General features: G+C 39.7%; 3 protein-coding genes across 6 annotated transcripts in view; 2 read left to right on the top strand and 1 right to left on the bottom strand.

Annotated features, from left to right (window-relative positions):
- The window catches only part of CERS6 (ceramide synthase 6), a 294,482-nt gene extending 273,611 nt beyond the window's left edge, over window positions 1–20,871 (top strand). Inside the window, exons 9-11 of one of the 2 annotated variants that reach the window (XM_007539314.3) lie at window positions 10,149–10,305; window positions 11,248–11,271; window positions 14,341–20,871. In XM_007539314.3, the coding sequence (XP_007539376.1) occupies window positions 10,149–10,305; window positions 11,248–11,271; window positions 14,341–14,484 (325 nt within the window). In that variant the 3' untranslated portion in view covers window positions 14,485–20,871. The remainder of the gene's footprint in view (window positions 1–10,148; window positions 10,306–11,247; window positions 11,272–14,340) is intronic. The other variant, XM_007539315.3, reaches the window with a different exon arrangement.
- A 21,575-nt stretch (window positions 20,872–42,446) lies between these two features.
- NOSTRIN (nitric oxide synthase trafficking) lies at window positions 42,447–116,744 on the top strand. 3 transcript variants are annotated; one of them, XM_060177761.1, is made up of 16 exons: window positions 42,447–42,747; window positions 61,345–61,430; window positions 75,020–75,103; window positions 76,821–76,883; window positions 77,211–77,292; window positions 81,634–81,696; window positions 87,118–87,216; window positions 95,093–95,218; window positions 98,313–98,411; window positions 98,509–98,634; window positions 105,580–105,688; window positions 106,767–106,855; window positions 109,541–109,666; window positions 111,389–111,500; window positions 112,992–113,081; window positions 116,523–116,744. In XM_060177761.1, the coding sequence occupies exons 1-16, from the start codon at window positions 42,721–42,723 to the stop codon at window positions 116,657–116,659; spliced, it is 1,518 nt and encodes a 505-aa protein (XP_060033744.1). In that variant the 5' UTR covers window positions 42,447–42,720; the 3' UTR covers window positions 116,660–116,744. The 3 variants fall into 3 exon arrangements, with proteins under 3 accessions (XP_060033744.1, XP_007539374.3, XP_060033745.1); XM_007539312.3 differs by having other exon boundaries at window positions 42,453–42,747; window positions 111,386–111,500; XM_060177762.1 differs by lacking the exon at window positions 61,345–61,430 and having other exon boundaries at window positions 42,453–42,747; window positions 111,386–111,500.
- Window positions 116,745–120,761: 4,017 nt separating this feature from the next.
- SPC25 (SPC25 component of NDC80 kinetochore complex) lies at window positions 120,762–133,378 on the bottom strand. Its single transcript, XM_007539310.2, has 7 exons — window positions 133,237–133,378; window positions 132,470–132,622; window positions 132,303–132,368; window positions 130,427–130,573; window positions 128,586–128,690; window positions 123,655–123,753; window positions 120,762–121,057 (listed from the first exon to the last, which is right to left on the bottom strand). Exons 2-7 carry the CDS (start codon window positions 132,606–132,608, stop codon window positions 120,933–120,935), a joined length of 681 nt encoding a protein of 226 aa, XP_007539372.1. The 5' UTR covers window positions 132,609–132,622; window positions 133,237–133,378; the 3' UTR covers window positions 120,762–120,932.
- Window positions 133,379–144,179: the final 10,801 nt, after the last annotated feature.

Raw genomic sequence — 144,179 nt, 5'->3', positions numbered from 1 at the left:
CAACAAAAGGGAAAAAATAAATATTAAAAAAAAGATATAAAGCAGAACAAATTGTTGATTAATCAAGAACCTAAAGGCAAGAAGATTGCAGATGAAGATTTGGGGTCTCCATTTTGGAAAAAGCTAGCAGGTCTATTTTAGGTCTATTCCAAAGGTCCCATGACATTACTAGTTGTTGCCTGAGCCTGACAGCTAATATGCAGGTGGACACAGGTATTGTCTGAGGGAAATGGTATCATAGTGGGAAAAAAGACTAGAAAGCTGGATCAGGGAAGAAAGTAGCTCCCAAATATGTGGAAAGTATATAAATTTTGTTAACTGTAAACCCCATCAAAGGTTCTTTATCTTTCTTCTTTTGTTTCTGAGACTTTTCTGTCTTCTTGGTCCCTATTCAGATCCCCCACACCAGCAAGTCACAGCCAGATATATTTCTCCCTAACTACTTGATTGTATTGCAGTGGCTACTCACAACATGCAAGAAGGAACATAGCATATAGCTGGCAGCTGCAACAACCTAAACCGGAAAGTTACTAGTGAGCTAGCACAGTGGTTATGCAAAATATCCCCCATGCCTGAATCAAAATCCCCCGTTTGATCACTATTCCACCAGAAGCTGGAATTTAGCAGTGCTCTGGAAACAAACAGATACCCTTGTATCCACCTGTGGTCTTAGTTAAAATGCTGTGCTCCTGAAAGGTTAGACCCAGTTTACTATTTTAGTTTAGCCAGGATTATGCAGACATTTGCTTTCATAAAATTCACACTTACTCGAAGTCTTGTATGCTTCATTAATTCCTTCTTTAAAGTAAAATGTTATACTTTTTTCCTTATTGTCTACTTTCTTGTTTGCTTCTCCTCATATTTCTGGATGCAAAGAGAACAAAACCTTCCCTCTCCTTTGAATTAGTTATGTGGTTATTTAATTTAGAACAACAAATACGGCTTCTTATATAGAAAATATTGATACATAGACTGTCTTGTAAGTGGATAAAATTATCAGAAAAGTAAACTTGTATTACTTATAAAAAATATGTAAGTCTGTAAGGCTATTTCAAAGTTTAAGAACTTCTTAATAATCACATTATATAAAGCCTCCTTTTTTCTAAATGATATATATTAGCTTTGGGAGAAAAACAGATAACCTCATAGAGATAGTGAAAGGAAGAACTGAGCCTATAATCTAGCTGTTTTAACATTTAGTTCAAACATAGTACTCAGAACTGTCAGTTATTTAACAAATAAGCTCCTTTTCCACCCACACTCCTAAGCATGTTTATTATATTCTACAAAAATTATTCCAGTAGTTAAAAGACCAATTCCTTTTTAACCAAACTGCTATGATTATAAATGGTTTTGTTGATCAATTGCTTTATTATTCAGTGCATATAGTTTCACATTTTTTTTCAAACTATTGAAGCCTATAAAAGCCTTTTTTTCTTATCATAAAAATCTCCGCATTAACTCTCCTAGGATGGTTGTTTGATTTTAGTTTGGCTCACATGTTTACCTTGACTTTCAGAATCTTACAGTTGAGCTTTACCAACTCTTACTCTAGGGAGACAAATCTTTGTGAAAGACATATTTACTATATTTCTCTTGTCAACTAGCTAGCCAAAATAATGTGCAGTGTCCCTCAAGACTGCAGACTTGTGATTCTCTTTCTTTTTGTGTCAGAACTTTCAGTTTTATTCAGGGACCTTTCTCTAAGTTAGCGTTGAAGATTGAGTTCCAAAAAAATATTTAAATAAAGCCCACAGGAGGTGGAAAAGAAAACAGGAACCTTGTCCCAGAGACAAGGTCAGAATTCAGTACAGTAGGATTTATTAGATGTTTAGAAAAGCCACGTGCCAAATAATGTCCCCACACTGAGTTAAAAGTGGTGGGAATTGTGTGGAGTTGTACCCCTCTTATCCTATGGTTTAGTCAATGTTTCCTTTTTTATAAATAAAAAATTTAAAAAAAAAAAAAAGAGGAGCTCCGCTTCCCCAGGGACCCACCCTACTAGGGAAAGAGAGAGGCAGACTGGGAGTATGGACCGACCAGTCAAAGCCCATGTTCAGCGGGGAAGCAATTACAGAAGCCAGACCTTCTACCTTCCACAACCCACAATGACCCTGGGTCCATGCTCCCAGAGGGATAGAGAATGGGAAAGCTATCAGGGGAGGGGGTGGGATATGGAGATTGGGTGGTGGGAATTGTGTGGAATTGTACCCCTCCTACCCTATGGTTTTGTTACTTAATCCTTTCTTAAATTAAAAACAAAAGAGGAGCAGTTTAATGCAAGCTATGTGGAAGTAAGAGACTATTTTCTCCTTCCCTCAACACTCTGATAACCCTCTCTTCATCCTCCCTCCTCACTTAAAAAAAAAAAAAAAAACAACTTATTAGTGATTTAATATTGATTTACACAATTATAAGATAACAGGGGTATATTCCCATCACCAGAGTTCTGTGTCCCTATTCCCTTCATTGGGAACTTCAGTAGTTCTCTCAAGATCCCAGATATGGGTTAACTATTATTTCTGTAACTATTTATCTACATTTATATACGTTTGCCCTTTTTTCCCTATGGCCCTGCCTTCTCTTCCTTTCTAAGTAACACCTACTTTTATTTTTTTTTTTCTCATTTTCTCTCTCTGAGCCCTGATGGAATTTGTGTTTAGAGTCCTCTGGTTATCTTCCCTTAACATTTACCCCTCTGGGAATATGGACCAAAATTCTTTATGGGGTGCATAAGGTAAAGAAAAAAAAAAGTCTGGCTCTGTAATTGCTTCTCCTCTGGATATGGGCATTGGCTGGTTGATCCATACCTCCAGCATGTTTTTGTCTTTCCTTAGTGGGTAGGGCTATCGGTAGGTGAGGTTCCAGGACACATAGTGAAGTCACCTGTCCAGGAATTTAGCATGAATTTGTAGTAGCATCTGTGATGCATGTGTGCTTAGTGAGAAGTCTTGGTTTTAAAGGACCAAAAGGCATGCATAATTTGATTTTTTTAAATATTTTTTAGAGATGAGAGAAAGACACACAAAGCCACACTTTGCCATCCATAGAGTTTTTATTGCTGTCCCCAGATAGCATTAGAGATCAAACTCAAAGTTACACATATGTGAAGTGGAAGCTCTACTACTGAACCACCTCTCCAGTCCTGGTTTTATGTCTTCAATATTTCACATACATCATCAGACAGTAGTGAGAAACGTGATGTTCAGTTGTGGCCATGGGGATGTAAGGATTGGAGAAGATAGCCTATGTGGCTACCTAAGTCCAAATGGAGTACTTAAGCAGGAAGGTCCTGAAATGACTACCAGAAACCAATGTTAGAAGCCCATGTGATAAAAAATAAAAAAGGCCATAGGAAGAACATGGAGTCACAAACCAAAGAGAACACATGCTTGTGTACTTTCTCTAGTATGGTAATGGCTGGGCTCATGTTGGGATCCTTCGTAGACCCTCTCCTCGGTCAGACCTAGTCGGCTAGGCTAACCCACTCTGTTGCTCACCAAAGGTGGAGGCCGAAGAGGTCCAGACTGAGGGCAGCAGGGGTGAGTGCGCTGAGCTCTTTCTCTGGAAAGCTGTGGCCAGGAGTCACAGATGATTCAGGATACTGTTGCAGGGAATAGTACATTTATTGTGCAGCAGAGCAGAGTTTTAAAGAGTGGTAGGGGGAAGCAGCTTATTCATATATATATAGATATATAGTCAAGACAGCAGGGGGTAGAGAAATGGTGAGGGTCTTTCCTGTAAGTGGTCTAGCTAGTTTGGGGAATGAGGAAGTGAAACTAGCACAGCTAGCACAGAGGGGGGAGGGGGGTCTTTGTGTAAGGGAGAGACTGACAGGGGTACTGAAACCTGTTAGTCAGGTCCCCAGGCTCAAACCCCCCCCCCCCCCCAGTGGTGCAGACTGACAGGCGACTGTACTTCCAGGCACTTGCGAGTGATCCCTGAGAGTGGTCCACACCATGCTCGACCTCGGTCTCACAATTTCCCACGGGCTCTCTGTGTGGACCAAGAGTAAAGAATTAAGGAAGATCTGGAGGAGCTGGGTAGAGAGTAAATTTCAGTGGTAGTGATTCCTGAGGGTCCCAAACCTGCGGACAGTAGATTCACATATTTACTAGAGCTGACCTTTTGAATATTGTTTAGATACTCTGGCTTTCTTCATTTGTAAAACAAGCATAATAGTATCTCCTTCAAAAATTTTTTTTCATACCAGAGGGTTTACTTCCTACAATTAAGCCTTGTTCCTGGCACACAGTTGAAATATGTCACCTATAAGTCTCGTAAGGACTAAGTACAGCAGTGACTATAATTTAGCACAAAGCTTAACACCTAATAATTAAGTAATGACCAGTTACCGGAAAAAAGCTTGGTTTAGGGACATGCAGGCCTCAGAGTTAGACTGAGGCTGGAGGACATGCATGTTGGAATCAGGATACATTCTGAGACACATTGGGCCTACACATTGCCTACTGGGATGTCAGAAACATCGGTGAACAGTGGTAGAACAGGGAATATGCACAAACGGATAACAAATGGAGCACAAAGGAAATAAGAACTAAGGGTGGGGGTGATACCATAATGGTTATGCAAAGAGACTCTCATGCCTGAGACTCCAAAGTCCCAGGTTCAGTCACACTACCACCATAAGCCAGAGAAGAAGAGGAGGAGGAGGAGGAGGAAGGAGAAGGAAGAAGTAAAAGAAAATAAAAATTAATTTTTCAAGGGAAACCCTTGTCCCATTGAGAAAATAATTTTCTTTCACATAAGAGACCAATTGCTAAGTTTGGCCAGGCTAGTTCCTAAAAATAAGAATAAATGTGTTAACTTCATGTCTTATCTTGCATAACAATAAGAAGTGATGCAATCATGACTAAATGAAAGATAGAGGATTCATTTATGATCAAGTTTAGCTTCCTCTTGGAGACAGAAAATTACTTCTGTGTTGGATGCAGAGTTTAGAAAATCCATTCAGTATAATTAGGCACTCAGGCTGCGAGCTACCCAGAAACCATCCTCCTAAAAAGAGAACTTGATGACAAGCCACAGTGTTGTGGAAAAATATGAACCGTGAATGGGGCCATCTTGTTAAAAGAAAATTGCCTACGTTTCAACCTTGTAGCAGCCTTGACTACTCAACCCAGCATTTTAGCAAGATTACTTTTTTTTTAAGGCCTAGAGCAAACACAGAGGGTTGCTCATAAGAGTGAATTAACTACCAGATCCTTCTCTCTCTTTTCTATTTTTTTTTCCAAGAGATAGTGAGTGTGATTTCTGTCTAGGTAAATTTTGCATGCTTTTTCTTTCAGATTAAGTGATCAAAATAATACCAGTAGGCTACTAGTGATCTCTAAATAGAGTTTAGTTTTCAATTATGTTTTGTGTTGGCCACATGGAAATTATACTAGAGAAACAGACACCATGAAATATACTGAGGTCTAACTAGGGAATCAAAGTCTAGGCCATTCAGAAGCATAGAAATAAAGAATTTCTTAATTCTGAACACAGCAATTTTTGACTTGTTGCTGCACTTTCTCTGACAGCATTCAGTGTTCTTCAAAGTAAAGTCCTGACTCTGACTCTCTGGAAAAGCAATCTTGACTTTGTTTGGATACTTCGCAAGGGTATAATAACTATTCTTTTTATTTATTTATTAATGAGAAAGATAGGAGAGAGAGAAAGAACCAGACATCACTCTGGTACATGTGCCGCCAGGATTGAACTCAGGACCTCATGCTTGAGAGTCTAGTGCCTTAGCCACTGCGCCACCTCCTGGATCACACGGTATAATAACTATTGTAGTTTTTATCAGAAACACAAAAACCCAAGACTTAAACAGAGCACCTTGCCTAAGTAGACGTGAGAAGGGGTACAGGAAAGTGTGTACGCTTCCCCCTGTAATTCATTTCCACGGTCAGGTCACCTGGCCCTCTGTCATTTTTCACATTTCAGCCGCCGCTTGTGGTCCTTTCTCCAAATCACTGGAAGATATAGAGAGCTTTTTAAAAAGGTCATCAAACTTTGCATATTAAAATAATAAATGTAACTTTTCGTGGTCGATCATGATAGAAGTCAAGGAAATGAACGTGCATTACAGGTGTCCTGAATGAGGTCTTTTCACATTGTGCCCTATGGCAACACAGGACCTCCTGAATTCTAGGCCTTACAGGAAGCAGATGCCACATTAGTGCTTTGAGTGTCAATGAATAAGGCCTTAAATTTTATGTTAAAATAAACTCTGTGCTTATAACTAGAATGTTGCAAGCTTCTCGGCATGAATGTTTGTGCTCTTCTTCCACAGACATAGGCTGTGTAATTTTCTCATGATTATCAAATTTAAGATGAAGAATCCTTAGAAGACAATTATGAGTGAAAGTAACCAGAGGGCATAGTCTGATTAAATCCTTATAATTCATTAAGTCCCCATTAAAAAATAACCCAGCAAGGCTAACCTTGGGGTGGTGGCCAGAGTACTTGCATTTCATCCATGAACTGTACGAAGCTCAGCTTTGCCCTTCAGACACTCATTTCTTTGGAGAATCATGCAGGAAGGGAAAAGTTCTGCCTGGAGTCTGTGAATTTCATTATTTGACCAGAGTCCCAAAAGAAAGGGTGTAATGTGAAGATCATAGGTTTTACTTCTGGGAAGGACAAAGACTGGCAAAATATAGACCTATTTTACATATTTTGTATATGTGTTATGCGCCATCTAGTGGTAGAGTGTTCCTAGTTTTAAGAAAAAGGAAGATGATCTCGTGCCTTCAAACCTCCCATCACTTCATTTGAGCAGCACTAGCTTTGATGCTACAAACAGACTAGTATTTGGAGGAAGGAGCATAATCCTTTTTTTTTTTTACAGTTATATAATTAACTCTATAGGCCAGAGATTTCAAATGGGCAATGTTTGACCCACACGGTACTTTTTAAAATAGTTTAAAAAAACTATTTTAGGTAAGAGTGAGTTACAGAAGACCAGCTAAAATACAGTGAGACCAGCTGCTCACGTCTGTTTTATAGGTGGTTCTGGGGCTTGAGACTGGGTCTTTGAATCCTCGGGCATGAAAATATTTTGCATAATGAGTATATTGTATCCCTGGCCCTAAAATGTCAGCCTGGTACATGCAGCACCGTGGATCTAACTGGAACCTCGGGTATGCAGATGTGATGCTGTAATAACTGAGCTAGTTCTCTGGTCCATTTTATACTACCAAGGTATCATTCACATAGACAGTACAAACCACATCTACATTATGCCTCTTCATTGCACATTAAGAGAATGCTCATGTACATAGTGCGCTCACATAGAGATATGGAACATTCCCAGCACCCCAAGTACCTTCCGTACTCCCTTGTATCAGCCTTCCCTCAAGATGGCCGTGTTCAAAATTCTGTTACTATAGATTTGTAGTGGCATCATTAAAATACTCCTAATCTTAATCTCGGATAAAGGTCAAAATCCTACAATCATCCTTTTAATAGGACACTTTCTTCCTTAGAAATAGTCTGTGACTAGGCAAAGTCCCAATTTCTAGTTGATTATTTGTCAAAGTCTAGTTGGCATAATCATACCTCTCCCCAGTGTATTAAAGTGAAAATACACTGTTTTTTGTTTTACCATGTTTCTAACTGTAAACTCTATTTATTTGTGCACTGATTGTATTTTTCCCAAACATCTCTTCAGGCATCCAAGTCAATTTTTAAAAATTCATTACTTTTGAGCATCATCTCAGAGGTATCATGACTGTAATGGCAAAAGGGTAAATTCTGATGCACTATTTCAGAAATTAATGTGAATGGCATGTCACCAGCAACCTCATGATACTGTGTCCAAGTTAAGCCAAGCAAATCAAGAAGGCTTGAAACCTATAATCCAGCAAAAATTCAGTGTATGATAAATAACATAATGCAGTGATTGTTACTATTTCTACAGGGCCACTTTCTGTTCAAATGAAGCAAAATTCTCTCTGAATGTCAAATTTTGTCAAGCAAAATTCATTCTAAAATAGAATTATTTTTATTTCTGAACAATTTTATGGGCATACCTATTTATTGATTGCTGAAGAAGGAAGTACACAACATGGCTCTGTGTGTGCGTGTGTGTGTGTGTGTGTGTGTATGTGTGCGTGTGTTTCTCATTGCTGAGATTATACCACTCTGTGTCAACTTTTTCAGTCAGAAAGACAGAGACAGAGCTAGAGAAAAAGAAACTGCAGCACCCAAGCTTCTTTCAGTGCAGTGGGGTCAAGCTTAAACCTGGTCATTCTTAAGACACAGCAAGAGCACTAGCGAGTGAGCTATCTTGCCCACCTTCAACCAACATAGCTTCTGAGTGTTTTACTTCTAGGAGTCCTACAAGATGTCAGAAATAGAAAAAAGTGTAAAGCATGTGGATCCTCCCTTGCTACTATAGACTTGAACTTTGCTTTGGCCTTCTATACTCTAGCCTGTAAAACTGTGTTACATTAATAAATTTCCCAGTAATAATCCCTGCCTACCAGAATGACTATTACTAGATAATGGCATAATTAGTTTAAATGAATTGTCAAATTTCATGTTATACAACTGATTGTCATAAGTTCCATGTCTCTGTTTATAGTGCACTCTTCCTTTAGAAACAACTGTTGTGATAGGGTTGAAAAAGTCCTGTTGACCTTTTCCTTGTATATAAATGTGATTGTTGAAATTAAGGATGTGAAAGTAGATCTTGTTCCTGCCTTGTTCTCATTCCCCCTTCTGCTTTACTTTAATTCCAAGTACTGGGACTTTTCTGGTGTTTTCACTAGGCACTTTCTTTTTAAAAACATTTTTTAAATTTACTTATAAAGTGGAAATATTGACAAGACCTCTTATAGGGTAATAGGGGCACAATTCCACACAGTTCCTGCCACCAGAACTTCCTATCCCATCCCCTTCCTTGAAAGCTTTCCTATTCTTTATCCCTCAGGGAGTACAGACCCCGGATCATTGTGGGATGCAGAAGGTGGAAAAGTCTGGCCTCTGTAATTGCTTCCCCGCTGAACATGAGCATTGACAGGCTGATCCATACTCCCAGCCTGTCTTTCCCTTTCCCTAGTGGGGCAGGGATCTGGGAAGGTGGGTTTCCAGGACACATTGGTGGGGTCATCTGCCCAGTGAAGTCAGGTTAGCGTCATGGTATCATCTGGAACCTGGTGGCTGAAAAAGAGTTAAGGTATAAAGCAGAACAAGTTGTTAAACTAGGAACTTTCTCAACATCTTCAAAAGTGCTCACTGCCTTTTTCCTTCTATTGAGAAATTACCTGTAAAGTTGTCTTATATGAGTGGTTTGTATTGAAAAATAAAGAGCTTTCTATCTCTCCCCCGTAGTCACTAAGAACTATCCATCTAATCTCTTGTGTAGAGTCCCATCGAAGCACTGCAGTGGCAGATGGTGGGAATGCAAAGATGTCTCATCAACACCCTTAGATCTCCAAGCCAGTGTCACAGTGGAAGTAAGGAAATTACCATATTCCAAAGTTATGTCAATGCCATGCTTCTCTGTGGCAATAGCAGGAGTCTCAAAGACTTAAGTCAACCTTCCAAGGCTTATGAGTAAACACAGCAGTAACTGAAACAACGTACTAAAATCATTCCTCACCCCCTGATCCAGGTGACTGCTCCAATCCAATACACGTGATGATAGATCACGTGTAGAGGCACTTAGTTCCAAGTGCTTTTGCCTACCTCCTGTACATGCTTTTAAACCTAAATACATTCATTATTTTCAGATAATTTTCTTAATCCTTCCAGTTCTCACCCCAGCGCGTCATTTCACATTGTTATTCCTCAATTGTCAGATTTTATTTTTCTTCCAGAAGGTTTGCAAAATTAAGAACTCTCCAGAAGTTGCTTTGTGAAGCATATTCGAACTTCCATTGTGCTAGACGAATGATTCACATTTAACTGATATTTCTGGAATGAATTAATCTTAATTTTCTTGCAGTGTTATAGAATTGTACACCTTATACTTACTTACTCACATTTATTCTTTGCACTTACTTAAAAAGGCAAAAAGAAAATTCCAAAGCAGATTTGCCACTGTTGTTAAAGGTTATTACTGATTGCATTTCTCTACAAACTGGCATTCTTCTGGTGAAAATTGTTTTCAATAATTATTTTCTCCCTTTCCCTAGGATTTTAAATAGCACACTGTTTGAAAGTTGGGAGATCATTGGGCCTTACCCTTCCTGGTGGATCCTTAACCTACTGCTGTTTATAATACAAGGCATGAACTGCTACTGGTCTTACTTCATTGCAAAAATAGCCTGCAAAGCTCTTTCAAAAGGCAAGGTAAGGTAAAAACTAACCCTTCTCAGAAAATTTTGGGTTTTGGCTTTTCTAAAAAAAAAAAAAAAATACTATTTGATATCTCTGCTCTTACAAAAATTGATGTAGTATTTCTTTGAAATTTAGGGTAGTTTCTTTGAATCATGAACAAGTTGTCACTGCCTACAGTTGAGTTCATTTTCTGAAGTCGTCTTTCAGCATTTTGCCAATGAAATGATCTGCTTTTTTAAAGCTTCAGCGTTCTCTTGCTGACGACAGTTTCCATGATCTGTATTTATACTTTGATATTTAAGGGTATTTGTGGTATTTAAGGGTAGTTGTGACCTTTCTGCCCCTCTCTCTGCCTCCCCCTACTTACTCTCTGATTACACTTATGCTGAACAATACTTTAGTAATTCTTTCCTTTTATGATTCATGGTTCCTACTTACGACTTTTCCAATAAAATTTAGTTAAATCTTTTCCATTAAAAATGAAACCATGGTGGGGGGGGCGGTAGTGCAGCAGGTTAAGCGCACGTGGTGTGAAGCGCAAGAACCTAAGGATCCCAGTTCAAGCCCCTGGCTCCCCACCTGCAGGGGGGGGGTCGCTTCACAAGTGGTGAAGCAGGTCTGAAGGTCTGAAAGAGAAATTGAGAGTGGAGGGGAAGACAGAGGTGGGGAGAGAGTTCTCTCCCCACCTCTGTCTTCCCCTTTTCTCTCTTGATTTCTTCCCCTCCTCTCTGGATTTCTCTCTTTCCTATCCAGCAACAATAATAACAACAGTGATAAACAACAAGGGCAACAAAAGTGGAAAATAAAAATAATAAAATGAATCCTTGAGGCTAATTCAGATAAAGCTTCTAGAGCCTTACCTTTTCTGTGTAGAATAGTGACTTTTGGGGGATCATTGACTGTGATGTTTTATTACTTTTATTGTTTCTTCTTGTCCTTTTGCCACCCTGGAAGGCTGGGAAATGGAACCCTTTACATGTAAGTTTTTCTCTCTAACCTTGTCCTGGCTCCCACTTTAGCCTGTTGGAGAGGCACCCACAGGCTTTTCTTTCTAAACCTATTGTTCTCTCTCTAACCTGTCAACACTGACCAAGCTCTAGCTGGGGCTTCCCCCAACTGCAAAGGACACTAGGGCAGCTAAGTGAATGAGCACCCTTGGGTGAAACTTTGCATTCTGCTTAACGCAGGAAGGAGAGAAATTTGTTCACTGGTGTTTAAAAACATTGACTAAAGAAAAAAATAGAAATTAATGAAATGAGAGAAGTAGAACTAAACTGAGAAGACGATCAACGAGGTCCAGAAATAAGACCTCAGTCTAACCCTTGTTCAGCTCATCCTCAGAAACAGCCCCTACCCCTGGGGAGATGCAGGACTTCTAATCACATACTACGCTGCCAGTTCTCTGCATAGCTCTGGTATAATGCCAGAAGAGTTTGATCAGATGCTTAAAAGAAAAGTTGTTTTTTTTTTCCTTCTGTGGCCTCTCACTATTTAAAATGAACATGTACTTCTATTAAAGACTATATACTCCTTAGATTCAAATTAAATCTATCCATGCAATTCTGTGTATGGTAACAACAGAAGATACAAGGACACTGCACTTTAATTGTTTGTGTCTTTATTGCATTGCTGCCTAACGTGTTGTTCTCTCCGACTTACTCCTAAAGTTTTACAAAGAGACAGTCACAATATTCATTTCTGATCCCAGACTTCACAATATCTTGACTACCACTGCTGCTCACCGAGAGTAGTAAGATTCATGTTGGCCATGACTTGTGGACTCTTTTCCAGTGGGCTATTTTGAGATGTTCTAAATTGCCCTTGTCTTTGAAGGTAACATGAGTATAGATTTTTTTCCCTAAATGCAATTTAAAATAATGATGTTAAGCTTGCAAATGTTGATTAATAAGCTCTATGATTTAGTTCTCTTTCCTACTAACAGCTTATTGTGCATCTAATGGATTTTTAAATACAGCAGAACTTTACTATATGATATTTTGTGATTCATGATTTTTTAAGATTACTTATTATAGTTCAGTTGTTTTGTTGTTTTAGTACTTAAATCTGCTTGGGGGTGATCTTTGTGAGTTCTGTCTCATCTCAGAGGACATTGGAATAAAGTTCATTTTCATATTTATCTATTAATCAGCAGTTAGAATGAAGCAGTAGTTTTTACTAGTTCCTGTCCATTTCACCTTGAGAAAAAAATAGCATTCTCTCACTGTCATCATCATCATGATCGTCATCACTAGAGATCAGCTCCGGCTTATGGTGGTGCAGGGGACTGAACCTGGGGCTTTGGGGTTTTAGGCATGACCATATCTTTGCATAACCATTATGCTATCTACCCCCAACCCACATCCTCTCATTAAAGGTGACATTTCAAGCTGAGGGAGCAATGGATTCCCTGGTTCTCAGTGAGGAGTTAGCAGTAACAGAGAATAAGTATGAGGAAAGCACGCATGTAATCTTACTATACCTCAAAGGAGACTTTACCTATTGCCCAGCTCATGGGAGACTAGACTAGGACACTTTCTATGAAGCTGGGTTTACCTGATCTCTGTTGTCACCCCACTTAGAAAATAAGTACAGAGAGTGGGGTGGTAGCGCAGAGGGTCAAGCGCACGTGGTGCAAAGAGCAAGGACCGGCGGAAGGATCCCGGTTTGAGCCCCGGCTCCCCACCTGCAGGGGAGTCGCTTCACAGGCGGTGAAGCAGGTCTGCAGGTGTCTATCTTTCTCTCCTCCTCTCTGTCTTCCCCTCCTCTCTCCATTTCTCTCTGTCCTATGCAACAACAACATCAATAAAAACTACAACAATAAAACAACAAGGGCAACAGAAGGGAATAAATAAGTAAACATTTTTTAAAAACTACTAAAAAAGAAGAGAAGTACAGAGTGCCCAAATGCAAAAAGAGCCTCCTGGAGGAAATGCTTGCTGTAATTGAGACTTACAAAGCAGGAGGTTCAGATTACTAATTTTCAAAAGTAGACTAGTATGTCCTTAACTCCCCTCTCAATTATGTCCTTGCTAAACAGTGGAACTTTTTCAAAGGTTCTTCTTGGTAATGTATAGATTCATATCTTGGTGCCTTGTTTCTCAATCCACCTGATTCAGGAGGACCATAGGGATGACTGAAGAACCCTGAAATGAGGGGAGATCATTCCTGCTGTTCCAGTGAGACTTTCTTGGGAAATATTTTTTAAACTAGACCCCACTCATCAGATTCCCAAAATGTCTCCTGTTGTCACCAGTCATGATGTAGTCTGTAACACAAAGTTTCTGCCTTGGGCATAAGCAGTGGCGTACCTGATTAAGCGTACACATTACAGTGCACAAGGACCCAGGTTCAAGTCCCTGGCCCCCACCTGCAGAGGGAAAGCTTCATGAGTGGTGAAGCAGGGCTGCAGGTGTCTGTCTCTCTGTCTCTCTCCCTCTCTATCTCTCTCTCCTTCTCAATTTCTCTGTCTCTATCCAATAATAAATATTTTTTTAAAAAGACAAAGTCTCTACCTTTGTTTTATCAGATTGAAAGAGAGAGAAGTAATTGAATCATAAAGCAGTGTATTACACTGCTGAATAAAAATGATGACTTACTGATCAGAGCTAGTGAATACCTCCATCAGTGTTGAGAGCCAACTTTAAAAAACTAAGGAGAATCTGATCATCAGAGGATAAACTGATTCATTTGTGCCACTTTCCTATCATGCTGTTCTAGTAGCAAAATATGCCACTCAGCTCAGAAGAATAAGATGTGTGGTCTGGCATATGTTGGGGATTGAAAAATGCCTTAGAAAGGTCAGTATGTCTGCTCCCCAAGATGCCAGAACTACTTCCATTCCTTGGTCAATGCTACTGTTGCCCAAATTCCATCTTCCCACTGAAGATGATCGTTCTATGACTTTAGCAATGTTCTTATCAGTTTTGATTGTGGGATCTTTTGATTGGGGTCCTTCCCCTTCCTTGTATGATTGTATGTGCTTCTGAGCATGCAGTACTGCAGTAATTCCTGAGTGGCTGGTTATACTAACTCTCTCATATTTCCCAGGTGTCCAAGGATGAACGAAGTGATATTGAGTCTAGTTCAGATGAGGAGGATTCAGAATCCCCAGAGAAGAGCCCCCACACTGCAACCACCACCAATGGGACCAATGGCTATCTCCTGACCGGCCCTTGCTCCATGGATGATTGATCACTCCAAACTACAAATCCCAAACAAAGTGAACTGTCTGTTCTTTGGAAGTATTTAATAAGTCGAAGTGCAGTTCTTTTCATACTATATCAGCACCAGAAACAAAAGTTAGGATTCTCAAAGCATTTTGAATAGTGCACTGCCATGTATCCTGTCTATGAATGAAGAAGAATTACCATTCTCTATATGTAGGCATGCTGTATGTAATTGACACGAGGGAACAGTATTTGCATTTGTACCATCTTAGAATATTATTTATATTGTGTTTGTAAATCTGCAGACAAAAGAGGGTTTTCTTACTTATTTTCCTCTCTGAGTTCATAGCAGTGAGGGAGATGCTTCATCTGCTGCGTCCCACATGTATTGCTGTAACCCAGGCTGCTAGGAGCATCAGCTTGACTTATCACCAAGAGCAGACAAAACCCAAGGCAAGATTATCATACAACTCCAAACAGGTTTACTTTCTACTGTCACAGTGTCCATTTTGAAACTGTCTACTCAGCCTCGGTAACCCTCCTCCTCATATAAAACTTAAACAGGATGAGCTATGTGTTCCAGTTATTTATTTTTCATAGTCAAATGAAAGAGCTGGAGGTAGCATAGTGACCATTAAAATCTCTTGAGCCTGAGGCTCTCTGGTCACAAGTTCAATCCCCAGCACCACTTTAAGGCCAGGGCTGAGTGGTACTCTGGTTTAAAAGAAAAGAAAAGAAAATTGCAAGAAAGAAAATACTAATTGGTGGGTTCTTTTGAATTGTTTTCTTATAAACGACTTTGCTTTATACTTCAATTTTTGTGCACACAGTCAAGATTTCTTTAATGAATGTGGATGTGGATGTTAACTTTGTAGGTTGCAGAATATGTATTTTTGTAATTCTCTACTATGAGGTCAGTACTTTGGTTGTGAAGTGGAGTATATACTTAAGATCATGTAGTAGATAATCTAATATTCGAATGTGTCCTGTGATCCGAGAGTACCACCAAGAGAGGAGCTGATTTCAACCAGACCTATCATTGTACCCATAATTAGCACACTGTTAACGTCAGATTATTGGGATAGAAAAAAGAGGCCTTTCAAGAGATAACAAGGGTTACTCCTCAGTACAAATCACTTTATTGCAAACAGTCCTCAAGAAGGCATCCTATCTAGTATTTGAGCTTGATGTTTCTGTTTTTCTAAGCAAAGCCAAGTCAATGGGAGAGAAACTGTTTCACCCTTTGTCTTTTCTCCTTAAACATATCCCAGAATGAGTTCCCTGTTACAAGGAACTGAGCAGTATTATCCTCTAAGTCATTTTGGTTGCTTCTCTGAGGGTGTGTTCAGTGCCCAGCTATTTTTTCCAAACAGAACTTTTTTAATAAAACAACAATTATATTGGACAATGGCAATATTATCAATAAGGAATATGACTAAAAAATGAATTCTCACTTCTACATGGCAGTGTTGTTTATGTATAGATAAGAAAAAACATACTCAGAAACCAAAGATTATAAGCCCTTCCAGCTTTTAGTGAGAGTGAATACAAGGATATTGCAAATATTTAGCTCATACATCAAAAAAGCCAACATCTGAAAGAAAAGTCCAATGTAAAAATGCAATGATATAAATATGTAAATTCGAGCATTGTAAAGACAACAGCAGGAGGCCAAGAGATGGTGCACCCAGTAGAGTGAATATATTATTATTCTCAGAGACTTGGGTTGAAGCCCCTGGTCTCAACCTGTGTGTGTGGGGGGGAGCTTCACAACTGACAGAGCAGTACTGTAGGTATTTCTGTCTCCCTACCTCTTTCTCTTTTCCTCTGTTTTTGTTTCTCTGCCTCTATCAGAAAAAAAAAACGATAAAAAGGTCACCAAGGGGGGTTGGGTAGTAGCACATTGGGTTAAGTGCACGTGGCACAAAGCTCAAGGACTGGTGTGAGGATCCTGGTTCGAGCCCCCAGCTCCCCACATGTGAGGCCGGGGGTGGGGGGTAGAGGTCTACTTCACAAGTGGTGAAGCAGGTCTGCAGGTATCTATCTTTCTTTCCCCCTCTCTATCTCCCCTCCTGTCTCGATTTCTCTCTGTCCTATCCAACGTCATCAGTGGTAACAATAACAATAAGGGCAACAAAATGGGAAAAAATGGCCTCCAGGAGTAGTGGATTTGTAGTGCAGGCATCAAGCCCCAGTAACCCTGGAGGAAAGAAAAAAAAAAAAACCACCAGGAGTGGTGGAGTGTGTAGCCTAACCCCAGCCTGACAAAAAAAGGAGAAGAAAAAGAAGATGAAAGCAGAAGAAATAAAGTATGCACGTCCCACTCAGAGCCAGTCACATTCAATTTGATGTTGAGAAAAAAAAAAGCTTTTGTATCCTGCCAGTTAATAGTTAAAAGAATGCTCCCAAACAAAGAAAAAACCAATTAAATTATCCTTCATTATTCAAAAATAACACACTTCACATATAAGTCCATAATAAAAGTGAAAGAGACTTTGAAATATATGCTTGTACATTGAGAAAATAGTGTGATTAGAGGTCAGGTGGTGGCACACATATTACAATACGCAAGGACCCCGGGTTCGAGCCTACAGTCCCCACCTGTAGGGGGAAAGCTTTATAAATGGTGAAGTAGGGATGCAGGTATGTCTCTGTCTCTCTCCCTTTCTCCCCTCTTGATTTCTGGAGGTCTCTATACAATAAATAAAGATATTTTTTAAAAAGAAAGAAAAAAAAAGAAAAGAAAATAGTATGATTGATTTTGCTTGGAAATCCTTATTATTATTTTATTTCACAAGCAAGGAACCTATCTAAAGTTGTCTTTTGTGCATGGCTTAAGTTTGTAATACATATCATAAGACATCAAAGGCACTTACTAGTCATCTAAACATTTACTAAAATTTAAATATGTAGAAACTTAGAGTAAGCATGTTATAGCTGAAAAAAAATACTGAGGTCAAAGTTTCTTTCCTTGTCAACTAAATCATGGAAAAGAACACTGAATTTTATCTGACTTTAGTGTTTAGAACAAGTCCTCTTAATATGTGAAATAAAACAGAATATCAAATGTATTGTGTCATTTGGCACTCTTTAGTACCAAAGAGTAATTCCAAAAGATTGACTTATAAATTAAAGGCTTACAGAGTTGTGTACAATGATCTGTCCTCAGCAAAAAGCTATCTAAGCAGTGTTTTGTTTTTCCAGGTCTGTAAAGACTCCGCATCTTTGATCAATTGCATTAACTTAAATCTATGTATCTACAGGTTTTTATTTCATTTTACAAAAAGGTGTTTGTAGTTTGTTAAGGTAAAGAATAATATGTCTCTATTGTGATCCCATTGGCCTGATAATCCTGAAAGAAAAAGAAAAAAAAAGAGATATCTTGTCTTCTTCCTATACTGGGCCATAGTTTTGGAGGTGGATTTTGTAAATTAAACTGTAGGTTTGTGAAAGTGATGTTCCCCATTAATTAACTTAGCCTGTGTTGATGTCTCCTTCCTCCTGGTCATATTCAAACCTTCCCAGGATACAAGGGGATATGTAGGGAGGAGTCTAGAAAAAAGTAACAATTTTATTCTCTAATGTTATTGATTTTCTAGAACTATTAGTTGGGGGTGGGGTGGGGAGTAGAAAACCAAGTAGAATTTGGTCTTGGGTCAATAAAATGATTTTTGAAAATGTGTGATCTATGTATGTATATGTATATTTCCCCCCCAAAATTATGAAACCAAAATAACATTGACTCACTTTTACTCATAGTTTCATAAAAATCATTCACTATAGACAGTAGAAGTTTCCCACCTCCATTTTGAGTTCCTATTTATGCTACTCAGATAGCTGAGAGTGGTAATATTCACTCAGCCTTTTAGCTTCAGCACTACCTATGGTTAGAATCTTAGGCAGAGAACCTAAGGTCAACATCCAGGCCAAAGACAGTTCCCATTTCCAATCTTGTGGATAAAAATGTGGAGGATTAAGTAAGTAACAATTCTCAGCATTTTAGGTTTTACTATCTGTTGGGGGTAGAGGGAAGTGTATGACTGCTACTTTACCCTAGGATTTTACTAACATCCAACTCTTGCTAGAGTACTAGACAGTTGGTGTTCTGAGTTACCATAAGATAATAAAACAGGCAGCTGATAAAATTAAAAAAAAAAAAAAAAAAAGATCAGTAGGCTCTCCAAAGGAAGCAAGCAGTGGGTAAGAGAAGTAATTCCTTAGTGTTATTAGTTCAGCCAAAATAGGATAGTGTGTGAACTTGGCAATGTCTATTCTTGTCAAACATGACATTCTGAATACTGGTAGAGTTTGAATTGGGCACACTGAGTGCTTGTACCTTGGATAACAAGGGTCTGTATCTTCCACTTGGTATTATTCAATAATAATTGGTATTTTCATTTAGGTCAAAGTGAAAATGAGATTTCACTTAAACTAACCTATGGCTTTGCAAAAGAGCTCTTCAGTAGGAAATTTGTTGATAACCATGAGTGTTCCCAATATGGTTTATGAGTTTACCTTGATAGTTATTTTTTGTCCCTTTCTTGGAACTATTAATGCCAAAGTTGACAATTTGAATATATTTCTTACTTTGAAATATAAACAGTATACAGAATACCCCAGAAAGTATTTTAAAATTCTCTTTATCAGTATATATAATAAAGTTGGATCCAGAGAGATTTTAAGAAGTCCTTTGGAAATTAAAGGTTAAATGTTTACATTTTATGTATTGAGACTAAGATCTTAAGATTTTATATTCCTTTTTCTTTTTCCTTTTGTCCTTGGCTGTTTCCTGCTTTGTATATCTGGTGTTTCCAACATCCTAATTAAAAAAAAAATCATATCAGGTCAATCATTTGATGAGAATGTGATGACAAGACACTTTCAATTTCTAAGTAACCACATACAGAAAGAGAAAATCTCCCAAGCCTCCCTTCCCCTAGAGTTCCTTGCAGAAAGATTTTTTTTTTTTTTAGGACGATATGGTTGACCAGAATTAACTGAAATTTTTCTTTATAATATCTGAGTGTTCTGTGCTCAAATTACTTGATGGTAACTGACACTGGCTCATGGCTACATTTGAGTTCTTAGAGTAACAGAGTAGAGAAGGGCTCTGTGTTTTGCATTGCGTGCTTGGTTCCATATCCTTCCCTAGGGGCATTTAGGAGATGTTAAGAAGGCCAGTCCTCTCTGCTGTTGGGTCCTCTAAAGTATGCTCCTAGGGGATGTCCCTGATGTACATTTTCATGGGGAAAAGTATATTAACATGAAACATCAGAAGTGACTGTAAATAAAATCTGCAGATAGTCAAAGGAGAATCTTGGTGGTTTTTTTTCCAGGTGTTTCCTACAGATGTCTTTGAAAGGAATGCATTTCCAAATAAATGACTACAAGCTAAAATCTCATTAGATCACAGGCATTTTTTTTAAAGTCTCTGCAGACAGATGGCATTATAACATAGTGTCTCCAGAAGACTAGGCCATTCTCAGGATTGCCTAGGTGATGGAAAGGGACCCTCAGCCTAAGAGCTACCTTATCTCATTTACTCACATTCCTTTAAGCCTTCAGGAACTCTTGACAAAAGGAAGCTAGAATGTTGTGACTTTTCTGCTAACAGTTTCCCAAAGTCTTTGAATCAGCTGTGTATCTACACATTCTCCTTTGTCTTATTCTTTTTTTTTTCTGAAAAAAAAAAAATTATGCCCACATGAGCCTGTTTTCCTGAACACAGGCCAGGAGAGCTAGGCTTCCTGCTTTGTTTTATGTTGTATGTCCTGGAAACCAAGAAACAGCAGCTTTTATTGCTGGCTTAAGTGAAAAATTAGATTTCATAGAGTTCATTTTTTCTTTTCTTGTTTGATCTACAGTAGTTTTTAAAAACAGGCATTGTCAGAATTCCCTTTAAAAAAAATAGGGGTTTTAAAAGACTAGTTGTCAAGGAGAAAATAACTCTGAGAAAGGAACAGTTATGTGAAAATTCTAGAACTTTAACCTAGAAATTCATTCATTTACGTGCATAAAACATCCTCCACATTTGATTGCTAAAAGTTCCATCAAGCTTCCAAGCTCACGGTGTTTGTCAGTTCTGCCCACTCAATAATTTACCTTCAGAGCCATTTGTTTCCATTCAGTGGGGTGATAGTTTTGAAATATGGGTTTTATTTTAATTTGCAGTGAGAAATAGGGTCAGTGAAAAAACTTTTTCTTGTCTTCAGATAATTCAGTGCTTGAGCATCTCTGTCAGAAATGGAATGGCATACTGTTAGCCAATTAGGATTATTCTGTGTATTGTTATTGTGTTCTGCTGATTTTTATATGAAAATGTGATTATCCATTCTTCATCTCCGGAAGCAATCATTATAATGAGGCTTTTACTTTGGAAACAATTTCATAATAAAGATAAGTATTAAGAGTACCATGTATGTGTCTTTTTCTGAATGCACTAGACAGCTTGTATGGAAAATAATGTCATGCCTTCTAGGACAAGATTCATTTTGGGAATCATAATTCTACTAGCTTCTTGCCGATCTCTTCAAACCCCAATACAATAATTGCTAAGAAAGTATATACATGTATATATGCATACACACATACCTGTACATATAATGTATGTTATTTTGTCAAGATTTTAACTAACCCATGTTATTGCTACTTCAGCATCCATTTTGTTTGTCCAAGTCACCCGAGGAAACTTAACCTGACAGTAGCCCCTTCGTGCAAGCACACATCCTAAGCAACAACACAAAGTCACGGGCAGATGTCAGTCCCTGATAGTACTTCTCTTGCACTTGTAGTTTCAGCATCTTATGTGTTCCTTACCTGCCCCTTGGAAAAGACCCCTTGGGTATTACCAGCCTTATCCCAGAAACCCTGAAGCACTCCACTCACAGACTCTGATAAAGGCATGTGCCCCAGTCCTGTTACTGTCTGCAGCCCCATCTTGACCTTCTCCTGTGGCCTCTTCAGGTTTGTCATGCACCACCTTCGGGGCCTGTGAGAAATGAGCCTCTTGTCACTATCCCTTAGGGTCTGTAATGGAACCTTGGTCACTATTTAGCATGTCATGTGCCACTTCACATGTTAATTTAACCAGGTCATAACAGAGTGATAATTTTTTCTAGAATTAAAAACAAAATAATACCTAAATTAAATTGTATACAGTACTTCATTCTGGGAATTGCATAACCTACAGAACTAGTAGTTGAAATATACTAGACAGAAATGATTTTTTTTGCCTCCAGGGTTATTGCTGGGCTCAGTGCCTGCACTACTAATCCACTGCTCCTGGAGGCCATTTTTTCCCTTTTGTTGCCCTTGCTGTTTATCAGTGGTGTTGTTACTGCTATTGTTGTTGTTGTTGAATAGGACAGAAAGAAATGGAGAGAGGAGGGGACGACAGAGAGGAGGAGAGAAAGACAGACACCTGCAGACCTGCTTCACCGCCTGTGAAGTGACACCCCTGCAGGTGCGGAGCCGGGGGCTTGAACCAGGATCCTTTTGCGGATTCCTTGTGCTTTGTGCCACGTGCGCTTAACCCACTGCACTACTGCCCGACTCCCGGAAATCATTTTTTTCCAAATCAGAAAAGGGGCCTTACGACAAACAACCTAACACATGAAAGGTTCCTGTGTCTCTGTGTCACACAGGAGCTTGGCTAGCACCGTCTCTGTATCTACACCTCACAGTTTTTAGATATTTTCTCTTCTTCCTTTTATATTTGTTTCTTGTTTATTTACTATTTTTGTCACCAGTGTTATCTCTGGGGTTCAGTGTCAGCACTATGAATCCACTGCTCCCAGTGGTGATTTTATCCTTTTTTTTTTTTTCCTTTCTATTTTCTTTGATAGGACAGAGAGAAATTGAGACGGGGTGGGGGGATAGAAAGACACCTGTTCTCTGCTTCACCTCTCTTGAAGCATCTCCCCTGCAGGTGGGAAGTGGGGGCTCTAGCCCTGGTCCTTCCACATGGTACATATGTGCTCTACTGGGTATGCAACCTCTAGCTCCATTGATCTTTATTCTTGTCACTAGGGCTATTGTTGAGGCTGGTGCCTGCACAAAAGTTCCACCACTCTTGGCAGCCAATTTTTTCTTGAACTTGGTAGTACAATGAGAAATTGAAAGGGGGTAGGGGAGCTAGTGAGAGAGAGATGAAAAATAATACCTATAGCACTACCTCACCACTCATGAAGCCTCTCCTCTGCAAGTAGGGAGCAGGGGTTTGAACCCAGGTCCTTGCACGTGGTAAAGTATACACTTATACTGGTGCATCACTGCCCCACCCCCAGTTTTTAGAACTTTTCTCCTTTTTCTTCTTGTTGTATAAGTCTTGTCTTCCCTAGCTCCTATTCTGCTGTGCTAAGCTTATATCGTTGAATATCTCAGGAACCATAAAAATAGCACTAAAGATGACTATCTCATCCCCATTATCACCAGTATTGTGAAAAATAAAGCAGAAACCTTAATTCAAAATCCTACAAGCATAACCACTCCAAACAACAATCTAATTCCAAGCATAAGGACAATTTTTTTCCGGAGCACTACTCTGTTCTGATTTATGTTAGTGCAGGGAATTGAATCTGGGGCCTCAGTCATTAAAGTCTTTTGTGTAACCATTGTCTATCACCTCTGCCCCAAGCTAAAATTATGCTAATAAATTTAATAAAATCCCCACAATGCATAAAATAAAGTAAAATAAAATATGCACAAGTACACTGCTGTTGGAAGCCATGATTTCTTCCTCTTCTGAAAACAAAGCATAATTAAACTCAGCAAGTACCGTTCCCAACTCAGTCTCTCTCCTTTCTTTAGTACTAGGACTACCACTACCTAGGTACATATTATTTCTGCCTTCCCCACCTGCAATTCTGTGTTCATCATTCTTGTAATTGCTTGATTAGGAACAGTAGTAAAAGATTTGACAACAGTGAAAGATATAGGACAACCAAGCTGGAGAGTCATGAGCCAAGATCAATAGGGACTTATTTAAGGTGGTACCTGAAACCGATCACCTGGCTGATCTCCAAAGCCTTTATAGCCTGGAGAAACAATGCATGGCTTCTAATCCTTGACCTTAAAATTATTGTACATTCTATATTAGTTAGGAACCAAGCAGGGAATCGTAGTCACTGTCTGATGTCTCAACTCAAGGAACTTCAACAAAACAATTAACTTCTGAGGCCCGAGCAGGATTTAAAAAAAAATTTTTATTTATAAAAAGGAAACATTGACTAAACCATAGGATAAAAGGGATACAACTTCACACAATTCTCACCACCAGAATTCTGTATCCCATGCCCTCCCCTGATAGCTTTACTATTCTTTAACCCTCTGGGAGTATGGACCCAAGGTCATTGTGGGATGCAGAAGGTGGAAGGTCTGGCTTCTGTAATTGCTTCCCCCGCTGAACATGAGTGTTTACAGGTTGATCCATACACCCAGCCAGGCAGAATTTTTATTAGGAAACATGACACCCAGATGCCAACAGACTTGTGAAGCCATTACCACTTGTGGACTGTAGCCAGGGGTCAGTACAAAGGGAGCTGAAAGTCTGGGAGTGAGCTGAATATAGGGAACAAATACACAGCATCTCTCCTCCTGCTTTCGCCTACTTATCACTGGCTACACGCATGCAGAAAGCTGTCGGCACTATTCCAGCCGTTAGGTCCATGATTGGTCAACAATTTGTTTGGCTTTGGATGTTAACTCTCTTTTTAGCCCCCAGGTTCCAGATGCTACCATAATGCCAACCAGACTTCCCTGGACAGACGACCCCACCAATGTGTCCTGGAGCTCCACTTCCCCATCCTACTAGGGAAAGAGAGAGACAGGCTGGAAGTATGGATTGGCCAGTCAACGCCCAGGTTCAATGGGGAAGCAATTATAAAAGCCAGACCTTCCACCTTCTGCATCCCACAATGACCTTGGGTCCATATTCCCAGAGGGATAAAGAATAGGAAAGCTATCAGGGGAGGTGAGGGGATATGGAGATCTGGTAGTGGGAACTGTGTGGAGTCGTACCCCTCTTATCCTATGATTTTGTTAAAGTCTCCTTTTTTAAATAAATAAAAAATACAGTATTTATACTATCAAAACAATAAAATAAACAGAAATGTCAAAAAAAAAAGCTGTTGGTGGCACTCCTGAGAGATGTCAATTAACAAAGAATGAGGGGCAGAAGATTTTGTTGTCAGGGTGCTGAAATCCTGGGACAGAGAAAGCTTCTGGGTTCTATTATGAGAGCAGTTTGTAAAATGAACAGATTGGCACTCGTCAGCTAGAGAAGGTCTCTCTGTATGAGGGCTAAGTTCCTGACTGACTGCATTTCTTTTTGTTGTTGTTATTTTACAATGTTTTTGTGGCTCCCAAGGCATCTTGCAGACTGTGAATTGGTGGATGATGGATGATGGCAATTTTCCCACTGTAGACGGGAAGAGTTCACTCACTGTTTGCAGGATGCATGGCTTCTGGTTGCTTTGGAGGGAATTTGGAGTGATGTTTTAGCATCATACTGCCCAGCTGAGATGAAGACAAAAAAATGTTTTAAGACTTCTCTCCTGTGTGCAAGAAATATCTCAAAAAATCCATGCCCTTAAATATGATATTTGCTTCTAGTTAACACAGTAGTAGTGTTCCACAAAGTCACTAGGAACAACGGTTCTTACAATACAGGGCACATTCCTGTGAGCCTCTTAGAGCCTCTTAGCAGCCTTTTCCTTTATATCAGCTGACCAATACATAAACTTGTTTTACACTTGCTTGTTTCTGAAAATAACTTATTTAACACATACTATTAATTTACTAGCATTGAACTCACAGCCAATAATACTATAACACATGCATGGACAAAGCTAGTATGGGCTGATTGATACATCTTATAAATCTGTAAAATCTGTTTATGAAGTTGCCATTATTAAAAACTATATAATCTTTACAGGCCTTGAAATGCTGCACCTGATTTTCAGGTGCAAGAACTGTGGCTCAAGCCCAGGTCCCCATCTGCAATGGGAAATCTTCGCAGATGATGAAATAGCGCTGCAGGTGTATCTCTTTTTCTCTCCCTCTTTATTCTCCCCCTCGCCTCTCAATTTCTCTCTGACCTATCAAATAAAAAGAAAAAAATGAAAAAATGACTGCCAGGAGCAGTGGATTTGTTATTCAGGCACCAAATCCCAGTGATAATCCTGGTGGCAATTAATTAATTGACTAATTAAATGAATTAATTAAAGTTAATGAATTAAAATGATATCAGTCTTCTAGGGCTAGTGAAATATGTCATTTGGATAATGTGCTGCTTTGCCATGTGCATGACCCAGGTTCAACCCAGGCCCCCACTGGATTGAAAGAAGCTTTGGTGCTATATTCTCTTCCACTCTTTCTGCCTCTACCTAATAAATACAACTGAATAAATAAAAACAAACTATAAAATTTATGTAAACTTTGAAAAAGATAAAGAGTGCTTGAAGACATCTCTTCCTGTTTATATTCCCACATTTAACAACTATGCATGCCCATAAAACTATCCATATTTGTATTTTGTATGGTAGAAATACTATGTAATGGTGAACTACTCTGCATTTCTTCCCAATCTATTCAGTGACATTAGATCTCTAGTATGGAATCAGCTGCAGTAGGAACATTGACTCTGTAGAAATCAGCAAAAGCCGCAAGTGAGGGTTTTGCTGGTTTTTTCTTAATGAGCCAGCTCTCTATCATTTAACATTTACCAGAACACTGCTGTACAAACTGTGGCTCAAAGAAGTTAAATTATTTCTGTCAAACAACTACCAAGCAGAAGAGGGGAGCATTGACCCTAGATCTGAGTAACTGCAAAACATAGACTTATCTTCATGGTCTGTCACTCATCTTCCAATGTGTACATTTCTTTCTGGAAACTGGACTGAAGATTTCTACTGCACTTGAATTGTTCATTGACTTGGTTCTTGTCTATCTCCTTGTGTTCTTCAGAGATCATGCACTTATATCTCTGTAGTTTTCAACCCTATTTGCCCTCTTTGGACATTACATACATTATTTCATGTTCTCGGCTATCTTAAAGGAACTTCTTGGGGGGAAGCCTCAGTAAGCCTGAATGTAAGTTATTAATAACCGAACCCAATATTCCTAATTCTCTTTAACTGCCCAGCTTACTACCTAACTCTGGAAGTTTTCAGGGCCAACTCTTTAACCCAAAACTCAGGTCTATTGGTATCAAATGAGTGTATTATAGACAATAATGATGGGAAATATGTAGGTACTGGAGCCAGCTATTAGAGGTCTAGAAATTTTAAATTAAGCTAAAATTTTCATTTAAAAATATCTCTAGGCTTAAATAGGGGGTGAGGTGCCACAGAGTGGGAAAATTAGAGGAAATGAAAGGACAATTACAAGCCCTTTTGTTTTATTGAGTCATAGCAGCTAATTAGATCCATCAGGATTAAACTCTTGGCCCTGGTTAGTTTTGCTGGTGCAGGATGTTAATAACTGTCTAGTAAGCGAATGAGGAAGCAATGTGTACAATGGCAGGTCAGTTGGAAGCATATCACCAAAGAAGAGTTCAAAAGGGTCTCTAGAACTTAATGGAGTGATGGCTGATTTGTTTGCTCAGTAGAGCTACTAGATGATTTCTAGCATAGTGCCCTCACATACAATACTGCTATAGGGCTGCAATTCTCCAATTATATCACCCACAGGTGTGTCCTAAGGGTACATGCAAGCCTTAGTTATAAAACAGAGGCCCACGATATGAATAAATTTAACAAAGTGCACTTCAAAATTGTCTATATATTGAGCACCCGTTCTTTATGAGATGTTTTATACAACACTGTAAAAGACAGAAGTAGGGTCTGGTTGTTGAAGCAGCCAACTGAGTGCAATGGCTTGAACATTGTTACAATGTTCAAGGACCCAGGTTCAAGCCCCCAGTCCTCGCCTGCAGAGAGGAAGCCTCATGAGCAGTGAAATGGTGCTACAGGACTCTCTCTTTCTCTGTCTCTCTATCTCCCCTTCCCTCTTTATTTCTCTTTGTTTCTATCAAATAAACGCATAAATAAAATAGCTTATATAAAAAAGAAAGTATCAGTTTCTTTAAGAAAGAAAGAGAGAAAGAAAGAAAGGGAGAAAGAAACAGAAAGAGAAAGAAAGGAAGGAAGGAAGGAAGGAAGGAAGGAAGGAGTCAGGGCTGAGGACATAGCATCATGGTTATACAAAAGACTTTTGTGAGAGGGAAGAGGATAAAGGAAGAACACCCAGAAGTTGTAGTAGCTGTGGGTGTGGCTTAGTACGGAAGGGAAGTGAATAATATGGGCATTAACTTTTACATGGGGTCAGCCATCATTGCCCAAATGACCCATATGTTTCTCTGGGGTGTGGCTTTCATTTGCCTGGTGACAAGTTTAAAATATTGGGGTGGGGGCAACCCTATGAGCAATAGTTAGAGTTGGAGGGGGAACCTTTAATCATGGAATAAAAAATGGCTAATTTGATTCTTATAAATATAAAAAACAAGGCAAAAGAAGGAGAAAAGGGAAGAGGAGAAGTTGTAGTACATGGGACACACACACAGTGGAGAACTACTCAGCAGTTAAAAAAAAAGACTCCAATGTGTCTGATGGAACTGGCAGTGCTAATGCTTAGTGAAGCAAGGAAGGAAGTAGAAGACAACTCCACTCATGTGGAGAGAACTGAAGCTCATGAACTTGGAATATATATTTTCAACACACATTTATGACCTTGGAAGAACTATGGTGGTTATTACTGGAGGGGGTGGGAGGCACAAAATTGGTGGTTGGAGTGGTATAGAATTATATCCTAATATCTTATAAATAATATATACATATATATATATATATATATTCATGCCTGAGGTTATCTGTCACCTATCTATCTATTGCCTCTTTTTCTCTGTATCTCTCTCTCATTAAAATAAATAAATAAAATATAAAGAAGAAATGAGAGCAAATTTAATAGTAAAAAAGAGATAGACGTCAAAGGCGGGAGTTGGGCGGTAGGGCAGCGGGATAAGCGCAAGTGGCGCCCAGCACAAGGGCCGGTTTAAGGATCCGGGTTGGAACCCCCAGCTCCCCACCTGCAGGGGAGGTGCTTCACATGAAGCAACTCGTCTGCAGGTGTCTATCTTCTCTCCCCCTGTCTGTCTTCCTTTCCTCTCTCTATTTCTCTCTGTCCTATCTAACAACGATGACAATAATAATTACTACAACAACAATAAAAAAAGAAATAAAAGGCAAAGCTACTGGATTGAAGGGGTTGTAGCCCTAGGGAGGATGGGCTTAAGAGGTGTTAGGTTACCTGATCAAGGCAGCGGTCGGTCACAAGAAGTGATACTTGTTCTGTAATGCAAATCAAACTTAATAAGAAAGGGGACATACATTTTAACTGTTAACTACACTGCACTGCCATATACATTGCCGTATACATTGGACGGAAGCTTTTTTACTGTGGTTTGTCTTTCTCATTGTCTATATCTGTCTTTGTCTTTCTATCTGAAAAATCAATATGAAGTGTGAAGCCCTAGTGATAACAAGAATAAATAAATAAATAAATAAAGTAATAGGGTGGGGGCATAGCATAATAGTTATGCAAAGAGACTTTCATGCCTGAGTCTCTCAAGTCCCAGGTTCAATCCCCCACACTACCATAAGCCAGAGCTGAGCAGTGCTCTGGTAAAAATAAATAAATAAATAAATATATATATATATATATATATGAAAATAAACTAACAAATAAATTAAATGGCTATGACTTTATCATTATCATTATACGAAATATTTTTTAAGATAGTGATTGCAAGAAAATGCCAGAAGATAAAAAGGTTGCTATTGGATCATGTATAAAGGGTTCAAGAAGAAAGCCAGAAAGCATATGGAAGCTTTGAATGACTCAAGTGGGAAGAAGAAACCATTTGAGACAAGGGATAGATACCATGATAGAGAGATGTCTGCAGAGAAGGATGACACAGCGTGGAGAATCAGAGTTTGGTAAAGAGGCCCTCCACAGGAGCGAGGCGCATCATGAAGTAGTGAGCTCCAGCTGAACAGCAGGGGGATTCCTTGTAAAGAAACAGCCTGCTGTGACAATCTAGAGTCTGGAAAGACAAATTCAGTGACCCCCCCTTGTTGCCTTATACTCCATCTTTATCTCTCCCTACAGCCTCTCCTAGACCACACTCCCAAGTTATATCTCAGAATACAAATTGCTGGGCTATTTCTCTGGTTCTTTGGTGATGGTGCACACATTAAATGATAATGATTTCCCCCTTATCTTCTTCATCTAATTCATGGTTGACCTTCAAGAGCAATTTATAGATCAGCTCCTATGGAACAGTCTTAGTCTCTTGGAAATATAGTGTTTTTTGTTGTTTTTTTTTTTATAAAGAAAAGAGATGAACATTCTACCTCATCGTATCCTTCCCTCACTTAATTACTGGCATACTGAGATTGAATACCTTACCTCTTTATTTAATATTTTAAAATAATTAATTTATTTATTCCCTTTTGTTGCCCTTTTTTATTGTTGTAGTTATTATTGTTGTTGTTGTTGTTGTTGGATAGGACAGAGAGAAATGGAGAGAAGAAGGGAAGACAGAGGGGGAGAGAAAGACACCTGCAGACCTGCTTCACCACCGCTTATGAAGGGACTCCCCTGCATGTGGGGAGCCAGGGTCTTGAACCGGAATCCTTATGTCGGTCCTCGCACTTTGTGTCACGTGCGCTTAACCACTGTGCTACCACCTGACTCCCCTCTGTATTTAATTTTTTACTAGTGACTTAATAGTAATTTACAAGATTATAAGATAATAGGGGTATAATTCCACACCACTCCCACCACAAAAGCTCTGTGCTCTTCCACTGGAAGCCTGCAATATATTTTCCTTGTCCCTGATTTTGGATAGTTTTATAATAATGTGTCTTGGTGTGTGTGTCATTTTGGATTAAAAAATGTAGGTGTGTGTTCACCTTCTTGGATTTCTATACTTTGAACTTTGCTCAGGTATGGAAAATTGGTAATGTAAGGGCATAATTTAAAACTCCAGATATGCAAGAGGCAAGAGAATGAAAGGCAAAATTCTGCCTCCTCTCTGGGCCCATCCCCCGGCTCCTCAACCCCTGCTGTAGAACCCAGATATATAAGCCTGTGAAATAGCTTTGCTTTCCCTCCGAGATTCAACCTCCATTATCTGACAATGATTTAAAAGACATAACTCCACATTTATGATTAATAACCTGGATGAACAGTCATGGTAGAAAGGGCAGATAAATCCTGTGGTGATAATTTATGTACATATGCAATGTATCAAACTAATACTTGGTGCTGATAACTGAAGCAGCCCTGCATAAATACTTCAGTTTGCATTCAAATTCTGATTCAGAAGAACAGTCTTAGACAAACCTTATCAATTGCAAGTAAGGGCACCTGAATAGCAAAACAGGTGGTCAAATGAAAATATAATGCAATTTAGATTAGTCTCCATTTGTAAACCACACCCCTCTCTTTATGCAAGTTAAAACCATTAATCAGAGCTATAGGGTGGCTTGATTGTTAGTGAGTTTACTTCCTGGGGCTTGGGGAGGGAAGGGGGGGGGGTCAGTTGACCTGATTTGTTTTGTGTAAATTCATCGACTTCGCTCCATCTTTATTCTCCACTAACACCAGGAGATTTTAAACAGTACATATGTAACTTAGACAAACAAAATGAAAATCCAGGCAAGTCCGCTGAATGCAGAGTTGGTGTGAATATATAAGGAAAGCTAATTATGATCATTTGGATTTAAAGGTTAGGTAATTTTAAAGTGGGAAAATAAAAGCTTGTTTTGTACAATTTTGGAGGCCACAACATAATTAGTATAAATCGAGCATAAAAGTTGCCTGATGTGCTACAGATTAAGCTGGCTACTAGCAATAATGAGATCCTTGTATTTCACTACTGTTCCTCTTATTGTTTTAAAACACTCACTGGTACTTCTAAACTTTATAGATTTTTTTTCACCCTGAGGCACTGTGTCAAGGTACTTAAAAAAAAATATGTGTGGGGGTCAACTAGGAATACCAAAAGAGATCACCTGGGATCATAACAAGATAGGACTGGAACGACTTTGGGAAACCACCATATCATCCGTGACTGCAAACATCTGTGGCTTGAGGACAGGGAGGAGCCTAAGGAGAGATTGAGTGGCTGGTAATAGTCTGTCAGGTTACCAGTTGAGGCACCACCTCCAGTTTTTCACCAACAATAAGCAACACAGTAAAACAAAGGAGCTAAATGAAGAGACAGGTAAACTAGAACTATTGAACATTTTCAGAGTAAAAATGGTGGTTTCACACTTTTCGGCCCATCTTGGATGGAGCTTGAAGAAATCATGTTAAGTGACATAAGTCAGAAACAGACGGATGAATATGGAATGATTTCATTTGAAGGCAGAAGTTGAAAAACAAGATCAGAAGAGAAAACACTAAGCAGAACTTGGACTGGAGTTGGTGTATTGCACCAAAATAAAAGACTCTGGGGTGGGTGGGTAGAATTCAGGTTGGAATAGGATGGCAGAGGACCTAGTGGAGGCTGTATAGTTGTGTGAAAAACTGTGAAATGTTATGCATGTAAAAACTACTGTATTTACTGGCAAATGTAAAACATTAATCCCCTTTGGGAGTCAGGCTGTAGCACAGTGAGTGGTACAAAGTGCAAGGACCAGCATAAGGATCCCAGCCCCCAGCTCCCCACCTTCAAGGGAGTTGCTTCACGGATGGTGAAGCAGGTCTGCAGGTATATCTGTCTTCTCCTCCTCTTTTCTTTTCTCTCTGTCCTATCTAACAACGACAACATCAATAACAACAATAATAACTACAACAACAATAAAAAATAACAAGGGTAACAAAAGGGAAAATAAATATTTAAAAATTTTAAAAATAGAACAGTAATCCCCCAATAAAGAAATTTTTTAAAAAATATATGTTTTGAAACATGACTTTAGAAATGTACCTTCCAGCTTTGGATTGATAGAGAGAATAAAGAATTAGTCATTGCAATAGGCAGAGGCTGAAAATAAAATAATAATAATAATAAGTATTTAATCAGAAAGAGCTTACTTTTCTATTTGTTTGGTTTTTGTTTTTCCTCCAGGGTTATTGCTGTGAGTCGGTATTGGCACTAAGAATCCATTACTCCTGGTGACTATTTTTTCCTTTTTCTTTTTAATTATTTTTTTATTTATAAAATGGAAACATTGACAAGACTATAGGATAAAAGGGGTACAATTCCACACATTGCCCACCCTCAGAGCTCCATATCCCATCCCCTCCTCTGATAGCCTTCCTGTTCTTTAACCCTCTGGGAGTATGGACCCAGACTCATTGTGGGATGCAGACAAGGTGAAAGGTCTGGCTTCTGTAACTGCTTCTTTGCTGAACATGGCAGGAAAGAATTGGTATTGGCAGGTCGATCCATACTCCCAGCCTGTCTCTCGTTTTTATTTTTTCCTTTTATTGGATATGACAGAGAGAAATTTAAGAGGGAATGGGGAGACATAGAGGGATAAACAATTGGGAGTCCAGTGGTAGCGCAGTGGACTAAGCGCAGGTGGCGCAAAGCACAAGGACTGGAGTAAGGATCCTGGTTCGAGCCCCCGGCTCCCCACCTACAGGGGAGTCACTTCATAAGTGGTGAAGCAGGTCTGCAGGTGTCTGTCTTTCTCTCCCCCTCTCTGTCTTCCCCTCCTCTTTCCATTTCTCTCTGTCCTATCCAACAATGACGACATCAATAACAACAATGATTACTACAACAACAATAAAACAACAAGGGCCACAAAAGGGAATAAATAAATATTTTTTTTAAAAAAGAAAGAAATACAGATATCTGCAGACCTGCTTCACAGCTTTTGAAATATTTCCCCTGCAGGTAGGGAGCTGTGAGCTCGAACCCTGATCCTTAGGCTTTGTACTATCTGAGCTTAGCCCTGAGAGCTTACGTTTGCACTCTTCTCTGAGGATAACTGGCTGGAGTGACACCAAGTTTTGTAAATGCTGTCTGTGACTCTCACATTATTGAAATATGACTGTTCAGACAGGCCAGGGCTAGATTTTATCCAACATTTGCTTTGTAGGATGGTCTTAGGAACAGGTGTCAAGAACCATCATCTAGTTCACAGCTGGGCCTGGGAAGAAAGTGCTTTGCCAATGGGCACTGAGGGCCAGCTGCTCTGCCTAACCTCCCCCTCCCCCCACCCCTCCCCCAGCCCAGCAGCAGCCCAGAATACATACTAGCCACCCCAAACCCAGATGTTATCCCTTTACATTTCTCTTGCTGTGAATGTGCTGAAAATTCTCTAAAATATTCTGAGCAAACTTTGTAGAACTCAGCTCATCTTTGACTCCAGTTCCTTCAAACTTATTCTTACCATTAAGTTACGCTTCTGCTTTAACCTTAGCCCCAAGACTCTTTTTATCTCATCTGTTTATATCTTTTTAACCAACAGATCTCCAAAAATGTTTTCTAAGTGGCCCCCTGGGATTCCTGATTCCTTCTCTGTTTCCTACTTGTCAAGGCCATTTTTATTCAGAGTGTCAGAGACTCCCTGGAGCATTCAAGCCATTTCCCATTTTAGAGTTCCTGCCCAGAAGGTCACACTTATCTTTGCTCTCAATGTTTTGAACTCTGCTTCCTGAGAGCTGAGAGGACAGGCCTGCCCATATGTACTGCTTCTCAGGCTTGTTGGGGGGGCAGATCTAGCCAATGAGGTTATTTTCTCTGTATTGAGTGCACATCAAATGAGAACATTTATTTATCGAACATTTAATTTGCTCAGGGTACTTTAATATCTAGAACTAACTGAGGACTGTGGAGGGCAGATCATTAAACTATTAATTTCAGCACAAGAGGTTGAACAAGTCAAAAAAGATGTGCACAGTAGATAAGAGTTGTACAAAGGCAAAATCATACTCTGAGGAAAATGACACCAGTTAGTTTGGAGTTAGACATCAGTCCCGAAGACAGAAGAATTTTCAATTAAAAGGAATAGCATTAGGCAATGACCTAGATTCATGCACCAACCGGATTGCTGTCACCATTTCACTGGAAGCCAAACTTAGAGCCCAGCCGCCCAATTTCACAGAAAACCGAATTCTGTCACACCAGCATTTGCACAGAGAAATTTGCTTTATTGCCTTTTTGAAGTTGCAATGGAGAATGGAGCATGCTCAAATTAACTCCCCCCACACCACAGAGTTAGTTTGTTCTGTGAATGAAACTAAGGGAGAGGGTATAAAGTCAGGAGTTGGATTGGGGGTAATCCAGGAGAGACTGAGAGCCCTCCAAATTTTCCTGTCCCCTCCACCTTCCAATAAACTCATTCTAGAACAAATTCAATCCAAAGGCCAACAGGAAGAGGGTGTGGGGGCTCAATCCCTTTGTCCTACAAGCAGCTCAAATCCTTTCCAATCCGTGTCCCCAAAGTCAAGCACAGCCCTTTGAGTGCCCTGTTACATTCATCAGATATTCCTCTTAAAAACAAAACAAAACAAAACAAAACAAAAAAACCTAAGAGTGAGTGGCCAGGGAACCCAGATCAACGGGTAGAGTACAGGGCTTGCTTGCCTGAGACTCACGGTTCAGTGCTCAGTGCCACATGTGCCAGTAGTTATTCTTTGTGTGATTTTTCATTTTTTTATTTGATAAGATTTGTGTTTCTAATGCAGCACATGTGCTACAAATATTAAAATTACCCAGAAATATAAGGTCTGGGAAGTCAAATTCTCTACTACCCCAATCAGAGATGCACCTTTGCGTATCTAGCATATATATGACTAGATCTTTTGTTTCTCTTATTTAAGTTCCAAAGTCATATTATACTTACCCAGGCGCCATCAGCCCTCAGGTCAGCACATATATGTAAATGTTCTCTACTACACTGTCATTCGGGGCCTGTTTCCTATGCCATTGTCCGGGTGGAGTGCCAGTGTAGCAGGGTAATTAAGCAATGGAAGCTCTGGAATTACATGAATCTCAGCTGTGCTACTACTACTCGCTGTACTTCTATGATTTGCATAAGTAATCTAACCTCCCCGTGCTTTCGTGTGCCCACGTGAATTATAAAGATCACAGTAATGCATCTATATCTCAAATGAATGCTGTGCTTATTAAAGCAGTTTGTATTAAAGCACTTAGAATAGCTCCAGGCAAATGGTAATTTTGTATTGCCATAAGGTATTTAACCAAGCCTAACTGATGGGTGTTTGTGCTGTTTTCAATTCCTTTCATGCTTTGGCTACTAAAGATAAAGATTTGAATTGTCCTTTACCTTTAGTACATTAAAAATTGAATAATGTAGATAGCTCATAGGTATAGTATGTGCCTTGCTATGTGTGCAGCCCGGGTTCAAGTGCTAGTACCACATGGGAATATCAATCACCGCACTAGGGGTAACTGGTCTGATATGTTTTTCCCTCTGATTCTCTGTCTCTCTCCCTATCTCCCTAACTGAAAGATGAAATATATACATCAGCTATGGAGCTGTAAACTCACACATGCAAGCCCCAGCTCTAGGAAAAAAATTATATTGAAGTAATATTTTATAAGACTATGCTTTAGTGGCACAGCCTCATGCCTTTTTTTGTGATATGTGTTACACATCACTCCCACCCCCAAGACACCAACATCCTTCCAACAAAGCCCACTAGGCCTCCTCTGCCCTTATAAGCTACTGTCCATTTAAGCTCCTGTCTCTTACTGACCAACTGATAGCTGACATTCGCATATAAGCACTTTCTAAAATCACACTCATATTGACACCGCTTGGAGGTAGCACAAAATAGGGTGGGTGGGGTGCAGTGGAGTGGTTTCCGGGTCAGATCCAAGCGATACTTGGCAGGAACTTTTCCAGGAAGGTGAATGCTGAGCACAGGCTGAAAAGGAAACAGGCCTAGGGTGGAAAGAAACCAGAGAATGTTTGCAAGCCAGCTTCAGCCTCCAGCTGGAATCACTGATCTTTCAGATCCTAATCAGCCTGCTTCCTTTCCCAATCAATGTTCAGATATATATATATAGAATGCACAGTGTGAGAGCTGCTTCAGGCTGAAGAACACTCACTCGGATAGCACAGCCTTTTGCCTTTAGCGTGTGCAACCCAGGTTTGAGCCTCACATCTACTGTACTGAAGAAAGCCTTGGTACAGTGGACTCTCTTTCTCTCCTTTCCTATCTAAAAAAAAAAAAAATTAACAAAAGATAAATAAGAGAAAAATAAAGAAAGAAAGATAGAAAAGAGATAGAGAGAGATACCTCTTCTGGGGGTGGGCAGTGGCACACGCTAAAGAGCAAGCATGTTACAGTGTACAAAGACCTGGGCTTGCATTTCTGACCTCCATCTGCATGAGGAGAAGCTTCACAAACAGTGAATCAGTGCTGTAGGTATCTGTCTATCTGTCTATCTATCTATCTATCTACCTATCTATCTATCTAATCTATCCCTTTCCTCTCAATTTCTCTCTGTCTCTATCCAAAACAAACAAATAAGTATTTTTGAACAAAAGAGAGAGATACTTCACTGTTATGTATTCCTCAAAAGCCTATAGATACCAGTGAGCTTATGTTAACATTAATTCCAAATTCACCAGGATCTTTGCTCACTTTCTTGAATGGAAATCTGGCTTTTCCAATCATTATTATTATTAGTAGTAGTAGTAGTATTTTGGTTCACTCCTGGGAGTCTATGAACTGGGTTTTCTCACATGTATAGACCAATATACTCAAGTTGGCCTGCTCTGGCCTCCCGTCAAAGTGTCTCCTCAGTCACAGCCTCAAGGTGATAGGGACATCCTAGAAAACCAGCCCTTCAGCTTCCCTCTCTCTACCTGCACCCCACATGGCATATGTTTTGCCATGTTCTTTGGCAAAGTAGACACAGGACCTGATGTGAGCAAGACAGAAGAAAGACCCGAAAGACCCTATCTCCATATTTCAGTCTAGATAATCTGGTAGACTTACCTACTCTTTTTTCTCTCCATAACCTCACTCTGTGCTCAAAATTCAAAAACTGTGCCCTGAGGTTGAATTGGGAAATATAATCCCTACAATGTCCTTTCTACTTTCTCTCTCTAATCTTCCAGAAAAATTGTCTTTAGTAGTAGATTTAATGCCATCCCCATCAAGATACCAACAACCTTTTAAAGGAATAGAACAAAATCTTCCAAGATTTATTTGGAACCAAAAAATCCCCATGATTGCTAAAGCAATCTTAAGGAAAAAAGAGCAAGACTGGAAGCATTATACTACTTGACCTAAAGCTATACTACAGAGTTACTATAATAAAAAAATGCCAGGTACAGGAACCAAAACAGCCACATAGAGCAGTGGTACAAAATTGAAGACCCAGAAATAAGCCCCCACATCTACAGATCACTAATTTTTTACAAGGGGGCCCAAACCATTAAATGGCAAAAGGGGAGTTTCTTCAACAAATGGATTTCTTCAAAAATTGGACTGAAACAAGCAAGAGGATGAAATTGAACCATCACTTATCACCATGCACAAAAGTCAACAACTCCAAGTGGACCAGGGACATAGACATTAGGCCAAAAACTGTCAAATACATAGAAGAAAACATTGGCAGGACACTTCATGATCTATGCTTCAAAAAAGCCTTCAAGGTTTCAAATCCAATAGCAAAGAAAACCAAAGCAAAAATAAACCAATGAGACTACATCAAACTGAAAAGTTTCTTCACAGCAAAGGGCACCACTACCCAAACAGAGAGACACACAACAGCATGGGAGAACATCTTTACACAAAACACAACAGGCAAAGGACTAATAACGAAAATACATAAAAAGCTCAATAAACTAAACTTCAAAAAAAAAAACCAAGCAACCCTGCTAGGAAATGGGGCCAGTACAGACATTTCACTGAGGAAGAGATCCAGAGGGCCAATAGATACATGAAAAGGTTCTCAAAGTCACTAATCATCAGAGAAATGCAAATAAAGACAACAATGAGATACTACTTTACACCTGTAAGAATATCATATATTAGAAAGGACAGACATGAGAAATGTTGGAAGGATGTGGAGAAAAAGGGACATGTCTTCATTGCTAGTGGGAGAGCAAAATGGTCCAACAGTTGTGGAGAGAAATTTAGGATATTAAGAATGGACCTACCCTGTAACTCAACAATTCCTCTCCTGGAAATTTACCCAAAGGAAACAGAAATCCCTATCAGAAGATATCTGGGGTATACTTATGTGTATAGAAGCACAGTCTGTAATTGCAAGAACCTGGAAGCAACCCAGATGTTCAACATCAGATGAGTGGCTAAAAACATGTGGTGTATCTACATAATGGAATACTAATCTGCTGTTAAAAACAACGAGGTTGTTTCTATTGCACCCTCTTGGACAAAACTCAAGGACATCTTGTTGAGTGAGATAAGCCAAAAAGAGAAGGATAAATACCAAAAGATCTCACTTATTAGCAGGACTTGACAAAGTAGTGACAGGGAACTACAGCCAATTATTATTATTATTATTATTATTATTATTATTATTATTATTTGCCCAGAGTTATCACTGGGGCTCAGTGCCTGCCCTGTGAACCTACTGCTCCTGGCGGCTATTTTTTCCCCTTTTGTTGCCCTTGTTGTTTAACATTGTTGTTATTGCTGTCGTTTTTTGGATAGGACAGAGAGAAATCAAGAGAGGAGGAGGAGGAGACAGAGAGGGGGAGAGAATGATAGACACCTTCAGACCTGCTTTACTGCCTGTGAAGCAACACCCCTGCAGGTAGGGCGCTGGGGGTTCGAACCGGGATCCTTGCACTGGTCCTTGTGCTTCACACTGTGTGCACTTAACCCGCTGTGTTACTGCCCATCCCCAAGCTAACTAGTTTTTGACAAGGGGGCTCAAACCATTAAATGGCAAAAGGGGAGTTTGTTCAACAAATGGTGCTGAGAAAATTGGATTGAAACAAGCAAGAGGATGAAATTGAACCATTACTTTCTTTTTTAAACACTTCTTTCTTTTTAAAAATATTTTATTCAATAGAAACAGAGAGGAATCAAGAGAAAAAAAAGAGAGGGGGAGAGGAAGAGGGAGACAGAGAGAGAGAGCAGCAGTAGTGCCTCAACACTCACGAAACTTCCCTGCAAGTGGGGACTGGTGACTTGAATCCTGGTCCTTGCCCATTATAACATGTGCACTCAACCAGGTGTGCCACAATCCAGTCTCTTAAATATTCTCTCTCTCTCTCTCTCTCTCTCTCTCTCTCTCTCTCTCTCTTTGCCTCCAGGGTTATTGCTATGGAGGGAGAGCACAAATTTAAAAATGTACTGGACATGGCGTATTGCACCAAAGCAAAAGACTCTGGGGAGAAGGGGAGAAGGGCAACAGGAGTAAAACTTGGGTGGGCCTATTGCATAATTAAATTGTATCATATATCAATGATTGCACTATAAAGCATTAACCCCCTCAATGAAAAAAAAATACCACCTCAGCATGCTTCACTTTGGAGTGTGTCTAGTGACGCCAGGTGTGGAATGTCAGCCTGCAGCTTCATTACTCTGGTGAGACCTTTCCTAACTCATCGGACTCCTTAATTCCATTTTGGATGGCTCACTTTTTTTTTTTTTTGAAGTCTGTCTATTCTTTCTTTCTTTCTTTCTTTCTTTTATTTATTTATTTATTTATTCCCTTTCGTTGCCCTTGTTGTTTTATTGTTGTAGTTATTGATGTCGTTGTTGTTGGATAGGACAGAGAGAAATGGAGAGAGGAGGGGAAGACAAAGTGGGGGAGAGAGAGAGACACCTGCAGACCTGCTTCACCGCCTGTGAAGTGACTCCCCTGCAGGTGGGGAACCGGGGACTTGAACCTGGATCCTTAACACCAGTCCTTGTGCTTTGCGCCACGTGTGCTTAACCCGCTGTGCTACCACTGGACTCCCGATGGCTCACTTCTTTTTTTTTTTTTTTTAATTAATTTTATTTTTGAGAGAGATGAAGAGAGGAGAGAGAGAGAAACACCAGAGCACTGCTCAGCTCAGGCTTATGGTGGTGTGGGGGATTGAACCTGGGACTTAGGAGCCTCAGGCATGAGAGTCTGTTTGCATAACCATTATGCTGTCTCCCCCACCCGATGGCTCACTTCTTAACAAAACTTCAAAACTTACATATAGACCAGGGTCCATGAGATAGGGCATATGTACATGTATCTATAAGTTAGGGGAAATATATATACGTTAAAGGAAAAATGCACAATAATTTGCAGTGAATAAATAATTGAAGCAAGCAAGTAGAAAGCCCTAAAAAGACACCTTAAAGTACCCAATGAAACAGTTTCTACTTAAACCTAGATACCCTCCTCACCTACCTCCTATTACACATCCCTCCATCACTCCAAAGCTAACCTTGTCAGACAAAGTAAAGACGACAAAAGCTGAACAAGGGCAAGAGACTGGCATACTTTAATGATGACTCTTTAGTCACTACCAGGCCACCCCATTACCTGGGATTCCCTAGTCAGGGAGTGCAGGGGTTCCCACACAGACATGATGGGCCTAGACCTCTAACAGATCCCTCTCACCACTGTCACTGGTCATCTCCGTCAGAAACAACATAATGAACCTCTTTGTGGGCCCCTCCCTTTGGACCTTGCCATCAATGTGGATCAACAATGATAGGGACTGTTCCATTCTCCGAAGGGAGATTGGTCAACATACTCTGCCTATTACCTGAGGAAGATGGGTCCTAAAATGAGTGCAGCCTGGAATGTTCCTAGCCGTGACCACAGAATGCGATCTCAGACCTACAGGGATGCAGAGGTTACCTAGGCTCTTGTGCTAACTATGAGCCCCAGTTCAAACCGGTGGGATTTAGAGTTAACAATATTTACATACTTTTCCCATATTTGGAAGCTACCCTCTTCCCTGATCCAGATTTCTAGCCCTTTTTCCAACTATGACACCATCCCCTCAGGCCATAACCTGGGTCCACCAGCATATTAGCTGTCAGGCTCAGCAAAAACTAGTGAAGTCATGGGTCCTTTGGACCCTAAATCTTCATGTGAAATATTCTTGCCTTTAGGTTCGTGATTAATTAACAATTTGTTCTGCTTTATATCTTAACTCTTTTTCAGCCAGCAGGTTTCAGATGCTAGCATGATGCCAACCTGACTTCCCTAGGCAGACGACCCCACCGATGTGTCCGGGAGCCCTGCCTCCCCAGATCCCTGCCCCACTAGGGAAAGAGGGGGTACGGAGACAGGCTGAGAGTATGAATCGACCTGTCAATGCCCATGTTCAGCGGGGAAGCAATTACAGAGGCCAGAACTTCCACCTTCTGCATCCCATAATGACCCTGGGTCCATACTCCCAGAGGGATAAAGAATATGGAAGCTATCAAGGGAGAAGATTGGATATGGAGTTCTGGGGATGGGCCAATATTTCCACGTCAATATCATAAAATGTCAATATTTCCATTTTATGAGTAAAAATTAAAAAGAAAAAAGAGAAGAAAGGAAAGAAAACAAAACAAACAAGAGTTGGTCTAGACCTTGTTAGCTGGTTAGTGTGCGCTCTGCTCCCCAGTAGCATGTTCTGGGCATTTTCCACAATAGTCACAGTTTCACAGTTATACAGGTGGTTTGCTAATTGTTTGTTATGCAGTACGTGGCCATGGAGTCTTTAAGAGTGAGTGGGTATTAGTCTGGTTTGTGAAAGTTAGGTGAAGAAGATAGTTGCTGTCTGGACCCCACTGATGGGTTTGTTTGCATATCAGCATCCTGCAGACAGTTAAGCTGTTTGCTGACTAAGAATTACTAACCCTGCAAGGGGCAGTCTCTCTTCCTCAAGACTGAAAGGCTTCAGAATATAAAAGCTGATTAGTGTAACAGACTGAGAGAATGTACACCCCTCAACCTCAGGCAGGAGTGTTGGCAAAAGGATACTTTATGCCCTCTGGGACTATTCTCAGGGCCACACAGTTTAAGACTTAGTATTCTTCCTTCTAAGTACTTGCAGAAGTTATTCTTACCAACTCACTCCAAACCCTCTTGAACTGAAGTTGCTTGGTCTTTGCTTTTTCAGAAAACAAATGGGATGAAAGTCCAGGGCTGGGACTTCCTCCTAGGGTGTTTGACAAGGACTGACTCACTATAGGCTCTTTGAATCCCGGAAGTCCAGGACACACCCAACCCTGATTGCAGCATTCCTGAAAGCCAGCAGAGGTAAAGGGACAGAAGCAAAAAAAAAAAAAAAAACCAAAACATTTCAACATGCGGGACCCACTAGCAGACTGTTCGGTGAGTAAGTTCGGTGCTGTTTGTGTCCTCCATGAGAGGGCAACTGAGAAGTAGATTTGTAATTAATGAATTTTAACTTGAGAAATTTGAGGCTCTCAAAGCCAAACATGTTTAGATACTGGCTGTGGTACAAAATTCTTGTGGCTTTCCTTTGGTTCAATTTAAAACCGAGTCCTTTGTGGCAAATGGCCGGACAGGTAGTTGTCATTTTTCATTTTCATGTTCTCAGAGAAACTTTGAGTGTGTGTCACTTTGTTACATGTTTAAGGACTGCTTAGAAGTCGCGGTAAGACACACAGAGGTGGTATCAACATCATATGTATTATGGATTCAGAAATGTTCCGGATGTCTATATGCTACTTTGGGCTCTGGGGATGAAGTCAGAGTGGGAAGGTTTGGGTATTTTTTCGGTGTCATTGAAGGTCAGGTATTGCTTTTCCTTTTTTATACCCCCCTCCTTTTATTCTGTATTGGGGGGGGGGTTAAAGAATGATAGTTTAATCTTGCGGGATGGACAGACTCCTCACTTGACTACCCCATAGTGAATCTCAGGCAGAATTAACATGTATTTGTTTCAGTCCTGGGGACTGTACTAAACAGAAGAAAGCCCAAAGGCATGGTAAGGCTGTTAGCAGCAGTAGCAGAGATGTTATATAGGAAATGAGGGGCCATTAAAATAAAGGGGGGAAATAGGGTTATATTTCATTTAGGAATAAAATAATCAAGAATTGTCCCAATAAGTGATTCCAAAACAACTAAAGTTGGTAAAACTTCAGAAGCAAGGATTGCATCCAGAATTTCATTAAAAACAAAGCAAAACTGTGAAGAAGCAGGTAGACGGGGACTGCAATAAAGTCATAAGAAAAGAATCAACAAAGGTTTATTGGCTTTGACTGTGTTTATTCAATGACAGGAAAGCACAGGTTTAGAGGAGATGGAACTCTCAATATTATTGCTCAAAATGAGTGCATGAGTAAAATGAGAAATAAAATGAAGTCATATTATTAACAGTGCAGCACAGCTGCAGACTTTACCTACATACTTTTTAAAATACAAAAGTAATATGTGTCTAATGTAAAGACAAAAGTTGCGCTGTATTAGATGTTAAGGGGGGTAAAGTCCCCTCGAATGTCTTCCTCCCCAATTTTCTCTCCATTGATAAGTTTGGATCTGTTGCTTTTCTCTGCTGTTGTCTCCTCTTTTCTCACTGTTGAAACTTTGAAGGTGGGTTTGCATAGGAGTGGTTTGGTGGGACAGGCATAAGTAGAAATAAAATTTTGGTGCCGTTTGTCACTAAATAAGAAAGTTAACATCTTAATCCCCCAATAATAAATAAGTTTTTTTTAAAGTTAGCATCAAGAGTGAGAAGAGAAGGAAATGGAAAACTAATAAAAGTAACTTAAATTATTTTTTTTAAAAAAGGAACTGGAGGGGCCGGGTGGTGACACACCTGGTTGAGTGACATGTTACAGTGCAAAAGGACCAGGGTTCAAGCCCTTGGCCCCTACCTGCAGGGGGAAAGCTTTGTGAGTGGTAAAACAGGGCTGCAAGTGTCTCTCTGTCTATCTCCTCCTTCCCTCTCAATTTCTGGCTGTTTCTATCCAATAAATAAAGGTAATTAAAAATTTTTTTTTAAAAAAGGAACTGGAGGTCTAACATCTTTCCCCAAGGCTGCCTTTAAATTAGGGTCAGGGAGAAATATTTCATTCTGAGAAGCTCCCAAGACAATCCACCTCCCTTGCTGTGTCAGTGGAAAGCTTCGTCCCTGACAAGCTCATAGGGGTTTTTCCTTCTTCAGAAAACAGCCTCATGATTTCTTCTCCATGAACTTGAAGGTCATCTGTAAGGGCACTGTGCCAACTGCATGGAATGGGAGGCAAGAGGCGGCAGATATCCCTTCAGCCAGGGTTTCCCAATTCTCTAAAGTTGCAGAATCTTTATTTATTTGTGATTGTTTCATTTTGATCAAGTGTTGAGGTAGATTTCCTGGTTTCATACTCATTCCTGCTAAGGGAACTGTGCTGTGTACAAAGGAGGCTGCAGTTTAGGAACAATGTAAACAAAGGCTGGATTGCAAGTAAGTGAAACACTTAGGAGGCTTTGTGAAGGAGCAGGTGAACAAAGACATGTCCCTGTTCCATGGGTTCTGAGAATTGCACAGAGGACAATTAATTAATTAATCCTTAACTTAGTTATAGCTCTCTCTCTCTCTCTCTCTCTCTCTCTCTCTGTGTGTGTGTGTGTGTGTGTGTGTGTGTCTGTGCACGCCAGAGAATCAATGCATTACTTAGGACATTTATTGTCTTGTTATTTTATCTGAGGTACCAGATGAGAGCCATGATGTCACGCACACAAAGCTGGCTGAGCCAGCTTTATCCAGTCCCTTAGCTACAGTTTTTTGTTTGTTTGTTTGTTTGGTTTTGGGTGTGGTTTTTTTTGTTTGTTTTTGTTTTTGCCTCTAGGTTTAGCGCTGGGGCTCATTGCCAGCACTACGAATTCACTGCTCTTGGTGGCTATTTTTTCCATTTTATTGGATAGGACAGAGAGAAATTGAGAGGGGAAGGGAGATAGAGAGGGAGAGAGAAATTGGCATCTGCAGACCTGCTTCACCTCTTGTAAAACAACCGCCCTCCTGCAGATGGGGAGCAGGGGTTGCAACCTGGATCCTTCCACAGGTTCTTGAGCTTCATGCTATGTGTGCTTAACCCAGTGCACCAAAGCGCAACCTCCTTAACCACAGTTCTTAACTTGGTCTGCTTCAGTGGTCCTACATACGGAAATCAGTGGGTTGCATGAATTTCAGTGGGAAAAACATGATCTCTTTATTTGTACTGGTATTTAACCCAAAATTTAAAATGTTCTTTAATTTTTTTGTAAGATTTTATTTATTTATGAGAAAGCTAGGAGGAGACAGAAAGAACCAGACATCACTCTGGCACATGTGCTACTGGGGATCGAACTCGGGACCTTATGCTTGAGAGTCCAAAGCTTTATCACTATGCCACCTCCTGGACCACCTCCCAGACATGTTCTTTAATTTTTAATGTCAACAACAAACCCTAAGACAACTGTCATGATTATGAGAATGTAACCAATAGAAATCAAAGATGTTTATGTACCATCACAATTGTTTGCAGATATCTGGAGGTTTTATTCATATTCAATGTGTTAGAAATTTGGGTTAGTTCTTAAGGTATTTTTTTTTTTAATGTGTGTGCCTCCCCAAGGATTTTTTAGTATACTAATTAAAACTCACATTGAACTTCATGATTCTAAAATATGTTTTTAACAGATGTATTCATTCATTAACAAGACAGAAGGGACATCTGTCTTGTACTTGAGATGCTGAGAATCAAACTCAGAACTTTCCCCCTTTTTTCTTTTTTTTTAAATTATATTTACTTATTGGATAGAGACACCCAGAAATCAAGAGGGTAGGGGGAGATAGAGAAGGAGGGAGACAGAGAGACACCTGCAGCACTGCTTTACCACTCACAAAGCTTTCCCTCTGAAGGTAGAGACTGGGGGCTCGAACCAGGTCCTTGAGCATTGTAACATGCACTCAACCAGGTGTGCTAGCACCCAGCCCCCCAAACTCAGAACTTCATGCTTGAGAGTCCAATACTCTAGTCACTGTGTCACCTCTTGGGCTGTTTAAGTACTTGTTTATTTATTCACTATTTTATTTACTAGCTAGAGACTAAAAATGAGAAGGAAAGGGGAGATAGAGAGGAACAGACAAAGAGAGGCACCTGAAGCACAGCTCCACCACTCGTGAAGCTCCCCTGCTACAGGTGGAATATGGGAAGGATCTTGAACCCGAGTCCTTGTGCATTGCAGCACGTGTGTTCAACCAGGTGTGCCACCTAAAAATATTTTTATAAGTGCATATTAATCTATTTAGTTTCCTTTGCGATCCTACTATTTATAGTTTTTCTGAGACACAGAGTCTCAGAATTATACCACTCCTGGCCAGCTTAATTTTTTTTTCTCTCCAGAAAGGGAGACAGGTGGGAAGGAGATACCACGGTATCACTCTACCATCTATGGAGATTCCTCCAGTGTTGTGGTACTCCCATGTGGTATCTGGGCTCACACCATAGTTAGACACAAGCTATATCAGCTGAGTTGTCTCCTAGCTCTACTATTTTGTGTTTTTGAAACTACTATTTTGAGGAAAAGAGGTTTTTCCAGGTTGTCAAAGTATATATATGTTAATATCTGGGGACCAGGTTGTGGCACACCAGTTGAGTGCACATGCCACCAAGAGCAAGGATCCAGGTTTGAGGCCCCTGCTCCCCATCTGCAGGGGGGAAACAGGTCTGCAGGTACTTTTCTTTTTTTTTCTCTCTCTACCCCCCTTTCAGGTTCTTTTTGTCCTACTAAATAAAATAGAAAGAAAAAGTCCTCACCAATGTGTCCTGGAACCTCACCTCCCCAGAGCCCTACCTCACTTGGGAAAGATAGAATCAGGCAGGGGTTATGAATCTTGTTGATCATTATTAAATCACTAATAAAATAAAATAATAGAAAGAAAAAAAAAAGAACAAAAGTGGCTACTGGTAGTGGTAGATTCATACTGCTGGTACCAAGCTCCAGTGAGAACCTTGATACTAATAAAAAAAAATCAAACATGTTCCTGTTGGTCATGTGGACAATATAGACTGGTAACTGGCCCATTCAGCTTTAAAAATTTGGATTAGTGGCTATCCTCCAATTATTAGTCACCAGGGTAATACAAAGCTCATCTAAATGTAGTGTAGAGTTTTTAACTAATCCTGAAAGTATCAGAATGTATTTGAAGAAAAAATTTTTTTCTGTGTTTTGTCTAGGACAATGATTATCTCTAGGCTCTGGTGCGTTAATACAAGTGAGTTTAATGTCTAAAACTAAAATTTTGTGAAGAAAAATCATTTTTCACACCCACATACAAAGAAATTAGGCAGGGTCAGTTGTCTGCAAATGAAATAATTCAATCATTAAAAAAGAAGAAAATAAGTGATACTTTCCTGTGAACTAATTCCTGACAAATCAAGGGCAAATAAAAAGCTGAAACCAAGCCTTTTAAAAAAGTTCTATGAATTTATTATTATTGATCTAACATTGGTGGTTTACAGAATTATGAGATTTCAAGGGTGTAATTGCCTGCCTACGTGTATACGTATAAATCACTTCTGGTACCACCAAACTTCCTGTGGCCCTCTTTCCTCTAATAACCACTATAGCTTTTATAAGAGTCTGAGAGCTGGCTTCCCAAACAAGTTTGTGCTCCTTTTCAATCCTACAGTGCCCAGATAAGGGCTTATCAGTGCAGAGCTTCTGAGGTTCACAGAATCAATTCTTCCCTTCACAACCTCAGGCGGTGAAATGTACCAGGCCGGGGTTACTCCTGCAGTCTGTTTCAGATGCCAACCAGATTTTCTGTCTCAACTGCTCAGCCTGGGTCATGGGATGTTGACAGATACTAAAACAGAAGATGCTGGTACAGTGGTCCATGACTCCTGAAGATTCTGGCTCCCTACTGAGATAAGGAGGCAGAGAGAGTCTGCATGTTGCTCTAAAACGCACAGCATCTCCAGTGAACAGTAATGAGCTGTGTGACTTTCTGTTCTTTGTGTTTTGGACCCGTTTCCTTATCTGTAAAGTAAGTAGAAAAGGTGGAGTAGAATATGTTCTTCTTTAAGACTTTTATTTATTTAATTTGATAGGACAGACAGAAATTTAGAGGGAAGTGAGAGAGAGGGAGAGAGAAACAGAGAGATACCTGCTGATATGCTTTACTGCTTGGGAAGGTTACCCCCTGCACGTGTGGACCAGAAGGTTGAACCCGGATCCATGTACATGATGATATGTGCACTTAACAAGGTGTGCCCCTGCCAAGCACCTAGAATATGTTCTTTGATGTTCTGTATCTCAGAAGCAAGTTAGCTTGCCATGGGCATTGCAAATGTTACACACACACACACACACACACACACACACACACACACACACACACACACACACACACACCATAGATATAGATAGACATGGAGTTAAAAAGGCCAGTGTTTTGAAATGTTCCTAATGAATCAGATCTCATATAAACCAATAACAATATGCTTAACACACAAGTAACATCCAACACAATCTTAATTAGTTAAATATAAGTGGAACATTGTAGTCTACTTAACATTATGGAGACCATCATTATTCCCCCCAAATCTTTCCATAATATCATCTATAATAAAAACTAATTTTACAGAATAACTGAATTTAAACTTTTGAATCACTCAAACCGTAAAAATGTCAGAAAAATGTAGCTAAACTAAGCTTGATAGAGTATATTTTATGTTGCTTCTAAATTATTTATATAATTATTTTCTGTGCCAATTGTCAAGGCACAGAATGGTAACTAACTAAATAAATAATATTACAATGGCATTTGTTTTTGAGCACTGGGCAGAAACATTTTTCTACTGGCTAAACCAAAACAGTCTGCACATTAGTTGTCTTGTGAAAAGACTTTTAGGAGTTCAGAAAGGTATCAAATATTTCACCACAAGCCTGAAGTTATCTTAACAGAAAAAAAAAAAAGACAAAAGCATAGCGTCTTTTCACAGTAATACTGACCAGAAGCAGAAACAACTTGTGAATATAAATTCATATAAAGCTGCAAGATTCTTTCCTGGAATTAATATTTGATGGGGGAATAGCATTTGAGAGCTCAGAGAATGGGTAAAGAACATCAACATTTTACTGGACAATCAGGGAAATAACTCAGTCTGTTTGAGCATGGAACTTGCATGTCAGAGGCTCAGAGGCCAAAGGCAAAATTCTTTTTTTAAAAAAATTTTTATTTATAAAAAGGAAACACTGACAAAAACCATAGGATAAGAGAGGAAGGAACAACTCCACATAGTTCCTACCACCAGAACTTCATATCCCACCCCTCCCCTGATGGTTTTCCTATTTTTTTTTTTTAATAAAAAGGAAACACTGACAAAACCATAGGATAAGAGGGGTACAACTCCACACAATTCTCACCACCAGAACTCCATATCCCATCCCCTCCCCTGATAGCTTTCCTATTCTTTATCCCTCTGGGAGTATGGACCCAGGGCCATTGTGGGATGCAGAAGGTAGAAGGTCTGACTTTTGTAATTGCTTCCCTGCTGAACATGGTCATTGGCAGGTCAATCCATACTTCCAAGGGCTAAATTCTTTTTTTTTTTTAAGACTTTTTTTTAAGTATTTATTTTATTTATTTATTCCCTTTTGTTGCCCTTGTTGTTTTATTGTTGTAGTTATTATTGTTGTTGTCATTGTTGGATAGGACAGAGAGAAATGGAGAGAGGAGGGGAAGACAGAGAGGAGGAGAGAAAGATAGACACCTGCAGACCTGCTTCACCGCCTGTGAAGCTACTCCCCTGCAGGTGGGGAGCCGGGGTTCGAACCGGGATCCTTATGCCGGTCCTTGTGCTTTGCGCCACCTGCGCTTAACCCGCGGCGCTACAGCCCGACTCCCCCAAGGGCTAAATTCTTAACACCATCTTATATCCACAGTAAGCAGTGTTCTGGTCTCTCCCTCTTTCTCCTCTCATTTTCTCTGATATACACAATACATAAATAAGTGTTTTTAATTTGTGACTTTGACCAGAGGAAACTCCTCTTCTGGAGTTTTCTTCATCTGTCATCCTAACATTTAAAGGTGACTAGTCTAACTAGTCTGAGTAAAACTTGGTGTGATCATGATGATCACATTTACAAGTATTTTTACTTCTGATAGAGTATCTGCTTTTCTTTTTTAAGAATTTTAAATTGTTATTTGTAGTTTGTTACAAGATTATAAGATTCAATGTATAGTTCCACACCACACCTACCACCAAGTTTCTGTATCCCCAGGCTCCAACCTTCCAAAGATAACCACCTTAGTCCTCACAAGTCTTACAAACAGTTTGCTTGCTGATGTTTTGTTTCAATTTTTTTTTCCAAATTCATGTGAATGAGCTCTCTAGATTCCACATGAGTGAAATGATATAGTAGTTGTGTTACTTATTTTGCTAAGCATAATTACCTCCAGTCCCATTCATTTTGTCCCAAAGGACACAATATCATCTTTTTTGATTGCAGAGTAGTGTTCTATGGAATATATATTCCATAATTTCTTTAGCCAGTCATCTGTTGATGGGCATTCAGGCTGCTTCCATTCTTTGGTTATTGTGAATAATGCAGCTGTGAACATAGGGGTGCATATGTCTCTTCTAATTACTGTTTGAGTGGCCACTGGATAAATGCCCAAGAGTAGTATTGCTGGATCATAAGGTAATTCTGTTTTTATTTGTTTAAGGACACTCCATACAGTCTTCCAAAAGAGACACACCAGTTTACATTCCCAACAGGTTATCTGATTTTCTCACATCCCATTTCTTTTTATTTTGTTGTTGTTGTTGTTGTATAATGTTATTGGCGGTTAATGGTTTGCAGTAGAGTGGTTGATAATGCCTTACATTTCTTACCACAGTTCTGTTCCAAACTGATAAGATTATTTTCAGCTCACTGAGTCCTAACTATAACATAAAGGAGTTAGACGTCAGTGATTTTCAAGCTGTGCTCCATGGAGCCTTCTCTGGAGGATGTGAATGGAGTGGGAAGGGGGAGTGGAACAAGATGGGCAAAGCCAAGACCAAGGTCAAGTTATTTCCTCTCTTAAGAGGGGATATCACTCAAGATTCTTTGATCACACAGACAACACACATACAGATATGCACCTGACACCATACACCCGTGCTGGCCAAGATAGTCTCTGGGGCCTGCTTTGATATTTATGCAAGCCTACTTCTTATCTTCAAGTTTGAATAGAAGGAACAACATAAAAGTGTAAAATAGTTGGCTCTAAAGAAAAGAAGAGCTGGGCCTGGGTGGTGGTACACTGGGTTGAGTGCACGTTACAAGGCACAAGAACCTGGGTTCAAGACCACATCTGCAGGGGGAAAGCTTTGCAAGTGTTGTTTGAATTGCAGGTGTTTCTCTGTCTCTCTTCCTTTCTTTTTTTTTTCTAGATAGCACTGTTATCTTCTTCTTCTTCTTTTTTATTTATAAAAAGGAAACACTGACAAAAACCTTAGGATAAAAGGGGTACAACTCCACACAGTTCTCTTTTCCTTTCTAACATCCTCTTCCGTCTCACTTTCTGACTATCTCTACCCAACAAATAAATAAATAAAAATAATAAAAATTTTAAAAAATTTATATTTATTTACTTATTTTCACTCTTGTTGCCCTTGTTTTTTATTGTTGTTGTTATTGATGTCGTCGTTGTTGGATAGGACAGAGAGAAATGGAGAGAGGAGGGGAAGACAGAGAGGGGGAGAGAAAGACAGACACCTGCAGACCTGCTTCCCTGCTTATGAAGTGACTCCCCTGCAGGTGGGGAGCTAGGGGCTCAAACCAGGATCCTTATGTCGGTCCTTGCGCTTCGTGCCACGAGCGCTTAACCCGCTGCACTACTTCCCGACTCCCAATAAAAAAATATTTTTTTAAAAAGAAAGAGTCAAGAAAATAGCATAGCTGTTTAGCAGAAAACTTTTTTATTTAAAAGATTTTACTAGTAATTTAATAATGATTGACAATATTATGGGATAAGAGGGGTACACTTCTATACAGTTCCCAGCACCAGAATTCCATATTCCATCCCCTCCATTGGAAGGTTCAATATTCTTTATCCCTCTGGGAGTGTGGACCAAAATCCTTTATGAAGTTTAGAAGGTGGGAGGTCCAGCTTCTGTAATTGTTTCTCTGGTCAATATGGGTGTTGGCAGGTGGATTCATACTACCAGCCCATTTCTGTCTTTCCCTAGTGGGGCAGAGCTCTGAAAAGGTGTGGTTCTAGGACACACTGGTGAGTTCATCTGCCCAAGGAAGTCAGATTGGTGTCATGGTAGCATCTGCAACTTGGTGGCTGAAAAACACTAAGATATAAAGCAGATTGGTATATTGAACCAAAGTAAAAAGACTCTGGGGTCGGGGGGAAGGTTTAGATCCTAGAACATGATGACAGAAGAGGACCTAATGGGGGTTGAATTATTATGTGGAAAGCTGGGAAATGTTATGTATGTACAAACTATTGTATTTTACTGTCAATTGTAAACCAGTAATCCCCCAATAAAATTTTATTTTTTAAAAAAAAAATATATAAATCAGAACAAATTGTTTAATAATCAGGAACCTAAAGGTAAGAGTATAGCAGATGAGATTTAAGGTCTTCATGTTGCAAGGAGCTAGGAAGGCTTTTTTAGGTATATTCAAAGGGACCCATGATTTTACTAATTTTGCCTGAGCCTGACAGCTAACATGCAGGTGGGTTAGGGGTTTACAGTTAATGGTATTTATATACTTTTCCTATATTTGGGAGCTGCGCTGTTCCCTGATCCAGCTTTCTAGTCAACTAGAAAATCCAGCTTTCTTCCTCAACTCTGATACCATCTTCTCAGACAGCACTCCTAGCAGCAAAGTGTCATGCCTGAAGCTCTGAGCATCCAAGTTCAAAGCCCTGCACCTCAAAAGCCAGCATTAAGCAGTGTTCTGATAATAAATAAATAAAGAAAGAAAGAAAGAAAGAAAAGGAAGGAAGAATCTTGCTAAAATAATGAAAGTATGCTTGGTAGTCCTTTCTTTTATTGAAGTCTCCTTTATCTCAGTGGATCAGGGATTATCAGGGAGTATCTAGTACATTCCTTGTATACAGGGTCAAAAATAAAAAATCCTCTCCAGTGAGGATTGACAGCAAGCAGAGTGTATTGATTTAATTTAATCAAGCTAACTACTAGGTAATATATTGAGCTTGTGTGCAAGAGTTTGGGAAATAGGTAACAGTTGTCCTGAGGTACAGATCCCTCAGTCCCTACTACAAACACAGAGAACATGGGCAAACTGCCTTTGCCTGGAACGATTTTGTCCACCTAGCACACTGCCCAAAGCAAACAATTTTCTATGTGTGTCATGATATGATAATGATTTAGCAAGTACTAGTCTATGAAATGCCAGGAAATCACCTTCTAAAATCTAGAACTCAGGGCCAGCTGGAACCATAAAGATGTGTTGGGTTTGAGCAGCCTTTTGCTGTAAAGTCATATTTCAAGACTTTGGGGCAAGACAACCACTTTGCAGTCCATCATAGTTTCTCCCTAAAGGCAACTGAGCTTTGAATCACTAGCTTGCTAACATTCAGAGCTATCTGACCTGCCACAATTAGTGCCCCAGAGATAGCATTTAAAGAATGTGTCAGACACCATCTGTCCTGGGTACCCAGAGTAGTGTACAGATGTCTATCACAGGAACATAAGAAAATGTACTCACGGGAGTCGGGGTAGCGCAGCTGGTTAAGCACACGTGGCGCAAAGCGCAAGGACTGGTGTAAGGATCCTGGTTCAAGCCCCTGGCTCCCCACCTGCAGGAGAGTCGCTTCACAGCCGGTGGAGCAGGTCTGCAGGTATCTATCTTTCTCTCTATCTTTCTCTCCCCTCTCTGTCTTCCCCTCCTCTCTCCATTTCTCTCTGTCCTATCCAACAACGATGACATCAATAACAACAACAATAATAACTACAACAATAAAAAACAAGGGCAACAAAAGGGAAAATAAATAAATAAATAAATAAATATTAAAAAGAAAATGTACTCATGTATCAACAGCTGTCCCTTAAATCAATATTCCTCCCTAATACAATGATTGGGGGGAGGTGTCAAACAGGGCATGTAACTCTGTGGTACAGTACAAGTATGTGTGAAGCCTTGGGTTCGATCCCTGATCCCTAGAAACACAAAACAAAGACAAATAAAGAAAAGTGGGGGTTGGGCAGTAGCTCAGCTGGTTAAGCTCATGAAGCACAAAGCGCATGGACTGGTGCAGGACCGGCTCAAGGATCCTGGTTCGAGCCCCTGGCTCCTCACCTGCAGGGGGGTCGCTTCACAAATGGTGAAGCAGGTCTGCAGGTGTCTATCTTTCTCTCCCCCTCTCCGTCTTCCCCTATTATCTCTGTCCTGTCCAACAACAACAGCACCAATAACAATAACTACAACAAGGGCAACAAAATGGGAAGAATGGCCTTCAGGAGCAGTGGATTCATAGTGCAGGCACTGAGCCCCAGCAGTAACCCTGGAGGCCAAATAAATAAATAAATAAATGCTGACATGTCTTGAAGAGGGTTTGATGATTTCATAAATCTGCGGAGAGCAGTAGCCTCTGTAACACCCATACATAGAAGCAATCTCTATCTGTCCTGCTCTCTTCTACTCTGGATAAAGGCCAGACTCTCCTCACTACCCCCACCCCACCAGTGTCTGAGGTCTCCTATTCTCTCCAGCTCCAGGGGAAGCAGATCGTGCTTGGGGAGTGCTGGTGAGGTGCCCATACCCCTGACAGCACACTTTGAGTCCTTCTCTCTCTTTCTCTTGTCAGCTCTCCCAGTGGGAGGCGCTTGTTTTTGTTCCCCTTGTGAAGGCTCTAAATCTCTCAATTCTACCTGTCTCTGTTGCTTTATTTCTCCAAGCCTCTGCTTTTTTTTTTTTAAGCATTTCACAACAGAAAATAATCTCACTCTATAAATTTGCATCTAAATCTGCCTCTCTTGCTCATGGCTTCCCTGTGGGATTTTAGCTGGATCTTTGATTCTGCTTTGCTGTGAGCTGGAGAGAAAAGCTGATAGGACACTATAAACAGAGAGAGAGAGAGAGAGAGAGAGAGAGAGGAGGGAGAGAGCTTAACATTGTGAGATATTTCTAAATTGAATAAGAATGCTACGGGGCATATGAAGTAAATGATACTATTTTTATTGAGCACAAAATAAGAATGGGACTCTGGAGATAGTTCACCTGATAGGGTGTTTAGGAGTCAGGTTCACATTCCCAGCACCACATGGGAGCACCATGCATGGCACCAGGGGAATCTTTGTGGACAATGGAGTAGTGCTATGATATCTCTCCTCACTCTCTAGTTCTCTCTCATTTTACTTCTACCTCTCTATCTGGAACTTGAAGGGAAAAGTTTGCCAGAATAGTGGAATAGTAGAATAGTAGAGGAATGAAGTCCCTAAAAAAAGCATAAGGAGGGGAGTCGGGCGGTAGTGCAGCAGGTTAAACGCAGGTAGCGCAAAGCGCAAGGACTGGCTTAAGGATCCCAGTTCAAGCCCCAGGCTCCCCACCTGCAGGGGAGTCGCTTCACAGGTGGTGAAGCAGGTCTGCAGGTGTCTATCTTTCTCTCCCCCTCTCTGTCTTCCCCTCCTCTTTCCATTTCTCTCTGTACTATCCAACAACAACAACATCAACAACAATAATAACTAAAACAACAAAGGCAACAAAAAAGGAAATAAATAAATATTAAAAAATTAATTAAAAAAAGGATAAGGAGGAGAAGAAGGAAGAGGGGGGAAAAGATTTGGAGGAGGAGGAGAAGAAGAAGAGGAAGAAAGTTGGAGCAAATGATAACTCACGATAGGGCTGGTGTGTCAGTTTCCAAAGTCATCAGGGACCTTAGCTCCTTCTTTCTGTCTGCTTTACAATCTTAATACCTAAGATTATCCTCTGATATCTTTAGATAGCAACCATGATTTCTCTCCCCCACTGTTTTTTTTTTTTTTTTACCTCAAATGGTGTTGGAATTTGAGCCCTGAGTTTCATACATGCTTTCTACCACCTAACCATCTCCTCAGCCCAAACTATTGTTATAACTGAGCTAGCTAGAACTAGAATTTTCATGTTCAAAACCCCAGAGGCCATAGGTTCAATATATGGGCACCACTACATTTCAGATCTGAATGGTATTCCTCTTCTTCTTCTCCTTCTCCTTCTCCTTCTCCTCTTTCTCCTCCTCCCCCTCCTCCTTCTTCTTCTCGCTCACTCACACACAGAGACACACAATGAATGAATGACATATTTTCAAAGGGAACTTCTCATGAACTCCCAAGATTGATCTGAGGGAACTTCTCATGAACTCCCAAGATTGATCTGAGGATCCCTTTGGAAATTCCCGCTTTATATGTTTCCTATGGAGCCTAATACACTCATCTAGTTCAATTTACTTGTATACTCGCCTTACTGTTGCTCTTTGATTGGTTGTGAGTGATTTTCATCTGATTCACCAGCAATTAACCTCTTTCCTGACTGATATCATTTCATTGAATGAGTGAATCAATGAGGAAGGAGGTAGTATAGAAAAAGAGATCAGTCTCAGAAAAGATACCCAACATAACCTCTGATTTTCTCGCGATTTTGTAGTTGCTTTTTCTGCTCTTTACTGCCTCACCTGTCATGGGGATAACCATACCTCCCTCCTAGAACTGTTTTAAGGGGCTGGGGAGATAGCATAATGGTTATGCAAAAGGCTTTTATGCCTGAGGCGTTGAGGTCCCAGATTCAATCCTCAACACCACCATAAGCCAGAGCTGAGCTGTGCTCTTCTCCTCTCTTCCCTTCCCTTTCCCCCTCCCCTCTCCTCCCCTCCTCTTCCCTTCCCCCTCCCCACCCCTCCCCTCCCCTCCCCTTCCCTCTCCTTTTTTTCTCTCTTTTATCTTTCTCCCTCATGAAAAATATTTTTTAAATACTGTTTTAAGGATTTGCAGGGAATTCAGATATTTTATGTTTATTATACTATAACAAACACTGAGACAAAAGGAGGAGGAAGGAAGGAGAAGAAAGAGGAGGAGGAGGAAGGCAAGAAGGAAGGAAGGAAGGAGAGGAAGAAGAGGAGAAGGCAGTATAGTTTAGCATTGTTTGTACTGAATTTGTATCTTCTGTGTAAAATGTAATTTTGAAAAAATACAATCTGCTGTCATGCTTCCCCAGTGGAAACTGTGAGAAGGGTGTGTGTGTGTGTGTGTGTGTGTGTGTGTGTGTGTGTGTGTGTGTGTGTTACTCTCCTATGGCCTGATTTGTCTGTCCTGCATTAGGAAAGCTGGAGCATCAACCAGCATGTGCTCTCATCATTCTAGCGCTTAGTCCATTGTCAGTATTTACCTTTATGAATATAATTTACAGAACAATATTTCAGGTTTCTACATTAAATAATAAAAACTTTTAATTGATATTCTTGTGTCTATAGACTGAATATGTATAAATATAAATTTACAGTGGTATATTTATACATTTATATAGGTATGGTTCAAACAAAAAGTTTACTTCATTGTAACATTGTTATGAGTATGATAAAATGGCTATAGAGGGAATTAGGTTGGATTTTGTGATTTTTAAATTTTTAAAAGTATTTATTTATTTTATTCCATTTTGTTGCCCTTGTTTTATTGTTGTAGTTATTATTGTTGTTGTTACTGATGTCATCGTTGTTAGATAGGACAGAGAGAAATGGAGAGAGGAGGGGAAGACAGAGAGGGGGAGAGAGAAAGAGAGACACCTGCAGACCTGGTTCACCGCTTGTGAAACGACTCCCCTGCAGGTGGGGAGCCGGGGGCTTGAACCGGGATCCTTACGCCGGTCCTTGAGCTTTGCGCTACCTGCGTTTAACCTGCTGCACTACCGCTGGACTCCCGGATTTTGTGATTTAAAAAAAATATTCATTTTGTTTATTACACCTGAGATAGAAGGAGGAAGAGGGATGATCCAGAACATCATTGTGGAGCCTGTGATGCCAGGGAGGGAACTGGGAGCCTCAGGCACAGAAGCCCAATGCTGTCAGTTGAGGTATTTTCCTTGCTGCTAACCCAAGTGCTTTTAGCATGCTATTCAATTACATTGTCAAATCTTAGCAGAATTCACTCACTTTGATGATTCAGAGTTTATAATGAAGCCCAGGAATATTTCTGTAGAATGTGGGGTGGGGAAGACACAAGATGATGACAAAGAATGTTTTAGAATATTGACCTTGAGAACCTTCCAGGGCTAACAAGAAAGCAGCTGATAAATGCACTGCAGTGCTGAATTGTTCACCTTGAACTTAAAGAAGAAAGAGCAGCTTTATTTTTGCGTTCAACCATGTGTGCTACTGCCTGGCCCCAGCAGCTTTAGTTTTGAAAAACACTTCGGAGTCAGGCGGTAGCGCAGCAGGTTGAGCGCAAGGACAGGCATAAGGATCCCAGTTCGAGACCGGGCTCCCTACCTGCAGGGGAGTCGCTTCACAGGTGGTAAAGCAGGTCTGCAGGTGTCTATCTTTCTCTCCCCCTCTCTGTCTTCCCCTCCCCTCTCCATTTCTCTCTGTCCTATCCAACAACAACGACATCAATAACAACTACAACAATAAAACAACAAGGGCAACAAAAAAAGGGAATAAATAAATATAGAAAAAAAACACTTCATGAACTTTCATATTCAACAAGAGGAAACTTACTCTTAGTTTAAGATCTTAGTTTAAAGGTATGTGTTCTTTGTTTTTTTTTTAATTTAAGAAGGGATTAATTTACAAAACCATAGGGTAGGAGGGGTTCAACTCCACACAATTCCCACCACCCAATCTCCATATCCCACCCCCTCCCCTGATAGCTTTCCCATTCTCTATCCCTCTGGGAGCATGGACCCAGGGTCATTGTGGGTTGCAGAAGGTGGAAGGTCTGGCTTCTGTAATTGCTTCCCCGCTGAACATGGACGTTGACTGGTTGGTCCATACTCCCAGTCTGCCTCTCTCTTTCCCTAGTAGGGTGGGTCTCTGGGGAAGCGGAGCTCCAGGACACATTGGTGGGGAAGCCTGGCCGGCATCCTGATGACATCTGGAACCTGGTGACTGAAAAGAGAGTTAACATACGAAGCCAGACAAATTGTTGAGCAATCATGGACCCAAAGCTTGGAATAGTGGAGAGGAAGTGTTAGGGGATACTCACTGCAAACTCTAGTGTATTTATTTCTGCTTTCAGGTATCTATTTTGCAGTGGTTTACGGATACGTGTGAACATAGGCTCTCTCTCTCACAGAAACTGGTGTATATCTAGGTTTTGGGACTTTGTTTGTGAACCACTTGAGATGGAATTAGAGTATACTATGAAAGGAAAGGTCTCACCCAAGTAATGAAGCTGAAGGGTTATCATTCCACACCTGAAGTCTCTGGGCATAGTCTGAAGTGAAGCATGTTGAGGTGGCAATCGTTGTGTTGGTTAGGTTGTGATCGGCAGATGCAATATTATTTGATATGGATTGGGAGAGGCGTATGGGAAAGTGGGCTCTATCCAAGGGTTCCAGGACTGGGGGAAGTAGAGACTCTATAGTGGAGATGTGAGGTTCCTGCTGTCTTAGGGTTCCAAAAGACAATCGATAGTTAATGTTATCATCACATTATTTGGTAATTGGGTTAACTTTGAAAAGTCCTTTTGTTAGGGTTTGCTGTACAGTACCCAGTATCTTGTATATAGCTGTGCTATTGGTTGCTTCTGATCTACTTGGTCTAGGCTTTTGAGAGAGTCTGCATATCAATTACACAGCCTATATATTAAAAAGATTCAGTTTGTGTTTTGAAAAACTTGGAGACATACAATTAATTTTCCCCTCTCATATTAATTAACTAGTAATTTATATGACTACATTTTACTAGGAGTGTACATAAACACCATTTCCACCACCAAAAGACTGTGACCCATCCCTCCCACCCACTCCCACCCCCCACTGGCCCAGGAAGCTGCATGTCTACCCCTCACCACAGGGTTTTTACTTGGTGCCCTACTTACAATTTGGTCAGGTCCTGCTTTTAGTTTCCCTTTCAGATCTTCTTCCTCAACTTCTGTTGAAGAGTGGGATCATCCCATACTCAAATTGAAAAGCTTCTGCACATCCAAAGAAACTATTAAACAAACAAAGAGACCCCTCACAGAGTGGGAGAAGATCTTCACATGCCATATATCAGACAAGAAACTAATCACCAAAATATTTATATATAAAGAGCTCAGCAAACTTAGCACCAAAAAAGCAAATGACCCCATCCAAAAATGGGCAGAGGATATGAACAAAACATTCACTACAAAGGAGATCCAAAAGGCTAACAAACATATGAAAAACTGCTCTAGGTCACTGATTGTCAGAGAAATGCAAATTAAGACAACACTAAGATACTACCTCACTCCTGTAAGAATGGCATACATCAAAAAGGACAGCAGCAACAAATGCTGGAGAGGTTGTGGGGACATTGCTGGTGGGAATGTAAATTGGTCCAGCCTCTGTGGAGAGCAGTCTGGAGAACTCTCAGAAGGCTAGACATGGACCTTCCATATGATCCAGTAATTCCTCTCCTGGGCTTATACCCCAAGGACTCCATAACACCCAACCAAAAAGAGGTGTGTACTCCTATGTTCATAGCAGCACAATTCATAATAGCTAAAACCTGGAAGCAACCCAGGTGCCCAACAACAGATGAGTGGCTGAGAAAGCTGTGGTATATATACACAATGGAATACTATGCAGCTATCAAGAACAATGAACCCACCTTCTCTGACCCATCTTGGACAGAGCTAGAAGGAATTATGTTAAGTGAGCTAAGTCAGAAAGGTATGTGTTCTTTGTAACTGCACGATCATGTACAGTGACAGTGGACATTACAGCAGCATTCTGAATTTGTGGGACTTCTACCTTTACAAATGCTAATAATCCTTCTGTTAATCCTTCTGCTAATAATTCCTTCCTTTTCCCCCCCAGTATAACAAAATGTACAAGAGCCTAAAGGAGTTTTCTCAAAATGGAGAGAATTTCTGCAAGCAGGTCACATCAATTCTTCAGCAAAGGTACAAAATGCACATTTGCAAGCAGCAGTTCTTTACTTGTAGCGAATGATATGACTGGAGGGGTGATCACAAGCTGTGCTACTTTCCAGGATGCAACGTTATATTTTGGTACTTAAGAGATTGGTTTGCAGAGTGGTCTTTTTTTCTATTGTGCATTTATCACTCGAGTACCATTTATCACTCGAGTACCAGGAAGTGACAGGGTGCAGTTCTGCTTGGGAAGCCTCAGTCAAGTCTCTTCTGATTCTTTTGACTGAGCCTCTCACCCCCTCTTAAGCCCCACGATTGTACCTGCCCGTACACACCCATTACTGTAGCTCTCCCTCTGATGATAAGTATTAGCTGACCTACTTATCTTCCTTGTCTTGGCAGGAGCTCCACTTTACTCATTTTTGCATGTTGAGCAATTAAAGTCGACCATTTTTACTTTAGTAAACGATGGATGGATAGATGGATGGATAGATGGGAAGTCATTATTTTGGTCTGGGGAGATAGAATAATGCTTATACAAAAGACTTTCATACCTGAGGCTCTGAGGTCTCAGATTCAAGCCCCACCATAAGCCAGAACTGAGCAATGCTCAGTGATCTCTGTGAGTCTGTCTCTGTCATTAAAATATATATATATATTTAAAGTCATTATTTTGCATATAATTTCTTCTTATTAAATGTGGTTATATGGCAAAGCACTCAATCAGGAAAGTTATAGAAATCCCTACATAAAATTAGAGAACCTAAGACAGAATTGGACTGAAAGAAGTATATTTGGGGCCACTTCTTTATGTCTAGAAAGTTCTATAATAAGTAGCTATAAAGATAGCCTCATAAAAGATGGTTTATTCTTTAAGATGACTTGTTTCTAATTTAAAATATTACAAATGTACCCTGATAACACGTGTATATGTCAGTTGCATGCTTATTAATAAGGCAAGAATGTTCACTAGCTTTAACAGCACCCCAAGAATCAAGGTCAAGGAATGATACAGGAGAGCTCCAGCAGGCTTTTATAAAGAATATAACTAGGTTTTTCATGTGGATATATATTTATTAGACAAATACTAGCACTACCCTAATAGCTGAGTTTCATGAATACAAAACTCTATAAAAGAATAGGGAGGAAATAGGAAACAACTGGGAGAAAATGTGTTCTATAAGAAAAGATTCTTGTGGTCCAGGAAGTGATGCAGTGGATAAAGCACTGAATTCTCAACCATGAGGTTACAAGTTCGATCCCCAGCTGCACATGTACCAGAGTGATGCCTGGTTCTTTCTCTCCTCCTATCTGTCTCATGAATAAATAAATTCTTTTAAAAAAAGAAAGAAAAGAAAAGATTCTTATCAGTCTCAAAGGAAAATACTTAAACTAAGACTAGTTACCGTGTTTATTCCATTATGCATACTAGAAATAATCTCCCTCTCGTAGATCAAACAGACTATATGTGTAGCAGCTGTATACATGAGCAAAGTTGTTGGTATCTGGATCTTGATAGCTGTTGCTCAAAAAAAAAAAAAAAAAAAAAGTAGTGATCTGGGCCTGGGGAGATAGTGAAATGGTCATGCAATGGGCCTGGATGGGAAATATCCTAGGCTTGATCACTGGTACCACTAAGAGTTAGAACTAAACAGTGCTCTAGCCAAAAACAGACAAAAAAAAAGCATAAAAAAAACTAAAACAAAGGGAGTCGGGCTGTAGTGCAGCGGGTTAAGCGAAGGTGGCGCAAAGCACAAGGACTGGCATAAGGATCCCGGTTCGAACCCCGGCTCCCCACCTGCAGGTGAGTCGCTTCACAGGCGGTGAAGCAGGTCTGCAGGTGTCTGTCTTTCTCTCCTCCTCTCTGTCTTCCCCTCCTCTCTCCATTTCTCTCTGTCCTATCCAACAACGACTACAACAATAAAACAACAAGGGCAACAAAAGGGAATAAATAAATAAAATAAATATTAAAAAAAACTAAAACAATAAGGATGTGTCTTTATAAAAAGGGAGAATTTGGTCAAAGAGACAGATATGACCCTGGTGAGAAGATCCTGTAAGGATGAAAGCAGAAATGAGGCGATGCATCTACAAGCCAAAGAGAACAAATTCATCGGTGGTCCACCTATAAAGGCACAACACAGGCGTTAGATAATGTCTGATAACTAAATTTAAGAAAGATTTGAATCAATTTTTCAAGATGACCTCATTGCTTCCTTTTGTCCAGGTCAGTCTATGTGCCCACCTTGCCACAGACATTTCTGCTTTGCACTTATTCTGTCAGAGTCTCTATTTCTCACTCATATTTATCTTGAAATTGCTCCTTTTTTGTTGCCATCCGTCCCAGACCTACTAATCTGTAAATCCTTCTACATGCTCATTCTAGAAGGGCAGATCTGCTCCAGTAAAGAAGAAATGCTGAGGTAGCTTAATCATCATAGTTTAACTTCCTTGTGGACAAACTTGAGAATTTGAGATTTGTAAAGAATACATTAGTTATCATAATTAGGTTCACACCTCTGAGATGAAGATTGCACAACATAATTACAAAAATATTTTACTGAGACCTAAGAAAAATATGCTACTTCTTTTTTATGCAATAGATGTTTTCCTGAACTTTTTGAGATTCCATCTTGTAGCGTGAAATCATTTCCCCTGATCAAAGATGCTATTTTTGAGATGTTTTGTACTCATTCCAGGTGAGTGTGCATTTAACAGTGTCTTTTATACTTAGCTTTACATTTTCCTACTTTGGCTCTGGGGTTTGATCATGAAGCTAACCTGAAGGATGCTGACAGCAAGAGTATTTGAAAAGAGCTGTCTTCTAATGGACACCAACTGAATGTAGTACACAGTTTGTTAATATTCTTACACATCAGGTGGCGCAGGAAGGAAGCTTCTTCTCAGGACTGGGTCATTTCTTCTTATTGGGTTGCTTCTAAGGTCACTATCTCTTCTTATGGTGTTTGAATTGAAAGGACATATGGTTACAACACACTAGAATAGCTCTTGCCTTCACACTCCCCATTCCATGAATTCAGTAATACCTTGCCTACATATACAAAAGATAGGAAGCTGACTTCCACCAGCTCTCCAGACATGAGTGCTGAGCTTATTTTCCTCTTAACATAAATGGATTTACTCCATAAGCATCAATGATAATTTTCACTTGTCTTAAAAAGATAACTGAAAAGGTAGTGTCCTTTAAAAGAAATGATTCCACTACTTTAGAGTTATGGTCAAGTAATAGAACATCAGTCAGACAAGTAAAATTAACTCTTTTAATATCTGTAGTAGGTATTTCCACCAAATTTCATGACAGAAAATTATGAATGGAAATAGAATGGCCAGTACAGTGAAAGGTGTAGAATAGTAATAGCATCTATATTAAGAATAACATCTACATAAAACACATTCAATAAAAGCTTATACACTGAGTAAATACATAAGTGAAAGGTTTGAATGTGTGCATTCATATTATTATAGACATAGTATTAGAATGAGGTCTTTCCTGTCCCTGGATTTTAACAATTCCAGACACCTTGATTAAGAATACAGTGGTGTCTGTTTCTGTTGAAAAGAGAATAAGAATCAAACTCCAGATAATGTTTCATTTCTTGCATTTATTCTGACTGGTGGTGACAGAAAAAAGAAGTTGTTATTGAGACAACATTGTTCTGGAATATTCTGAAATGTGTTTCATATTTAGTTTCTTTTTTATATAAATTGTTGCTTCAGTTTTCCCTTTTTGGAGCCCCTAACTCAGATCTATCCAGAGATACACAACAGTTGTCAAGTGCCAAAATCCTTGCTTGGGCCCACTTAATTACAATTATAACTCAGATTTTAAAAGACAAAGACATATTCCCAAAAACCATTTAAGTGTTGGGTTTCCTGCACCCTCACAGTTAATGTTTGAACAGGCTTTGATGAGAAAATAATTGCTCCTTTGTAAGAAAGTTTAAGCTCAAGTTTTCAAATTACAGGTATGACTGTTATGAACATTTTTCAAGAAAAAAAAAAGAAGTATAGTTAGGCATTATTCCATTCATAATCCATTGCTGATGCTATGTGTAATAAAATTCTTAATAAAGCTTCACTTATTTCTACTATACCCACTGCTTCAACATATATATAATTGGATAGAAGCAGAAATTGAGAGAGGGAGGGAGAGAGACAGACAGACAGACAGAGAGATACCAGTAGCACTGCTTCAACACTTGTGAAGCTTTCCTCCTGAAGGTGGGGACCAAAGGCTTGAACCTGGGTCCTTGTGCACTTTTATGTGTGCACATAACCAGGTGTGCCACCACCCGACCCCTGCTACTTCAATTTTTTAAGTAAAGATTTATTTACTTGTAAGAGGGAGAGAGACCACACTATTGCTCCATTCTGGCTTGCAGTGGTGCAGAGAATTGAACCTGATCTCTGACCCCTCAGGCACGCGAATCTTGTGCTTGACACATTGGGCTATATTCCCATCCTCAGTCCTTTTCTATGTATTCATGACCACCACACGTAGACTACTAGGAGATTTACCTTACTTGTACTTCACACTGCATATCCAATAGTCTGTTTGGATATTTCCAGCTATATGTCCTGTGGAAATTCAAAGTCAGCCTTTGAATTTATCAGTTTCCTACCCCAACTTGATACTCTGGAATTTTTTACTATGGTGACTGAGGCCATTAGTTATCTAATTGAGGCCCAAACTTGGGAACTACCCACAATTCCTTCTATTTCCTCTCATGACCACGTCTTCATATTTCCCTCTTCTGAGCATCTCATATCTATAGCATTCTTTTCACTTCACAGCCTTTGCTACTATTGTGTCACAAATCTCAACCTGTTTTTCTGCCTTGCAGCTGTGCAGCTTATGTGCTATACAAAGGCTTAGCCCTGAGAGACTGAGCTAAAACAGAAATCCAATCCACTCTCAACCATTGTGCTTTAAACACTGGCTCAGATCTCTGTTCATTCACAATAGGACAGTCTCCTATTTCTAACTAAGCACACTGCCTCAACATTGGAACTAAGGCCCAGGTCTTTTGAGCAAACCGTTCTAGCCTTGACTGGTCAGTATAGTCAGAGACCTTTAGTATAACCTTTTAGTATGAAAGTCAGCCCTCATGGCATTTTGTAAAAGGACCTTTGAGATCTGGGCCTTGAATTCCTATTCAGCTTGTCTCTCTCCATCTTCCCATCATCACTGCCCCTCACAATTTTACTGAACCACTTGGAGTCACCCTTCATGGGTGCCTGCCATGGTTTGGGAGTCACCCAAACCATTGTCTATTGTCGATCTCTGCTTTTATACACGGTAGACACTTATTCACCTCCATGGGCAGACACCATTCAATGCTCTCTTTAAGATTAAGTCCTGCCAATCAAGTCACAGTGCCCCTGAGAGATAGGCAGAACTAGTGCTTCCTCTCTGCAATAGTTCTCAGAGCCCTACAGTCTTAGCTCTGTTCACTTGTCTGTCTCCTCCAATGGAGGCTGCATTCCTTGAGGGTCTCTGCATCCCTCCTGACAAGTACAGAGCCTGCATGAAGCAGATATACAATAGATAATCACAAAGTGAGTGAATGCATTAATGCATGAGCGGCTCTGCTTGTGCATTCAAAATTTTGATATGTTAAATAGAAGCTATTTTTTTCCTGAGGAGCAATAACAAAATGCCAAAGAAATTTGCTTACATCGTATGTGACATGCTAGCTTGAACAAAGGTCAGAAAAGAATATTAAGATCATGGAAGAAATTGTTATTTTTAAAATTATCTTTATTTATTTGATAAAGGCAGCCAGAAATCAAGAGGGAAGAGGGAGATAGAGAGGGATAGAGAGACACCTGCAACACTGCTTCACCACTAGTGAAGCTTTCCCACTGCATATGGGGATCAAGGGCTCGAACCTGGGTCCTTACATAGTGTAACATATTCTCTCAACCAGGTGCACAACCGTTCGGCTGGAAGAAATTATTTACCCAGCACAATATATAGGTCAGATACTGTGTTGAGTTGGTCTCACACATGGATTCTTTGATCCTCACAACCCAACTTAATACAAATGTACTGTCAGGGGGCTGAGTGGTGGTGCAGTGGGTTAAGCACGCATGAGCGCAAGGACTGGTATAAGGATCCTGGTTCGAGGCCCCACCTGCAGGGGAGTTGCTTCACAGGTGGTGAAGCAGGTCTGCAGGTTTCTATCTTTCTCTCCCCTTCTCTGCCTTTCCCTCCTCTCTCAATTTTTCTCTGTCCTATCCAGCAATGATGACAGCAATAACAGCAACAATAAACAACAAGGGCAACTAAAGGGAAAAATGTCCTCCAGGAACAGTGGATTCATAGTGCAGGCACCAAGTCCCAGAAATGACCTTGGAGGCAAGAAAAAAAAAAAGATACTGTCATTGACCCTAATTTACAGATAGGGATATGATAAGTATGGCTTATTTTAGTTCCTGCCTGGTCCCTCCTAAGCTCCATGAAAGGGCATCTTCTAGATGAGCAGGCAGTTTGCGGTGTGCAAAGAGGAATCCCAAGATGTTCAGGGAAAGTCTGGTCTAGCTCCTTTCAGAGTCCTAAGGTTCTCTGTGAGCGAGACATTAGCTGTCATCACATCTAACAGCTTTCAAACTGTGAGCACGGAGTCTGTGAATCCCCAGAGCCACTTGGGATTTTAAGTGGGCAAAGGGCAACTCTCTCCTCTCACTTCCACATGACCAAAACTTAACACCAACCTCACTGGCATTTAGATGATAGGATGGCATTCTGTGTCAGTTTTGTTTTCCAGCTAAAAGGTTGGTGACAAGGAAACAATCGTCCTTGTCTATTTTTCTTTATTCTCCCCACCATGACACCCCACATATATCACTTACAAATCTACCCCATTCAGGAATTAACCGAGCACTAGGACTATTACGTCTGTATACTGGCCCCTGGGTTAGAAGTGAGCAGGGACTCATGGCGAGTCCTGGACTGGATGACCTGCAAGGACCTTCTCCAGGTCTCATCCTCACAGTTTCGAAACCAGAACTAAGGCCATCAGCAGTGATGAAATGGATGCTGTAGACTAGACAGACAACCCAGATGCTGATTGACAGAACTCTCATATAAAAATGACTTTCAAATTCTGAACAACTAAATCTGAAATAGAATCTGTTTGTGAGATGAGCTGATGACTGACTTTCAAAGGACAAACTGATGAGGGTTGGGCAGAAAACAACAAACAAACAAACAAAAACACCAGCAGAATAGACCCCACCCACACTGGAAACTCTTGCTGCAGGAAAGGAGGTGAAGATAAGTAGGGCTGAGGTCACGAAGCCTTTCAGATTGCCAAACTTCTTTAATTCAGAATGAAGAGAGGGTTTTGTCATGGGATTTTTTTTTTCCAAGTCTGAGAAACACTTTATTTTTAATTAAGTCCTCAGAGATACAGGGGTCAGTTGCATATTTTGCTTCTTACCCCTTTTTGTCTTAATTTTACTAGAGCAGGGTACCCTGAATTCGATTATAAAGTCACTTATAAACTTGCAGTTCAATTCATCCCCCCCCAAAATAGAACTTATTTTAAAATCTGAGACAAATATTGCTCTTTGACTTATTAGTTTGTCTTTATTATTACTAATGAAAATGTATTGGCCTGCATTCTCATGCTGAGTGGAAATTGGAATATAAATGGATTACAAGGTAGTGCATGCCATCTCACTGGCCCAGAGTCTTTTAAGACTTATGGGGGTATTTCAAGATTAAGCTACTCATAGAAGCCTATATACATCATCAGTTTCACATATGCCCAGTCAGTTACTTGGAAAAGGAATCTCAGTTCCTATTAGATAGGGTTATTGTAGAACTAGATTTAGCACATTAATCTTACAAGCTTGTTTATGATTATTTTAATGGAGGGATATATCTTCAATTTAAGATTGGTGAACTGGAGAGATAACATCATGCTTATGCAAAACAACAATTAACAAAAAAAAAAAAAAAACATGTTCATGCCTGAGGTATTAGAGGTCCCAGGTTCAGTCCCAGGTACCAACTGCAGTCAGAGTTGAGCAGTGCTCTGGTGAAAAAGAAAGAAAGGAAGAAAGAAAGAAGGGAAGGAAGGAAAGAAGGAAGAAAGAGAGACAAAGTAGGAAAAAAGAAAGGAAGGGAGGTAGGGAAGAGGGGAGGGAGGGAGGAAGAGGAAAGAAAAAGAAAAGAAATACTGGCCCTGGGTGGGGAGAGATAGCATAATGGTTATGCAAACAAACTCTCATGCCTGAGGCTCTGAGGTCCCAGGTTCAATTCTCACCCCCCCCCCCCCCCCCCCCCGTAAGTTAGAGCTTGGCAGTGCTCTGGCAAAAATAAAAAATAAAACAATAATAAACGAACAAATAACAAAATTAGCCCTGCTTTTCTTGTTTCCTTTATATGCCATGGCTTCTAAGTGGAAGCCATAATACTGTAATTCCCATCAAAGGACTGAGAAAAAGAACAGTGTGGGGGTGGGGTGGGGGTGGTACTTATTTTTACCTCTGCCTTGAGGTCTCACTGAGGTGGCTTCATTTCTGTTTAGCAGGGACTCTAAAGGGATAATTATATTGCTTTATTAATCCATGAGTATGGACAAACCACATAACAATGTTTATTCCAATTTACACACAAAAGGCTCTCTACACTTGTAGAATAACACACTCCACCCCCACCAATTGACAGCATTTTCCTTGTTTGCCAACTGAATCCATTTTCTGTGGGGAGCAATAGGCCCATGAACTTTTGTTATAAAGCCTTTCAGGACCAGAGCCCTGGGAGCTATTTAGTCAATGGTAAACTCCACAGAAAGGATGTACAAAGACAGTGGCCCACTCCCCATAGATGCACAAATACCCACACTAATCCTGCCCTCTTGCATTTCATTTCCTTCTGATTTTCAGGCTAATCTGCTGAGGATTCTGAAATGGCTAAGGGTTTAAAATGCAAGAGGAGATGACTGCAACCTGCTTTGCTTATTCAATTTCAATGCAGATTCTAAATTGTTTTCAACTACCCATAGATAAAGATGAGAAGGTAGATCTAATACAATAGAGCTGTTCATAGAAGTGGTGCCCCAGTTTAGCCTTAGAAAGTTAACTTGTGGGAGTTGAGCGGTAGCACAGTGGGTTAAGCGCACATGGCACAAAGCACAAGGACCGGCGTAAGGATCCCGGATCAAGCCCCCGGCTCCCCACCTGTAGGGGGTTCCCTTCACAGGCGGTGAAGCAGGTCTGCAGGTGTCTATCTTTCTCTCCCCCTCTCTGTTTTCCCCTCCTCTCTCCATTTCTCTCTGTCCTATCTAACAACAACAACATCATCAACAACAACAATAATAACTACAACAATAATGAAAAACAACAAGGGCAACAAAAAGGGAAAATAAATAAAATAAAATAAAAATCATTTAAAAAAAAAGAAAGTCAACTTGTGGGAGTTAGGCTGTAGTGCAGCGGGTTAAGCGTGCAAGCACAAGAACCAGCATAAGGATCCAGGTTCCAGCCCCAGCTCCCCACCTGGAGGGGATTTGCTTCACAGGCAGTGAAGCAGGTCTGCAGGTGTCTATCTTTCTCCCCTCCTCTTTGTCTTCCCCTCCTCTCTCCATTTGTCTCTGTCCTAGCTAACAATGACATCAATAACAACAACAATAAAAAACAAGGGTAACAAATGGGAAAATAAATCTAGAAAAGTTAAAAAAAAAAAAAGAAAGTTAACTTGTGTCGACTTTTGATATCACAACCTCCATTTGTCCTATTTTCCATGCTCTTCACACTTTCCCTCTGCATCCACGAACTGGCCTTGTAACAGCATAGATGTCTGGGGAGAGGCCCCCAAAGCTCTTCTGTGCTGGGGCTGCTGTGGATCCCTGGCCCCTAAGCCAGCAGGCGTTTTGGTGAATCAGAACACTGCAATTAAAGGCTAAGTGAGAGGCGGTGTGAATTTTTACTGTACCTACATGATCCTTCCTCTGCAACTCTCCATCTCCAGTCTCTCCGTAATTTCCAAGACAGGAGAAAGGAGCGACAAAGAAGACAATTTGGAGCTCCTCCACTTCATAGGAGCTGTCTTAGTACCAGATGCGAGCTCCTATGTTATGGTGTATCTTCCTACCTACCCTCTGTCTCTTCCTGTCTCTCTGAGAGGAAAACAAAGGAACAAACAAAAAGTACTAAGGTTTGGGAGTCAGGTTATCAGACCCAACACAGAAAAGCAATCCGTTCAACACAACCAGGATTTTTGCTTTCTTTGGTCACCAAAGGCCTGCTTATTTTTTCCCCCCTAGTTGAATCTAAGTAAGTTGGCAAGTTAAAGGAAAGCAACACTTCTTTCTGCTAGCTGTTCTTTGTGTTTTGGCTAAGTCTCTGAACTGCTTTGCATGGCCTATCAGAACATTCTAACAATGAAACTAAATTCTGGGGGAGATGGGATGATATGCTTGATGGTATTAATACACCTTCCTAATGAGAAGCCATTCAAGACTGTTCTGGATGTGATAGATGGAAAAACAGGATTCTCCCCCTCCTCCTTCACCATTTTGGTTTACTGGGGTTATTCTAAATGTGTAGAGAAACTTTTGGATAAATAATAAAAACGATACTAGAAAACTAAATATTCACTAAGAATTTGGTGCCCAGCACAGATTAGAGCACTGCAAATGTTTCAGCCTGCTCAATGTTCCAGGCGTGGCTTTCATGAAGGAATGGAGTGCTAGTAGGGAAGGTCCTAAAGGGTCCTCTGGTTGGCAGTAAGCTAGGAAAGCTATTTCAAGTGCTAGAAAGCAGTGTACTCTGACATCAGGCTGAACACAGTCAAATTAGTGGCAACATACTTCAGTGGTGAGGCAGTTTAAGTTTTTCAAAAGTGGTGAAACAAGAGCAGTAGCTTGTAGCAGAGGGCAGCCAAAAATTTCTAACCAAGACTGATGGGGAGCCCATTCATTTATTCATTGATTCAAGACATACTTACCACGCTGCTGTTACATGCCATGCGCTGTTCTGGGACTAGGAACACAGCATTCAGCAACAACAAAATCCTGGACCTTCTTGGAGCTTATATTTGAGGACAGTTTGTAGAAGTCTTTTAACAATGTGAAGTAAATAGTGGTAAGTTGTAGGACATAACTAAAAATAGAAGGGGCTTCTATAAAAGGAGATGTGTGGGCAGAATATGGTGGGATTTACTTGAAGGGGGTGCCATGTAGTGATATAATGAGAGTACCAAATAGAGGTCACTGTCAGTGCAAAGGTACTAAGCAGGTGTATGTAAACAAGGGGATGTAGACAGGGAAATCAAAGAGGGAGCAAGAGGCCAATTCCAATCCCTTCTAAGCTTGTGTTATTGACACACCTTAATTATCATAAAAGCCCTTGAAGTTGGTCTGATTTTTTTCCTTAAAAAAAAAAAAACAGACAGATTTTATAGCACATAGGAAAGATTCATGAGACAGAGATAATCAACTCCAGTGCGTGCAGGACTAGGGGTCATTACATGAACCTCAGACACACAGCCTGATGCTCTACCAAGTTGAACTATTTCCCCAGGACTGAGTGGTTTGGAGTCAGGGCTTCACACACATGCAATTTTAATGCTCCCAAGTCACTTTTCCCTCTATCTAAATAACTGCTTCCTTTCAATGTTTCCAGATGTCACCCCACTGAACAGTGGATGTTTCTGAGATTCTCAAGTGTCCAATGTTCATTAAGGGTGATAGTCTTTCTCAACTTGATACTGACCAGTGCACATCTGTCCCCATGAATTGGAACATATTCTAGGAGTGAAGAAAGCTGTGTTTAAAGGATATATTTATTTACTTTATCATTTTTAAATGCTTTGCTTCTAGTTGGACAGAGTCTTGTGCCAAGTGGGTTTTTATGTACCTAGGACTTAATATATAGTCTACAATGAACTTTCAAAAAATAATAAAAAAAAATAGCTTAGAGCACAGATATGTTAATATAGAAAAATGAAAGAAATTTAGTAATAGATCAATAGCCAATGCTCTTAAAATTCCATTTTATAAAGAGAGCTGTCTTACCCATTCAGCCTAAAACACCAAGTCTAATTTGTATGAAAGCATCTGACTATGAGATTAGTTTCTGGAAATTTTCAGTTTATTTCCTAAATGAAATGAAGTCATAAATAATTCTAAGGATATTCTATAATGGAAGTGGTATTAAAAGGCTGAACAATTTGCAGCAAAGACTCTGATTTAATTTCCTACATTTTTATTATCTTTAGTGGAAAGTGAGAAGATGAGTAAGACTATGTCTCCACTTAAGCTACAGATAGATTTATAAGTAGGACATCAACTAAAATCAACTAAAGGAAGTGTGATTCATCCTACCCCAAAGAACCAAATTTTCTTTTTGCAGGCATGCTGAGATTCCCTGCTGAGTCTTGTCCTGCATAGAAAGCTATGGGAATTAGTTTTCTAGATCTAGTGTTGGCTATCCCTGCAGTGTCACAGTAGAAAGCGACTATTCAGTTAATTCCATCATAATTTGTCATTTCATGGCCAGCTTCTATTAATTTAGAGCTAATCTAGTAATGTTAGTGCCTCAGGATAGTGAGGGAAAAAAATCACTGTTCTTTACTAGTTAGGTCAGTTTGCTAGAAATAACTTAATAAAGTGTTGCTGGTTGGGTAGCTTAAGCAACAGAAAGTTATTCATTTGTATTTCTAAAGAATGGAAGTCTATGTTGGTCAGGGTGATTCATTCTGAGGACTGTGAGAGAGTCTCCGTTCTGAACCTCTCCTTTGCTTCTGGTGATTTGATGCAATTATTAGCATTCTTTGGCTTGTAGATACATCATCTCATCTCTGCCTTCATCTTCACATATTCTCCACATGTTCACATCTGTCTCTGTCGTTTCCCTTTTTCGTAAGGACATATCCTTATATTGTTTGGGCCTACCCTAAAGACCTCACAATTTGATTATCTGAATAGACCCCAACTATAACATTAATATACAGAAAGGTTAAATTTAAAAAATTTATTTATTTAAAAACTTATTAAATTTCTGTGATCAGGGTGGCGACTCAGTGTATAAAGTTTTAACCTGAAAGCATGAGTGCCTGAGTTGGATATCTAATACTGCATGTGCCAGGGGGTGCTTTGGTTCTCTCTCTGTATGTCTCTCTCTTCCCCTCCCTCTCATACATAAATCATTGTTGGTTTTTTTTTTCAAAGAAATAAATTGTTTAAAAAAATTCTTTCTGGGCAAAACAGGTAGCATAATGGTGATGCAAAAAGACTTTCATGCCCAAGGCTCCTAATTCCTGGATGTAATTCCTACACCACCATAAGCCAGAGCCGAACAATGTTCTGGTAAAGAAATAATAAATCGATAATTACATTAAAAAATCTTTCCATTTGTAGAATCCCCCTTCAGGATTATACCTAGGCATCAGAGGATGATCCTTATGGTAAATAAACCGTCTCTTCCTTCTGTAGATTTTGCATTTTCAGCTAAAGCCTGTCTTCCTTTCCCTTTCTTCCTCTGTATGTGCATTTGCTTGCCTGTGTGTGTGTGTGTGTGTGTGTGTGTGTGTGTATTAGTTTTGGTCAGCATATCCTATCTAACAGCTACCCTTTTGCTAACAGGGCAAATTTGGAGATTAGCTATGCCAAAGGACTTCAGAAACTGGCAATCAAGCTGGGCAAAGCATTACAAAGCACAAAGAAAAAGTAAGTACATAAAGTGGTAAGGCCAAATTCATTTTTTTTTTGCCTCTAGGGTTTCTCACTGGGGCTCAGTGCTAGGACTACAAATCCACTGCTCCTGGTAGCCATTTTTCCCATTTTATTGGATAGGACAGAGAAAAATTGAGAGACGAGGGGAAGATAGAGAAGAAGAGAGAAAGACACAGCAGACCTGTTTCACTGTTTGTGAAGTGACCCCACACACACACACACAGGTGAGGAGTTCAGGGCTCGAACCTGGATCCTTGTGTGGGTCCTTAAGCTTCATACCATGTGCACTTAATCCCATGCACCACTACCCGGCCCCCAGCCAATTTATTCTTAAAATAAAAGGTGGCATTATTATTACTATCTTGAGGCACTAGTATTACTAGATTAAGTCTAAATTATAAAAACTGGCGGTATATATATATATATATATATATATATATATATATATATATATATATATATATCAAATATGTAAGTAAGTGTCCCAGTTTTGGGACACTTACTATATGTCAGGTACTATGTTAAGTGCTTCTCCCCACCCCCCAGTTTATTGGAGGATTCTTTACAGTGTAGTTGTTGACACATAGGTTCATCCTCTCATCTCCTCATGGATCTTATATTTAATCCCATGGAACAAACCTTGACAAGTTTTATGATTATTTAGCTGTTGGTTCTGATTTTGACTGCAGTATGTTTAACAGCAACCACACCCACCACTAAGAACCAGTCTTTTAAAATGGAAATTGGATTATGTGAACAAGAATCTACCATAATGATTAATGTTTGCTGTTAAACATACTGCACTCTCATATTTGCACCATCTTGATTTGAGAGGAGACATACATCTATCCCCCTCCAGCTCCATCAAAATCCACACAGGCCTTTATCACAGAAGTTTATTGCTGCGATTTGTGCTGATTTTCTGATTTATAAAACCAATTAAGTGTGAGCTGTGCTTCCAGTGTGGGAGAAAATAGCATCATGCTTTCTGATCCTCTCTCCACTAGAAACAGATGTCTCAGTTTCTTAAAGTGTAATGCTGTTCACAAAAATCATAAAATGCTTTAGCTCACCTAATAGAGCATGTACTTTGTCATGTGTTTGACCCAGGTTAGAACCCAGCTCTCAACACACTAAAGGAAGCTTCAGTACTGTGGTGTCTTTTCCTCTCTCCTGTCTCTCTGTCTCCAACTTTTTATCTGAAAAAATCAGGAGCAGTGAAACTCTGAAAATTACAAAAACAAAAAAAAACTGACCTGTTTTCTTAAAAGTCAGCAGGGAAAAGGCATTAGACCTAACACAGAGTGACACTTGAGACATGCCCAGGACTTTAATTCATCATAACTTCTCTGAGCCTCAGTTAATTCATCTGTGAAATGAAAAGCATAAAAGATGATATTAAGAGTTTTCTAACCCCAGAACCCTGTTTTCTGCTTCCTCTAACTGCCTTCTCATTCTCTGCTATTGTTTCCTGCTTTTCTACCTTCATGAAACATAAAATGAAAATTGAAATAAAAAAAAAAAAACCTGAAAAAAAGCAGTGTATGTAGTGACTGTATTCCAAATACACAGGCCAGTAGAATTTAACCTCATGGAGGAATTGAAATCAGATTGAGACGTGAGTATAATTGATGAATGTGGTGAGTCTGATATGATGCTTTCTTTCTCAGCTTTTACTGGAGAATAACACTCACTCTGTTTTTGGCTATAGCTGTCTTGTCAGTGCCTGGGCCTGGGTCTCGGAAGGCATGAAATCTGCAGCGAACCTGCATCAGTGAGTGTTCTCACCTTGGTCTTGTTCCAATCATGCAGGGAGTTATAAATATTTAAATTCCTCCACTTGAAACTTGTACTGAATTGATATGCTATGACACATCATTTTATTTCTTTGCACCAAATAATTTCTACTGCAAAGAACTCTGGGGAGGGAAGGGGAGGAAGGAGAGGAATAAAACTCTGGGGACCTGGTACATAATGAAATTGTATGCATATGCCAATGACTGCATTGGAAAATATGAACCCCCTCAGTTAATAATAATCACTTCAAAAGTGATGTATATTCTAACTCTATGATTATGTATCTTTTATGTTCCATTTCCAGAAAACTGGGCAAAGCAATTGAGTTGGAAGCAATAAAACCAACTCATCAAGTTCTGACTGTACATGAAAAGAAGAGAAAATCTGTGAGTCAAATTCGTTCTTTGTTGCTCTGTGTAAGCAAGAATTGCCCCCTCACCCCTTTGGGTCAAAGAAGTAAAAGGTCATCTAAAAGTCATATTTGACTTGAAGAATATAGCATAAAAACTAAATGCAAACAAAAAGACTTATGAGCGAGAAGGTAAAAGCGCTGTTTGTAAGTGTGTAAAACCACAAACTTTCATCGTTCAAAAATAAATCCTGATAAATTCAAGTAAGAGAATACTGTACAAGCATTAAAAACCTGATGATAGAAAAATCAAATGGGGTTGGGGATCTTTACAGTGTACTATGGAAAGACCTCCCTAAAATGTAAATAGGAATTATTTCTAGAGAGTGAAATATAAGTTATTTTTATTTCACTTATTTTTATCCATGCAATAAATATTTACCTTGTAAGTAGAAGGAATATGCACACACTTTCTAAAAGAAACACCTCTTTATAGTTATAAACTTGGGATTAAACAAAGGCAATAGTAAAAGTAACCCTCAAATAGCCTTAACACTGAAGAAAATATCCCAGACAATTCTTTCAGGGGCTCCTGGTATTATTCAACGTGCTCCCTAAAATTTCAGTGTGAACATCCTTCCTTCCTCCAGAATAGTTTTGTTTGTGCTCAGTTTTCTTATTATTGCTTCATACAGTTCGGAAGTACTTTAACTTATATTACAGGGGATATCTAGTAAATGCTGTTTAACTCTGATGGGCAGGGTCATGTGTAGTTCAGAGGCCGTAACAGGTGGTTTTTGTGAAGGGAAGAGCCAGTAATTAAGAGGAATTTCAAATGACCACAATGAGATGGGGTAGGTTTTAAGGTAGGATGAGGGAACCTATAAGTAAAAGTCCTTATAAGTGGGGGTAGATAGCATAATGGTTATTCAAAGAGACTTTCATGCCTGAGACTCCAAAGTCCTAGGTTCAGTCCCCTGCACCACCACAGCTGAGCTGTGCTCTGGTAAATATATTTATTTTTTTTTAAATTTTTTAAAGATCGTATGAAGTAGAAGTGACACCCTAATTTCTTTATTTATTGAGGGGATTAATGGTTAATTGCCCAAATTTTAATTCAACTATTAAAATCAGCAAAGAATTGAATTGATATTTGTGTGGGACTTGTGTGTGTGTGTATTTATCAAAATGGATGTTCGACTTAGGTATTATTAGGGCAAATTTGCAGTAATCAATAAAAGTGACTACTTGACTTTTGCAAACTAACTTAATAAAAGCCAAACATGAGCACCGGCAAGATAGCTCACTTGGATAGTGTGCTTGCTTTGTCATGGGTATGGCTCAGGTTCAAACCTGGCCCCAAAACACTGAAGGAATCTTTGATGCTGTGATTTCTTTCTTTCTGCTTCTCTACCTCTGTTTCTGTTTTTTGTTTTTTTTTTTTTAGAAGTTGGCCTGGAGTGGTTAATCCCCAGCTATGAAAGAAAGAGAGAGAGAGAGAGAGAGAGAGAGAGAGAGAGAGAGAGAGAAGAAGAAGAAGGAGGAGGAGGAGGAGGAGAAAGGAAGAAGGAAAGAAAGAAAAAGTGTCTATTTCATTATTCATAGACCACATATTATTATTATTATTATTATTATTTATAGCACTTCCTTAGTAGTTAATGTAAGTGCTATGATCTTTATCATAATGCTTCAAGTAATGAAGGTCATATCCCAGCTGCTATTGCTGTTCACAATCTCTTTGTTGCATCTCCATCACCATGCCCCTCTCTCTCACAGAAAATTAAGGACTGGATTTTTTTCTCCCTGTGTTTTATTGAGCTAGCATTAATTTACAAGACTTTATGTGTATTAGAAGTACAATCTCTGAAGTTGGGCTGTGGCACAGTGGCTTAAGCACACGTGGCGCAAAGCACAAGGACTGGCATAAGGATCCTGGTTTGAGGCCCCGGCTCCCCACCTGCAGGGGAGTCACTTCACAAGCGGTGAAGCAGGTCTGCAGGTGTCTATCTTTCTCTCCCTCTCTCTGTCTTCCCCTCCTCTCTCCATTTCTCTCTGTCCTATCCAACAACAACGACATCAGTAACCACAACAACCTTAAACAACAAGGGCAACAAAAGGGAAAATAAATATATATAAAAAAAGAAGTACAATCGCACACTTTTTAAACGGTTTATTACCATACCACACCACCACCTAAGGACCAATGTCCCTCCAATACAGTCCATTGGAGCCTCTCCACTTTTTGCCAAGCTGTTAATTTCAGTTTCACATCCCAGGTATATTTGACATTTTCTGTACTTTTGTTTTACTTCTCTGTGTGAGATCATTTGATATTTTCCTTTCTCCTTTTGTCCTTCTTTCTTTCTTTCTTTCTTTCTTTCTTTCTTTCTTTCTTTCTTTCTTTCTTTCTCTCTCTCTTTCTTTCTTTCTTTGCTGTTGTTGATAGAGATATAGAGAAATAACATGGAGGAGAGAGATGGAGAGAGAGAGGCCTGCTTGTGACGCTTTATCTGTGCATGTGGAGAGTGGGTGCTTGAACCTGGGATCTTTGTGTGTGGTAATGCCTGTGCTCTACCAGGTAAGCTACTGCCCACCCCTTACTATTTTCACTTAATAGAAGTTCCTTTAGTATTTCTTATAGAACTTTTTGGTGAAAATAAATTTAAATGTTGTTTCTTTGAAAGGATCTCTATTCTACCTACAGGATCATTATAGGATTGGAATGCCAAGGGGTTGATACAAACCACGTCCCCTCCCCCAAGAATACAGCTCTGTGCCTTAAAAGACCCTTTCTCAGTTGTAAAGCTTGCTGTGATGTGGTGATGTTTTTTCTTGGTAAAATTGTCTCTGTCTTCTCAGCCTCAGGATGCTGCAATTTTTGTCCCTTGCTGTGGAAGCTTATTTGTTCAGGCTTAAAGTCTTTTATGTGAAGGTGTTTCCTGTCTTGCTGCAGCTTTATTGTCACTGCAGGAAGAAATCAGCTATCTTGCCTTTGTCCCTAGTTCTTGATTTTTAAATTGACTTTGCCCATATTTCAACCACATGCCTAGAATCAAAAGTGGCATAGGACATGCATTTATTTTCAAAATATTTGTTGCAATAAGCCACGTACCCCAAATGTAGTCAACTGTAAAAAATAAAGATAAAATTCTGCTAGATCTCGAGTTGCTAAGAGATGATTGGCTAAGAAAAATTTTTAAAAACTGTGATCCATGAGAAAAGGTTTTGTCCAGATTTGAGTCTGATCTTCTTGTGGGGGGTTCAGGGGAAGTCATTATCTACTCTCTTTGGTTTGTTAAAAGCAGGACAAAAAGTTAACTATGATTAAGAACTTCAATCTCTTTGAAATTAAAGTTGTGGGAGTTGGGCGGTAGCGCAGCGGGTTAAGAGCATGTGGCATGAAGTGCAAGGACCCACCTAAGGATCCCGGTTCAAGCCCCCAGCTCCCCACCTGCAGAGGCGTCACTTCACAAGTGGTGAAGCAGATCTGCAGGTGTCTATCTTTCCCCCTCTCTGTCGTCCCCTCCTCTCTCCATTTCTCTCTGTCCCGTCCAACAACAATAACAGCAATAACAATAATAATAACTACAACAAAAAAATGAAATTAAAGTTGTATTCATTTCTGGGATAATGAGACTCCTAGTAATCTCAGTGGCACTGGAATTGTAACTGATCCTTATGGTGTTTATTCTGGGCAACAGGAAATTCCAAAAGAGAAAATCATGGGAGCTGAAACAACACCAAGCTGCAAGACCCTCTTCAACATAGATTGTACAAATTTATTTTATTATTTTATTGTTTTTGACAGAGATATATAGTAGAAACACTTCTTTAATCAAAAGTATTCATACTGAACCATCTTAAGATATGTTTGGTATGGGGGAAAATTAGTGTGGCTGTTTTTCTGAGGAAATGTTTTTTTAAAACATTTTCACTTAAAAGCTTACAGGCTTGGGGAGGTAGCATAATGGTTATGAAGAAGACTTTCATGCCTCAGGCTTCCAAGTCCCAGATTCAGTTTCTAGCACCACTATAAGACAGAACTGAGCAGTGCTCTAGTCTCTCTCTCTCTCAATGAAATAAAATTAAAAAATAAAAAAGTCTCACAATTCCAGACCAAGTAGTGGAATACAAGCTACCATGTGCGAAGCCTCAGGACTGAGTGGTGAAGTAATGCTGTAGGTGTCTCTCTTTCTCCCTATCTCATCCTCTGCTCTCAATTTCTGTCTGAAAGAAAGAAAGAAAGAAAGAAAGAAGGAAAGAAAGAAAGCAAAGAAAAGATGCAATTCCTGTGAATTGTTAGATTGTGCCAGAATTAGTATCAGTACTCAATAAGAGCAGCAGCAACACCTTTTTCTTTTTCTTTTTTTTTTCATAGCTTGATAACGAAGTTGAAAAGACAGCAAATCTTGTCATTAGCAACTGGAATCAACAAATTAAGGCAAGTATATACAAACATTTTATGCTAACTAAGCTTCTAGACATGAAAGCTTTTGCTTTTATGCAAAGATAATAACATGATTCTTAAATGTCTGATTTCTGATATTGAGGTGATATAGGTATACAACACCAGATCTGTTTCAAGAGTACAGATTCACACATCTTAAAGTCTACTTGATACACTAAGTCCACCAGCAAAATGTCCTATCCTCCCCACAGTTCATTAGTTCCTCCCCCACATTATGCTCCCATATTCCCTCCTTTTAGCTAACCCTGGTTCTGCAATCAAAATCAAGGGTTTGTATTGTTTTGCTTTTGTTGGTTCCCTCACTTTGTTTTTTTGTATCCAGTATATGTGTGATAACACCCACATTTCTTTCTCCTTTTCACTTAAATAATGTTTTAGTAGTTGTGTTTCCCCATGTTACCTAAAGAGAAAAATGTCTCTCCACCTAAAATACAGTTAACGATTAATATTTTTATTTTAATTTTATTTTAATTAATAAGTTATTAATATGTAGATATGTAGATATATCTTTCAACTAAAATAATAGCAGGGGGTCAGGTAAATGCTCATGTTACAATGCACAAGGACCCAGGTTCAAGCCCATGGTCCCCACCTGCAGGTGAAAAGCTTCGTGAGCGGTAATGTAGGGCTGCAGGTGTCTCTCTGCCCCTTTCCCTCTCTATCTTTCCTTCTCTCTCCATTTCCCTCTGTCTCTATCCAATAATAAATAAAATAAAATAAAGAAAACAATAGAAGACCAAGGCTCTAAATATGGTTGTTTATAACTCATACTTACATAGCACTTCCTATGTTCTAAGTACTATGTGTATTTAGTCAACACAACAACCCAGTGGGATGTGTGACCTTACACTGTCCCATTGTACAGGTGGGTGGGGCAGTGGACACACATGTAAACAAGTAGATAATCTGCCTAAGGCTGCAAAGCTGGTTAATGATTAAACCAAGAATTCTAGCAAGTCATTGATCTCAGGGTCATTTTTTTCTCCTGTCAGGGCTTCTCTGGTGTTTCGCAGCTGTACCACTGCACCACTCCTGGCAGATTCTTTTTTTCACTTCTTATTTTTCCAGAGAGAGAACAAGAGACAGAGAGAATGAAAGAGACAGAGTAAATGAGAGTTACCACAGCATCATTTAAGAAGTTTCCCCCTGTCACGTGGTAGCCAGGGACTTGAGCTCAGTCTCCACATATGGTCAAGTGTGTACTCTACCCGGTGAATCATCTCCTGGTCCCCAGGGTTATTGCTCTTAACCTTTATGCTTCATGGACTGCCTCTCTGTGTGACTTATAATGTAGGATACATCACATAGAATATCGTAGCTTTGGTTTTATCATTTGTGTTCTCTCATTAGAGAGAGAAGAGCACCTCAGGGTGTTCAAAGGGAAATATATATACTGATTTCATAAGTCTGTCTGGTCTACTTCTTATGCACCATATTCTAAGCTAACATTCTTATTTTCAGGTAATTTAGTATTTAGTGGGCTCAATAATATATGTGGACAAAACAGTAGAAGAGTTCTAAGCAGAGGAATTACATTCTGGTGTGGGAATTTAGAGAGCATGTTGCGTATTTTGGTTCTTGTTGCCGCTGGGACTTCACCATCTTGGACTTACTATTCAGATAAGGAGAGGCAGAGAGGGAGAGAAGATGAAAGGCAGGACAGCACTGAAGCTTCCTGCAATGAGATGTGAGGGTCTGATTCAAAGCTCGGTGGCACACTTGGCAGAGCTGCACACTATCCTAACGAGCCCAACTGAAAGGCTCTTTGGTAGAAAGACTAACAGATGGGACCCATCTATATATACAGAAGATGATCCTGGAACCTTTCAGCTTGGGAGAAATACATTTTGAATGGAAGGGACTAGTGATCAGGCTGGAAGGTTGGCATCTCAGAGTTGGCATCTCTGGAGACAATCCACAGCGAAAAGGCAGTAGCAGCATGACTTGGCGTGGTGATACAAGTCGTGCTAATTTACTTGAGACCAACAGAGACAGTATAACAGATTAGAAGGCATCAGAGCATACAGGCAAAACCCCAGGAGTTCCAGGACAAAGAGAAATAAGCATTTTAAAGAGAAGGGGAAAGGTTCCTTGTAGTCTTATAAGGAGCTTAAAATGGCAGAAGTTAATTATTATTATAACCAGGTTAGGTAGGAGTTTATTTTTCTTTGGTAACCCAGTGAATAGAAGTAACCACAACATACTTGACCACACCATGCTTTATGCAACTTTAGGATATCTATTAATCATAATGTCTTTGGCACTAACAGGATCTATCTGTCCTGAGGTTATAGGTAACTTAGGTATTAATCTAATTTTTTAAGACCACTTAAATGATGTAAGCTTTTTCTCCCTCTCTATTCCCCTTTCATCTCTCAATTTCTCTCAGTCTTACCAATAAATAAATAAACAATCCTTGAAAAAAAGGAATGAGAATTTCTTTTATAATATTTAAAAATCCCATAAACATGATCGAGTCAGTTGTTTTTAGTCTTGCTTTTGATTTTATGAGCTTCCTTAAAGAGAATTTTTTTTTTTTTAAGATTCATTCTCTAAACATTCAGCTTCCACAAGGAATTCAATGTAGTGAACCAAAAGAGAGAAACCATGCTCAGAGGCAGAAATTGCTGTTAGGGACAAAAAGTCTTTCATTATTTCCTAGTTTCCACCAAGTGATTTTTCTAAATAAAACCATTTGACTTTTTTTTATGAAGAGTGACAGAAAAATTAGAGAACATAAAATTCTTGAGCTATAATAATTTTCTTCCCAGTTACAATCAAGGAATTCAGCACAGCAGTAATGAAGTGCAATCTATTCTGAAGAATAAGTGAAAGCCTTAGAGAACCACATGCTCTTGCCTCATGCTCTAAGTTTTTCAGCAGCCATGTGAGAAAGTGAAGGTAAAAGAAATGCTCAGAACTTCCCCTTCCTTGAGTTTCTCTGTATAGAGATTTTTTATTTAATTTTTTATTTATAAAAAGGAAACATTGACTAAACCATAGGATAAGATGGGTACAACTCCACACAATTCCCATCATCACCAGAACTCTTTATCCCATCCCCTCCCCTGATAGCTTTCCTATTCTTTAACCCTCTGGGAGTATGGTCCCAAGGTCATTGTGGGATGCAGAAAGTTGAAGGTCTGACTTCTGTAATTGCTTCCCTGCTGAACATGGGTGTTGACTGGGGAAGCAGAGCTCCAGGACACATTGGTGGGGTTGTCTGTCCAGGGAAGTCTGGTCAGCATCATGCTAGCATCTGGAACCTGGAGGCTGAAAAGAGAGTTAACATACAAAGCCAAACAAATTGTTGACCAATCATGGACCTAAAGGCTGGAATAGTGCAGATGAAGAGTTGGGGAGCCCTCCATTTTGTAGATAGCTAGTAGGCATTAAACCCTAAGACAGCAGGAACCTCCTGCTTCCTCTTTAGAGCCTATATTTCCCCCAGTCCTGGAACCTCTAGGGTGGGGCTAACTTTCCTGCATGCTTCTCTCAATTCATACCAAATGATACTGCATCCACCGATCCCAACCTGATCAATGCAAAGAGTACCACCTCAGCATGCTTCACTTCAGACTGTGTCCAGATATGTCAGGCATGGAATGTCAACCCTTCACCCTCATTACTTGGGTGAGATCTTTCCTTTCATAGTATTCTCAAATTCCATTCCAGGAGGTTCACTTCCTAACAAAAATCACAAAACCTAGATATAGACCAGGTCCCTTAAGATAGAGCATATGTTCACATGTATCCATAAATTAGGGCAAAATATTTACCTGAAAGCAAAAATACACAATAGTCTGTAGTGAGTCAGTATGAAGATCATAATGAAATAGTGTCTACTTAGACTTAGATACCCTCCTCACCTACTTCCTATTATAGTTCTCTCACTCACTCCAAAGCTAACCTCATCAAAGCAAGGATTGCAAAAGCTGAATAAGGGCAAGAGACCGGCATACTTTCATGATTACTCTAGTCACTATCAGGGCATTCCACCAGCTGGGGCCCTAGTCGGGAGTCCTGAGATTCCCAAACAGACTTGATGGGCCTAAATCTTTAATAAATCCCTCTCTCCATTGTTACCTGTCATTCCTATCATGAACAACAAAACAGACCCCTTTGTGGGCCCTCATAGGACCTTGCCCTCAACTTGGATCAACAACAGTAGAGAATGTTCCATTCTCCGAAGGGAAGCTGGACAATGTACTCTATGCTACACCTAGATATAGCATAGATGGGTCCTGATATTGGGGCAGCTTGAAACGTTCCTACTTATAACCACAGAATGTGAGCTCAGATCTATAGGGATGCAGAGGTCACATAGGCTCCTAAGCTGAATATAGGCCCCAGATCAATCAAATCAATGGGGTTTACAGTCAATAATATTTATACACCTTTCCCATATTTGGGAGCTACTCTCTTCCCTGATCCAGCTTTCTGGTCCTTCTGCCAGCCATGACATCACCTCCCCAGACAATAATTAGGATCCACCTGTATATCAGACGTCAGGCTCAGGCAAAAACAAACAAACAAACAAAAAAGCAAAAAAAAAAAAACCAAACACTAGTATAGCCACAGGCCCTTTGGAATATAACTAAAATATGTGTAGAGATTTCATATATGCAGAGCCCATCAGAGAACTTCCCTTCTGACTGCTAATCAAGTTTCACCTCTCAGTAAAGGACTTTACATTTCTTTGCAACTTTGAAGTGAAAATTTGAATGGTTTGAATCAGACTCCAGACAAATTCTATTTGTCTGTTTTTCTCTGTGCTGCCATTTTTGCCCAAGTTTCAGCTATGTGGATGAGGAAATGACAGCCTACTCCACGGTTTGAAGTGTTCAAAGTGAAGAGTAGGGGGACTTGGAACACTCTTCCTTCTGACCCCCCCCATGCCCACCCCCTTCTTGGACATGCAGGACTGACATTTCACAAGATTTATGGAGCAAAATGTACCCTTTTGGTTAAAGTTTGTAGAGAGTATTATTAAATAAGTTCACTTAAGACCCAGGCTGATACAGAAGAATGATGCACGTTGTCTTCTCTTTCTGTTGTGATGTTTTTTTTTTTTTTTTTTTTATGTTAAAGCTGTGCCTCTCCATTATGCTAGCTAGAACAATGTTTTTGGAGCTTTGCTGGCTTTTGGTAATTTATGGAAATGAGTAATCCTCTTGAATATATCCCATTTAATGAAAACAAATCACAGTGGTTTTTGAGGCAACATGTTAGCTGTTGTGATACTTTAGGCCAATAAAGTAATGACCAAAATGAAGCACTAAAGGTATGTAGTCATTCTACCCATCACCTGGACATAATTTGTTCAGGAACACCAGAGTTATTCTCTTAGTGACATATAGACATCCACATCATCTATCTCTATTTTAATCCTAGGCCAAGAAGAAGTTAATGGTGAGTACCAAGAAACATGAAGCACTTTTCCATCTTGTAGAAAGCTCCAAGCAAACCATGACTGAGAAAGAGAAGCAGAAGGTAAGTCTGTCATGAGCAGCTGGGCACATGTGGCTGCGAGATGGATAGCTTCTTCCCCTTAGCCTGGAACACAGGAGAACTGAATAGCCCTCCTTTGGTGTGGTGTCTCTTTAGATCAGCAGTGTGACAGATGTGAAGAGGATTCAAAATCATTCCTGCTCCACAGATATTTTTAACAAGTTTTATTGAGAAGTGATTAATTAAATCAATGGTATTCAAAATCATTTGAAAGGGAACTCTATTAATTAAATATCTCCCAGTTCACACCATATATATATAAAATATGCCCTGTACATGTGCATGTGCACACTTTGTATATGTATAATACACATGTATATGTCTATGTAAAATACAACATGGAATACTATATATGTATGTATATACTATATGTTTTTAGTCTTGCTTTTGATTTTATGAGCTTCCATAAAGAGAAATGTTTTAAACATTCATTCTCTAAACATTATGCATATATATGTATATATAATATTCTTTTTAGAGCATTATTCATATTTTTAATTTTTATTTATAAAAAGGAAACACTGACAAAACCATAGGATAAGAGGGGTACAACTCCACACAATTCCCATCAGAACTCCGAATCCCATCCCCTCCCCTGATAGCTTTCCTATTCTGTAACCCCATGGGAGTATGAACCCAGGGTCATTGTGGGATGCAGAAGGTGGAAGGTCTGGCTTCTGTAATTGCTTCCCTGCTGAACATGGGCGTTGGCAGGTTGATCCATACTCCCAACCTGTCTCTCTTTCCCTAGTGGGGCAGGACTCTGGGGAAGTGGGACTCCAGGACATATTGGTCAGGTCATCTGTCCAGGGAAGTCCAGTTGGCATCATGGTAGCATCTGGAACCTGGTAGCTGAAAACAGAGTTAACATATAAAGTCAAACAAATTGTTGACTAATCATGAACTTAAAGGCTGGAATATTGCAGATGAAGGTTTGGGGTGTCCGTTTTGAAGACAGCTAGTTGGCCTATTTTAGTTCTATTCCAAAGGGCCCATGATTATACTATTTTTTTTCCTGAGCCTGACATCTGATATGCAGGTGGATCCAAGTTATTCTCTGGGGAGATGATACCATAGCTGGAAAAAGGACCAGAAAGCTGGATCAGGGAAGAGAAGAGCTCCCAAATATGGGAAAGGTGTATAAATATTGTTGACTGTAAATCCCATCGATTTGATGTGATCTGGGGCCTATATTCAGCTTTGGAGCCTATGTGACCTCTGTATCCCTATAGATCTGAGCTCACATTCTGTAGTCATGAGTAGGAACGTTCCAAGCTGCCCCAGTATCAGGACCCATCTTCCTCAGGTGTAGCATAGAGCATGTTGTCCAGCTTCCCTTCGGAGGATGGAACATTCTCTACCTTTGTTGACTTATATTCAAGACAGGGTCCTATGGGGGCCCACAAAGGGGTCTATTGTATTGTTCCTGATGGAGATGACCAATGACAATGGAGAGATTCTATGTTGTATTTTACATGTGCCTTTCATAAACTACTTCATGTACTATACCAATATATTATGAACATTATAAAATAGAAAAAATAGAAAAAAGACTCCAGGTTTAATTTCTACAGAAAAGTGATACTCATGTATTCCTTTCTCTAATAAATAAATGAGTAAATAAAATTAAAAAATTATCTTACATGTTTAGCTGATCAGGCTTTCTTCATGTAATCATTAAATGATACTTCTTAGCAAAATATGTACATGGGGAAAATTTCATTTATAATCACAGTAAATATAATTCAGGTTTATAGTAATTCTCTTGATAATTAAGAATTAGGGGTATAAGGGGGCAGGCTGTGGTGCTCTCAGTTGAACACATACATTATCATGCAGAAGGATCCGGGTTCAAGTCGCTGGTGTTCACTGGTAGGAGGGAAGCTTCACAAGTGAGGAAGCAGTACTTCAGGTGTCTCTCTCTTTTTCTCTTTATCTCCCTTCCCCTCTCAATTTATCTCTGTCTAGTCAAATATTTAAAAGGTTTAAAAAAAAAAAAAAAGGCCACTAGGAGTGGTGGATTCATCTGCTTCAGTGCAGGCACGAGGCTCCAGCAATAATCTTGGTGGCAAGAAAAAGAAAAAAAAATATGCATATGGGCTTGTCAGGTCCGTTATATCTTCCTAAATTGTGTCTGTTCATGTGGCTAACAATGTGGTGATAACCAGGAGCAGAAGAAAGATACAGTTCTGACATTTTGAGACTTCTTTATTAGTATTAGTGGCTAGCTTTATGGCAGTTTTTATTTAAAGACATTTGTGTGTTTGTTTAATCCTAATTAATGCTAAATAATAAACCTATAAACCCATGTAAGGCACATACTGATGGCCTCATGTCCAAGATACTGGAGGTGAACACATTTGTGAATGTCCACATCAACCTCTCATATTATAAAATTCTTACTCTCCCTCCCCCCAGGAGACTTCAGAAGACATAATTTTCCATGTGTCCATATCAGTGTTAACTTACAAGTGTGCTTTTAAATAGAAATGAGCACAAGGTTGGAGTGCAAGAAGAAAATAAAATCTTTTCTACCTACCTACACTCTGATAGATTATTGAGCACACTTCTGGAGGGTTATGCCCTGGAGGGAAAAAGCCTTTGAAATAGAATCTTCCAGCAAAGATGGACTCCCCCCAACCTCCCCCATCCCTGCCAAAGACTATGCAGGCAATACCACTCACTGCTCCCCACACATTCTTAGGAGAAAAAGATAATTGTCATCGCCAGAGCATTATCATTTCATCCGCGGAAATTATTAGTTGAATAACTTAACAGCATTGTTAGCAAGATTTGTATAAGGTCCCTATTTCTTCACATGTCAGTCTTCACAATTTGAAATGATCATAACAAGTATTGAATAATGAGACAACTTCTAAGGAGGTGACACCATAGTATGTTAAAATGCTCAGCACAGAGAGCTGTCATGGACTCAGAGCCCTGATTAGAAACTGTTCTTTATGGATATCAAGCAGTAGCCATGAAAAAGAAGTCAGGAGAGCTAAGTGGTGAATTTCATCTTCCTTCTCTCATTAGAAGATTCTCCGGGAGGTTGATGTCTTTGGTCCTCCCTTGTCCTCCTCTAGCTGCACCTATAATCATAGCGCTTGGATGTCATTACATCACAGGCCCCATCTCTTGATCTGGTAGCTTTTTCTTTTAAGTACAAAATGAAACACCCAAGGCAACACTCATGTTCTCATCTGACATCGAAGCACCTAATGATCTCCAGCCTGAGCTGAGCTGTGTTTGTGCTGCTCAGCAATCCTTCCTGTTCTGCTCAAAGCAGTCTTTGTTCCCTCCAGGAACAGATCTAAGTCTCCATCTTCGTTGCACCTCCTCCCTTAACACCTACTCTCAGCAGACAACCTTGCTTCCTGCTTCACAGAGCAAATACAAGTCAGCACAGCCGCTTACCTGTGAAAGTAACCTGTACAATGGGGCAGGTCAGGTCCTTCTCCTGCGCTTTGATTCCATTCTGCTTCTCAGGGATGCTTCTCTCTTGATTATTCTCCTCTCTTTTGTGTCTTGGAGATGGTCCTCCCTGAAGTTTCTTCCCATCTACCTTCTCAGTCTCCTATATTTGGAAGAGGCTGAGATATATATATATATATATATTTCTAGAACTATAACCCTGTTCTCCAGATATTTCCATTTACCCTGTTAATTTTAGAACTAGATTTCTCAAGAGGAAGAACTAAATTTCTCAATACTTCACCTGGTATAATACACACCATACACAAGACTCAGGTTGGAGCCTCTCAGCAACATATGAGAGCACCGTGCTCAGGGGAGTGGTGCTGTGACATTTGTCTTCCCTCTCTTCGTCCTTCTCAATCTCCACCCCCTCCCTCTCTCTCCTTCTCCCATCCTTTACCTGGAAAAAGAGTAAAGAGTAAAAGAATCTGTGGGAAGTGGTAGGATTACACCAGAAGCCCCAGAAAAGCCCTGATGGGAAAAGTTGTGATTTCCTGAAAGGTTTGTGTTTATTCTGTCTCTGTGTCCTCACCACCTGCTTTTGTTCCTAACCTTGAAAGTTCTAAACTGCATAAGTCATAACGATGTTTTAACATTCTATTTATTTTATTTCTGAAGACTTTCTTTTTAAATATTTATTTATTTGGTAGGACAAAGAGAAATTGAGAGGGGAAGGAGAGATAGAAAAGGTGCAAGAGGGAGTCGGGCCGTAGCTGGTGAAGGGCACATGGCTTGAAGTGCAAGGACCGGCTTAAGGATCCCTAGTCAAGCTTTCCCTGCCATGCTGCTAAGAGTGGTTTAGCCACTGAAAGTAATATCATCCATGTTACTAAAGTGAAGGGTGCTTTCCATTTCCTGCCTTGTTCAATTCTTGGAAGCATTATTGACTTCCTCCTTACCAAAACACTCTCTTGTTTCACTTGAACAATAGCTTACTCTTTTGGTTCTGTTCCAGCTTTTCTGGCAATTGTCTTTCTTAGGTTACATTATCGCTCTCCCCTTTTCTGCCTGAACTTTATGTACAGCTATTTTTCATGATGTCTATCCTGAGTCTCATTGTTTTACTTACTATGTTATCTCCAATATCTAACATAAATATTCTCAATACTAGTTACTGAATCTTGACTACAATAAATAATAGACAATCAATAAATATTACAAGGTTTCAAATACTGTATCTATGCTGGTAATACCCAAGTCTATATCCTCCACCCAAATCAGTCTCTCAACGGCCTTCTGGGACCCCAAACTCAATATGGTCAGGACCCTCATTTCAGTCTATCAAAAACATTATTTATTCCTTTGCTTTCTGTGTCTTTGTCTATCACCTTCTACTCTAATCTCCTGACTCCACATAAAATAGCAGAGAAATGCTTTGCCCCTGGCTCCCAAGAAGGAAAACATAATGAAATTCCTCAGCTGTCACTGCTGAGGGTCTGAGCATTTCCAATAAGAATATAAAGGATAAAAAAAAAAAAAAGAATATAAGGGACAATGATTGAGCAGGTATAACTTCAGTGCCCTTACACCCCTTCACTGCTTTGTTATCAGGTTAACATTCACAAGGTCAGGTTTCTATAGTGTAGTTTGTCACACTTGATATGCAAAGCCAAACGTGTCCCATGTAGGTTGTACATCAGAAGAGGACAGTTGAATGGTTGGCACATCAACTGGAATACTAAAGTAAGTGCTGATAACATTCAGCATTTTGGATGACTATGCATTACTGAAATAGTCATCACAAGGTCCTTCAACATTAAGGCCATTCTTGCAAGCTTTTGTTTCTAACCTTGAAAGTTCTAAACTGCAATAAGTCATAGGGATGTTTCAATTCTATTTCTTTTATTTCTAAAGACTTTCTTTTTAAATATTTATTTATTTGGTAGGACAAAGAGAAATTGAGAGGGGAAGGAGGGATAGAAAAGGTGCAAGAGGGAGTCGGGCGGTAGCACAGCTAAGGTCTGCAGGTGTCTATCTTTCTCTCCCCCTCTCTGTCTTCCCTCCTCTCTCCATTCTCTCTGTCCTATCCATCAACGACTATATCAACAACAACAACAATAACTACAATAATAATAAAAAAGGAGTGAGAAGGAAAGACATCTGCAGTACTGCTTCACTGCTAGTGATGCTCCTTCCTCTCACTTCTTCCCAGGAGAACCCAGGTCCTTGTGGTATAATTAACATGTTACAGTTAACATCTACACTTAGCTAGGTGCACCTGGCCCCGATTTATTTTATTTTAATGAGAGATATACAGAGAGAGAGAGAGAGAGAGAGAGAGAGAGAGACACCAGAAACTGCTCAGCTCTGGCTTAAAGTGGTGTTGGTAAATTGAACCTAGAATTTCAGCATCTCAGGCATGAAAGTCTTTTGCATAATCAACAATACTATCTCTACCACCCCTATTCATTTATTTATTTTTACCAGAGTACTGCTCAGCTCTGGCTCCAGTGGTGCTGGGAACTGAACCTGGAACCTTTGGTGTTTTAGGCATGAAAGTGTTTCTGCATGTCAATATGCTATCTCTTATCTAGTTAAACAGACCCCTCCCACTTTGGTGTTTCTTTTTGTTTGGGGATCATTTGCATCAGAACAATCTGAGGAGACAGTTAAAATTCAAATTTCCCTGCCCCATTAAAGAACTGCTGAATCAGTGGTCCAAAAGGTGTTGCAGTGGATAAAGCATTGAATTCTCAACCATGAGGTCCTGAGTTCAATCCCCTGCAGCACATGTACCAGAGTGATGCCTGGTTCATTCTCTCCTCCTATATCTCTCATAAATAAATAAATAAATAAATAAATAAATAAATAAATAAATAAATAACTGCTGAATCAGGATTTCTACTGAGTTTATTGCTGACCTAAAAAAATCTGCAGTTTGGGCAGGAGTAGATAGAATAATGTTTACGCAAAGATACTCTCTTGTGCCTGAGGCTCTGAAGTCCCAAGTTTAATAGCCCAAACCACCATAATCCAGAGCTAAGCAGTGGTCTAGTAAAAAAAAAAAATTGGGGGGGGGCAGTAGCGCACTTGGTTAAATGCACATGGCATGGAGCATAAGGACTAGCAAGGATCCAGGTTCAAGCCCCTGGATCCCACCTACAGGGGAATCAGGTGAAGGAGTTCTGCAGGTGTCTATCTTTCTCTTCCCTTGTCATCCCCTCCTCTCTCAATTTCTCTTTGTCCTATCCAACAACAAAATACAATAACGATAATAACAATAACAGCAACAAAATGGAAAAAACGGTCTCCAGGAGCAGTGGATTCATAGTGCAGGCACCAAGCCCCAATGATAACCCTGGAGGCAAAAACAAATAAACAAACAAACAAAAAACCTGCAGTTTTGCAAACACCCCCAAGTGATTTCGAGATACAGTAAAATTTGAGAACCACTGATGTAATACAATTCCCTTCTTGCTCAGAGATCCTGGAATTACTTGCCTGGACATTTTGAGAATCTATTTTGGATATCCTGGTCCAGACAATTTTGTATTACTTTGATTTTCCAGAAAATTTCACAGTTAAAATGGCCAATTCTGGTGATTGGCAAGAGGAGGCTGTTTGTAAAGGAGCAGTTTGTTGGGATGCAAGATGAAAGGAAGCACCTGCCAACTTGTACATTACTCTCAGACAACTACTTCCAGTCCATTACTGCCATTGGCCAGGTCAAAGGCTTTTCAGTAGTCAGAGAGATGCTGTAATCAGGCGGGTGAACATGGCCTATACCACCTCATCCATAAGGCATCCCAATGAAGTGGGAGGATTTCTGTTCTCTTCACAGAGATAGGGAAAAAGAAAATAAAAGAAGTTTGTAAAGACCTAGTAATTCACTGGTGGTGGCAACCAGGTCTACTCAAAAGTCACACTGGAGAGTTTGTTCACTGAAAGTGAAGGAAGGTTTTAGGGCAGGCTGCTAAGCAGGCTCAGTTCTAGTTCTAAAAATTGTATGACTGCATGAATCTCTAGCTATTCCAGAGAGAAATACAGGGCCCTGAAGGATTTACCAAATCAGAGTACAGGAATGTGAGGTTACAGTCTTAAATTGAAAATTCTCAATCTGCACTGACTTCTTCCCAGTCATTTTACTTCCTCCTGGACTTGATAAATAACATGAAGTTATATTTAAGGACCTCAATTTTCTCCTATAAAAGAAAAATTGAATGAATTATCAATTGAATGAAAGGTCATTAGATTTATTTTCAGTTCTGACACCCCCCCCTTTTTTTCCCCAGAAAAAGATCTCTTATTTTGACTTCAGTTGAGAGATGTGAAATATATCATTGGGAAGTATATAAATTATTTGAATGGAATTACACAGGACTTTAATAATCAGTTAAGTAATATGTTATACTGGATTTTTTGTTTGTTTGTTTTACTTTAGCTCCTGAATAAATTGAAAAAATCAGCGGAGAAATTGGCAAAAGAAGATGAAAATTACTACCAAAAAAATGTGGTTGGGTGTTCTGCCAGACTGAAATGGGAAAACACACTGGAACACTGCTACCAAGTAAGTCATGCACAAACATTCTTTTTCATTTTCCCATGTAACTTACACCTTGAACTGAGAGAAGCATGCAGGAAAGTGAGCCCCACCCTAGAGGTTCCAGGACTGGGAGAAATATGGGCTTTATAGAGAAAGGAGAAGGTTCCTGTTGTCTAAGGGTTTAAGAAGGCAATAGATAGTTATTGCTGTAGCAAATTATTTGGCAATTGGGTTAACTTTGGAAATCCCATTTGCTGTATCATACAAGACCTCGCCATAATTTATGTCCTTTCATGCTATTTACATATAGCTGTATCTTACAAAGTAATGCCACTAGTTGCTTCTGTTCTCCCTGGTCGAAGAACATGTCATTATTAGAAACGTATTAATAATTTGAGCCCACTATTTAAAATTCAATCTGATTAGCAATTTGAAGTTTTAAGTGCTTAGATTGAAGGAACATACACTCAGAACTATGGTCTATGCATCAAAAAGTTTGAGACATTGGATCCATTTTCCCCCTCATATTAATTAGTGATTTAAGAGACTATAAGTTAATAGGAGTGCATATTAACACCATTCCCACCACCAAAGGCCTACCCCCCCAAAATGAAGCTAAACATCATCCTCACCCTCCACCCAGAGATTTTTACTTTAGTGCCCTACTCCAATCTCAGTCAGATTCTGCTTTGAGTTTCCCTCTCTGTTCTTCTTTCTCAATTTCTATTTATGAGTGGGATCATCTCATACTTGTCTTTGTCTTTCTGACTTACCTCACTTAACATAATTCCTTCTAGCTCCATCTAAGATGGGCCAGAGAAGGTGGGTTCATTATTTTTAATAGCTGCGTAGTATTCAATTATATATATGTATACATATATATATATATATATATGTATACAATATAATATACATATATATACACCACAGCTTTCCCAGCCACTCATCTGTTGTTGGGCACCTGGTTTGCTTCCAGGTTTTAGCTATTACAAATTGTGCTGCTATAAACATATGTATACATATATCTTTTTGGTTGGGTGTTATGGAGTCCTTGGAGTATATCCCTAGGAGAGAAATTACTGGGTCATATGAGAGGTATATTTCTAGCCCTGTTAGGGTTCTCCAGACTGCTCTCCACAGAGGTTGGACCAATTTACATTCCCACCAGCAGTGTAGGCGGGCTCCTTTGTCCCCACAACCTCTCCAGCATTTGTTGCTGCTGTTATTTTTGATTTATGACATTCTCACAAGGATGAGGTGGCATCTCAGTGTTGTCTTTATTTGCCTTTCTCTGGCAATTAGTGACCTGGAGCAATGTTTCATGTGTTTGTTAGCTTTTTGAATCTCTTCTGTAGTGAATGTTCTGTTCATATCCTCTGCCCATTTTTGGATGGGGTCATTTGCTTTTTTGGTGCTAAGTTTGCTGAGCTCTTTGTATATTTTGGTGATTAGTCTCTTATTTGATGTATGGCATGTGAAGATCTTCTCCCATTCTGTGAGGGGTCTCTTTGTTTGTGTGATAGTTTCTTTGGCTCTGCAGAAGCTTTTCAATTTGATGTAGTCCCATTGGTTTGTTTCTGCTTTAGTCTTCCTTGCAGTTGGGTTTGTATCATCAAAGATGTGCTTGAGGTTTAGGAGGGAAAGTGTTTCACCAATTTTTCCCTCTAAGTATTTTATAGATTCTGGTCTAACAGCCAGGTCCTTGATACTTTTGGAGTTGATTTTTGTTTCTGGTGAGATTCATTCTTCTGCATGTTTCAACTCAGTTTTCCCAGCGACATTTATTGAAGAGAGCATCCTTCCTCCATTTAATAACTTGGGCCCCCTTATCAAAGATTAAATGTCCATAGGTGTGGGAGTTTAGTTCTGTTGCCCAGTGAAATTTATCTTTGTCTTTTTTCATGAACAAAACATGCATCATTTTAATGATATCTCTGAAATATAATTAAAATCTGCTTAAACATTGTATCCCCTCAGTTTGATGTTAGTTACTACTTGGAGCTTGTCTAGAAAATCAGTTGCCATTTAAAGAAGGAATGTGTCCCTAAGCTAACTTTTCTCTCCTGTCCTATGCTCATGGTGCTAAACTAGCCAGCTACTTTCTAGATCCCCCGCTATCTTTTTTTGAAGACTGCCAAGCAACTGTGCAGAATTTGTTGTTACACATTTGTTATGAGACATGTGCTTTTTGCCCTTTGAAGGAGTGACATGGTTGGTGCCAGTCTACTCTACTACGTCCTTCATCCCTTAGCTGTAAGGGAGAGGGAATATGAGAATGGTTAATGCCTAGGATTTTGATGACATATTCAGGGGATCAACAACTGGAAACAAATGTGTCTCGTTCCTCTTGATTTGCAAATATTTTGAACCTTCTGGAAGAGGTAGGCTATGGGAAACAGAGTTCCAAATTTTCTAGTTAAATTTCCAAGACATTCAGCAGAGAAACAAAAATTGCCTGTGATTGACAAAGGGTTTCATAGTTACTTCTTAAGTATTTTTAAATTTATTTAAAATAAGTTTTTATTTTATTTTACTTTATTTTATTTTAAATCAGAGTGAGACTGATACAGAGGAAGATACAGAGAGAAAGGCCAGAGCACTGTTCAGATCTGACTTACGGTGGTACTGGGCATTGAACTTGGGACCTTGAAGCCTCAGGCATGAAAGTGTCTTGCATATTCATTATGCTGTCTCCCCAGCACCATTGCTTAAATTTTTTACTATGAGTATTTATTAGTAGTATCAAAGGGGCTATATACCAATGGCATATACATACTGTGGAGTATTATTCGGCTTTAAAAAGGAGCATTGTGTATGTGTGTAAGGGGTGGAGGGAAGGAGATCACCTAGGGTTCACTGTTCCAGGCTGGCATTTTTGGATAGATAGATGATAGATAGGTATAGACATGTGTAGGTATAGACACCATAGGCAGACTGACAGACAGATAATAGCACTGAAGCCCTTCTTAGTGAGATAGTATTACTATGTGTAAACATGAGGGAGGAGGTTTGAAGCTGGATCGCCCTCATAGGTAGGTGAGCTGTCTTATTGCTCCCAAGGAAGGAAATTCTTATACATACATAAAACTGACTGTTCCCTCATTCCCTTCCTTTGCAGAGCATCCTAGAGCTGGAAAAAGAAAGAATCCAGCTTTTATGCAACAACTTGCACCAGTACACCCAGCATATTTCTGTTTTTGGCCAAACCCTGACCACAGTGAGTAGGAAAGACTCCTCCATTTCTGGTACGCCTAGTCAGAACTGGCAAGAGACCTTTCTACAGCAACCCTGTTCTGCTTTCCTTGGCACTGCAGTGCCACACGCAGGTTCACTGTGCCGTCAGCAAGATCGATGTGGAAAAAGACATCCAGACACTAATGGAAGAGACTGCAGTTTCCTCTACAGAAAATAAATTTGAGTTCCTATTGACTGACTATTTTGTAAGTATGGAATGAAAGAGTGTTCCATTAGTGAGGTACCTTACTCATGTGCTAAGGGATTCATTTAGGGTAAAAAAAATGAAAACTATTGTAAAGGGAACATCTTGTTTGATGAACAAAAAATGTGGATTTTTATAGACTATAAGAATAAGAAATAAATACAGTGTGTGCTTTACAAGCTGGACAATGGAAACAAAAGACTGGCATTTTCTGGAAGGGGAGAAAATCACAGAGGGTTTTAGTCTAAATCTTCATATTTGTATGAGATTCATGTAATGCCAGGTAGATATGTCTAATGATCTACCAATGGCCACTGTTTATTATATTGGCTGTCTGTTACTGTAGAAATTACTTCTAATATCAACCAACAGCTTACGATAAACACTTATTGTCTGATAGTATCTTTGGGTCAAGCCTGGCTTACCACGGTCTCTTTGAGGGCTTTTCAAAGCTGGGACCAAAGATGGGAAAACATTGACTTCTGAGCACACTCACAAGGCTGATGGTAGGTGCCTCCTGACTTCGGACTGAAGATAACTGTTCCTTGTAGTGTAGATCTCTCTATAGGGCAGCTTGCCTGCTTCCCCAAGAACTGATGATTAACAGAGAGAGAGCTGAAGTTCCCATGACACAAGGATAATTATTTGTAAACTAATCTCAAGAGCTGGAAGACAGCTCACCTGGAAGAGGATATGATGTGTCTTACCAGGCACGCGGCCCAGGTGCAAACTGCAAGAGAATAACGGAGCCAGGGAAGCTCTGGTGCTGTGGTGTCTCTCCCTCACTACCACTCTCTCTGTGCATCTGAAATAAAATGAAATCTCAGCTTGGTTGAGTGTTGAAATCATATATATGCAGTCCTGGAGCTGCTCCCCAGAAAAGGTCAAATTTCAGAGGTTGGCATTTAATCATATTTTGTTTGCTAGAAGTCAATCATTAATGTGCCCCTGTTCAAGGGAGGAGATTATACAAAAGCTTAAATGCTAGAAGTGGGAATTATTGTCAACACTTTTCATGATCTTTGCCTCCCCTCACTCCCCCCCCCAAAAAAAAAAAAAACTTGGACTAAATTGTAGAGACTTATTTTGAGGGCATTTGGGTGATGCTACTATTAATAGATTTCCTTGCTAAAAAAAAAAAAAACCTCTCCGGGAGTTTGGCAGTAGCGTGAAGGGTTAAGCCCATGTGGCGCAAAGGGCAAGGACCGGTGTAAAAATCCTGGTTTGAGCCCCTAACTCCCCACCTGCAGGGGTGTCACTTCACAAGTAGTGGAGCAGGTCTGCAGGTGTCTATCTTTCTCTCCCCCCTCTCTCTTCCCTCCCCTCTCCATTTCTCTCTGTCCTATCCAATAATGACAACATCAATAACAACAATAATAATAACTACAACAACAATAAAACCAACAAGGGCAACAAAAAGGAAATAAATAAATATTTTTTAAAATCTTAAAAAAAAAAAACCACCTCACCATTGTCTTACTGGCCAGAGTCCGTATTTTGTGTCTTTATCTGGGGATAACATGTCTTGCTTCTTGTCATCTGATCCACTCCTATTTGTTTTAACTGAGGTCTTCAAAGAGATAATTATTCATTACTAAAATCTTCAAGAAGAATCTCTATTAGTTCCACCCTGAGCCCCCTGCTTTATTTCATTTTTTTAAATTTTTTTAAAATTTATTTTCCCTTTTGTTGCCCTTGTTGTTTTCATTGTTGTTGTAGTTATTGTTGTTGTTGTTATTGATGTTGTCGTTGTTGGATAGGACAGAGAGAAATGGAGAGAGGAGGGGAAGACAGAGAGGAGGAGAGAAAGACAGACACCTACAGACCTGCTTCACTGCTTGTGAAGCAACTCCCCTGCAGGTGGGGAGCTAGAGGCTCCAACCTGTATCCTTTTGCCGGTCCTTGCACTTTGCGCCATGTGTGCTTAACCGCTGTGTTTCCATATTTAATTTTTTTAAGGTACAGATTAGAAGGCTCATCCTTCTCTCTATATAGTACTTACCCATGACTGTATCCTTCTGTAAGATTAACTGTTCAAGAGCCAGGTGGTGGCTCAGCCAATAGAGTGAACACATTACCAGTGTGAAGACCTGGGTTCAAGTCTCAAGTCCCCACCTGCAGAGGGGAAGCTTCAGGAGTGGTGGTTGAGTCAAGTGGCTTTTCTTCCTCTCTCTCTCTGTCTCTCCCTGTCTCTCTCTGTCTCTCCCTGTCTACCAAAATAGAAATAAATAAATAAATAAATATTAAATATGCAGCAGATGTCAACATCCAAGGACCTGTATTTGTATTCAGGGAAGAAGACATACAAGGAGGGGGAAAGGTAATTAGATTTGGGCTGAGCTGTGAATCCAGCTTTTCCCATCTCGACCTTCCCAACAGCAATAATAGCCATCTGTTTCGATAACTGAATCTTTTTTTCTCACCCGGCAGAGGTGAAGCATATTAGGAATAGCAACATTTATTGTAAAGAAAAAAAAAGGGAGTGGGGACTAGAGTGAAAAGACACTTAGATCATAGTGGGAAAGTGCTTTATTATTTTTCCTTGCAAATAATGTTGTAGATGATCCCCGAGATCAGAAAATGTATCTATTTTCATACAAAGGATAATCAAGATACCCCTTATCAACAAACCTGTCAATAAAATAAGACTCTTTCTCCTTGAAAATTATTCTATTTGACTTTTTTGTCACCATGATTGATGCTGGGTCTCAGTGACTGGCTCAGCTATTCCTGATGAGGGTCGGGGGTGTAAGGGGGAGGAGAGAGAAGGGGGAGATAGCTGCAACACTGCTCTGCTTCTCATGAAGTTTCTCCCCTACAAGTAGGAACTGGGAGCTTGAACCTAGGTCCTTGGGCATGGTAACACGTGCACCCAGCCAGATGCACCACCACTTAGTCCCTTCCCTGTAAATTTGAAATGTGAGGAAGCAGTCCTAGAGACTTCTTTAAATTGATATGCTTGTGGGAACTTTTGATTTGAATGAAATTTCAGTGGACAATAATTAGTGATCTGTTATCTAAGAGAATAAACTCTATCTCAAATTGAGTGAATAGAGTTTTCTTTATATTTTAAAGGAAAATACCTTCCAAAGTCTGATTTTATAGTTCCTGTCAGTAAGTGTAGATGAATATTTTACCTAGTTCAATGAATTTGCATGGGCTAGAGTACTACAGGAACAATCTGAGTACAAATAATGGAGAGATGATGACCAATGTGAACATATTTGTAAAGATACTTTAAAGGCCGTGTTCAGAGTACATCTGCAATTTAGCTCTCTCCTCCGACTTTAATCTTGTTTCTTTTTTTCCCCCTCTTTATTGGGGGATTAATGTTTTATATTCCGCAGTAAATACAATAGTTTGTACATGCATAACATTTCTCAGTTTTCCACATAACAAGTTTCTAATGAAACTTTGGAAACAAGGTATGAGTTTAAGGAAGCTGGCAGGTAACAATGTATCAGTCTTCAAGTTGATCTAGTTGTGAACTATTTTTTTTTAAATAAATAAATTTACAACCACAATATTTTTTTTAAAAAAGATATTATTTATTTATGAGAAAGATAGGAGGAGAGAGAAAGAACCAGACATCACTCTGGTACATGTGCTGCCGGGGACCAAACTCAGGACCTCATGCTTGAGAGTCCAAAGTTTTATCACTGTGCCACCTCCCGGACCACTAGTTGTAAACTATTCTTAGAAATACACTTCTAATTTTGATCCATACCACCACCCCACTCCCAGAGGAGGAAAAGTGTTAAAGGGCTCTGAACTCCAATTTCATCAAGATCTGTAGAGAGAAGAGGAAAAAAGAAGGAAAATTGAAAGTAGCAATAGGTGTAGGTGTGACTTAGAAAGAAAGAGAAGGCAGAACCACATAAAACACGGGAGGGCAAATATAAAATATAAATAGTTAGGGTGGGGTAGTAGATAGCGTAATGGTTATGCAAAGAACCTCTCTTGACTGAGGCTCCAAAGTCCAGGTTCAATTCCCCGACCCTGCACCACCATAAGCCAGAGCTGAGCAGTACTCTGGTAAAATAAATAAATAAATAAATAAATAAATAAATAAATAAATAAAAGTTACCTGTGGCCTTGAAGAACCACCGTAGTTTCCAATGGAGGGAATGTGGATAGAACTCTGGTGGTGGGAACAATATAGAATCATTGCCCTATTATCTCATAATTTTGTAAATCAATATTAAATTACTAATAAAATAAAATAGAAATACACTTTTATTATCTTTTCATTAATTTTTTATTGTGGTAACATTGGTCTATAACATTTTATATTTTTTAGGGGTACAATTTCAGACCTCCTCAAAGAAATACATTTACTCAGAGGCTTGGGCATGAAAGATTTTTTTTTCCCCTTTGTTGCCCTTGTTGTTTTATTATTTGTTATTGATGTCGTCGTTGTTGGATAGGACAGAGAGAAATGGAGAGAGGAGGGGAAGGCAGAGAGGGAGAGAGAAAGATAGACACCTGCAGACCTACTTCATTGCTTGTGAAGCGACTCCCCTGCAGGTGGGGAGCTGGGGACTCGAACCAGGATCCTTGCGCTGGTCCTTGCCCTTTGCACCATGTGTGCTTAACCCACTGTACTACCGCCCAATTCCCTGGAAATACATTTTAAAATGTATATATATGTATTTTGGAGCCAGATGGTGATGCAGCTGGTAGAGTTACGCCTTACAATGTGTAAGGACCTGTGTTCAAGCCCTGGTCCCCACCTGCCATGGACAAAGGCAGCTTCATGAGTGGTGAAGCTGTGCTATAGGTCTCTCTCTCTCTCTTTTTCTCTCTCTACCTCCCCTTGTTTCTCAACTTCTTTCTACCTCTATCCCAAATAAAGTAAAATAAACAAACATATGTGCTTATTTATTTTTAATTTTTATTTATAAAATGGAAATATTGACAAGACCATAGGATAAGAGGGGTCCAGTTGCACACAATTCCCACCACCAGAATTCCGTATCCCATCCCCTCCCCTGATAGCTTTCCTGTTCTTTATCCCTCTGGGAGTATGGACCCAGGGTCATTGTGGGGTGCAGAAGATGGGAGGCCTCGTGAAATATATGTACTTTAAAAATTGCTATAGGGCTTGGGAAGTAGCTTTTGAATTTATGAGGAAATAGCTTTTAAATTCCTGTCCCTCTGCTAAACTCATGTTTAATTTACTCTCCACTCAGCACTAATATCCTATTTTTTCCATTCAGTCCATAAAACGATGCATGCGAAAGCTGAGATATAATGATTGCACACAATTTACATAGCAACCTACATATATCAGTCCAAAAATATACCATTTAAAACAACTTTTTCCTCCACTACGCTTTCCAAAGTGGTTGGTCTACTTAATGTTCCTTACACATTTCACACAGTCATCTCTCTGCCCTTCACTTGTGTCATTTCTCCTGCCTGAAATAAACTTTGCCTTCCTTCTCTTTGACTGACAAATCCTGGTAAAATCTTTGAGCCTCCTTGAAGCTTTTGTTTGACCATGTCATTGTGAACCACACATTGTTACCTGCATTGCTTTGAACATAATCTTGAATTGCTAGATCTCTCACCAATATATATGGTTTTTTTTTGCCTCCAGGGTTATTTCTGGGGCTCGATGCCTGCACTACGAATCCACTGCTCCTGGAGGACATTTTTCCCTTTTGTTGCCCTTGTTTTTGTTGTTATTGTCATTATTATTGTTGTCATTGCTGTTGTTGGATAGGACAGAGAGAAATGGAGAGAGGAGGGGGAAGACAGAGAGGGCGAGAGAAAGACAGACACCTGCAGACCTGCATCACCGCCTGTGAAGCGACTCCCCTGCAGGAGGGGAGCCCGGGCCTCAAACCAGGATCCTTCCGCTGGTGCTTGTGCTCTGTGCCACCTGCGCTTAACCCGCTGTGCTACCGCCCGACTCCAAATATGTATGTTTCAAGGTCTAGCTGAAGTGTGTGTGGGGCGGGGGGACAAGAGAGAGAGAAAGTAGTCAGGGCCTCTCACATGCACAATTTCTGGACCACTTTTTCATTCAAATAAAGAAGCACAAAAAGTGAAAAAGTCAGCAGTACTGGTATCGTACGATGTCATACAACCTTATTTGTGTTGCTATCTCGTGTCAACACACATGGCAAGGCATGAGGTCTTCCTGAGGAGCCTAGATTTAGCTAGATTATAAACCTATTCTTGGAAGAGCTTATATGTTTTAGCTCTTGTCTTTCCAATAAATAGCACAGAACTCAATAAACATTTGTTCCCCTTTTGAGACAACTCCAGCTTGAAGTGCATACTCAATATATAGACTGTTAGAGAACTCTAGCTTGAATAAAGTAGAGATCAATAACTATTAAACTAATAGATCCGTTTATCTAGAAAGAATGAAATAACTATAGTAATTCATTTTCCAAAAGAAAAAAATCTTTCCTTTACAAGAAGTGCTCAGTTATATATTCACATGTTGTGAACAAGGGGGTGTTTTCTTATTAAGCAGGTACAAAATAGGTTTGACTGTAAGTTAAAACCCAAAGTCATGGGGGGCCAGGCGGTAGCACACTGGGTTAAGCGCACATAGAGCCCCTGGCTCCCCAGCTGCAGGGGGGTGGGGGGTTGCTTTGCAAGCAGGTGTCTATCTTTTTCTCCCCCTTTCTGTCTTCCCATCCTCTCAATTACTTTCTGTCCTATCCAACAACAACAACAACAGTAATGGTAAAAGATGGCCACCAGGAGCAGTGAATTCATAGTGCAGGCACCCAATCCCAGGGATGACCCTGGAGGCAAAAAAAAAAAAAAAAAAGACCCAAAGTCATCCAACTTTTACTTTACTTATCTTTTTTTTTTCCATCAGTTTAAAATTAAAGGCAATGAAAGGCTCTTTCCACTTTGCAGTTACAAACCTTACTCCCATCTCCACTAATTTCCAACATGCTGTGTTTTTTCCCCTCTAAAGGAAGAGGAGTCTAACAATGCAATGACTAAGGAACGACAGATGTCTTCAATAAAATCAAAACTGCTGAGGCTGCAAAGAGACATTGAAAAAGCTTCGAGAGACCGGGAAGGTATGTGACTATCTCCTTGGATGTAACAAGGAGGGGGCCATTCCACACAGAGCAATGCAGCAGAGGTTTCACTCAGAGTTCGGATAATTTTGCCTTTGCTGACTGTGGCAGGGATCATCTCAATAATGAATCACGTGTCAAACTTAATTTGTATGAATAAAGGGAAATAGAAATAAAATAGAAGAAAAGGGAGAGCCAAGGACCATATATATGATGATTACTAGACTTATAGAATTACTAGCATTTCCAGAAATGGAGTGTTCTGCTCTGTTTTCTTAAATTGGCTGGAATGAGAAACAACTGGTTTGACTTAAAACATAATAAACCTCTTAGGCTTTTGGATTTCATGTTTATTTCTTCTTCAATGAGTTCTTCTTTCAAATTATGAAGTTATATATGTTAAACTGTGAAGCAGCTCAGAAGCAATAATAATCACTCCACACATGATTCTGATATGTGCAGCTTATGTTACATGGACTTATTGGAACACAATACTTGATGGGAAATCCAAGAGAGAAAAATGTTTAAAAGTATAAATACAGGGCTGGGTGGTGACACACCTGCTTGAGTGCACGTTACAATGCACAAGGACCCGATTTGAGCCCTCGGTCCCCACCTGCAGGGGACAACTTTGCAATTAATGAAGCAGAGCTGCAGGTGTCTGTCTCTCTCCCTCTCTGTCACCTCCCCCCTTCTCTCCCAGTTTCTCTCTGTCTCTATCCAATAAATAAAGAAAGAAAATAAAAAATTATAAAAGTATGAATATAATAGTTAGCAAAAGCCTAATGTTGTGGCCAATATTATGAATCTACTGTAGAAAGGGTTAACAGGAAAGGATTCAAAGCTCATCTTGGAAAACAATGTTTATCTGCATGTCACTTTGAAGTACCAGCATTTCTCAAAGCTCATGCAAAGAAAGGAAATGGCCCCTATGTTGAAATGTAGCAGCAATTACATACAGAAACAGCCCAGATATTTAGGAAACCTGGACTCGGGCTCCTTCTGAGTGTGGCCTTCTCTGGGTTGTGACTTTCGAGGACAGGATAAATGGTGACTGCGAGTGTTATTTCATTTTCAGGCCTGGAACAAATGCTGAAAGTCTACTCTGACAACCCCTCCTTCTCAGATGCAGAGAGCCAGAAAATCACAGCAGCCTTAATGGATGAGGTAAATATTGGCAGAGTGCAGTGTCCTTGATGTAATGGTCAAAGATTTATTTTTAGCATGTTTATTCTCTGGCCCATTCGACCTCTGCTTGCCTTTCCTTTCTCATGACACACACCAATTTATTCATAATAAATTTATTATTTATTGTGGGCTCAGCTCCTTGACAAGATGCTTGAGGGACATGGAAAAACACAACTTAGAGATGTTTATATTAGTGTCCCTGGAAAAGAACGGTCTCATATACAGTTTTCCCAAATAGACTAATTCCTTTAGGGTCTAGAAACCTTGTGTAGTTAAAAAAAAAATTTTTTTTCCAGGTCCATCCTGGTTGAGTGCAAATGTTATAATGCACAAGGCTCTGGGTTCAAGCCCTGAGTCCTCACCTGCAGGAGGAAAGCTTCACGAGTGGTGAAGCAGTGCTGAAGGCATCTCTCTGCCTCTGTCTCTCTTTATATCCCCCTTTCTCCCAATTTCTGGCTATCTCTATCAAATAAATAAAAACTTTAAAAAATTATTATTTTTTAAATTTCATTTTTATTGTTACCAGGGTTACCAGCGCCTGCACGACAAATCCACAATTTCCACTATCTATTTTTCCTTTAATTTATTTTATTTGATAGCACAGAGAGAAATTGAGAGGGGAGTAGTAGATAGAGAGGGAGAGAAAGAAAGAGATGGACACCTGCAAACTCGCTTCACCACTTGAAGCTCCCATTCACCCCCGCAGGTAGTGACTGAAGGCTTGAACCTGGATCCATGCCCATGGTAATGTGTACCATAGACCAGCTCCCTGCCATGTATACTTTAACCCAGATATAAAAAAGTAACTGAGAAGACAGAATCTGCACTCAGAAAGGACTGTATTTAGATCCGGCTCTGTCATTCACAAGGACCTTGGACAACTTTCATTTTCTCAGCTATCAAATGGGAATATAATTACCAACCTCAAAGAGTTATCGTGAGGTTGAATTTCATTAGAAAACACTACTACCTTGCACAGAGAAGAGCTGGAAGACTGGGAATTATTACCAGCATGTTGTTATCCATTCATCAGGGTTTTCAGAGAAAAGAAAGGACATACATAACTGCACAGAAGAAGCAGGGCAGTGTGGGTGTAAAGCAAAAGCTTCCAGGGAAGTGAGAAAGTTTAGATGCTGTTAGCAATGGCCCATGAATTCCATACACTAATATGAAGAGGCGCACATAGGAGAAATATGTGTGAGAGAAAAAAAAAATTTTTTCAGCTGTGATTAGAGTGAGAGGAAGTTGACTGAAATAACTGAGAAAAATTCAGGAAAAGATAAAACTTTTACAAATGTTTTGAAGGATACAGGAAACTGGGCCAACTTTCCTGACCTCATGTGGAGCTAACTCTCTTGTGAATACAACTACTTAATAACTCTGTCACATCTGAAAGTTTCATTAATTTTGGGGGGTAAGTAGACAGAGACAGCCAGGTAAAGTTATCCACTTCTGATCAGAGGTTTCTTTCAGTACCCTTGCAGAAATAAGCCTGATATATCTTGTGAGAAGAAAAGGCTGAATGTTGTTCACTTGGGAACTAAGGTTTCACGTGCAATGACACATGAATATAATTTTTATGAAATTGTAAAACATGCTTTCAGACATTTCCTGACAGCAGAAACTGCTTAGTGAACTAAGCTGATATAAATAGTATATCCCAAAATGTCATATGGAGCATTTCATAATGGTATATAATCATGTGCTTATTTCTTTGGTATGCTGCAGAGGCGAAAAAGGGCGGGGAAATGGTAAGAAGATGCTTGGACAAGCAAGCATCTTCCAATGTTTACATTATGTTAATTTACACAGCCTATCAGAGAAGTAGCTATAAAGTTTATAGTTCAAGAACAAATCAAAGAGGCCAGGGAGTGACTCACACATAGTACTATGCACAAGGACCCGAACAAGGAACTGGGTTGGAATCCCCACCTGTAGTGGGGATGCTTCACAAGCAGGTCTGCACGTGTCTGTCTTTCTCTCTCCTTCTCTATCCCCCCTCTCCTCTCAATTTCTCTCTGTCCTATCCAATAAAATGGGGGGGAGAAATGGCTGCCAAGAGCATGGATTCTGAACTCCAGTGATAATCCTGAAGGCAAAAAAAAAAAAAAAAAGAAGAGATTAAGAGTGTTATCTTTATTTTAATACTCAAATACATCTGATTGTTGTTTCTAGGCTCCAGAAGTGTCACTACAAAGTTTCTGGTTAATCCAAGACTTCACCTCTTCCACAAAAAGACAATAACATCAGTTAAAGAAAAATCCTCATATGATTTTAGTTTAATTCTATTGGCATAGTTCACCATGTTGAAATCCTGGGGCTCATTGTCCTCTGAAAGTCTACTTCCTGTAGTCAACAGTAATCATTCTTTCTTGTTTCTCAGAAGAAAATTGAATAAAGTTATCGACTGTGACAAAATGCTAATATATCTATTAAGATTTTCTACTTACAAGTGTCAAGTATGCTCAGAAACTAAAGATTTCCTCTAAACTGCTTAAAGATTTTTTTCTTTTATAGCACTTTCTGTGCAAGTCTGCATGTGAGCTGACTGTATTTTCCTATTCCTCCTTGTCATTTTGAAAGTTATACTGCTTTGTTTCAATATACCCAGTTGTGCCCTGTTTTCTTGAAATTTACTCACATGGTCAAATATTGTATTCACAGACTAATTTGAAACTAGACCTTTTGCAAGCCAATTCCTATAAACTGTCATCAGTGTTAGCAGAACTTGAGAAAAGACCTAAACCCAGCCATCCCTGTAGTGCCTCCATCTTCAAATGGAAAGAAAAGGTAACATTTAAAGAGCATGACTGTAGTTTCTTTCTTTCTTTCTTTCTTTTTTTGTTAGTATTTATTTATAAAAAGGAAACAGTGACAAAAATCATAGAATAAGAGAGAGGGGTACAACTCCACACAATTCCCACCACCGGAACACCATATCCCATCCCCTCCCCTGATAGCTTTCCTATTCTTTATCCCTCTGGGAGTATGGACCCAGGGTCATTAGAGGGTACAAAAGGTGGAAGGTCTGGCTTCTGTAATTGCTTTCCGCTGAACACGGGCATTGGCAGGTCAATCTATAGTACCACACTGTCTCTCTCTCTCTCTTTCCATAGTGGGGCAGGGCTCTGGAGAAGTAGGGTTCCAGGACACATTGGTGTGGTCTTCTGTCCATGGAAGTCTGGTTGGCATCTTGGTAGTACCTGGAACCTGGTGGCTGAAAAAAGAATTAACATATAAAGCCAAACAAATTGTTGACTAATCATGAACCTGAATTAGGCTGGAATAGTTCAGTTTAAGAGTTGGGAGTCTCCTTTTGTAGATAGTAGGCCTATTTTAGTTTTATTCTAAAGGGCCCATGACTATACTAGGTTTTTTTTTTTGTTTGTTTGTTTTGTTTTTCTGAGGCTGACATCTGATAGACAAGTGGATCCAAGTTATTGTCTGGGTAGATGATGTCATGGCTGCAAAAATGGCCAGAAAGCTGGATCAGGGAAGAGAGCAGCTCCCAAATATGGGAAAGGTGTATAAATATTGTTGACTGTAGTTTCTAACTGGGTCTGCCAAGTGGAGTAGCTTCAAATAGTGTCAGGGTGAAAAAGATAATGTGAATCATATGTGCATATGTCTTGCAGAATTTTAAGATAAACTTATTTTTATTTCATTTGAATACAAGAACAAAATACAAACAGTTCTTTGTAGTGTATTAGGAAGACTTACATGAGTTACTAAGAACTTTGAATTCCTTCTCCCTAAATTGTAAATTTTGTGATATGCATTAGTCTTTTTTCGCCACCATAGTAATCACAGAGACTCTAAACCTTCATAATTCCTCTTCTACAGAATGACAGAACTTTTTTTTTGTAAAGGTGAAAGATAGAGACCAAGAGCAAGAGAACATTAGAAACACAACACAGAGAGAGATACCACACCACTGCTTCACTTCTCAGGAAACTTCGATATATATGCTCTTACATAGTAGCCGGGGACTCCAACCCAAGTCCTTGCAAATGGAAAAGTGTGGTCTCTACTGCAGATACATATCCATACCCGATATACACTGACCGTGTCCATGTAGCAGATTAGATAATGAATAAAGACAAGTTTTACAACTCACATTATTTAGGAACTAGTTAAATCTGGCTGATGGGGATAACGGTTTTATTCAGCATCAGAAAGGGGAGCTGTAACCATCTTGTGCTGAGGGGACAGAAGTCGAGGAGAGTTAAGTGCTCTAACGGGGACTCAGTCATTCAGACAGAGTCACGGTAATTTCCCGTGGCCTAGAGGTGCAGGTCAGAATTGCAAGCACGAGCTATGTCATATAATAATAACCCAATTCAGAAAAATAATAAGGTTAGAAGATTTAGGAGGACATTGATTTATTTATATCTTGTTCCCCGATTAACTAAATATTCTGGGAGGAAACATCTATAGAACAGCTATTTTGCATGAATGCTCATGGTGAGTGTTGCTAAAAATGACATTTTTTAAAACCGATCTGAACAGCAGCAGACACATAGTTACTTGAAAATATCTCGGCCTTTTCTGATGAAGAGATTGGAGAATGTGGTGAACAGAGCATCCTCTGGTGGGCTGAGCTGTCCAACTTCTACGTCAGCAGGTAAACCCCCTCCCAGATTAATTTAGGACTGGATCCTATCTGTAAAGCACATAGCTTATCTTTACATTTTATTTTCAAAGTCAGAGTGGCATCTATCTGCTCAAAGAAATTTTCATTTCAGTAGGACTGATTAGGTCCTAGAATTTAAATTTTCTTTGAAAATCTAATCCAAAAGTAAGAGCATGTAGAAAAGAGAAGGGCTGGGAAGCACTTTTTTTTAAGTTTTTAAAAATATTTATCTATTTATTCCCTTTTGTTGTCCTTGTTGTTTTATTGCTGTAGTTATTGTTGATGTTGTCATTGTTAGATAGGGCAGAGAGAAATGGAGAGAGGAGGGGAAGACAGAGAGGGGGAGAGAAAGATAGACACCTGCAGACCTGCTTCACTGCCTGTGAAGCGACTCCCCCGCAGGTAGGGAGCCAGGGGCTCGAACCGGGATCCTTACACCCATCCTTGAGCTTTGCGCCACATGTGCTTAACCCAGAACTTTTATAATATGAGAAGATACCTCAGAATGACTGTTGCACATTTTTCAGACCTTGTGCAACTTGCACAACTACCTCTAAACTATTGGGAGATCAGCACTTATCCCCTAGCTCCTTCCATCCTTTCATGGAAACTTCACTCTTTCTCTAAGAAGGTGATTCTCTATCCTACCTACTCACCCCATCTATTCAATTAGTTGACTGACAGTCATTTGTCCATCCACAACTCACTGCACACACACACACACACACACACACACACACACACACCCTTACCCAACTACAGTTGCCATGTCCTTGAATCTCTATTTTCTTGATTAGAAATGGACAAAATGTCAATGGTCAAATAGGAAACGCCCTGGGGGGTACTAGGATATTAAAGACTCATTAAATTGTTTGAAAAATGGTTCCAGAAGTGCCTGGGGGTAATGTATGTGTACCAAGTTTCCCCATCTACACCTAAATGTCACCACTGACCAAGGTAGTCACACAATCATTTCCCAAATTAGTTCATTGATTGCCTAAACTCATGTAACAGAACAGGCAGGCATTGCATAATAACGGGGCACATGGTGAGAAGTGAATCATTCAGGGATTTCACTGTTATGTAAGCACCATAGAGTGTCGCTACACAAATGCAAAGGTGGTGCAGCCTACTAAACACCTACGGTGTATGGTAGTCTCTTGGGACTACCACCATTTTTGATCCAAACACTGTATGGGTCAGCACTGCGTGACTGTAACTGAAATTGTCATCTTTATTATTATTACAGTAACTTTTCTCCAGACTTATTTTCTAAATTATGCTGTGGATTTTAGTTATATAGCATATGCAGCCTCTATATACAGAAATTACATCATAAAGGGTTATTGAGCTAAGTAATAAATATATAAAGCTATAAACTTTCCTTTTGAGATTTCAGTGTATTTTAGCTCTGTACATATGAGGTTCCCACCACATATCTTGCCTACTGACACAATCATTACGACTTAATCCAATTTTCAGCCTCCAGTGTGGCCGAGCCTGGCAATGGTCTCTGCAAAGCCTTATACTCCTTTCAAGCCAGGCAAGATGATGAATTAAATTTAGAAAAAGGTAAGAGTCATTTTCATATAGTTTAATTAACTTTATATGTTGAAACCTTTAATCCAAATAAAATATTATCTTAGTATGGCAACATTTAAAGTTACTATCTAATTACATAAAACCTAGTATTTAGTAAGTGTTTCCTATGTGCTAGACATTACAACAAGCCCAGTTAATATTCTTTTTAAAAATTTTTTATTATTTATTTTTAATATTTTATTTTTATTTATTTATTCCCTTTTGTTGCCCTTGTTGTTTTATTGTTGTAGTTATTATTGTTGTTGTCATCGTTGTTGGATAGGACAGAGAGAAACGGAGAGAGGAGGGGAAGACAGAGAGGGGGAGAGAAAGATAGACACCTGCAGACCTGCTTCACCGCCTGTGAAGCGACTCCCCTGCAGGTGGGGAGCCGGGGTTCGAACCGGGATCCTTATGCCGGTCCTTGGATCCTTATGCCGGTCCTTGTGCTTTGCGCCACCTGCGCTTAACCCGCTGCGCTACAGCCCAGCTCCCCCAGTTAATATACTAATTTAATAATACAAGAATGTTTTGAATTGCTATTTACTGCTATTTTGCTGAGGACACTAAAGCATAGATGAGTTAAGTACATTGGCTAAAGCCAAAAGCAGTAGTGACACAGGAATTAAACTCATAAATCCAAGAGTCATGCTCTTAATCACAATGCTGCCAGAGATAGAATACCAGTAACCGTGGTAACCGTGGCCTAAGAGGTGGCACAGTGGGTAAAGTGCTGAACACTCAGGCATGAGGTCCTGAGTTCAATCTCTGGTAACACATATGCCAGAATGATGGCTTTGCTCTTTTTTTCTTTAAAATAAATAAATAAATACACAAATAAATAAATTTTTAAGAAGGTAAGAGATAACCCAATCTTTTCCATTTTTAGAAAGTTAGACATGTGGGGATATGACTTCCTTTTTAAGGATTTAAGAGTAAGTTGTAGGACCTAGGTCAAGGGACTGCCAACTTAATGTTTCTTCAACTTAAGTTTTAAAAAAGAATTTCATAACCCATCTTAGGAGTCACACCCCCTTTCCTTGTACCATGGATTTTTGTGTAGAATGGAAAGGGATTATATACTGAGTTACTGTAAGCCTCAGTATTATTACTCAAGAAAATTTCACCAGCCTCAACTCTGTGTGTCTCCTTTAATGTTCAAACAACATTTGGACATGAAAACTAAGGTGGAAATTTAGAAATGAAAAAGTGATTTATTTCACTCAGTGGAGACATTGTAGACTCAGGACAGCTGGCAATAAGATCTAAAGTTATTTGTTTGAATTCCCAAGAGTAGATCGTGTCAATCTATTGACCTGACAGAACTCATTAAATGGAGACTTTAGACAGAGAATGACCTACAAGAATAATTTGTGATCTGTGAGTAAGGAAAGATGAAAGGGAAGTTAGCAGTCTCCTCTGATTTAGAAAGAAAAGTACTACGGAAAAGAATGAAAGACACAAAAATTATCTCAGTATGATGCTAAAGATAAATAGCACTTAGATTCAGAAGGAAGTACTTTGATGAGCCAAAAGCAGCCAGAGGGAGAATGGACTTTCCAGAGAGGGATTCAGCCAAAGAATTTGGGAAGGACTTCAGGTTCAACTTTAGGATGAGCAGTATCAGAACAGCATCTTTACTTGTTTGCATATTTATTTATTTGCCTCCAAGGTTTTTGCTGGGACTCTGTGCCTGCACTACAAATCCATGGCTCCTGTGGCCGGCCATTATTTCAATTATTATTATTATTATTTTGGATAGGCCAAAGAGAAATTGAGAGAGGAGGGGAAGATAGAGAGGGCGAGAGAAAGACAGACACCTGCAGACCTGCTTCACTGCTTATGGGGAGCGGGGGCTCAAACCTGGATCCTGCACGGGCCCTTGTACTACATGCGCTTAAACTGGGGTGCTACCACCTGACTTCCTTATTTATTTAAACTTTTTTATTATCTTTATTTACTGGATAGAGACAGTCAGAAATCAAGAGGGAAGGAGGTAGGAGAGAGGGAGAGAGACAGAGAGAAACCTACAACCCTGCTTCACTACTCGTAAAGCTTTCCCCCTGCACGTGGGGTCTGGGGACTCGAACCTGGGTCCTTGCACATTTTAACATGTGCAGTCAACCAGGTTCGCCACCACCCGGCCCCTATTTAATTTATTTTGACACCAGGGTTACTTCTGGGATTCAGCGCCTGCATGATTTCACCACTCCTAATGGCCATTCTTTTTCCTTTTCCTTTTGATAGAGAATAAGGCAGAGAAGGAAAAAGAGAACACTGCAGCACTGCTTCACCACTCACGAAGCTTCCCTTTTGCAGGTGGAAACCAGGGGTTTGAACCTGGCTCCTCTCACATGGGCGCATGATAACATGTGCACTCTGCCAAATACACCACCACTTCAGTCCTACAACATAATTTCTTAACAAGAGAAGTGTGGAAGAGTCAGGTGTTTCTTAGCTTTATTTGAATTGTTGCTCTAAAAAGGACTGTCTTCATTCATTGAATCTATCTAATTCATTCACTGAATCTAATTCATTCACTGAATCTATCTAATTCATTCACTGAATCTATCTATCTAATTCATTCACTGACTCTATCTAATTCATTGAATCTATCTAATTGAATCTAATTGTTGGGTACAAAAATTCTATTTCTATACAAAACCGTGAGTTGGAATTTTGCATAGTAGAATTTTTACAGAGGCATTCCCTTGGTCTAAAGAAGCGTCTGGTAGCTGAAACATATAATAGTCAGTTATGCTAAGGTGCCAGGAGCACTGTGTGAAACACTTAAAGCACAGATACCAAGAAAAGGTTTGATAATAACCCTGTAGTTATAATACAGAGTGAACTTGCCAGGCAGCATAGGAACATGCAACCAAACACGACTGCCTGTTCCCACACCATCTTATGGCACAACTTGGCTGTCCCCGTCTTACTGTTTTTAGTATTCTCATTTAGCAAAACTTAAAAAATTATTTATTTTCCCTTTTGTTGCCCTTGTTGTTTAACGTTGTGGTTATTGATGTCGTCGTTGTTGGATAGGACAGAAAGAAATGGAGAAAAGAGGGGAAAACAGAGAGGGGGATAGAAAAACAGACACCTGCAGACCTGCTTCACGACTTGTGAAGCGACACCTCTGAAGGTGGGGAGCCAGGGGCTCGAACCGGGATCCTTATGCCGGTCCTTGTGCTTTGCGCCACGTGCGCTTAACCCGCTGTGCCACCGCCCGACTCATTTAGCAAGTTTTACTCTATTTAGTATTATGCCTGCTTCCTACAAAGATGTCTGCTACATTTTGTTACATCTGAATTAGATGCATAAGGTGGTACTATCAAGCAACTTCTAGAAAATAGAATCTCCGTAGTTTTACTGTCAGTTTCACTAATTAGGCTCAGACCCATTTGTTTAACTATATATTCATTTCCATAGGTGACATTGTGACTATACACAACAAAAAAGAAGAAGGATGGTGGTTTGGGTCGTTGAATGGGAAGAAAGGCCATTTTCCTGCTGCTTATGTGGAGGAGCTTCCTTCAAATACTGGAAACACAGCTACCCAGGCATAAAATAGATGCTCAACGCTGGCTTACACACTCTGTAAACTCTTAAATTCTACAATGGTGCAAATAAAAGAGAAACTTGTTATTGTGACCACTTGAGCTTTTTCATTGTGTTGATGGTGTCCTACCTTCATGTCACAGTGTTTTGCATCCTTTTAATTATTTGAAACAGGAGAGTGGAGGAGGGCAGAAAGGTTTTCAGATCTTATAAACCCAAAGTGATGGCACAGAACAGCCTTTGACATCACAGAGAGCAAAAGAGAGACAGGGTAGGTTCAGCTGCTTGCCTGAAGTGATATCATTCCCTGATGCCACAACAGAGATTAAGACTTGGTCTTCTTCTGTCTTCTTCTCCTTTTCTATTTTATTGAGTGGGGTTTAATGGTTTCCGATATGGTTGTTGACACATGGGTACAGTTTTTCATGTCCCCGTGGTGTCTGCAGAACAACTCTCAGTCCCATCATAGGTGCTTTTCCATCATCATTCACCGAGACCCTAGTCTCCCTAATTTCACTGGTCTTATTAATTAGGTTCAGGTGTATGCTCTAATTGCAGAGGCCTATTTGATTAAATAAATGTTCATTTCCACAGGTAACATTGTGACTATACACAAGAGAGAATCAACTACTTCTCGTACAGATACAGCAGAAATCTGAAAAATAACATGCTCTCAACAACTTTTTACCAGTACATCTGCAAAAAGACAAGCAATAGCAGATATTTCTCACAAACTACACATTATAAAAACTCACACAGCAAAAACACTGTTATTGAAATTTGAATGTGTAGGTTATTAAAATCTTTCCACAATGAAATTTTAAGACCCAAGTAGTTTTATATAAATGAATTCAAAACCACCTTATGGAAGCTTTATCAAGAAATAGAAGAAAGGAATACATCTTAATATTTTCAAGGAGGTGGGGTGTAGGATAATTTTGATCTCATTAACAAGACAAAGTTAACACACAAAGGAAAATTAAAAGGCAATCTCATTCATGGCTACAAATGAAATGACTTTAAACAAAATTGCAAACTGAAGAAAATAACATCTTTCTTAGACCTGGTTTGTGCCTGCTCCTTCTAGTCTGTCTAGTTGCAAATGGAAGAGAATGTTGTGTCTAAACTCAAAGCACTCTTCACATCATATCTCACTACAGTGGCCATACTTTACACTTCATATTAATATTTCCAACACCAAGATATGTGCACATATTAAATTAGCTTGTACATTTAATGTTTACTTAATGGATGGGTTCTATTTAGATGAAGCCCTTACTTTTACTCAGAATCTTCTTCCCCAAGTAAAAACTACCAGTACAGTCCACCTTTTCCTTCTAAAAATGAATGGACATCTCTACAGGTGTTATTAAATATGTCAGGTATACAGTTTGACTGTTTGACTGATGGTGGGGAGAGAACCAGAATATTCACTCTGGCATATGCAGTGCTGGGGCTTAAAAATCCTCATACCGGAGAGTCCAACATGTTACCCACTGCATCAACTCCCCGATGTACAGCGGCTATAATTTTAATCCCATTAACTTAAGTGTCTATACTGTGTTCAGCATTAACAAATAGTTAGAAAGCTTTTCACCTATGTGCCAGACAATAACACTAGGTGGTAGAAAATAGATAATTTGCTATTATGGCACATTAGAAAAAAAAAGTCTATCTGAATAATTATGATACTAGTTCTCTGGAATGCAAGAGAAGTACTACTTTGTAATTCTTATTGTCTAGAAATCAAACATTTAAATCCAGTAGTATAGTCCATTTTAAGATTTTGAGCTGATGCCTTATCTTTTCATGTAAACATGTAGTGACTGAGTTTCATTTTAGAGCCATTACTGACCCAGTCCATCCAAAGAAGTGTAAAAGCTAATCAATTCCTCTTGAATTCAGCTTCACCCTGCTTTAGTATATGTGCATATTTTTCCCATTTAAGAAAATCCATGTTTTTTTAAATGTTGTTTCATTGCCACATCAAAAGCTTTTAAGTGCTTGAAATTATTTTTAATATAACATACCGTCCTAAATACAATGTATAACAACAACAACAAAATGGCAAGCTTAGTGACAGGGGAGGTAGTTCCGTTGTAGATAAAAAAGCCTTGTATGCATATGGCCCCAGGCTTGCCCTTGGCACTGTATATGCCTGAGTGGTGCCCTGGCAGGCATGCTCTAGCTTTCATGTCCATAAATAAATCAGTCTTAAAAGTGAAAACTAAATTAAAGAAGTACGTTTCTATGTATCCTTAGAGAATGAAACCGGAGCCTCACTCACTACAATACTATTATGTAGACCCACTGCCCCAATTTCTTTAAAAAAAATTGTTTTGAGAGAGGAGAGGAAGAGATAGAGGAGACACTAACATTGTTTCACCATTTACGGAGTTCTCTTGCACTGTCCATGATGTTTCTATGTGTTGCCCGTTCTAGACTCAAAGCCTCACACCCAGCAAGACATGTGCTCTACCAGGTGATCTATCTCTTAGCCTCAAAATAATATGTTTAAAAAGATAGATTAGTTTGCCTCACCTGTGCATTCTCAAAGTGCAATTTTCGTATCAACTTTAAAACTTAAGAAATGGATCCTTCTGGTACAGTTTGAAATTCTAAAATTGGGTTCATAAAAAACCAAAATTGGATTTTGATATATGCTCATCATACTCAGTTGAAATACCATTTTATCAAAGTCTGGCTGAAATAGGATTAAAACTTCTGTTCACAAGCCAGTCTCTGTGGATCTTACTAGTCTTTTCTCTCTTCAGTTTTACCAATTAAGTGGCTTCAAAATGTTTGCTCACTGGGATGATTCAGTGATAAGTTTTCACCAGTTCACAACATTCTTTTCAAATAAATTCTGCTGCTCTTTGATGGTAAGCAGGGTCCTAAGTCAAATCCATGCTGAGTGGCAACTGAAAACAAGTCCTTTAAAAGTGTCTATACTCATGATTACTAGTCTGAACCTCTCCCCCACCCAGTCCTCAGGGAGAAGCAAAAGAAGGAAACCAGGATATGGAGTTAAGGTATGCCAAAATAATCTGAAACAGTGTTATATCCAATAGTCAGGAAATACAACAATGTTTACAAAGAAAGGCCAGTGACAAAAACAAAACTCCTAGAATCTATTTACAGGCTAGTGAGATAACAAATATATACCCAGATTATAGCCAAACAGTAAAATACAACAAATGAAAGTGGCTGTAATTTTTTTACATCTGGATTTTAAAAATATACTCTTTTCTGGATATCTTAGTAGAATAACATCAAACCTTAAGGAAAGACTTTTTATTTTTTATTATTATCTTTATTCATTGGATAGAAACAGCCAGAAATCGAGAGGGAAGGAGGAGACAGAGAGACACCTGCAGCCCTGCTTCACCACTCGCAAAGCTTTCCCCCTGCAGGTGGAGGCCAGGGGCTCGAACACAGGTCCTTTCGCACTGTAACATGTTGCTCAACCAGGTGCGCCACCACCCAGCCCCAGAAAGACTTGTTTTTTATATTATCTGTAGATTTATTCTTGGAGTGAGATTTAAGTTGTGGGGGGGAGTGTGTTAATAGAATGACAGCAAGTAGTCATATTTATTTTGCCAGAGATTTAAAAAAAAGTCAACTACATATTGGACCCATTACCCCTTCTAATTTTTTATTACTCATCCATAACTATCAAAAGCTTGAAAACCACTATGACACAGTTTAGGTTATACACATTCCCATTTCCAGTATTGCTATAAACTATGCCAACCTTATTAAAGTCTTTCATTTTCAAAAAACACATTTAACGGGAGTCGGACTGTAGCGCATCGGGTTAAGCGCAGGTGGCACTAAGCTTAAGGACCGGCGTCAGGATCCCGGTTCGAGCCCCCGGCTCCCCACCTGCAGGCAGGTCCCTTCACAGGCGGTGAAGCAGGTCTGCAGGTGTCTGTCTTTCTCTCCCCCTCTCTGTCTTCCCCTCCTCTCTCCATTTCTCTCTGTCCTATCCAACAACAACGACATCAATAATAACTACAACAATAAAACAACAAGGGCAACAAAAGGGAATAAATACATAAAATAAAAAATAAAATAAAATAAAAATAAAAAAAAACACATTTAACTTTATACATTTTCTTCCTGAAATTTAATTAGAGCATTTTAAAGAAACACACCACATAAACATGTTACAAATATACAAAACGGTTATAAAAAAAAAAAAAAAGTGAAAAATGAGAACTTTTTCAAAAAGACGTAAGGCAAAGAAGAAAAATAAATTTTCTATATACCACTTATACATTAGTTATAAACCACAGCAGTAAAAGCTTTTCGAACATTGGCAAGAAAAGCCGAGAAATTTTTGGTCTTCCTCAGTTTCTCTTGGAAGTCTGCTAGGCACTCAAGATGAGGAGCACTGTCAGACACTGGAAGAAAAAAGGATAATTTGAGTAAGAATGTTTATGCATGAGAAGTTAGTTCTAATTTACATGTGGACATCTGATTCCTATCACTGCTTCAATAACTCAGCTCTGATCAGTTAAGGACATGATTTTCATATCCTATCTTTTGCACCTTCCCATTGTCTAATCCCTAAACAGTCAAATCTTAAATACTACAATCTTATTCTAATTTTTTAAATATTTATTTCCCCTTTTGTTGCCCTTGTTGTCTTTTATCGTTGTTGTAGTTATTATTATTGTTTGTTGGGTAATTGTACAGATGTGGTCGAACACTGGCAGGGTCCACAAACCATTATATTTCCATGCAAGTATTATTTACAGATCTCCACCACATTATCCCCTCAGGGTATTGCTAATTCAGTTAAAACCTATTGCAACAGTTGCTAAGGATGCTTCCACCTTCCCAACATACCTTTTGCCTCTCTCCACCCCCTTTCCTAGGCAATCCCATCCTGTCTTGCCACTTCTGAAATTCCCCCATAAAACCCTCCCCCATTTCCACTGTTGCTCTTTTTTTTATATTTATTTATTTATTTATTCCCTTTTGTTGCCCTTGTTGTTTTATTGTTGTAGTTACTATTGTTGTCATTGTTGGATAGGACAGAGAGAAATAGAGAGAGGAGAGGAAGACAGAGAGGAGGAGAGAAAGATAGACACCTGCAGACCTGTTTCACCGCTTGTGAAGCGACTCCCCTGCAGGTGGGGAGCCGGGGCTCAAACCGGGATCCTTAATGCCGGATCCCTAATGCCGGTCCCAGCGATTTGCGCCACCTGCGCTTAACCCGCTGCGCTACCGCCAGACTCCCTCTTTTTGCTCTTTTCTCTTCCACCCGGAGAAGGGCTGGCGGGCATAGTGGGAGGCAGCCATTTTGCTAGCTCCACATGGCCTGAATCACTGAGCTCACACCCAATTCTGGGGCGCCTGTGTGAATAAAGATTTGTGTTCCCACTGGCGAGTTCCTGCTCTCTTCTCTCTCCCCCGCAATGCAACCCGACATCTGTTGTTGATGTCGTTGTTGCTGGATAGGACAGAGAAAAATGGAGACAGGAGGGAGACAGAGAGGGGGAGAGAAAGACATCTGCAGACCTGCTTCACTACATGTAAAGTGACTCCCCTGCAGGTAGGGAGCCCGGGGCTCAAACCAAGATCCTTCCGCAGGTACTTGCACTTGGCGCCACCTGTGCTTAACCCGCTGCGCTACCACCTGGCTCCCTCTAAATTTAAACAGATGGTAGTCACGGAAATGAAAAGCTTAGTGATATAGAACAAAATTCCATTTCTCCCATAATCTCAGCTGTGTATGTTTTGATTTCTTTCATATGTTCCAACCTGGTACATACTGGAGAGTAAGTTTCCAATGAGGGTGGATCAAAGGAGAGGAATGACACATCTTTCTCTACTATTAGTCCTGTCCTTTATCCAAGGGGAAGAAATTTGCCCATATGTGGTTCCCACTTATCTGGTAGAGACTGCTTAGAAAACCTAGTCCCTCACCAAAGAAAACAGATAGCAAAGAAGAGCAGTTGGTTCATAATTGACACAGTAGGTTCTATTTCAGTACACCACCAAGTATGTAGCAATATAAGAAATCCAAGTTGGAAAAAACTGAAAACTAGGTAAGAGTGGTTACTGGGTTTTTTTTATAATAACCAGGATTATTTTTCTGAATTCTGGTAAATAAAGAGAAACTTCAAAGGGGATATTAGAGAAAGAAAAAACATACTTTTGCTTTCTTCTTGTTTACATAAAATTCAATCATATAAAGTTCCTCATAAGTCAAAAGACCTTTGGCTTGCAGTAGAATCAGGAAGTAACTAAGCTAAATTGAAAAGCCATGGGATTTTCAGGATGGGATAATTTAAAAAAACATATTTTGAGAAAAACTAGTGATCAGATTCTGATAGTTTATATTTAATATTAAAGTCACTTACTTGAATTATATAATATTCACAATTATGTAGCCATGCCTTTTATACTGTTAATTTCACGTTGTAATTCTTTTTAAAAAAATAATTTGTACTAGCATAAGAAATGCAGTAATTATGATTCTTTCAGGTTTTTTTTTTCAATTTGTGCCATCCTGAAGAATACTTATTAAGGCTCCTTGATAATACCTATAAATCGAAACTATACTTAACCGTTACCTTTATAAGACTATATTCAGGGACAATTAAAAAAAAAAAACTGGAAAAGAAAGCAGAAGTTTGGGGGAACTTACTTCCCTCAAATTATTTTTTTTTATTTTAAATTAGGAGTGTACATAAACACGATTTCCACCACCAAAAGACTGTGTCCCCACCCCCACCCCCATGAAACTGAACATCCACCTTCACCCTCCACCCAGGATTTTTACTTTGGTGCCAAACTACAAATTTAGTCAGATCCTGCTTTGAGTTTCCCTTTCTGTTATTCTTTCTCAGCTTCTGTTTATGAGTGGGATCATCCCACACTCATCTTCAACTTATTTTATATTCCTAGTCAAATAACATTTTGGGATGCTAATTCCTCAAATTACTTTATATTCCTATTCAAATGCCATTTAAGAGATACACAGACATACCTTGATAGTTCTTTTCTTCATCTAGACACAGAGAAAACATAAATGGCCTCTCGGGGTTCTTAGGGTCAATATTAGTGAATATGAACTGCAATTTATCACCTGAAAAATAGATTGCATTATTCAGTATGAGAATATTGTATTGTGCCAAAGTTTTCAAAGGCTAGGAGCTTTCTTATCTCCATCTCTAATGAATGACTACTCTGTTAAGTGTAAATATTTACTAAATCAACAGCTCCAAATGTACAAGTTACAAATTAGTTTTAAAATATAGGTATGGGGGTGGCACAGCAGTCAAGGGCATGCTTTCCATATGTGAGATCCTGTGCACTAGACCCATTAGCACATGGAGGCCCGTGGAGAGCACCAAGGGAACTCCATGAATGGTAGGGCTCTGGTGTCTCTCACCTTCTCTCTCAGAAAGTACTGAGTTCAGTGAAATAGGTAGCTCAGTGATATCATGCATGGATAATATCCAGGCTTACTTCACAGCATGGCATCACACCAAAAAATTACTGAAGTTTAAAATAACACCAAAAGCACATGCAGGAGGAAAAAAAAATAGAACTCAATAATTAAAAAAAAAGTGAAAACTAAATCCACAGAATGAGGAAAACGATTTGCAAATGATATGTCTGCTATGAGCTTAATACAGGATACTCAAGAAACTCCTACAGCTAAACAACAAAAAGGATAACAACCCAACTGAAAAATGAATAAAAGATTCTGAGAATGCATTTCATCAAAGAAATGTACATAAATGGCCAAAAGGCAGATGGAAACATACTTAAATCCCCAGCAGAGGGTAGACAGCATAATGGTTATGCAAAGAGACTCTCAAGCCCTGAGGCTCCAAAGTCCCAGGTTCAATCCCCTGCACCACCATAAGCCAGAGCTGAATAGTGCTCTGGTAATAAATAATAATAATAATACCTTATATACCTAGTCTTGGGTAGAAAAACAAATTAGATGTTATTTCATATCTACTAAAAATACCAAAAACAAAAGAGTAGTGTTCATAAAGAGGTAGAGAAACTGGAAATTTCTCACATTAGTGATGATACTGTAAAATGATGTTACTGTTATAAAAATCAACTGACAATTTTTTGAAATGCTTAAGCCAAGAATTACATTACCCAGCAATTTCCCTCATAAATATACATATGCAAATGAACTCAAAATAGACTCAAGCAGGTGTTAACAGCAGCCAAAAAGCATTAATAACCTGGTGTCCACCAATTAATAGATGACTAAACAAAATATGGTGTATATATTCAACTATAAGAAGGAATTAATATCACTGAATTATATAATAAGTAGTTTAAAATGGCTAATTCTGTAATATGTACTGTGTAATATTTTACTACAGTAACAATGTATTGTCCAACAAATTAGAACTCTTCTAATACAATTAATTCTGGAGGGAAGGCCTACTCTACAAAATACCTCCAAATGCTCCCAAAGGAGTGAATGCCTGATAGTAATTCAAAACGGCAACCACAAAGCAGAAATTCATCAGCATTTTCATTTTGCTCTACAAAATAAAAACTATCATATTCCATAAAAATATTTTGAAATCAGAGCAGCTGCGTTTTGTTCTCCTTGGTCAACTAGGAATAGCAAAGAGGATCACCTGAGAACAAGCAAGGACTAGGATGACTTCCAGTACCCTACAAGCTGGGGTGAGTACAAACACGTGACTCAAGGACAGAGAGGAGCTAAAGGAGAGATTCCTGGGGCTTCAAGCCTGTAACCAATCAGACAGTTGGCCAGTTGATGCACCACAACTGGTCTGAGTTTTAGCAACAAAAAGGCGATAAACAACAAGGGCAACAAAAGGGGGGGAAAAAAAGGCTTCTGAAGGGAGGAGATTGCCTAAACCTCACTAATTTACAACTGTGGGTCTCCATTGCTGTTGCCCTCAGGGGCTGGAAGAGCAGCAGGGAGGCCAGGGTGACTCAGGAGAAAATCTACACTCCCCGAGGTCTGGAGGTGTGGCTATATAGGAACCTTCTCAAATTGTTCTCCTGATAATTTAGAAAAAAATGGTGAACAGTTCCCTCAGAAATCAGGATTTATTCAGAAACACAGAGCCACAGAGCACCGCTTAGCTTGTCCGGTGGAGCAGGGATTGGGCCCAGGACTTCGGACCCTAAGGGTGAGGGAGTTCTTTTGCATAACCACTGTGCTTCCCAAGCCATTCCTCCTGGGAGACATGCTAACTATACGCCTTGTCTTGATGCTGAATGCGAGCAACTACTAAAGCAGTATGATGAGGCGGGAGACCCAGATGTGGCTGACCATCTCATTGCCTCCCTGGATGCAGCACGCCAAGCCCACTGGGAACAACTCACAGAAAGTCTGAACTTCACCCACTCAAGTAGGAAGGCCTGGAAGCTTCTTCACAGACTGGGTGCCGGTAGCCAACCCCCTCCCGTCTCCCATCCTCCCGTATCTCCAAACTCAGTGGCCAGTCACCTAACTCAAGTTGGACGTGCTAAGATCGACCCAGTCTGGAAAAGAGAAATTTCCCATGAGTGGTCATCCCACTTCCGGTTATCTTGTCCATCTCCAAAACTCTCTCCCTTTACACTGTCTGAACTGGAAAATGCTTTGAAGAGGGTTAAACCGGGAACAGCTGCTGGCTATGATAACATCACCCCAGAACTCATTCTTAACTTGGGTCCCGCGGCAAAGAAGTGGCTCACTTCATTCCTGTCCCACATCTTGGAATCTGAATCTATGCCCAAAATTTGGCGTCCTGCGAAGATAATAGCAGTTTTGAAACCAAAGAAAGATCCAACACTGGCCGCCAGCTATAGACCAATTTCTCTCCTCTCCGTGTGTTACAAACTCCTTGAGAGGCTGCTTCTGTCAAGTATTTCTCATCTTACAGAGAAATTCCTATCACCCGCCCAAGCTGGTTCCTGCCCAGGAAGATCTACCTGCGAACAAGCCCTGGCCCTCTCAACTTACATTGAAAATGGATTCCAGAAGAATTTAAAGACGGGTGCTGTCTCTGTTGATCTCACAGCAGCCTATGACACGGTCTGGCACTGTGGTCTCCTAGTCAAGATCTCAAGATGCCTGCCTCCATGGGTGGCCAACACTATATCGTTTCTTCTCCAAAACAGAAGATTCCAGGTGCATCTGGGTGACAAGTCTAGCAGATGGAGACTTGTCTCAAGTGGCCTCCCCCAGGGCTCTGTTCTGGCTCCTACGCTATTCAATATTTACATCAATGACCTCCCAGAAACTTCTTCAAGGAAGTTCATCTACGCCGATGACATCTGCTGTGCAACTCAGGCATCCAAGTTCGACATCCTCGAGGAAACACTCAAGAAAGACACGTCTCTGATATCTGATTACTGTAAAAAATGGCGACTAATCCCTAGCACTGCAAAAAACGGTATCATCTGTCTTCCATCTACACCATGCCTCGACCTCGCGTGAGCTTAATGTGCAGCTTGGCAATACGAGAATCCGACATGAAGCCCAGCCAGTCTATCTTGGCGTTACTCTCGATCGCACTCTGTCATTTCACGAACATCTCATAAAAACTGCAGCAAAGGTGGGCGCGAGGAATAACATCATTGCAAGACTGGCCAGCTCCTCATGGGGCGCGAGCGCTTCCACACTGCGATCATCATCACTGGCATTATGCTATTCCACTGCAGAATACTGTGCCCCAGTATGGTTCCGTAGCCCCCATGTCCACTTGGTCGATTCCAAATTATATTCCTCCATGAGGATAATTTCTGGAACCATCCGTTCCACCCCGGTCCCATGGCTACCAGTTCTTAGCAACATCGCCCCGCCAGATATTCGTCGGGATGCAGCATCATCTAAGTTCATTTCCCATGTCTTCGCTCGACCGGACCTGCCAATATACGCGGATATCTTCGCCCACCCTGTCCAACGCTTGACGTCTCGTCACCCAATCTGGTCCCCTACACCTACACTGAACTTCTCTGTTCCAGACTCTTGGATACAGAGTTGGCAGTCAGCTGAGGTAAAGAACAAACACCTCATCACAGACCCCTGCAAGCGTCAACCTGGCTTTGATGTTATGATTGGACCCTCCTCAATCGCTATCAAACAGGCCATGGCCGGTGCACCGCTATGTTCCATCGCTGGGGAGCCAGAGACGACCCGAACTGCCCCTGCGGCTCCAGACAGACTATGACCCACATAGTCAATGACTGCCACCTCTCCAGATTCAAAGGAGGTCTCGAAACTTTACATCAGGCTCAACCTGACGCTGTTGACTGGCTACGGAAGAAGGGCAAATGCTAGAAGAAGAACTATAATCTAGCTTGGCAATGACTGCTGAATGAACAAAAATGACAGTCATCTTGAAGATTCCCAATACAATAGGTAGTGTTTGTTGTAAACTGGTTCATATGTACATAATGCCATCACGAATCATATGCTTTAATTCACTAAGTCTTCTCTGGCTATCCTATGGAAATTATACAAAAGATATTAAGTCTATGTTCACTGCAGCACTTCTAAACTGAAAGCCCAGCCGAATCCAAATGTTAAATTAAAGCTAATAGATGTGTTAAGCAGTTGGTAAAGGCTGAATGAATTATGCTGCTTTAATGGAATGAATTATTACAGCACTATCATGAAATTACCATCTGAAGGCTTAGCAACAGAAATACTATTCACGGGATGCCAGTAAGAACAAGGAACAAGAAACTATTTACATATTAGCAACTATGCCAAAAAGACATTTATTAAAATACTGAATGAGCAACAATCAAGGTTACTACTAATTGTGTAGCATAAAACATTTTGTAATTCTTTTTTCATATTTTTAAAAATAATGATATTTTGGTCATCACCTTAAAATGCTTTTAAGATTCTCTTATACTTTAGAAAAGATACTTTTTCAACATTTTATGTTTTACTTACATTCATATGCTTACCATATATTTTTCGGATTTCTAGTCCAAGTCGGTCTTTAAACAGATCTACAGATAACTGCAGCCTTTTCAACCTCTCTTCATTAGCTTTGTTAGCAGTAGAAATAACTGATTAAAGAGAAAACACACATATACACAAGGAGTAACAAATGTTTAAAATAACATTCAATTAAAAAAATAAAGCTACAGACAATCACAGAAATGATGCCAGGCAAACAAACCTGCTTGGGCTTATTCAGTTTTTTTCCTACCAATGAGAGAGAGACAGACAGAGAGAGGGAGATTCTGTCTTCAAGTTTAAAGGAAAAAAACTGCATGAGGAAATCGTATAGTAATGAGAGAAACAAGCTTTATTCTATGTTAGTATGCAACAGGAACAGATAAACCAAGAATTTGCATGGCTGACAGAAAAACAGAAAACTTTACACTAGTTTGCTTGCTACGGTTAGTCAAGAATATAGCAATTCCTTCACTGGAAAAATGTCTACTTCTTTTTTGTTTATTTGTTTTAGATAGAGATGGAGAAAGCATCTCTATCTAAGATGGAGAAAGTGAGAGATCACAGCACCAAAGCTTCCACAATGGAGTGGGGACCACGTTCTCAAACATGGCAAAGCAACATGTTATCCAAGTGAGCTATTTTGCTGGCCTAATTCTCCTACTCTTTTTTTTATATATATATTTATTTATTTATTCCCTTTTGTTGCCCTTATTCTTGTTGTTGGATAGGACAGAGAGAAATGGAGAGAGGAGGGGAAGACAGAGAGGAGGAGAGGAAGACAGACACCTGCAGACCTGCTTCACCACCTGTGAAGAGCTGGAACGGGATCCTTATGCCGGTCCTTGTACGTTGTGCCACCTGCACTTAACCCACTGCTCTACCGCCAGACCCCCATATTCTCCTACTCTTAAACACAGCTATTTCTCAAGAGAAATGAGCCTTTTTTTTTTTCATGGTAGTTTAAGATTCCTTTTTTTAAATTCAGGACTATATTTCCAGTATAATAACAGAACAGATGAAAACAATATACCATTACCAACAAATTCTATAAGACATTAAAAAAGCAAATTTTGCTATTTTAAGCTCAGGATTACTCATTAGAAGGATACCTTTCCCTTTATAAAATGGAGTATTTATATGACTATGAAAATGTATTTGACTAAGATACTGTGCAGGATAAAGACGGTGGTCAGCAGTTACTGGCAGAGAATGCAGTAATCAATAAATCTGCTTCATACATTGCACAGAGAGGCTTCTCCTAGACAAATGTTTAGTGACAATATCTTCTGTTCTACTTAATAAAACTCCCATGAATTTTTTTATATTATTTATTTCCCCTTTGTTGCCCTTGTTTTTTTATTGTTGTTGTTATAGTTATTACTGTTGTGTTATTGATGTTGTCGTTGTTGGCTAGGACAGAGAGAAATGGAGAAAGGAGGGGAAGACAGAGAGGGGGAAAGACAGACACCTGCAGACCTGCTTCACTGCCTGTGAAGCAACCGCACTGCAGAATCTCCAACCCGGATTCTCCAACGCCCATCCTTGCGCTTCACACCACCTGTGCTTAACCCAGTGTGCTATCGCCGGAGTCCCTCTCCCACATGAATTTAATGATCATCTTGATTATGTTAGAACTCAAGAAGACCTTCAAGTAAAGCAACAGAAACTAAAAGCCATTTAGCTAACTTTTAGTCACCAGTGGCTGGCTATAGTCCTGAGGTAAGCTTTCTATTTCTGGCAATAAGCTGAAGTGAAGGCAAGATGTACATGTAAATGTGAGCCATCACCACTTCAAAATTTAAGTTAACATCCTTATAAACACATGTATTAACTAGACACTTACTTTCCTTCTTCTTAGCATATTCTTCCTTGAGATCCTGGATTTTCGCACTTAGTGATGTCAGTTCCTGCCTTTTCTCTTTTACTTCAGCAATCAGCTTTAACAAATCATCCTTTTTTTCTTCAATGAGTTTATTCTGCTTGCAGATCTCTGTAAGCAGCACAAAGTATCAGCTGGAAGAGAACTGCTTTGTTCTCTGGCAAGTATTTAAGACAATCAAAACCCAAAATAATTGACTTTCATAAGACTAACAAAGAATGCTTCAGTTGACAAACATTTCTTAACAATTTAAAAACTGTGAGCAAAAAAGAAAAAAAAAACAAAACCTAGACTCTAGATGGTTTGACATGGTGCTTTGTTAGAAAAAGCTAATACCAATGTTTTATAAATGGTTATGGGATAAACTGAAAAAGAAAGAAGTGAAGACAAAGAATGTAGAAGTCTAATTTATATTAGCAACAAAACATTTAGGGAAAAAGTTTAGGCTTAGAAGTGCATGCTTGAATTCAGACATGAAAAGAAAAAATAAGTCTCTGAAAATTCTGAGCAGCAAACTCAGTTTTATCACTGGAAACAAAGAATCGATTTTGTAACACAAATCTAATTTAAAATATTAAGACATAAAAATGGTTGGTTTCTGGCTAGGATAGATAGCATAATGGTTATGGAAACAGACTCCCATGCCTGAAGCTCTGTCAAGTCCTAGGTTCAATCCTCCGCACCACCATAAGCCAGAGCTGAGCAGTGCTCTGGTTAAAAATAAATAAATAAATAAATAAAAGGGGTCAGGCGGTTGCGCAGCAGGTTAAGTGCACATAGCACAAAGCACAAGGGCCTGGCTAAAGGATCCCGGTTCGAGCCCCTGGCTCTCAACCCGCAGGGGAGTTGCTTCAGAGGCGGTGAAGTAGGTCTGCAGATGTCTTTCTCTCCTTCTCTCTGTCTTCTCCTCCTGTCTCTATTTCCTTCTGTCCCATCCAACAATGACGACATCAACAACAACAATAACTACAACAATAAAACAAGGGCAACAAAAGGGAATAAATAAATAAAAATTAAAAAATGATTGGTTACTTAAAGACAGAAGTTTGGGCATTGATGCTACAACTTCTATTTCATTTTTCATCAATATATATGGGGTTGAGAGAGCTCCAATTTCTCAAATACAGTCAAGGGTTTCCAAAAGAAAAAAAATGAACTTGTTTGTAAAATACTGGCTGTTATACATCAGCACAGATGAGTCTCACAAGTACAGGAATATCTTCTTTTATTACACTTCGCTTTACTGAGTTACACAAATGCTGCTTGTACAAACAGAAGGTTGTAGCAATGCTACATAGAGCAAATCTATCTGCATCTGCTTCCCAATAGCATGTCCTCACCTTGTGTCCCATTTCATTAGGTATGTGCATTTTTGAGATACAATGCTACTGCATCCTTAATATACTAAGTATAGTGTAAGCATAACCTTTACATGCAATAGGTAACAAAAAAACTCAAGTGACTTGCTTTACCACAAAAGTTATGTTATTGTGGTACTCTGCAGCTGAAGCAGAAAAATCTCTGAGGTATGTCTGTAAAATGTGGAGTGAAAAGAAGAGATAGAATGCAAACAAAAATTAAGTCATTTATATAATATTAAGAAGCAAAACACTAAACAAAAATGCTCAAAGACTACCAGGAAGTAGGAGATGTGGAAAGTATAACATGGGATGCTCTGTTTATTACGCTGGAATGTGGGTACACAAATGCTCATTATTTAACTATAGGTGTATATGCATAAACACAATTCATTCATTTATTTATAAAAGGGATTTCATAAAGATACTTGATCTTAAAAAAAAAAAAACCAAAACTGTGTGACGCAGATTTTTCCACATACGATTTTGATACTCCAGAAACTTCTCAGCCATTTGCTCTTCTTCTTTTAATTTCAGAGACAACTTTTCTGGAGGAGAAATTGGAATTATTATTTCATTTCAATGGGAATAGCACTAAACAATGTAGGAATACAACAAAATCATCATGGTGTAAATAAACTTTCGGTACCTGTAAATATTTTAATGGAATCCTTGTAGGTATCTCTTAGTCCCACCATCTGAAAGGAGGTGTCACTGACAGTGCCTTTGAATTTATTCCAAAATTCATTTATGCTTTTATCAAACAGTGCTAGCTCATCCTCAACCATTTTGTTAATGGATACTACAAGACAAAAAGAACACACATTTTATTTTCTAAGTCATCAAAATCAAATAAATCATATATTACAATCAAACATATTTTGATAGTCGGATCATTTTCTAGAAAATGGTTAGCAATTTATTTTGGTTTCACTTTGTTTCTGCGTTATACAGCAAGCAGAGTAACTGCACAAGACTCTCACACAGTCTCGGACCCTAGGAAAATGACAGGACTCCCTTTTCTCTTCGTGACTTTCAGCAGCAGCCTGAGTAACCAGATCCCGGTCGGGCCCCTCACATCTCCCCAGAATCTTTCTTAACTTAGATCAAGACAGACAGTGAAATGAAGACCGGCGAGGGTTAGGACCTGTAGGAATCACACCATCTGGGCTTCTAATGTAAACGGACGTCCTGTAAGACTCCAGTACCCATCAGTTCTCTATCGTGCTAAAATAAATCCTCCCCCATAACCCAACACCTTCCCGGGTCACTGACAAATCTCTCGACCGGGCTGCTGCCCAGATGTCCACCAGTAACACTCCCAGGTTCTCGCCCACCGGTATCCTGCCCTCAAACCTTCTTTCTCCTAACGAAACAGTTAACTCGGCTAGCAGGTCACAGCTTAGTCTCCCTTACCTTCTCCCGCAAGCCTAAGCTTCGCCAACTTGCAGGCAAAAGACGTGAGCCAGGCCCTGGAAACAAAAGGTCGCAGATCTAGAATCTATCGCGCAGCTACGCCAACTTTCCGATTTCAAAATAGGGCGCCTTCCGCCTCCCGCCCTCCGGTGCCCATTCGCCTTCGGATTGGCCGATAGCAGGAAACTCTCTCTGCAAGGATTGGTTGACCCGGCCCGAAATTCTCGCGGACAAGATGAGGAGACGAGCATTCTGGGATTTGTAGTTCTGTCTGAGTGACGGGCGAAGTCTGTTCTGCTTTGGAAAGCATTAACAGCATCCAGGGACTCCGACAACTCATTCGTCAGTTTCAAACAAAGGTTTCTGTAAGAAATCTTAGTGTTAAGTTTTAATCATTTTTCTGGTGTCAAGTATAAACTCTCTTCTACTAACTATAACAAATCTAACTAGAAATAATAACGCTAATGCTGATAAAAAATATCATAGATTATTCTGTATTTCACTATTTAATAATTCTTCGTTGGAATGGATTGGAAGATTAACGTTTATTGACTTTTAATATGAGTGCTTCCACAATTTCCCGGTTCTCTATTTTGACCATGTGAAACATAAAAATTAAAACACAGTGCCTCATATTGAAAGTAGGAAACCTACTGTTACAAAACTTTTTTTTAATTTTTATTTTATGTATGTTTTAGTCTTTTTTGCTTTTTTAATTAGCTAGGACAGAGAGAAATTGAGAGGGGGAGAGGGAGAGAGAAAGATCGACACATGAAGACCTACTTCACCACACCTGAAGGGTTCCCCCAGCAGGTGGGGGTGGTAGGGAGGCCTAGTACTATATGCTCTTAACTGGGTGCACCATTGTTGCCCTCTCACAAAACTTTTTACAGTCAAACTTGTCTTGTCGGTCAGACGATACTGCAGATAAAATGCAACAGATTATAAAAATAACCTGATACATTTCTTAAGGACCAGAAAGGTCACAAGCTATTTATCTTTAACTTGCCAAATGATACTGCTTTGGTTAGGAGCTCCAAATAGATGAAATTAGTTTGCTACCTGAATTCTACTGGGTAAACTAAGGTATGAAAATCAAGAGCCCAGATGATATGAGCTGTAAAGAATGGAAAATAAAATAGCTAGTATAATGCGTTCAAACTATTATTTTCATATTTCACGGTGGAATGTTTATGAAAATAATGCCCCTTGTTTTAGTACAAAGGACTTTCCTATGCTATGTTCTTTCACTGTCATTAATAATATAATCACCAATGAAGAAAATGTATAAATAACACACCAAGAGAGTACCAGATGACCACTCTGTCAGCAAAAATTAAATTAAGACCACTGAAAGCAGGCCAATCTATTACTACTAACATTTGAGGTATCAAAATTTAAATCAACTATCAGTCTAGGGTAGATATAACTAGACTAGAACAAAATTAGATATAAAAATTCTTATGAATTCTCAATTTTATAAATATTTGCCCAAAAACATCTAAAGTCAGCAAACTGGAAACCTTAGAGCATATTATTATGAGTCAACCTTTTAAAACTTGAGCTGATATTAAAAACAGTGACTTCACCATTTTCAGCCGATATTGGATGGAGCTTGAAAAAATTGTGTTAAGTGAAACAAGTCAGAAACAGAAGGATGAATATGGGATGACCTCACTCTCAGGCAGAAACTGAAAAACAAGATCAGAAGAAAAAACACAAGTAAAACCTGAACTGGAATTGGCGTATTGCAACAAAGTAAAAGACTCTGGGGTGGTTGGGGGGAGAATACAGGTCCAAAAAGGATGACAGAGGACCTAGTGGGGGTTGTATGGAAACAACAATATGGAAAACTGGGAAATGTTATGCATGTACAAACTATTATATTTACTGTTGAATGTAAAACATTAATTCCCTAATAAATTAAAAAAAAAAAACTTGAGCTGAATGAATGATAGTGCTCCCAAGTAGGTTCTGATAAGGGAGTATAATTTTCAAGATTCTGGAAGAGGCACAGGCTTCATCCTCATCTTGATGAATTACTCACTAAGATTTAATAGGTGATACTTATCAAACTTCAGTAAGGAAGCCTCAGTTTAGACCTCAGTCTAGGTGGAGGGGGTGCCCCAATAAAAGGTAATCTATAGAATAACCTCAAGGCATCAATTATCTTTGATTATTTCTTGGATTTCTCCCCTTCTAAGGTACAGAGGAGGAACTTGTGTACTGGCTAAATGTCTTTTTAAAAATTATCTTTATTCATTTATTGGATAGAGACAGCCAGAAATTGAGAAGGAAGGGGTGATAGAAAGAGAGAGACAGAGAGAGACACCTGTAGCCCTGCTTCACCACTCATGAAGCGTTTCTCCTGCAGGTGGGGACTGGGGGCTCAAACCCGGGTCCTTGTGCACTGTAACATGTGTGCTCAGCCAGGTACTCCACTGTCCAGCCCCCTGTATTAACTAAATTTCATCTCTAGAACGGAGCATGAATTTTTTCTCTCTACTTTGCCAAGTTGCTTCAACTAAAAGGTTAAAAAAAAAAAAAAAAAAACCAGAATCATTCCTCCATCTTTCTTAGCTCTCATAAAAACTGCAGCAAAGGTGGGCGCGAGGAATCACATACATCATTGCAAGACTGGCCAGCTCCTCATGGGGCGCGAGCGCTTCCACACTATGATCATCATCTCTGGCATTATGCTATTCCACTGCAGAATACTGTGCCCCAGTATGGTTCCGTAGCCCCCATGTCCACTTGGTCGATTCCAAATTATATTCCTCCATGAGGATAGTTTCTGGAACCATCCATTCCACCCCGGTTCCATGGCTGCCAGTTCTTAGCAACATCGCCCCGCCAGATATTCGTCGGGATGCGGCATCATCTAAGTTCATTTCCCACGTCTACGCTCGACCGGACCTGCCAATATACGCGGATATCTTCGCCCACCCTGTCCAACGCTTGACGTCTCGTCACCCAATCTGGTCCCCTACGCCTACACTGAACTCCTCTGTTCCAGACTCTTGGAAACAGAGTTGGCAGTCAGCTGAGGTCAAGAACAAACACCTCATCACAGACCCCTGCAAGCGTCAACCCGGCTTTGACCTAGCACATTATGATTGGGCCCTCCTCAATCGCTATCGAACAGGCCATGGCCGGTGCACCGCTATGTTCCATCGCTGGGGAGCCAGAGACGACCCGAACTGCCCCTGCGGCTCCAGACAGACTATGACCCACATAGTCAACGACTGCCACCTCTCCAGATTCAAAGGAGGTCTTGAAACTTTACATCAGGCTCAATCTGACGCTGTTGACTGGCTATGGAAGAAGGGCAAACGCTAGAAGAAGAAGCTTTATAAAGAAGTAGAACCTCCCCATCATAACCTGACACATTGTCAACATCACACCATCATCATACATATGAACCTTTCATTTCAACCTAAACAGGTTTTACTGAATTTCTGTTATGTGTTATGTACAAAGCTGAGTATTGCTTTCTCTAGGATAGTCTATGACCCCAGACAAGCTTTATTCAGGATGGAGGAGTATAAAGATGGCAACTCCTCGCAATCTAGATGTGTTTCTGGGTGATAATTTCTACAGAATAATGCGTGGTGAAGCTAATGGAAAGGGTAACAGTCCTAGCTGGGGTCACTTTTAATGTCAGTATGGAATGCCAATGTTCCTGGGATGCCAACGAGAATAGAGATAATTTATGGGGACTAAATGGGAGGAGAGAACTGTAGCCAATTCCCAGGGCCCTGAGATTAGATGAGTCCCAAGGTAGAGAAAGTAGCCAGATGCCATACAGTTGATCAGAAGACGTCAGGTGAAAATACACACATATGACATCCCCAGCTAGGACAGTGCCACGTAAAGGCCCTGCCCATGCCAAGCTTCAAACATTATTTACTTGTAAAACTTATGCAATACATAATATTGTTCAGACAAAACAACAGGTGATTATACATTACAAAGACAAAGATCAGAACACATTTCTAAGGGAGAAAACATTGGGCAAAGGGTGCTTGAAACTATCATTATCCAAATGTCATACTGTCAGCACATTCTTTTGATGTCCTAAAATATTGAGTTTATTCCACTTATCCCAGGAACAATCTCCAGATCCTTAGGGCAGCGACCAGATATTCAGCAGATTTATGGGTGATCGCTGTGTCAATCCAAGCCTCTGAGATAACCAGACTTTGCCTTAGAGCAGAACATAGGCCTCATGGTAAATCAGTCAATGGAATGCACCTAGTAGACAAATATGTACAACATATATTTTACAAACATAAATGTAAAGCTGACAGTTAATAAAATTTCCAATAACAAATATCAGGGAGTCTGGGATTAAAAAACTTCTTCAGGGAGTCGGGCTGTAGCGCAGCGGGTTAAGCGCAGGTGGCGCAAAGCACAAGGACCGGCATAAGGATCCCGGTTCGAACCCCGGCTCCCCACCTGCAGGGGAGTCGCTTCACAGGCGGTGAAGCAGGTCTGCAGGTGTCTATCTTTCTCTCCTCCTCTCTGTCTTCCCCTCCTCTCTCCATTTCTCTCTGTCCTATCCAACAACAACAACAATAATAACTACAACAATAAAACAACAAGGGCAACAAAAGGGAATAAATAAAATAAATATTTTTTTAAAAAAACTTCTTCAACAGGAATTATGTTCTGAAAATCACAAGGGTATAAACACAGTATAAAATAAATCCATTTTGCACTGCAAGATGACACTGAGAGGTTGAAAACACAATTTGTTTAGAGAAGGCAGATAAGCTTGTGTTAAAAGGATAATGATCACGCACAGAAACATTAAAGGTCAATGCCTCCAAAGTATTTATTTGCTTACTTTCACAGTGCCAGAGACACAAACTAAAGTCAAATTTGTATGAATGGTGTTGAATTGCAATGAACATCATAAAATAAATATGAGTGACTCAACTTATGATAATGGTTTATCTTGTGGCTGTATAAGATTTGGCATGACATAATATTGAAGAAGTTCTAGCTTCTGTTCTACAAATTGAAATTTTAGAATTAAAATAGGTGGAACATATTGCAAATGAAACCCTTAAGACATACATGTCTGGAACCCCACCTTCACAGAGCCCTACCCAACTAGAGAAAGACAAGAACAGGCTAGGGGTATGGATCGACCTGTCAACACCATATCCAGCAGAGAAGCAATTACAGAAGCCAGACCTCCCACCTCTGCACCCTATAAAGATCTTTGGTCCATACTCCCAGAGGAATAAAGAATTGGGAAGCTTCCAAAGGATGGGAGGGGAAATGGAACTCTGGTCGTGGGAATAGTATGGAATTTTTAAAATATATTTGTCATTTCCCCCCTATGATAAGCTGTTTCTTACTTCCCTCTTTCTTTCCCCCTTCCTTCCTTCCTTCCTTCCTTCCTTCCTTCCTTCCTTCCTTCCTTTTTCTTCTTTTATGAGAGATAGACAAGGAGAGAGAAAGGGAGGCAGGGAGAGAGAAAGAGAGAAGGGGGGAGAGAGATAAGTGAGAGGGAATTGAGAAGCAAACTTTTCAGGTGTCTGTTGTACCCAGAATCAAAAGTGAGACTTCATGATTACAGTCCCGCTGCTATACCATTTAACTATCTCCTCAGTCCCTTAAAGACTGTTTGAACTAGAGAAGTATTTTCACTGGGAAAGCAGAGTTAAAGTTACTGAATAAAATGTGGTAGAGCCCTATGGAGTGCAGTCTGGAGAACTCTCAGAAGGCTAGATGTGGACCTACCCTGCGATCCTGCAATTCCTCTCCTGGGGATATATCCTAAGGAACCAAACTTACACATCCAAAAAGATATGTTGTACACTTATGTTCATAGCAACATAATTTGTAATAGCCAAAACCTAGAAGCAACCCAGGTGTTCAACAACAGATGAGTGGCTGAGAAAGTTGTGGTATATACACAGTGGAATACTACACAGCTATTAAAAATGGTGAATTCACCTTCTTCACCTCATCTTGGATGGAGCTTGAAGAAATAGTGTTAAGTGAGATAAATCAGAAAAAAATGATAAATATGGGATTATCTCAATAATAGACAGAAGTTGAAAAACAAGATCAGAAGGGAAAACACTAAGCATAACTTGGACTAGAGTTGGTGTATTTCACTGAAGTATAAGACTCTGGGGTGGGGTGGGGGGCAGGGTTTAGGTCCTAGTTAGTACATGATGGCAGAGGAGGACCTACTGGAAGCTGCATTGTTAGGTGGAAAACTTGGAAATGTTACACATGTACGAACTACTGTATTTTACTATTGATTGTAAACCATTAACCCTTCAATATAGGAAAATTTTAAATGACTGAAACTTTTCCATAAAACTATAAAGTTTTGTAGAGTTGGAAGTGAATAGTTTCCAAGTATGATGAATCAAGTACACACAGCTTTCATTCCTATCATTTTATTTAAAATTTGTATGTGAATACTTTAAACTCTTTCTTTTGTAATTTTATAAAATATCAATATAGTTTCAAAGTTAAATAAAAATAATTACATATAAAAATATGGAATTTCCTCCACCCTTCCTTCTATTCCCTTCTTTATAGATAACCTTTGGGGCCAGGAGATAGTTCACCTGATAAAGCACATGCCTTGCTGTGTGTGTAGTACTGAGTTTGAGTTCTGACACCATGTGGCTTATGAAGCAACGCTGTGGTGTCTCTCTCCTTTCTCTGACTCTCTCTCTTTCACATACAGAAAAGAAAAGAGAAGAGAAGAGGAATGAAAAGAGAAAAGGAAAGGAAAGGAAAGAAAAGAAAAGAAAAGAAGAGAAAAGAAAAAGGATAGGATAAAATGATGGGAGGCCACTCAGTGATATCATGTGTGAAATTCTTTCATTGTTTATTTTCTATTCTATTTAACTATAAACACACATGGGCATATGTTACTATTTTCTTTGTTAAACATGACATAAATGTCTCTGTTATAATGAAGCTTTCTTGCAGCCCAGAAGGTGACACAGTGAATAAGGTATTAGACTCTTAAGATTGAGGTCCTGAGATCAATCTTTAACATCGCAGCTGCTAAAGTAAAGCTATGCTTCTCTCTTCTCCTCTCTTTCTCACAGAAAAAAAGGAAAGAAAGGAAGAGAAGGAGGGTGGGAGGGAGGAAGGAAATGAAGTTCCGGCAGGCAGCTTTCTTGGCCTGGCCGCTTTCAACATTATCTCCAGAAAAATTCATTTTAACCAAATAACAAATATTAAAAAACACACCCACACGGCCTCTTTATATTCACTCACATCAATTTACATGACAAAAATTATCTTGTTCAATAATTCATTCAATTAAGAAATATTTATTGAATAGTTATAATTGGTCCAGGGACAGTTCCATGTTTTATGGAGTTTAATGCTCCTCTAACATTGTGTCCTCTGTATACTCTACAACTTCCAGCAGTAATCCCTGTGGTTCAGACCTGTGCAAGCTTCGCCAGCTTCACAGGGTGTCAGTCCCTGCATGGACAGAGTGAATCGATGGTTCATACAGTAAATATCAGCGTTTTGTTTGCTTTTTGTCTCCAGGGTTATCGCTGGGGCTTGGTGCTTGCACTATGAATCCGCTGCTCCTAGCAGCCATCTTTTTTCCTATTGTTGTCGCTGTTGTTAGGACAGAGAGAAACAGAGAGGAGGGGAAGACAGAGGGGGAGATAGACACTTGCTTCACCGCTTGCGAAGCGACCCCTCTGCCTGCAGTGGGGAGCCAGGGGATAGATTCAGGATTCTTGTGCTTTTCACTATGTGCGTTTAACTCGGTGTGCTACCACCTGGCTCCCTAAATATGGTTTTTATTTTATGGTGCTTGTACTATGGCACAGCAGAGATTAAACACATAGCTCAAAACAAAATACAATTTTTTTAAATGCAATTATTTTTTTATATTTCTAAACATTTTTTAAATCTTTCTTTATTGGATAGAGACAGCCAGAAATTGAGAGGAAGGGGAGACAGAGAGAGAAGAAGACAGAGAGACACCTGCAGCCCTGCTTCACCACTTCTGAAGCTTTCCCCCTGCAGGTGGGGACCAGGGGCTCAAACCCGGGTCCTTGTGCACTGTAACATGTGCACTCAACCAGGTGCGCCACCACCCAGCCCCAAATTATTAACAATTATTAATACAATTCAATTTATGTATTTATTTCTATGAGAGCATGAAAAAAAAAAACTTCTTAGCACTGATGTATGGAAATATTAGGGGCAGAACCTGGTCCTCATATTTGCAAGTCAGTTCTCTGATATTTGGAGTTATCTCTCCTATAAACTATTTTGAGTTGAATTGTATGTTAAAGTCCCCCCTTTCCCCCTCTCACCCACCCCCACCCCCCCAGTATCTGGGAGTGTAACTCTTTCAGGCTAGGTTGTTTAAAAAGGTAACTGCATTTAAATGGGGTTATTAGGGTGAGATCTAATAAAAAATTGCCAATGTCCTTTTAAGAACGAAGATGCATTCTTACAGAAGGAAGAATGTGGAAGACACCAGAGAAAATGGCTACCTGCCAAGCCTAAAGAAGAGTCTTCTAAAGGAACCCAAACCTTTCAACACCTTCATCTTACTCTCTCAAGAAATGTGATAAAATAAATTGTGATTATTTAAGCCACTCAGCCTGGTACTTTGTATGTCAGACCTAGTAGAGTAATATCGTGCCCCTAAATGAAAAATGAGTTTGAGAGAAGCATTTTTAGAGGAGTGATGAGGATAGTTATCAAAGCAGGCATCTCTGAGGAAGAACATATAAACTAAGCTATGAAAAGATTGAAATGATGAACTATGGGTAGTAAACAGATTTTGTAGACCTTAAGGACAAAAGAAATAAAAGTACATTAGCCTTGGTTAGTATCCCACAGCTTAAAGAATCAAATAGTCCTCAAGAAAGTCAGTCATTCACCTCGAATGAAAAACCATTGTGTAACTAATTTTCTCACAATCCACAGACTCTCAAGTGTTGAATGAGCATGAAACTGAACATTTAATTATAAGACAAAATGAATATGATTATCATTCATATCCTGGTTTGAAGACATTTCTGAATAAAATGAATATAATGAAATATACAGTTCAAATACTTCTTAGAAGAATAATAAAGAAAAGTTATATCCTTCTTCACAACTCATTAAAAAGTTATGGAGGGGCTGGGTGGTGGTGCAACTGGTTGAGTGCACCTTACAGTGCGCAAGGAACCAGGTTCAAGCCCTTAGTCCCCACCACAGAAGGAAAACTTCACAAGTGGTAAAACAGTATTGCAGGTGTCTCTCTGTCTCCTTCTCTCTCTCTCTCTCTCTCTCTCCCCCTTCCTCTCAATTCCTGGCTGTCTCTATCAAATAAATAAAAAAATTGTAAAAAATTGAAAAAATAATATGGAAATCATAGACTCTGAATATTAACAACAACAAAAAAGAAACTGTGGTTTTAGACCATGATTAGTAGGAGCTAATAATATTGTGTATAAAATAGTGATATATCTAGAAAAATTGATTCCTCTTTGGTAGCATGTATATGTCCTCATTTAAACTCAATGAAAAATAATTATTATAAAATTACAGATAATGGGGTTGGGTGGTAGCACAGCGGGTTAAGTGCAAATGGCACGAAGCACTAGGACCAGCATAAGGATCTTGGTTCGAGCCCTGGCTCCCCACCTACAGGGGAGTCGCTTCACAGACAGCAAAGCAGGTCTACAGGTGTCTGTCTTTCTCTCCCCCTCCCTGTCTCCCCTCCTCTCTCAATTTCTCTCTGTCCTATCCTACAACAACAACAGCAATGACAACAATAATAATGACAACAACAAAGGTAACAACAGGGCAACAAAAATGGGAACAATGGCCTCCAGGAACAGTGGATTCATTGTGCAAGCATCGAGCCACAGCGATAACCCTGGAGGCAATAAATAAATAAAATTACAGATAAGCAAAAAGTTCCTTTAATTCTAGATGAGATAACACATAGGGTATTTCTTTTTTAATATACATTTACTTATGTATTTATTTTATTTGATAGGACACAGAGAAATTGAAAGGGAAAATGGAGATAAAGAGGGAGAAGGAAAGAGAGACACCTGCAGCACTGCCTCACCACTTATGAAGTTTTGGCCCTGCCAAGTGGGGACTGGGGGCTTGAATCTGTGTCCTTGAGCATGTTAATGCATGTGCTCAGCTAAGTGTGCCACTACTCAGCCTCACACAAGGTATCTTTCTTTCTTTACTTTAATTTTTATTAGTTATTTAATAATGATTTATAAGACTAGAGGGATATATTTCCACACTGTACCCTCCACAAAGATTCTATGTATTCAATACACACACGCACACACGCACACGCACCAAAAACCACCCTAAGTTCTTGCAAAGTTTTAGAGACAGTTTGACTACTTTCATTTTTTTTTGCAAGTTCATATAGTTTTCACTTCTTTATATTTCACATATGAGTGAAATCATCCAGCAATTAACTTATTCTTATCAAATTGTTTTGTGAGAGACTGTTGTGCAATTGGACAGTGACTAGACTCAATAAGAAAATAAAACTGATCACAACCTGAAGCAATTTGTCCAGAGTGGTCAGAGATTTTTCCATGACTGCCAGGTTCTCTGTATTTTGTTCATCCTTCAAATTAGAACCAAGCAGAGAGAATCAAATATTTTGTAAACCAACCACATAGAGTCATCTGCTTGCAGTTAACCCATTTCCAATCTGCCTGTGCCAGGGAAGCCATAGCATGCCTGACACCTTTCTCATTTTTACAGCAGTACTTTCCCACTCCCCAGCCTATTTCTAAGTTTGTTTGTTTTTTTTTAGTTTTTTTAAATTTTTTAATATTTATTTTATCTATTCCTTTTTGTTGCCCTTGCTGTTTTATTGTTGTCGTTGTTGTTGGATAAGACAGAGAGAAAAGGAGAGAGGAGGGGGAAGACAGAGATGGGGAGAGAAA

This window comes from Erinaceus europaeus, chromosome 18, assembly GCF_950295315.1.
Source record: "Erinaceus europaeus chromosome 18, mEriEur2.1, whole genome shotgun sequence".
Lineage (NCBI taxonomy): Eukaryota > Metazoa > Chordata > Mammalia > Eulipotyphla > Erinaceidae > Erinaceus > Erinaceus europaeus.
This window is presented reverse-complemented; position numbering and strand designations above follow the sequence as displayed.

Excerpts from the sequence above, each read along its gene's own strand:
- NOSTRIN (XM_007539312.3), top strand. The coding sequence starts at position 42,721 with ATGCGGGACCCACTAGCAGACTGTTCG. Across the intron at positions 105,689-106,766 it reads AGCTTCGAGAGACCGGGAAG|GCCTGGAACAAATGCTGAAA; the intron begins GTATGTGACTAT and ends TTTCATTTTCAG. Across the intron at positions 106,856-109,540 it reads CAGCAGCCTTAATGGATGAG|ACTAATTTGAAACTAGACCT; the intron begins GTAAATATTGGC and ends TTGTATTCACAG.
- SPC25 (XM_007539310.2), bottom strand. The coding sequence starts at position 132,608 with ATGGTTGAGGATGAGCTAGCACTGTTTGATAAAAGCATAAATGAATTT. Across the intron at positions 128,691-130,426 it reads ATATGCTAAGAAGAAGGAAA|TTATTTCTACTGCTAACAAA; the intron begins GTAAGTGTCTAG and ends CTCTTTAATCAG. Across the intron at positions 123,754-128,585 it reads AGAAATCCGAAAAATATATG|GTGATAAATTGCAGTTCATA; the intron begins GTAAGCATATGA and ends TCTATTTTTCAG.